Source organism: Ixodes scapularis, unplaced genomic scaffold (assembly GCF_016920785.2).
Source record: "Ixodes scapularis isolate PalLabHiFi unplaced genomic scaffold, ASM1692078v2 ptg001739l_1__unscaffolded, whole genome shotgun sequence".
Taxonomy (NCBI): domain Eukaryota; kingdom Metazoa; phylum Arthropoda; class Arachnida; order Ixodida; family Ixodidae; genus Ixodes; species Ixodes scapularis.
In genome coordinates, this window is record NW_024610190.1 from 735,623 (window position 1) to 879,801 (window position 144,179).

Consider the following 144,179-nt stretch of genomic DNA (forward strand, 5'->3'; position numbering starts at 1 on the left):
GTTCGAAGGAACCCATTCACATGACCGCGTCGCCGACATGCTTGCGGATGTTTACACGGAGTTTGACTTGGACACACAGAAGGTTGTCGGCACCGTAACTGACAATGGAAGTAACTTTGTGAAGGCATTTAAAGAATTCGGCATTGATAGCCAGAGCGAATGTGAGTCCGCATTGACATCTGGCATCAATTTCACATATTTAAATGTAACTTTTTATTGTTTAATATTTAAATAATACAGTTGGCATTCAACTCCCTCGTGCACTACACTTATAAACTAGTCCTTGAGTTACATCAAATGTCGCTTACGCCTTCCTGTCCTATTTCGCAGATGCAATGGATGACTTCTCTTTCTCTCCTGACGTCCCCACGCCGTCGCTCCCGCATCATCTGAGGTGTGCCTCATCGTGACATGTGATGTTAAAAAAGTACTAAGCAAATCTCCAGCTTGCAACCGTCTCCATGACAGCACGATGTCGAAGTGCTCAGAGTACTGGAGCTCCTTCCATTGCCCGAAATCCGCAAAAACAGTGGCTTCGGTTCTTGGGAGGCAGCTACCTACACCATGCGTGACCAGGTGGAGCTCCCTTTACCACGCCCTGGTCGCACTTCTAGACAACAGAGCCCAGCTGAGGACACTCTCCGAGAAGCTCGACTTGACGACCTTCAGAGATGCTGAGCTAGAATTCTTGGAAGAGTATCGCAACATCCTATATCCAATTGCCACAGGTAAGAAAGGTCCTCCTCTTTCCCTTCCATTCCATTCGTGTTAGATGCGTTTTAATGGGAGTCAGAACGGGATAACCATTGTTGACGACCTTGGCTTTGATGAGACCATTAGACATATGTGTTTTGAGTTGAATTATAAAAATAATCTGCCATACCATGTTATCTTTCTAGCAATCAATATTCTACAAAAAAGCGCCAACGGCTACTATGGCGAGCTCCTCCCAACACTGACCACTGTCCAAAAGAAGCTCAACGCGATCAAGCCTAAAACCCGGACCAGCGCAGTAATCTTGGACAGCGTTCGTGAAGGCCTACACAAGCGGTTCGGAACCTTCTTAAGGATGGAGAACGAAGAGACCCTCATCGCTACCTGCTCGCACCCGTTCTTCCAGTTGAGGTGGACATCGAAGGAAGATGGCAGAGCTTCGAACTTGGAGGACCTCCTGGTGCGTGCGGCTGAAACCTGTGGTTTCGTACCGGAGCCCTTGCCTGGGGAAGAGTCTTTCCCGGCACTCGAAGACTCGTTCTTTGAGTTCGATCTGCAGACCCCGCCACCGAGGACCCCACAGCACCATCTCCGGGCCGAAGTCTACAGATACCTAGAGGACCAAAGGCATGAGATGTGTATGCTTCACGACTTACCCGCCGTGAAAGCGGTGTTTCTTCGGTTCAATACAAACCTGTGTTCCTCGGCAGCAGTTGAGCGCCTATTCTTTTGCCAATATGACGCTGCGCCCGAATCGGCAACGCCTCACAGATGGGCTATTTGAGAAGCTCCTACTCCTCAAGTGTAACTGAATTTAGGACTTCCATGTTTTCCCTTTGCATCGCTTTAATGTCGCATGTTCTTATTTTGTATCGCTTGAATGTCAAATAAAAGACGAAGCAAGAATGATTTTCATTGCACTTCCCGACGAATTTGTTGTGTATCAAACGAGTTGGGCTCTTAAACAAAGGTGAAAAAAAATGTATTGCAGTATCAGTATTTCTGTATTTGTATTTCTGCCCTCCCTAAAATGTATTCCTGTATTTGTATTTCCAAAGACTTTTTGCCTCTTTTTAAAATGTATTTCCGATATCTATCGCGATACATTTTTACAGATATATTTCAGTATCAGTATTTTAGCTACTATTTTCACGTATCCCAGTATTTGTATTTCCAAATACATTTTTGAGTATTTCTGCCCAACCCTGGTGGCTAGAGGTGATATAACTCTATCAAAAAGATGGCCGCCAGTGACCGCATTCGCGGAGCGTGGCAAACGCGATCCAGCAATTGTCATTGAGATCAGTGGTCTAAACTAGTAGTGTCGGTGTCGGCAGCGCTAAGCGGCGAGCTTCTGCTTCCTTGTGACTCCTGACTTTTTAAACTGTGCGTACTTTCGCGTTCGCCTACCCGTGTTATGGTGGATGGAGGTAATTGCAGGGAACCGTCTGCGAAGCGGAGGAGTTTGTTTCGCAGACAGAGCCGCACTCCGTGTCGACGGCGCGAGAGGGCACAACTAAAGTGTGTTCTGGACACAGCGGGCAGCCAGAGCGGCTCTCATTGCATTTGCTGCGCGACTAGACACTAATTCGCCATGACACTTCATTGGCCACGAACGACAGCAAACACGAGATAAAGATCAGTTCAGAATGGGAGCCACTTCGCACTGCCGTACCGCGAAACGGCCAAAACGCAAGACAGAGCGGCCCGCTGAAGGCCTTCGGAACGCTCGGAGCCGGTCGGATCCTCCACTCCGTAAACGACCGCAGCGCCGCCGCGTACATCCGGGACCTTTCCGTGTCGGCGCCTGATCCCACTACTCCTTTCTAGTATACGACGCCTATTCCACCGCTTGGTGGCGGGTATGTGGACGGTTCATTTCTTGTTTCCGCACTTTATAAACTGCACTTGCTTCTTTTCTTATCTAAAATACGGAACAAAAGGTACTTTTATAAATAATTGAAACGGTTCGCGCCACTTATATTTTGTATTTTGACTAAAAAGAAGCTTTCAGCAGCTCTGACCAGTAGTAAGCCCAGGACCAGAGACGTCACATTTCCCGCGCTTTTGGTACCGCGGGTCGCCCCCGTCGGTGGAGGATGTTTCCGCGTTGTCCGGTTAAAATAAGATGCACTGATATTTAGCTACTCTCTCCGTGCCCGCTGGCTTGCCCGAACCCCAAAAGACTTGGAAACCACAAAAAAGGTAAAGGCTTAAATATGATTGCAGGGACCCTTTAAGGTATTCGAGTCTGGCAAAGCTTTGCATCAAATAAATGGCAATACCTGCCAATTCAGTGCCGAGTAAGAGAGTTCTCTTTCTGTGGCTGGAGGTGTAGTTTCCTCTCTAAGGGAGTGCCTCCAACCTGACTATGCGCAGCAGTCGAATTTTCTGCATGAACACTTGTGATCTTCCCTACATCTGTAATATTCTTTTTTTATGTTTTTATTATTGTTAACACCAGTGCCTCACTGGTGATAACGAGAATAAAAACACAAAAACGAAAATCCTAGTTGTAGGGAAGATAACAATTTGTCTTGTAGAAAAATCAACTGCAGTTCTGGAGTTAAACAAAAAAAAAACATAAAATCAAAAGACAAATCAACTTCAGTTCCGACATGTGAATAATATAAATGCTGCGAATAAATGCCCCTGCCTTGACGTATTCAATATTCGATTTGATATACAAAGCTGCGAGGGTTGTCCGTAAAGTAAGGTTCCAAAGGAGCTGCAGTCGCGAGGAACGAGGTTACGCGGGAAGCGGTGACATTGGCGTGTAGGTTGGTTTCCCCTCTCTCAGTCCCCGCCACGGGGAGCTCTCTGCGACGCTCAGTCTTGGCTTGGCAGCCGTTAGAGACTGAGCTCCCACTTTGCTTCTCCCGCCAGGTGCGAATTACGCTCTGTGATTCGTTTCTCGTGTGCAAAAACACTGCGCCGGTAGACATTCATTCCCAACTGTGTGAAGTTTACGGAGAAAAGTGTATGAGCATACAGTATGTGCGCAAATGGTGCATAGGATTCAAAGGCGGACGTACAGACGTGCATGACGAACAGCATTTTGGACGGCCATCGGTTTTGGACGAAACGATTGCAAAAGGGGAAGAAACAATGCTGAAAGATCGAAGGGTCACGGTTCGGGAGCACTGCGAGATGACTCCTGATGTCAGCAGGACCTGCATTGGCCAAATGTTGACAGACCATATAGGGTATGCAAAAGTTTGTGCAAGGCGGGTCCCGAAAATGCTCACGGAAGGCCACAAGCGGCAACGTGTTGAAGAGGCCCGCGAATTTTTTCAGGCCTATGAAACCAGTGGCGAGGAATTCTTGGAATCTATTGTCACTGCAGACGAGACCTGGGTCCACTACGCGACACCGGAAACGAAACAACAATCCCGTCAGTGGAAACACCCAGAGTCGCCGAAGCCGCGGAAGTTCAAACAAACACTGTGTTATAATTATAATGCAATTAAATGCAAAGGGGCAAGCGAGCTGGACAAATAATGATGAAAATAATCCCTGGAGAGGAATTATTTTAAAAACCCGTTTGCTCTACTGACGTCTAACCCCTGGTTAGCTCAGTTGGTAGAGCGCTCCACTTGTTATGAAGAGGTCCCGGGTTCGATACCCGGACCAGGCGGATTTTTTCGGTCGCTCACCAGTCACCTAGCTGTGTTTGGAGATTTATGTTTGTCCCTCGTCCCTCCTGTTCCCCCTCTCCAGGGATTATTTTCATCAAACACTGTGTGCCGGCAGGGTGATGGCGACCGTTTTTTGGGACAAGAAGGGGTTATTGTTGTACGAATTCATGCCTGCCGGTACAACAATCAATGCGGACCGCTACTGTGAGACGTTGAAGAACATTCGCTGCGCGATTCAAAACAAGAGGAAAGGCACGCTCACGAAGGGAGTGCGTTTCCATCAGGACAACTCTCGTCCGCACATCGCCCGTGTAACAAAGAATCTCATCAACGAATTTGGATGGGACACTGTCACCATCTCTTCCCTGGATTCAAGAAACACCTGGGAGGGAAGCATTTCAGAACCGGGGAGGAGCTGAAAGAAGCGGTTTTAAGCTACATTACAGTGCGGCGGGAGAGTTATATGATCCAGGTATCAAGAAGATAGTACACCGCATGCACAAATGCATTGATATCAACGGCGATTACGTCGAAAAATAGGGGAATGTCTAAGCTTTCCAAAATGTAGTACTCAATGCCAATAAATCTGTTTTTATTTACCGTGAAAAATCAATGAAAACCTTATTTTACGGACAACCCTCGTAACTATTCGTATTTGATTCGTATTCGAATATATTAATATTCTCACGCCACTAGAAGTTACAGATTAGAACGGAAGACTCCACAACCGAAAAAGTTCGTACATGGAGCTTGAGCTGCAGAGGTAAGTTAGTGTTCACTGGACTGTATCCGGCGTCGAGCACTTTGTGGTGTTCAGGCAGCTGCTTATATCGGGTTTATCAGCGCTCTGAAGCCAAGCAGACATCCCATCCCAAAAGGTGTGTTTATCACCAATCGAATGGCTTCAATCCTAAAGCAAACAAAAAGCTAGCGCATACATAAGACGTATTACGAATGAGGCTCAGAAGAAACTGCTAAACAATACAAAACATATTTAAATCCACGATGGCAAGACCAGGCACGCAGAATGTAGGTCAGTAATCAAGAAGAAGTACGCAAGTACATAAACAACAACCCAAATATATAGGCAGCAAAAGTAAACCCCACTCAACATATGGAAGCCATTCCAAAATTCCTTGAATATGGCTCGTTTTTTTTTTTTTTTTGTTACCATCTGTTGACGGCCAGAGCTCCAGGCAGGATTGCCGTGGACCAGGATGCCGTAAACATGCCAAGCCGTGTCACTTGGCACCCCGAGATGGAGTCTTCGTGAACCACTTCGAGGGGTCGGCCTTACGCACCTCATGGCGGCTACGAGCTTCCGACAACACTAGGCACACCTACGGAAACAAAGTCGTGGAGATAGCTTCGCGACAGTATCATCTGTTGGGAGCACAGTTTCTGTAAATACAACTACCATCTGTGTGTTTATTTGCTATTTTTCTTAACATTTTCGTTGTCGCTGCGATGTTTCTCTTAAGTTAATGATCATCAACATGCACAGTCTCCGATGTAACAAGAAAAAAAGCTCGATAAACAAATGAAAAAACAAAAAACAAGAACTGGAAAAAATGAAGAGCAGCGGAAAGCGACACGAAGAGTGAACAAAATGATTTTGGCATCGTATTCCTTTTAGTATTTGAAAGTAGTCAATTTTAGTACGGTGTTCGTTTTGTTTTGTGTAACTTTTTGGTAGACTTTTCACGCGCACCTTCTGCGATGTTCTGTTCTCGTAGAAACATTTGCACTTTCGTCCTTAATGTTATGACAAACGTTTATGCACCCGGACATTCAAATCTAAAACTACGACGTTGCTTTCCGCAAAACGAATGTAGTTATGAAAAAAGGAGGGGACTGAGAATTAGCGGGAAACAAAATAAACATGCTTCAGTTTCTGACCTGTGCCTATGTCTGGAGTTCGAGATGTGCAATCAAATATGTGAAGAGCACCGGGGTTGCTATTGCGCGCGATTGCATCGAACCTAACAATAGCAGAGAAGTTGCGGAAATCTTCACTAATTTTGTTAAACATTCCGATGACCTTTAAGTATACTCTTGAAGTTTTTTCTATGTTTGATCGTGCAGAGACCGCAGTCATTTACATCTTATGTATTCAGAAGACTCGGCTTCCTCTCGAATGAGTATTATTCCGCACTCAGGTCAAGGACATAAAAGAAGTATACCTTATTTTTCGATATCTTTATTTTGTTTTATGCACAGTCGCTTCACAGGTTGAAGATTCGGATGCTTTCCTCACGCATCTTGTTCTTCTGAACTTTTCCTGTGTGAGTCCTCGGGAAAGAGTCTACGAACAGCACGAATTCCGGAACTTTTATCTCGGGGAGCTGTGGTAAGAAATATATTTTAAATTAAATTCACATTAAAATGAACAAAAAGAAAGAACTTTACAATTTTTTGTAAAATTGCCTTTTTTCTTTCCTTTTTTGTTCTTTCGCATTGAACTGGTAGTTATATTTTCGCTGTTCTTGAGCGATTCTAAAGGTTTGAAACTTATCAGCTTCTTGTGGTTAAAATCTTAAACGTGTATTAATCTTCTTGATATCGAGGCCTCAATAAAATAGTCAGATATAATTTTGGTAAATATTAAATTGTCCAGATAACACTGTAACTCACGTCAATTATTGCTAGAGGTGTAGTGCTACCTGCTTTCTAAATATTATCTAAGTGTGATATTAGAAATATATTTTTGCTAGAGTGCCAAGGCTGAACTAGTTATAATTAGGGAGGTGTGTTTGTTTATAGCCGTGTTTATGGTAGGGCGTGGCACAAATACTCAAATGATGAAAAGAAAATATAACACTGAATTCTATTTGGTAGAGGAGCGCGAATCACGATTGTAGCCTCATGTGACACAATCGTCGTCGAAGTCTAAAACAACGGAAGTAAGGATTGCTCTCTGTCTCTCACTGGAGAGGATAAAATTAAGAGTTCTTTTTTTTTGCTTTCTTTGTTTTTTTTTATAGACCGGTTTTACACCAGCGAAATCTTAATGATTGTTTTTGCTACTCGCTACTCGTAAATGTAGGTTGTCCACTGTATTTTGTATTTTAAATATATACATATTTTTGTTTTTGTTCAGTAACTCGCCTTATAAATGTGACTGCCGAGTTTAGAAGAGGTCGTGTTTCAGATTGGACAACGACATTAAAATAGTCACTGGATAATTTTGGGATGCAGTGATGAATAAGCAAATATTTAAACTTGGATGCGAATATGGGTTGTACAACCCAAACCAACTGTTGTCCAGTGATTCCTTAAATAGTGATTGAATAGTGGCCCCACGTTGCCTTTAGTGTTGGTGAAATGACGGTCCAATGTAAGTGTGAATAATGCTCGGACGTTCCATTAATTATCGGCTTAATTGTGGCCCAACATTGGATCGAGTTGCACATTCGCGAAATCCAACGTTCCACCAGTATTGAAGCTAATTCATGGCATTGATGGGCCGATATTGTTTCAAGAATAGTGTGCCGCCTAGGCACCTCTCTTTGAAAAAAATATTTGGTATCAAATGAAGAAATCGCCGTGTGAATAGCAGTTTCCTAGCAGTATAAGAATACCTTCCTCGTGTAATAACCTTATTTTACGCACCCTTCTTTAAATTCCCGTCAATATTTGTATAACTTCTAGATGTTTTCTAAAGTGTGTATTAATCCTATTTATGTGACTAGCCATGTTACATTTTCTTAGTTTGTTTATGTAAAAACAAATGTTAAATAACAAATCACTTATAGCTGGCTGATTATATGGTGCCACCGTGAGGTCTTTTCCTTTATGTTCACTTTCATCTATTTCTTGTTCCGTTGTGACCCCTAAATTAATTTTGACCGCTATGGATCTTGAACATTTCACATACCTCTTTTTCCTCGCAAAAGTCTGTGATGTCTTTTTGGCTTAAACTTTTATCTGACTTCAGTTTGATCCACGCACAAATCTTCTCTACCGTCCTTTCGTCCGGTACTCCAAGCACCTGGCGAGGAGTAGAGAGAAAAAAGACGAAGTTTAAATCAGTATATGTCATTTTATGCAAGTACCAAAGTAGATTTTACGTGTGTGCATTGAAATGAGTAAAGTTTGTACATTCTCAAGGTATCTGGGAGAAATTTCTATTTAAGATCAAAATTAGGTAAAAAGCGCTTTGAAAAGGATCACGTTCGATATATATATATATATATATATATATATATATATATATATATATATATATATATATATATATATATATATATATATATATATATACATACATACATATAAACTTGAAATTTCGACAAAGAGCAAGTAATCGCATATAATTAAAGCTCGGGTCAATACGGGTCCGCGGAGATCTCAGCTCCCTTCACAATTACTGATCAATCATACGCAATCTTGTGACACCGGTAGTAGTAAGGCACGCTTTAGAAATTCCTTACATTGTCTTGCTTGCAATGAAAATGTGCCACGTGTTCTCAACTGCAGTGTTTGCCGTTTGTTCAATTACCATCTCCAATATGCCTTGAAGAAGCTGGTGGTCTAGGGCTTTACAAGGAAGTTATCTCTATAAATTGCGGCACTTAACCGAAAACTGCCACAGTCCTGTGTACCCGGCAACAGAGAATGTGCTTTTTACCATAATTTTTATTTTAATTACACCCATTTTCGATGGCAACAGAGATACTACCGGCCAGTACGAATATCAGGCAGGAACAAAGTCATTTATTTAGATTAACTGATTCTGTGCGCGGAACCAGTCTGCGGTGAAACCGGGGTATATAGAAGGAATGACCTGAGCGCCTGCCACAAGGCTGATTTTGTTAACTGTTGTTGCGGAAGCAGTGCACTGAATAAGGCGAAATCATGCTCAATTTCAAAATTTAAAAAGTCACACAGTCTCTTCTAATATTCTGCAACATCGAGGGAAAAGAAGACAAGACGAAATATGCCAATAATATATACGAATATAATCACAATAGTCTAAATGAACTAAATAAACTGATAAAAAAGAAAGTAAATAAAACTAAAATGGGGATAACTTCCACATATATAAAATAGCCATTCTTACTGTTGTTATTTGTACGTGGATGCGACAGTAGGAGACCGAATCGAGATGGAACGCCTCTAATTAACATTTACAACTATTGCATTTATGGAAATTAATTCTAGCATCTGCTTTTCGACAGAAAGCAAACTGGAGGGCACCGCTTTTTAGGCTTGCGTCGTACTAGAATGCTGCGCAAGCAGGAACTGCTTCGTGGGTCCCCTTGCTTCAGAGCAAGCAAGATCACTGCTTTGTCATAGGTTGCAAGAAATATTAAAAACAAGCAAAGAAGGAAGAACCTAGTTGTTTTTATTGCACTCGGACGAGCATGTTTCACGCAGAAAAAAGAAGCTTCAAAGGTGCCTTTAAGAAAAGAGAAATCAGACAGATGGACATAACCTCCTTTTTTCTCTGTGCCTGCCTGACGAAGAAAAATACAAGGGTGGGGGGGGGGGGGGGGGGGCGCCGTCCTAAAAGTTGCCTGCCGCCGCTGCTGCTTCAGGGCGGAGGGCCACCTTCGTTGGGTCAGCATTGACAGACCAGGTTGAGGGAGAGGGTTTCTCACAAACAATGGAAAGCGTCCGCAATTTAATGGCTGACACCTCCCGCGGCGATCGGTCGCAGCTGGGCATGCGCTGGGGTTTCTCCTGGCGAAGAGCAAGGCCAAAGGAAAGACGGAGACGTTCACAGATGATAAACGCTTTTGACACCTCCTCGCAGATCGTATAAAATATGCGTCCCTCATAACACACGACCCAATAAAGCAGTTCTAAACGCAGTAGAACAGTCATTCTAGTGCAAGAGCAGGCGACGCATAGCGCTCAAAACCCCGGCGTTAGCCTCCCTAGAGTTGTATTACTGGGAGTTTCAAAGTGCTCGAACCTGGTCACGTTGTTTAAGGGCCACATTTGCAATACGAGATACGACGGGGTGCCCGCCGAAACCGTTGATCGTCGGCAAGCGTCACCGCCTTTCCACCTGCTTTCCTCCTCGCCCCTCGAGAACGCAGGGCACGCGCACTTGCGACCTATCTCCGCGGAAGTCGTCCTCCATTAAATTGCAAACGCTCCTCATAGACTGAGATAACGCACACGGGAGTTATAAGAGGACAAGGCATGAATAGTCGACGGCTAAACACGACTGCCTCGGGGACACGGTTCCGAGTGACACAGACTGCGCAGGAGGTTATGACATGGCACAACAGAGAGAAAACCGGATCCGCAATGGACATCTTATTACGCGTACATTGATTCTCTGTGGTTCAGGCAAGTGTTCCTTGGACCATGGAGCATTTACTGGTTGGACCCCGAGACTCGTTCAACATAAACCTGGAGACCCAATGTGGGTCCAGAAATTCAAGGCGAGTTAAGGGGTCCAACGAGTCTAGATGTCCATGGCGAGCCAAAGGTTCCAACGACTCCAGCGATTCAGAGGCCGGCAGAAGCAAAGACAACCTTGTCGGACATAGGCCAATACGTGTCGGTTCTATCGTTAACCGCGCAAAAGTTGACCACCATCAAGCACCCTCGTCCACTAATTTTGAGTCAATTGCGCACGTGATTTTTGTGCGCATAGTCTGAACAAAATTAGTACGCTTCTTGTGCCCACATTTGCGTATTATGAAAGATCTGTCCTGTCTGGTTTGCCCCTTTCTTTTTGTATCTTTGCGCCGTTTTATTCCATTATGAAAGATCGACACGTTCCGTTTGCAGTGTGAACATAGCAGTAGAACCAGGGAAACGAGACTCAATCCCTTCCTTGTTTTACGTTATTCCAACGAAGAGGAGAAAATTCTTAAAAAGGGCAAAATGTAGAAAATGACGGTATTCGGCTACACTCTTAGGAAACAGAGTTGAGACTTCTTCTTAAATGAAGAACGCTCTTGTGACCACCGTTTCCTGCGAAGGGAAGAAACTTTTGTCTCTAACATCGGGGGAGAAAAATTAATTTCTCGTATGCCTCTCAATAGGGCGCCTTCAAAGGGGGGATTCAAGCTCAATGAAACTTAACAATGGTGCTACGTGTATTGTCAGTCTGAAGACGGATCTCTTCCACGATTTTACAGCAAACAGTTTGGATGCTTTTCGGACCAGCAAATATTTCGCGCTACTGGAGCCTTTGCGGTGCCTCCAAGCAGCTATGACGATGGAAGCAGTCAGGCGCTTGAGGCACATTAATTAAAACAAGCTACTGCTTTCGGAGTGAAAGGAGCAGCACTTTGAATCATAAAATGAGCTTTTCACGACTTTTAAGTATGGGCGGTTTTCACAACGCGCTTTTGATTTCGACTTCAGACCGCCTGGTGCTGTGAATATCTGATTCGCTCTAGAAGACTGGCGCGCACACACGCCGCCAAGGCTTTTTAATGTAGCCACGAGTTGGCGTCGATCTTTGTGAAGTCGCCAACAGCCAAAGCGGACTTCCCCCGCAGGTAAGAAAACGTTTTTAAAACAATGCGACTCAGAAGATTATTTTTCGCTTTAAACACTGCGGTTGTAAATATAGAAAACCGAAGATCAATCACTTGCCCCCGACTAGCTCCCACGTCTCACATTTGCTATATATATACGCACATTCGAGGAAAATTAATGCAATAAAAAGAGGAAAATATAACCCAGCCTACTTCGCTCATTGCACGGTAACCAGAACGCGAAGCGTGAACGAAATTTAAATCACTCGCCCCCAGATGGCAGGTTCACGTAGAGTAAATGCAAATAGCTAGACTAAGTTGCGCTGGGTACCCAATGGCACAAAGAGACGATAAGGAAAGTAATCACACCATTTGAAGAATACCTCCTGCTATATTAGAGCGATCTTGAAACGCTACCTTTGACGAGCGAGTGTAGAATAGCAAAACATTTAAATAAAAAGTGTACACGAGAGAGGGCTAGGGAGAAGATATGGTAATGACAGAACGTAAGGGAGCAATTAAGCTGGTGTATATCAAATATTTTAGTGACAATCTGAGGCTAAGGTATTAACATACGACGACAAGGAAGAGAAGGAGAAGGAGATATAGTAAGAGAGAAGGAGATATGCTAACATGTTTTATTGAGGAGTCTTAAATTTATACGCAACAAAGACGATCTTTCACTCGCGCAGCTCTTGCGATTCAGTCACCTTTGTTATACACACATACATAAGCGTGATAGTTCATACAATACCCTAAGGAGAGCATATTGAGCCCATCAGCACACAAAGACAGCACATAGGGACCTCAACCTAAACGTGCATTATCCTTATCGCTATATACGCTGCGCCTTTTACTAGTCATTTCAAAGGTAAAACTATTCTCGATAATCATCAAAGCAAGCGATATTTTACTAATATCTTGATTTCTTCTAACTCAGCTGGAAGCGATAATTCATGTAGAAAAATCGCCTTTCGACCTACATGAATGCAGACAAGGCCGTTGGACAAAGCCGCGATTTGTGTCGCGTGTTGTGTGCGTTTAGCTCGACGCGGCAAGCTTAAAAAACAAAGGAATAGTGGCATCAACTGTAGTAAATAAGCGACTATTATGTACCCGGATATACGTGGAAGGCAGAAATAAAATAACATTATATTGACTGACCGTAGCGCCGATTATTTCTGGCGAATACACCGTCCGGCATTGATGAACGGCGAGCCCTCGATGTTCCCAAGTGCATAGTTCCTTACCGATGGTCAGCGCGTTAAAATCTGTTAGTCTTATACGTTCACGGCTTATGAATTAGGGCATTGAAAAGAGGACTTTATGCCAACTAGCCCACCATTTTCTTTTATTACTAATATGATGTAACAGGAGTTTTATTTATTTTTTCTTGATCACAACATGACTGTCAACTAAATAATCTCCGGATATAACACAAATAAACTTTATATTTTATCTTATCATCGGTCTTTTTGTTAGTTTTATTTTAATCTTAATATTCCAGACTGTAAATATCCGTATATGTTAACCATCTAAGATTAGAAATATGCTGCCTTTCCGTCATATCTAAGACTGTCCATCCATTCCACGAGAGTGCAATTGCTTTCGTGGAGAGGAAAACCGGTCATTGGAGATTAGAGTTACATTGCCACTATAATTTAGGAGCTATGGTTTAAAGCACCGTTTTATCATGACTATCTGTAGGTCGACCAATTTGACTGTAATCGCTCAAGTGGTCTTTTCAGACTCTTTATTCCAAAGATGATTGTTAACCTGCGACTATATGTCATATAATCTTGCTGTTACACCACTGGTACGAGAGACACATGGTGACATCGGCGACCATTCCAGCCTTCATTCACAACGTACAACACTGCCATGGCAGTATGGGGACACTCAAGAGTACACAGAGACGTTCATCGTCGGTTGACAGGGTGTAACAGGAAACATAACCGAACGTAGCTCAGACGTTACGCAGCCATTCCTCTGCAAAGCCTCTCTGTCCTGGACGCAATGTAACCATGACTTCGTTGCCGGTACAGCCATCTTAATCCAGTGCACTTAAAACTGCTGCAACGGGGGTAATCAGTTTATGAAACGACGAATCATTGACATATAATTTCATCGACACGCAATGTTTCATGAATAAATTGTTCTATCGACCAATCGCGTCATCAACTACAAAGATTAGATTTCCTTCCGTGAAAAGCAGCATCAGACTGTCGCCGCGAAGAGGCAAGTATGGTTATGTCAGGGGGGTTTACATTTTATTGTTTTAATTAGCGAACGCAGACTGTCGCCGAAAATTGGAGCTAACGGGGGTCCCGATGGGTTAGCCGGCTCCTCACTTATACATGCGCGACGAAATGTCCCTGCGGACTGCGATTCGCACAGCGACTGTCCATAGACGTTAGCGTCGGCGAAAGGTACGTCCATAAACGCGTGTCCATGAAAAGTTGACGAAACGTAACTCCACGGAACGAGTTTCGACGAAACGACAGGGACCCCGGCTACGCTGCTCCGGAACTTCGCTGTAACTAATCACTTTATTTGATCGGGCGACAAAATTGGCGCTTTAAAAGTTAATGAAACCAAGGGGTTCTGCGCGTCTAGACTGATATACTAGCGTACGGGCGGCCTAAATACTGACGCTTAATTAACTAAGGAGTTTTAAAGAATAACGCATGCGACGTTCCCGAAACACGAAATCGAAGAAGAACGAGATGGAAGGGCGGAAGTTTCCTTTCACCAGCCGAAAGAAGGAAAACAAAAAGCCTGCTTCTTCCTTCTTCCAATATCTGTTTAGGTGCGCGTCAGTACAGGCGAAAAATAAGCGTCCTTGATACATTCTTTCCTTTTGTTTTCTTACAGTGTACGCCGGAACAAAAAACGACAGGGCGAAGAAAGAGGTAACTGAGCCATGGCATAACTTTCAACTGAATGATTAGTTTACGTAAAATACTTTAGAACTTACAAGGGTTTCAGAACTGATTGAACAAAAATGGTCAGCAAGCGCGTTTTTATTATGAAATTTTTTTAATTAAAGGTGAAGAAGTTGGGTTGGAAGGAGAAAGGTGACCGCCGACGTCTACCGGTTGCGCTAGCCTATTGAGATTTTTTTTATAAATAAATGCATATATTATTTAACCAATTGAAAAGCAACCACGACTGAACATTGTTTTGCAACTTATCTGTCACCACGTACATCCCTCTTAAGTTGCTGAGTATATTGTGGTACATTGTGGTACATGAGTACATTGTGGTAATTCTGACGAAGTTTAGTGAGCGTAAATATGTATTCACTACAATGCGTTCTGCCGAGATAAATACATAGTTTCAAAGAGGTTATTGCTCTGTGGTTTTAAAATGAACGTGTATATGTTACGGGCTTTCTTCGACAGAACGACACAAGTCCATGACCCGCAGCAAGTTGAGTATGTACTCGTGCACGGATCGCACCGCCTCATACTTCGGGAAACATACCTGAGCCTCCTCCACGTCTGGGTGCGTGTTCAGAATGTTCTCTATTTCCAGTGGCGCCACTTTAAATCCCTTGAAGTTAATCATCTCCTTGATGCGGCCCACAAATGTGATCCGACCGTCCTCGCTCATTGTTACTTCGTCCCTGCGAACAAGTTGTCACATCGAAAATAAAATTTTAACACGGCAATAATTTTTTATTAACTCTACAATTTTCTAAATTCTCAAAGCCAGGTTTCCCTGCGAATTACTTTATTAGTCAACGTTTGTCATTATACGTAAAAAATATATGAAAAAAATCCAAAATTTCTCTCACTCTTAAACATCTCTAAAGGAACACTAGACTCCTGCCGGAATTTTCTTTTAAGAAAGGAGCTAGAATATCTATACTTAAAAAAATGAAGAGAAATGTTTCTCTGGGAAAACAATTTCAGGCCGTAATATTTGCATTGCCAGGCTCATTTTGGGTGTTTCATATTTTCAGATATTGTCGAGATATCGTCCCCGAAATAGAGCCACGTTTCCAAATAGTGGAATTTTGTGTCATAAAGTATTGTGCTGAAAGCATACTTATTACATAATTTTACGATAAAGGCATCATCTCCATGTACCCAGGACTTGCTTTGTGGGAGTTTTAATATTAAAAGAAATTGGCAAGGATTTCTTAAGCGTCAGGTGTTCCGTCCTATACGTGAAGAAAGTGAATCGCATTCGATAGCGCCCTGGGGGCCGAAAGAAGGGAATACAAACAAGACGCGCTGGAATGGGGGATCACCAATCTTAGCCGCCGCAGCATAGTGTTTCATGCAAAGGTATCACCATATCTTCATTTATCTAAAGGGATCCGATACATAGTCAAGCTGTTTTCAACAGCTCTTTGTATGGGCGTTCCCACCAGAGTTTCTGGAAAAAACTGGATTTGATTGATTGATTTCTACTTGGGGATTCACTGCACCTAAAACAATTATTTCTGAAACTGCAGCCGAAAGTAGCGAACAGTAGTGTAGAAATTCATGACAGTAGAGAACGGTAGTGTAGAAACACTAGACTGTAGGACTAAGGATGCTGCAGGAATTGGACTGGAACAACGCGTCTAAAGAGGGGCGGGTCTAGAACTAATTTCTGAAATTTTAAAGAGTGGAGGATATGAACAAAGAAACAGTTAAATGCGAATCGTTATTATTTTATACTTCGAAATTTACATTCATTCGGTGAAGGAGAAACTTATAATTTAATTTCGGATACATCCGTGGAACGCGATTGCAAACAAACATTTTCTGGTTATTAAGGATTGGAAGACTATATATGAAACTATATATGTAACTATATATGTAGGGAAACTATATATGTAACCATAATTATTAAAGATATGTCACAAAGGTACAGGGAAGCTTACTGTTTTTGCGTTGTCCTGGAAAATTCGAGTGAGTGGAACAACAACAGTTAGGGGTATTTAATGTATCTGTGAAAACGTCCACTTAAATAAGCGCGCAACGTTGCACAATATCAATTTATTTCGAAGTTTGCGTGTTTACGTCATCAAAATATTATACTCAGAGCCGCGTTTGGTAATTGGTAATTTTGGAAATACTTGGTAATTTTAACATATTGATGAGCACACGTACAAGACAATATTAAAACAAATTCTTTCGTGCAACGAGAACACTTTTTTGTGTTCAGGTTCTCCGACTCATCTAGAAATCAGTCTGGGCTTTTTGTTTTATATTCCAGTAGGCTTTAACCCTCTTTGTATACAAACAAATTCTAACCTGCTCGCTGCGAAAACCAAAACAAGTAGTGTACATATTTGTACTGGTGTAAATAAATATTTGACTATACATCACAAATATTACTTGCGGTTAGAATTCTCACAATGAGAGAGTTCGTTTGGAGGACTGTTTTTGTGGATACTTTATTTTTACCTAAATTAAAGTTTGCAATTACAAACAAAGAGTGCTTCAGAAGCGAAATGTCCTAGCGCTGTCCCACATCAGGTAGTGCATTTATGAACCTTCTTTTTCTCAGAAAGTATTGCACGTTTTTTTTTTTTTTGTTTCAGTAACTTTGCCTAGCTTTGTCTTCTCAGAATTGTTTATAGGCACCCAGCACGCCACACCACGCAGATTACTGTACTCGTAATTTCGCTGTCACAGTGTGGAAAGTTTCATTAAAGCTGTGGCACTGCAACTGACGTTACTGCCTGCCTTACCCTGTGTAGTACCAGTTGTCTCGGATAGCGTCCTTCGTCATGGCCTCATTGTTGAGGTATCCGTTGAAGACATAAGGACTTCGAGTGCACAGCTCACCCCTCATGTTCCAGGGAACCATCCTGCCTTCAGCGTCCACAACTTTTACCTGCAGAGGATGAAAGACGTCGTATAGTTTCTGTGTTACTTGGCAATATTTTGAAAACCAGCTTTAAGTATTATTCCACTCAACTTACAGTAACTATAAGAAATACGGTGAATTGTAAATGTATTTTTATTTTGGTAAGTATATATTACTTAAAATTGTTTTTCAAGTAATTCGGATATAAATGTTAACAAAAAGACCTTTAATGTAGCAGTGCATTTTTTTTACAACAACTCTTTTGCGCACTAAGGAAAAAGAGATCGGATGTCGGAAAATATGTCAATATATGCGAAAACGAAGAGGACATCAAAAGATAATATAGAAATCAAGCTGTTTTCAGCGCCCCTCCAGGTTTTTTTTTTTGTCTGTTTTTGAATGCCACTTGGCCGAATTCCGTCAACGGCAGTTAGAAAAGGACAAAAACGTGAAGGTATGTCTGAGGTAATGTAGACTTTATTGATTCCAAAACTGCTAGATCTCCCCGTCACGCGAGTCTCTCTTTGGAAAAGAGTGTGACGAAGCGATTCCCTCGGCCAACAGACGAGATGCGATTTTCCCAGCGGCGTCCGAGACCAGCTAGCTGTACTAGAATCTTTTGAGTCTTGGGGTCAGGATCCTGCAGGAAGGATTCTCATGCGCCTGGTTGCCTGGCTTGCTTGACGGAGTCTTGATGGAGTCCGGGCACCCCCAGGGAGCGTGGCGATCTCGCCACAGTTCATGCAAGACGGGTCATAGGTATCTGGATACCGCGAGTATAACTCCGCCGGGTTGAGGAAGGTCTCCCTCTGGACTTGACGGAGGATGGTGGATTCTTCTTTGTTGAGAGTGCTGTGAGCCTCTGGGTAGGCTCAGTGTTCTGCTCGGTAGTGGTCCAGCACCCCCTTAAAGGTGCAGAGGTTGTCGTTGCTCCACAAGGCGAAGGTCGAGTGCTCACTTGGTGTGCTAGCCCGGTGTGTGAGAGCGCGGGCTGCACTGAGAACACTCTCGTTGCCTGGGAGTATCGCAAGGGCTGGAGATCACAGGAAGCGGACTGGGTGGTCGATCAGGCGATTGTCAGTGGCGATCCTGAGGGCTTTGTCAGAGATGTGGCCACGCATGTACTGCCGGATGGCCATCTGGGAGTCACTGACGATGACTTTCGTTGTGCTGAGGGTGAGGGCCAAGGTGATGGCTGCTTCCTCTGCCTCTCCACTGTTACTTTTATGCATGCTGCCTGCCGTGAGGATTTGGCGGGACTGATACGTAACTGCAAGGGTCATTCCACCTCTGTCAGGTGAGGCTGCGTCGACGTAGGACACCTCAGAGCCGTCGTAGCCTTGCTGTAAAGTGTTGCAGAGCCTTGACTCTGGCCATGCGTCTGCCTGCCTCGCCCACTGGATGCATGTGACGAGGTAGAGGAGCAATCTGTAGCTGCTCGTGTAGCTCTTTTGGAAGCCAGCCTCGCGTTCTGTGCCCTGTTGGGGGGTATTTGATGCCCAAAGATGTGGGGATGGTTCTCCCCACTGTGGTCAGAGATAGCCTCTCGTAGTGGGCTATCCTCTGTGTCTCAATGATCTCCGAGCCCAAGCTTCTCGAGTCGCGAAGTCTCTGTTGAAGTTGGTAGATGAAGCGCTTTCCTGTATACGCAGCGGATGATGCGATTGATGGCATCCTTTTCCGTGAGTGTCAAGTCCAGGAAGGGTGCGATGTAGGCAATCCTGCTAATCACGAATGTTTTGAATTTTTGATAAGGCGAATGACATTCCGCTCTTTCATCCCATACCGTTTTGCGGCGATTCTTGCAATGAGTCTTCCTACTTGCTGTGTGTTCTTACGAAGGACTATGATGCTGTATGTGATCTTGCCATCTTCTTGCAACTGCAGACCGAGTATTTGAGTTCGCTGGACTCGAGGGACGTCTTTGCCTCCAACCTGCAGTATGACGCTTAAAGGAGTTTTTGCCATGGTGCCGGCCATGAGTATCAACTCCGTCTTTTCCTGAGAGCAGGCTAGTGCGCGCTCCTTAGTGTAGGCTTCTACGATGCGTATAGCTTCTCACAGCGAGTCTTGGATGGCGCCGTTGCTCCCTCCTGTCTTCCACAGAGTGACATCACCTGCGTAGATGCTGTGGTGAAGGTTGGAGATACCTTTAGTTTTGTCGGTAAATACTCCATGGCGATATTTAAGAGAAACGAATAGAGCACTGGCTCCTACGGTGCGCCAATTCCGCCCAGAGTTTGCAGGTCAGATTGGAACCCGCCGGTCAAGACCTGTACCTACCTGCTTCATAGGAAGCTCTGTATGCATTTGAGGATTCGCTCGCTCACAATAATGGAGTTTAGTCCACGGAGGATGGCCGCGTGGCTGACATTATCGAAGGCTTTCGAGATGTTCGGTTCGAGGATGGCTCTGGTGTCCTTCTTGGGTGCATATTTCTGTGACACGATCTCATGATGCAGTCGTAGCATCACGTCTTGCACCGAGAGTTTAGGTCTGAACCGGACCATGGTGTCCGCGAAGACTCTGTTAGCTTCTGCGTGCCTGTTAAGGCGATTGAGTACGGCATGCTTCAAGACTTTCCCGAGAGAGGATGTGAGCAAAATATTGCGCAGGGCGTCCAGTTGTAGTTTTTTTCCCAGGCTTGGGTATAAACACCATCTGCGCAGTTTTCTAATATTCCGGGATTTTTCCTTTCCGCCAGCAGACGTTGAGGTATGATGTTAGCCGGTCAATCTCTCTGTCGTCCAGGTGGCGCAGTAGTTTGTTGGAGACTTCATCAGGTCCTGGGGTGGAGCGGGTCTTGAGCTCTCGGATCGCAGCCATGACTTCGAAGGGTCGGAACTCTTCGTCTAGCGTAGGGTTTGGCTGGCCCGTGTATTCCGTCGGAGGTGTTGGCGGAGCTCGTCCAATATACTTGTTCTGTACTGCTTGGAGAAGCTCTTTTCCATCATTCTTGAAGGAGTTCAGGATACACTCCATCTGATTGTGAACTTTGCTTCGGCTTTGTCTGAGGTCGAGGAGATGTCAAAGAACGTTCCACGTCTTCGGAGTGTTGGGAGCTCTTTCGAGCTCATTGCAGGTTTCTTCCACTGCTGAGCTGTGAGATTGGTGCTGTGACTCTCGATGGTCTTTCCCCTAATGAGCCACCATCCCGCAGCCTTTCTTTTGTGATGTGTATCAGGACCTCACCGACGTAAATTAAGAGATCTTTCTTCTTCCCCCTTTTGTTTGAGTTTGAAGAGTACCGGTATGCTATTAGTCAATGTTTTCCCACTCTTTTGCGTTCGGGAACCCGATAAAAACCACAATATTCTGTCAATATATTACAGCTGTGTTTGAGACTTTGCGTTGTGTTCTTTTTTTTTTGTCTAATATGAATTGTACAATGTTGCGATTCGTTTGCGTAGCCGATAATTTCGTTTCCATCGCCATAATCCTGCTTTAAGGTTCGTCTTCTTTTCCCCTAGGTGCTGGAGCTGACTGTTAGCCGCGTTCAGATTTACATCCTCGGTAATGTTTCGCTTGGCTGAGCCTTCAACTTCTGCGATGCCTGCAGTACACTGGTCCAGGGCCTTGGTCTCTTCGTTTCGGTCCATTTCGTCTAGCTCCTTCCTGAAAGTGTCCCACTCGACTACTCGCAAAGGCCTTCCCTCGGGCTTCGCGGGGCCGCGTCTCAGGAGGATGTTGATGATGTAGCGGTCACTGCGCAGAGTTTGTAGGGTATTGTGTCATTCTTCTTCCAAGCAGTGACCGAGTGTGGTGTCTGGTTATTTTTCTCTGCGTTCGCCCGTGGCTTTCAGTGTTGGCTGAGTCGGGTCTGTGAGTCGGTCCGGTCCCTGGGTGGCTATGTCCTGCCAATGCTGCTGACCCTTGGCACAATCTTGCGGATAGCACCATGACGTGTGGTGCGTTAAAGTCGCCAACGATAAGCAGAGCCTTTACCTTAGACACGTCTATGGCGCCGCGCAGGAGCTGGTGAACCGAGTGTCGTGTCTTCGGAGGCCTGTATTCATTGAGGATGAACGTGCTGCGATGGCTATTCTTCTTGCCCGCCAAGATTTCGATGAGTGTTTGTGTTCGATGATATTGATGCCTCTTGGATGAAGTTGAGCTGGTAGGTTGCATCGCACCAGCGTGGTGACTCGTACGACCTCTGATGAGTTGGTGTGATTAAAGACTTTGTATCTCGGAATGGTGATGGCCTTCCACGTTTCTTGTATGGCTAAAATGTCTGGTCTGCGTTCTGGTGCTAGGGACTGTAGGTACTGGTCAAGGTGTCCCCTCTTCGGAGCCAAGCTTCGACAGTTCCACTGCCACACAATGCAACCTTTACTTGTTTTCGCCATTGTTGGGTTGTGGGAGTCTGTCCAGGATGGTCTTCAAGTAGTGCTTTACTTCGCGCATCTCGCCTTCCACCTGGTCTATGCGTGTGCCTATGTTTTTGATTGGTTGTGTCCTGTTGCATGGCTACTCCTTCATCCTCCATGGTTGTGCCTGAGGGAGTAGAAGTGAGCAGCGTCATGTTCCGGAGGACAGCTCTCCTCTTGGGAGTTGGTCCTGCTTCCTTTCTCTGCAAGTCGAGTTGCTGTTGTACTGCGTTATACCGAACTTCGGCCTCCTTCATTTGTCTTTTGGAATCTGCAGTTTGTAGCAGAAGTCGTGCTACTGTGTCCTGAAGTTCTCCATTATAGCCTTCAACTCTGCGAGCTTGGAGGAGGTCTTGTCTGCCGTGCGTGAGGTTGGCTCAGTTTTGGGGTGAGCGGCTACCACCTCGCTCCACCCCACGCTGTGTGTGGCCTTTGATCTTGACCTCGACCTGCTGGGCCTGGCTACTCGACGTGGAGTTCTGCTCCGTGACATGGATCGTCCCCTCGATCTTGATCTCGCTCTAGACGTCTCAAGTGGTGGGAACTCGGAGCTCCGCAGGGCTGGGCTTTCGACATTGGTGGTGTTTGGTGGTGCGGAGTGTTTCGTATTGGGTGGAGTGCGAAATATTTTCTTGCACTGCCTTGCTCCCGTTGGGTGACACTTGCCACAGATTCCACAGATGGGCACACATGCATGTCCTTGTTCGGGGTGGTGCGTACCGCAATTATGACATTTCGTTGGGTTTGTTCTTGGCAGACATCACCAGGGTGTCCTAGGTTACCGCAGTTCACGCAGTAATCCCATTTCTTCTTGTGGAGAAATCATCGCCTCTCCCCACAGCTATTATTATACCCAGAATAGAACGTGGCGACCCTGAAACAGGATGATAACCTAGCTTAACTGACCCATTATCCTCTCTTCTACGATCCTTGAATTGCCGGGGTGTACCAAGTTCAAGCTCGTAGTGATTATGTCATCCGTGTCTTCCCCAGGAATGCCAAGGATAACTGCCTGGACGGTATCGTCTGGTGCTATCACGTACGTTACTACGGGCTACTGGGGAACGTCAACTTCAATGCCTTGAACAGAATTGAGTTTTCCCGCTCGAGTTTTGTCGGGCGTGCTGAAGATCAGGGTGTTCTGCTGCTTGTTGTACCCAAAGGTGTCGGTTCGGATTAATGCGCTGTCGTCTATTTCCGCCGCCTTGAAAACACTTTGTCGGAGGACTATTCGATTCAACGTTCGCAAACTCAATGCTCCCCTGAGTCGGAGAACTACCTTCATGTTGTCCTTCGGCAATATAGTCGGCATTGGCTTCGGAGTCGAGCGAGGCCTATTTGCTTCTTGGAGCCAACCGTGAGACTTAGCAGCGCTCTGGAGAGTTCTAGAGGCTTCTTGCTTCTTGCGTAACGCATTCAGGAGCGCCGTTGTCCATCCAGATCCCTTCGCGTAGAAATCCTTTTTGGAGACATCTTCTCTAAAAATTACAGCTCGACACAGGGAATACCTAGAATCGCCGGTGTTATCTTCTTGTGCCGCCGAAGTCTCCGACGCATGCAACGAGCCGTCGGCTTCCATGCCGATCTAGCTGTTAGGCCTGACTGGTGTTAGGCTTAGCCGTACACAAAGCGTGCTCCGAGAAAAAGGCAGAAACTCTCAAGAAAAGTCGCTTACTTTAGCGATTTTTAACGTCCAGAAAGTGAATGTCCACTTCGCTTGACCACAGACGCAAAAAAACAAAGCACTGACTAAAACATTTCCGCACAGAATTTACCAAAAAACTACGGAGCCTATATGTAGCCTGCCAGCAGTGACGACCCGCCTCATCTTTTTCCCCGAATGCCTCAAAGTGCATTTTTCATTTGTGTCGACCAAATGCGGGAAGAAGCTGGACGGAGCCACACGTACGAGCAGCGAGGGAAGAGGTCCCAGAGTATCACTGTTCGGGAGCTGGGAAAGAGTACATTGTACTTTTTTTTTTTTTTATTACGTTTGTGCGCATTTGTACATCTTCTCCCCATTCTCTTGCTTCCCGCTCTAGCCATTTTCGGAAAAGACCGTCCCGCACGTTCTTCCCTCCCGTTTTCGATGTACCGTTTTTACCTAAACTGATACGCATATCGAGGATGGTTAAGGTTCATGAAACAATGGAAAGAAAACTCGACAACATAAACAGTTCCTTTCAGGATACAAGTTTCCTTGCTACCACTTTCATTTTGTTTCTGCGCAGCCTGGTAGTTTTCCGTCTTCATTATTTTCAGTATAGTGTGCTCATTTTTTCGCAGGTGCAATATACATTTTGCTAGATGTGGAGTTCGCGTACAAACCTACTCAGATGTTCTTCAACCAAGAGACACCTTCACGAAAATATTGGCGGGACACTGTAATTTACCTGCACCTTGCCGAACTCAGCCATTTGTCTGATCTGTTGTACGAGAGGCCGAACCTTTTGTTTTTATGAGCTTTCTCTTTCAACCAGACTCCAGCGCGTAAATTTATGGAGATGTTGAAAGCTTAGGTAGAGATCTGATCGAAAGGCATCAGCTAATCCTTAGCTTAAAGAAAGTGACCAGCAACCGCTGCCTACCGACCTCAACGTGATCCAGCGGCGTTCCAAGCGTTCGAATCCAGCGATCTGTTGGTTCACCGGGATTTGTGCAAGTGATGACCGGACTGGTTTCGCTGGCGCCGTATACAATCTGAAATGTGGCACCATTGAGCGACGTCAGTTAGGAATACAAGGTTACTGAATAGCCTTCCTTAGAAAAAAAAAGAAACGCTTCAAAATTGTTTACGTACGTATAGATGTTGGGCATTCAAACTTGCGATCGCTTTTTCAATGGTGGCAGGATTACATAAGGATCCACCCATTATTGCTACGAAAGAAATGTCAAACGAAAAAAAGGCATTCAGAAGACAAGTGATTAGAGATAATTGCAGAAATGAACCATGTAAAATGTTGAGACAAAGTTAGAAAAGTACAAATAAGGACGTGGGCAATGCAGCGAAGCCACCACCAAAGTCAAAGGCTTCAAGTGTGGAGCGCAGCAGAGAAGCTGTAGGATGTGCTCTGCACTTATATTAGAGTGTAAAGACCAAACCAAGATTGCTTTAAGCCGCTATGAATCAAGCCGAGTAAAAAAAAAAAAGCCGTGTTGGTTTCGTTTTGTAATTAGATTCTAATATATCTGTACTACAAATGTGCTTTATGTGTAAACCGTCTTCTAAATAGATACAAGCGCTATGGGTGATGATGTTTTGACGATACGGAGCTTAAAGGGCCCCTGAAAAGAAGAAAAAAGTTTTTCAAAAACAGTCTGGTTGAGACACGCGTGTCAAAAAAATAAATTTTACGCGAAAAAAAATTTTTTTTAGAGCAATATTGACTGCGCCAGACGCAATTTAGTCGGCAGTCACCTCCTTTCCACTTTTCTCTCTCTCGGCATCTCGGGCGCGTGGAGGAGAGGTAGTCCCCGCCTCTTCGTAGTGGATCGGCTTGGCTGCTTTCCTGGCTTGGCTGCGCCCCGCACGAGAGCCATTGCTACTTCCTGGCCGTGTTCCAAAATTGACTCGATCTTACCCCAGGGTGAGGGTTTTGTACTCTTGGCGTTCTAAATCCTACCCGCGTACAGCGTTTTTCACGTTTTTCAATCTGTGCTGTCACGTGATACGATCCGCCGGAGAAACTCGGATCCATTTGGAGATTCGGAACACAGCCCCTGGCCGGCTGTCTGCCGGTCGAACGACATACCGCGTCGTATCGTGCACGTACCGTGGTCACCGTGGTCGTACACACAGTACATAGTCGTCCCGGTGGACCCCGACCTGAAGCGTCGGTTGCTTCAACGCTGCCAGCAGCTGGGCCTTCGTCCGTACGAGGACACGCCTCGCCAGCCGGAAGGCGTCCGCTCCGATCGCCGCGAGGCAAACGCTTCGCCGCGGCGAAGCGGGTGCCTCGAAGAGTTCGTTCGAGCCGCACGATCCTTCAAGCCGCCGCGAGGACACGCAGTGGTAACTGATTTTTTTTTTTTTTTATTAAACGTTGAGTGTGGTGCCGCGTGCCTCACTAAACTCTTTACGGGAACCACGGGAACCGACATCTAAACAAACATTGGCACTGGCGCGCGCTAGAAAACAAACAAAAGATGTGGTAAACGGGACACACGAATCGCGCAAAGAGCAGAAAAACAGAAACCTGTCACCCCGCGCCACTTCCTAAGTACTTACTATGACTGACTAACTAACACAAGCAACAAGCCCTCTTCAGAACGCGAAACGCGAAGACGGCGACCACGACAGAAAACAAAATGGCGAAGCTTTTGTTTGTTGTTTTGTTGTGGTATCCGAACGGAAGTTACGATTTTGTAAAACGTTTGTAAACAATTGCGACGTTCATTCGATGGATTGTTTCTTAAACCTAAAAATATGTAATTCAAAAGGCGATTTAAAAAAAATCACGAAGATTTTTAAACCAACATCTAAGCTGTCACTCATTCTATTGGCCAATGAGAAGCTGAGTTGAATGACCATCGCTACCAATGAGAAGCCGAGCTGAATGACCATGGAATTTGCGCGCAAAACTTCAAATAAATCTTAAGTAACCGTAACCAGGCTGTCCACCTGGGGCAGGACAAATCACCTAGCCTTCCCGTAATATCAGGTGTTCCGCAGGGCAGCGTTTTGGGTCCGCTTTTATTTCTTATCTATATTAATGACCTTCCTCTCCATATAACATCTTCCATAAGGCTTTTCGCAGATGATTGTGTTATTTATCGTCGTATTACTAAACCTGAAGAGTCTTTAATATTGCAGCAGGATTTAAATATGTTTTCACTATGGTGTAACACATGGCAGATGAAAGTTAATGTCACCAAGAGTAAACTATTAACATTCACTGGCCAACGAACGCCTGCAATACGAAATTATACATTACAAACTCTGCCTCTCGAAAAAGTGTCCAGCTACAAATATTTAGGTGTAACATTTTCAGACGACCTAACCTGGAATACCCACATTAACACTGTAGTTTCTAGTGCTTGTAAATCTCTAGGATATATCAAACGTAACCTTCACAGTACCCCGCATTGTGTTAAACTAACAGCCTATAAATCCTTTGTGAGGGCTAAATTGGACTATGCCAACTTTATTTGGTGGCCGCATCAAGCTTACCTTATTAACAAACTTGAATCAGTTCAGAATAAAGCATCTCGCTTCATATCTCATGACTACTCACGGACATCAAGCGTAACCGCACTTAAAACAAATCTAGACCTTTGCCCACTGGCCGAAAGAACTAAACTTGCTCGTCTTGTCATGTTCCACAAAATCTACTATTCCTCTTCGTCATTCCGAAACCATTACTGCCAACCTCCATCTCACATCTCCTTACGTCGTGACCACAGCCAGAAAATAAACCCTCTATTTGCGAGAACTAATAAATTTCAAAATTCCCCGCTCTCTCTAGCCATCAATAACTGGAATTCTCTTCCTGAGGCTATTGCTCTCGAAAATAATCCAGCTAAATTCCGCGATCTTTGCAAGGCACACCTCAAAAGTGTTTTTCGTTAGTCTAAATGTTTATGTCGGTAGCTAGTCATTAGTTTTCTTTTTTATGCATCCTGATGCGATTTAACCCTAGCCATTTTTCGGCAAATATTACTATTTGTATTTGTTTGTGAATCTACTTTTGCTTTTGTTTGTTTTTATGTGAGTTTGTATTCTTATCCCCCCTCATGTAATGCACTTCGGTAGAAGTGCCTTTGAGGTATAATAAAATGAAATGAAATGAAAATGAAATAAATCTCTCGCCGTCAATATTGCTCTAAATTTTTTTTTCGCGTAAAATTCATTTTTTGACACGCGTGTTCCAACCAGACTGTTTAAAAAAAACTTTTTTTTTCTTTTCAGGGGCCCTTTAAAGGTTACTGTCTTTCAACAACAGAGGTGTGTTTTTCCTTGTGCGAAGCTGGACGTTTATTTTTTTTGTCTTATCGCGAGAATAATTTTTTTAAACTTGTCGAGGCCAGCTGACCAGACATTCATTAGTGTATAACGCATCCCCAAATAATGTATCACAGAACAATACCCATGTGTTAAAATTGTACTTGAAGACGTAAAATTGCGATGCCTACAATGAGTGGTTTTTTTAATGCTCCAACTTACCATTTGTAAGTGTTTTCGTGCATTTCTTTACCGATTTGATATCACTTGTAAATTATTTGTCATTGCCCGCAAACACTGAAATTCGGTCGGCGTGGCGTATCTGGGGTTCCTGGAAGAACATCGGCTACTCCGGCGGAAGGCTATTGCAGCTTTCAGAGACACGACGCTGACTTTGGGTGAGAAACGTTGAGCTAGATTCCACAGAAAATGTGCGAAGGTTTTGCTGATCCTTTCTGTGCGAACTTCTTTACGTTGAAAAAGACTGTCATGCAATCTCTGGCGTAAACCGGCAAAACAGGTACTCCCGCCAGAGCGCCGCAGAAATGAACAATCAATGGAGGAGAATAAGACGTTTACTGCTGCGTCAAATTATGAACGTCCGATTTCGCGTTTATACGATTTATTATTGGAACCATGGCCTGCCGTCACAACGGTGATGTAGGTGAGAAAGAAAATGAGCGTTGTGGCAATAGCAAGAGGGAAACCAAAATATAAAACCCCTTTCCGATCACCGGAGCACAGCACGCATTACTGTGGGGCATGTGTGAGCACACATGCGTGAAAACCTCCAAAACGCAACCAAAAACAAAATAGCGCTCATAATATTTACTGCAATCAGTTTTAAGGTGATCCAAAGTTTCGGAGATGTCAAAAATGTGACGCTATGGTCACCAAGAAAAGGAGGACGGCAGGGCGTGCCATTCAAGTGCCCGGCCTCCAGCGCGTGCTCTAAGCCTTCCGCCGTGCTTTGGCTATCAGCCTGCGTTTGAGGTGCACGAAACGCCTAATTGCTGACGAAGGTAGCAAGTTTACGCTGGAGGCGGCATAACTAAAGCTGTTCCTTACCGTTTGCTTCTGGTCGCTGAATAATATTTTTTTTTTAAAGCTAACATTCCTACCTTTTCTAACCGAAGAAACGTCATGTACTCCTTCTTCAAGGTCCCGAACCATGGCGAAAAACAAGGTCGTTGAACCGTAGACCATCGTGCACCTGAAATTGTGAGTTATTTTTTTATAAATATATGCTGGCGAGTCTTAAGCCATCAAACCTAATTTTAGGGGCTAATAGGTGAACTCTAGTGTGATCTCGTCACACTAGATTTAAAGTGCCCAGGGAAGATTTTCGAGATCAGCAAAAATATGGCAATAACTCACCTCTGCGGTCTCTAAGCATCCTATAAATTTATAAATCAAAACGATGTTCGGTTCATTTTCCTATTAAAATAGCAATGAAAACTGAACACACCGAGGTCATCTCAGGCAATGATAGGAATATTATTCCGGCAGCTAGAACGACATGTTCCGAATAAAAACGCGACAATATGTTCAGATCGCGAACGATGTTATTACAGAGTGTGCGTACCTTTGTAGATTATGAAATAAAAAAAGTTGTCGAAAAATGTAGATTTTTTTTTTCAAGAGAAAACATTATACTGCGATGACCGTCTCAAACGAGCGTACTGCTTCTTTTCTTGTTTTTGTTTTTCATTGTCTTTTGCAGGGGTGTTATGTCCCGTCGTCAGCTCTGTATAGCGGGTGCTCATCCGTTTGAATCGTAGTCTGGGCTATAAGGGCAACGAGCCGCGCGCATTCAAGATATCACTCCGCGGTACCACCGGTCGGAAGAGCGAAGTCATTTCGCTTGTTCTTGCATGACAGTTTTCCCGGTTTCGGAACAGGCTCCTTCCTTCGCCGGAGGTGACCTGGGCGTATTGCGATCTTTGACTGTTTTTTTTTTTTTATTGAGAAATCGGACGCGTATTGCCATTATTTAGATATTTCGAGAATGCGCACAGCCCGCAAAGTGAATTGTAGCCATATTTAGGTGATCTCAGAAACCTCCTTAGGGCCCCTTTGATGTTTCGTCCTAATGCATCGGAACTTAAAATGAACAGGCGATCGTCTTCTTGACGAGGTTTGTCGCCTTAGCAAAGTGGCCACGCTCTCTTAGAAATCGTAAGACTTGCTCAAACCAGTGTGTACCCAAAACCCAAGCGGATTATCGAACGGAGGTGCAAGGCATCGAGATAAATGTTAGAAAAATTAACGAACAAGTACACTCTGTTTTACCCGAAAGACGCTTTCACATACGAGAGAAACTATCACGATCCTAAAAGCGGCCAATTCATGGCAGTCTCTTCCAGACCTACTTCTTAGTCTGGTCGCAAGGTCGCCTTGCACCTAGGGAGTTACGTGTGATGCGTTGTGTTTGTTCACATCCAGCCTTTGGGCGAAGTATTCACGTTCGCCTGAAACTAAAGCGCGTGGTAGCTGCTATGGATACCAAGCCATGGTCGCCTCCGCGGCTGTTCTGATATACACGTTTATGGAACGCCTATGCTTTCATAAAAAGCAGCGCCCCGATTTGAGCGAGTGGCCAAAAGATATTTTGGCCTTGCAGGAAATCCGTGGTTATTTTTATCTTGAAAGACGCAGTGGCGGACGAGATAAAAAAAAAAAAAAAGTCCCGGCTCAAGCGTTGCTCCAAAGACCCCCAGTAATATCTATACGAGAAAAGCTGGATTACCATAGGAGCAGTCGTTGAAGAAGCAGCCTTTTTGCAGCTGTTCGATTTTAGTCATCAGTCCCCACTTGGTCAGCCGACGGTTGCTGCGTCATAACTGACAATAGCGCTGAGCGAAATGTAGTAAATACCACTTATAAGCCTTTATCCCATGAACGTATTTTGAATCGGCCGAAAACTGATTGTTCAATATGCCCATGCGGCCGATTCAGCCACGCTTAAACCCGGCGACTCAGCAATAGCTGGTCAAGCAGGGAGTGACGACAAAATGTGAATAGCCGCTGAAGCCTCCATATGGTCGAGCTTTCATTTGACTGATAGCGTGACCGCCCTTTTAAGCCACGCACTTCCAGCCGGGCTTTTTCGCACTGCCCGCGATTGTATATACCGCATCACGGAAGTTCAGTGAGATCACGCCGAAGTAGCTATTGTGCTTTCCTCTTACTGTTCCGAAGGGCCCACACAAATGTAACGATTATTTCGTATATAGCGAAGACACCGCATGTGTAGCTGTGCTACTTCAAAAACTGAAAGACAGCGAAACGTGAGCCTGAGATACGGTGGAAAGGACAGAATCGACGTTGCCTCATGTAAGCTTCCGACAAGGTTACGTGAGGCACTTTTCGAACACCCGCAATATGAACGTCGGTGGTGGCTTGTCCTCACTGATCTCTACTTTTCGCCGTGAGATGCTCTCTAGGGGCGCTTCTGTTTTCTGTTGTCTCTGCTGTCGGTAGTGCATGTGCTACCCACGATGTCATGTTTTAATTTTTATACCGCATAGAAGTTTGACATTGCACGTGCTTGCACCAGCAGAGTATGTTGGAGCATCGTCACTCTGGGTTTTGAAAAACATCCACCAGGCGGCGATGCACAAACTTCGTGCCGCGAACAGGGGGCTGAATGGCGCATAGCTGCTCCCCGAGCCTCGTGCATGTAAAGTAACCGGAAGTTCAATAGTTGTCCCTAAATACGGGCATCTACCGGCGTCCTAGTACATTCAGTCGACGTTTGGTTCATGTCTTGTTCTGTATTCGAGTAAATTTAAAGATTATTTATTCTTAAATTAAATCCCATTATTAAGGCCATTGAATGTGGGACATAGTAACACTCGATAAATTAGTATCTCAAAGTGTTCACGTCCAATGGCTTCCCAGGAGGCATTTCCGGCCTGCTAGTGCTCTTACTGAGCTACAAGCACACTTTTATTTAGAATGACAAGAAAATTCCAGAGCCTTAAGCGCTGTTCAAACCAGCAGTCGAAAGAGTTGAACAGCCATCGAAGAAATCCAAGGTCGCTGGCATGGCTAAGGGTCACTGGCATGCTTGCAAAGACGAGGAAGCAGGCAGCTTGCTTGTCCCGTCCCTTTGCGGTCTCGTAAGCATGGGCGTATCCACCACCGCCGACGGCGACGCTGCTTTTTTGACGCTCGCTGCTCCTCTTCCTCCATCGCGAGCAGGAAATACGAGAGAGAAATCATCGAAATTTCGTCTTCTTCTACGTATTCATCCATCATGTCCGCGTTGTTTTTTTTTTTTTTCCGTCTGGGATGCAGCGTCAGCGCGAAGCTCATGCCTACTTGTCGAGCCAAAAACAGCGAGACCGGGGAGAAGCAGCGCCCGGGAGAGAGAGCCGTGGTGGGAGCTCTGCACCTTCTCTTCATACCTGACGAGATGTTGCGAGAACAGCTGCCGCAGCCGGCGCCGTCGCTCGAAGGAAGTATCTTTAAACGTGACACCGTCGCAGGCTTTGGCGGGCTCGACGGTGGCGTGCTATGCAGAGAAGAGGCGCGAGGAACGACGCCAAATTGCAGCGCAAAGCGCAACCTCAAATGATTTTGTTTTTAGAGCGGAGTTGTTAAAGGGATGCTGAATCGGAATCTGGATTCCCCAAAACACGCGGCAAAAACGTGCAACGGGATGCTAGAAACACCAAAAACATTACTTATACAGCGATATCTCGAACGGATGACCGTATTTAAAAAAAAAAAGGAGGCGCATTTGGCAGGAATGTTGGCGCCATGTTTCTCGAAGAAGGAGAGGGAACGGCCTCACGTCTTCTCCGCCTCGCGGCCTTGAGGGAGCGAAGTGAAGAGAGAAGGAAACCAGGTATCTTGACGTCACGCGCCTCGTCGGCCTGGTTCAATCTCGACTTCTTTTTCCAAAAATACGGTCGTCCATTCGAGATATCGCCTTACTAGCAGTGTTGTAGGGATTGTAGCGTCCCGCCTATATCTCCAGCATTGTTTTTTTTAAATCCAAATTACGGTTCACCATCCCTTTAAGGAATAGTTTCCCAAGGATCGTGTCCGCCATCAATAAAATATCGACACTCGTGGTCGACACAACTCTCTTGCAGCCGTCGCTCATAGATGACGGTAGCTGTCCAAGGTTATCTTCTTGCCGCCCTCGTTCATAGTTCGCGGCAAACTCTTCAGCCTCGTCAACCAGAGAACTGGTTGCTGCAGTCGCTCATAGATGGCGGCAACATCTCTTCAGAGCAAGAAGAGCGCGAACGGAACGAGCGGCGATGTGCGCAGCAGCGCGAATGGATCAGCAACCGCCGCGAGGCCGCTATCGCCTAAAGGCCCGTTCACACTCTTGCAACCGAGTGCGACCGAGAGAGACCAAACCGGTTTTTAAGCCTCTTGCGATCTCTTAGGACCAGCTCCGCTCAGTGCATCCGGTCCCAAGAAGTCTTTCTCGGTCGTACTCGGTTGCAAGAGTGTGAACGCGCATTAAAATTCCCCTGCGTCGAGCGCTTCGATTCCCTTGCGAAACAAGAGCACATCACTCGCCTGGAAAGCCACTGCCGATAACAAAAGCTACAGGTCCGCTGCTCTTCCTTTTTCACAAGAGTGGAAAGTCTGACAGCTCCTTTTTCCAGTTCAGTACAAAATTATTTTAAATAAAGGATCAACAACCAATGGCAATGAACTCTTCTGCAAAAATCATCATGTTTGGGTGTTCGGTTGGGCCACCTCAAGACAGAATGGACGGCTCTTTAAACGGCAAAACGCACTTTTGCACAAATTCAGTTTACTCGTTTTTCTGCAAGATATTTAGTGGTACAGTTTTAACCTTTTTTTTTACACTGTATGCCTACAGGGCTGTCAATTAGAATCTTTACTGTCGCTTGTAGCAAAGATATAGTTTCTAAAAAAAACAAACAAAGAAATGCTAAAATGCTCTTATTGTCACGAATGAAAATGGATGAGGCGACGAAAACTTAAACAAACTAAGCATTTCATGGGGCGAACTTGTGCCCAAAACCAAAAGGGAACAGAAGAAAACAATAGATCGCCGCGGGCGTCGATGGCGGCGTAAGAGCAGGATTGAACGCTGGTGCGAGACTGACTGCGGCTCGCCACGCGGAACCCCTTATGTAGTACACGCGTGGGGTTCAGGAATAATCGGCGTAAAAGATTGCGCGTGTAGAACATTCGGACCTCGAAAAAGCAACAGGTTTTCAAATTTAACAGAAATCTAAATTGCAAAGAATAAATAAAAGACCCGTCGCTCCCAGGAATCAAACTCTGGGCTTCCTCACGAGAATCAAGCGCAGTAACCACTCGGCCACGCACGCGCTCGCTCAGCGAAGCGCGTGGCATTACTTCCCCATTTAAAAAGGCATCGCATCGATGCTACATTAAAGACAGAAAAGCAGAGAAAGACAAACAAAAGAACGGGAAAATACGAAGCTGGCAAACTACAATCCTTTCAAGCGTTGCACACGATCGCAGTTCACAGTCTTATCGCGCGTAGTACGGTGTGAGGCGCACGACGTGGACGACTTCCGGTCGTGGAGTGCGGCGTGATGTTGGGCTTCTAGACTACTATCAGTATACTTACAGCGCAGTTTTATGTTTCGTAAAAGTTTAGAACATTTATGTTTTAGTACATCTGCAAGGTAGGCACTAACAATAATTTTAGTCTTATTCTCTCCGCCACGGGCCTCTTGGAGAATAAGGTGCATATTCTCAAATTAAAGAAGCAAACACCGTAGGCATGCAATGTAGATCTATATAGGACTGATTGAAAGGAAAAATTTATGACAGATGGGTTTGTATACACAATGGCGTTTTGAGCACGGCATACTGGGATATTCTGTCTATGAAGGATGAGGCCTGAGTTTAAAGCGGGTGTAAAAAATGCGTTTGAATTCAATATGGTAATTGGCAGTGCACATATTTATTGGCAGGTTCTGAAAATTAAGCATAAAGTCCAGTATTTAGACAGTGGTTCCACATCTTGGCTTAGGCCTCCATGCCGCAGAGAATGCAATTTCGAATCCTTTCCTAATACGAAACAGGCTATACTGGGGAATAGTAAAAATTCCATGCAAAGCTCGTGTTACCTGTGTTTTGTGATGACTTCGAGGGCTAATTTGGGCAAGAAGGTAGGTCCCGCCATCACAATGGTAGATCCGAACAGCGTGGCAGCCAACACGCCCATTGTCCTGCCTGATCCATGTATTAGCTCAGAGTTTACGCAGATCGATTCACGCTGCAAACAAAAACAGTCTTGGGTTTCTATAAGCAAAATAAAGAATAAACGTTTGCAGTCTTAGAGAACGTCACATTTGCCTGAGCCTCGTAGATAAAAAGAAGTCCATATATGAGAAATAAAACCTAGTAACAAACACTTTTTCGCGAAAACTCAGTTAATGACAATATCATCCGCGTTTTCGCATTGTCTGCCTTGTTCCTGCTGCACGAATGGATACTTAGGCGCACTTCCTGGCTTAATTTACGCGCGCTTTAAGTCTTCATAAAGCCGACTTATCTAAGGGTTTGCGTTTACGCTCAGCAAATTCCTAATACTAGCTAAATGTTTATTTTCACCGAGTAAAACGCAAAATATTAAAGGATAGTTATTCAATCAGAATTTTTTTTTTCGCAACCCCTAATGGCCATTGTGGCCGGCGGTTCGTTTCCCGAAAGAAATTTCTCTAAAATATTACGATTTGTAAAGGTTTATTTGTTGAAATATATATTTTATTTTTCATAGAGAATATTCAAAACTAACAAAGCACTTAAAATATTTTAATTATTCTTGCAGATCAGCGTTACAATCCACGACAGATGTCTTGGCACGGGATTAAACACAATTAGTGGATTAATTACCAAGTATGTCGAAAAAATGTACACTATGCTTTTTAGCTGGCATATTTAATTTGAGATTAGTATCCCATTGTCAGTATAGGAATGATAGACTTGCTAGATTTTATAAAATAAAATTTTGTGAGTAGTCCCGCTGTAAATTTTAGTAATTTGCGAAGTAATAACAGAAATAATATGTTTCTTCTAATGCTTAACAAGTAGTCGGGTTATATACCGACGTGCTGCTTTTCTCTAATTGAAATACCTCAGCTAAAATAATAGAGAGAGTTAGCGAATTTAAATAATTAATCCCCTTTATTGTTTATCCGCTGTAGTTCCCTGACATCTTTCTTAGTCGATAACATTATTCTGGACGAACACTTTCTTTTTGCCGATTCCACTGTATTTTCTGGTTTGAATATTAGGAAACTTAAGAAAATAATCCTCTATACAACATTAATTCGCCATTATTAAGGGCCAACGTGAATTTAGTTTTAGACCTTCTTGGAACTGCTATAGCGTATTTAGATGACGGGCATAGGATTTATAACTAAAATACATCACTCAAATACTTACACCTTATTTTTATTAATCTTATATAATTACTGCTAAATACCACTTTTTATTTCTTACACCTGTCCTGAATTGTATTTTTTACCCCCTTCTGTCACGGCTGAAACAAGGGTACTGGGACCTTTACCTGACACACAAAAGATAGATATTATTATGTTTAACAATTAATCTATTTTATATCTTACAAAAATATTTAAAGAAAAGTCAAACTGTCCGTTTTATATTGTTTTCGGAAAGATTAGCGAGTTCGTAGGTGGAAACACGTTAAGTTTTTCTTCAATAACATTAATACTACGATCAAGGTAAAACTTAGTTATTTATATTGCATATATGTTCATATGTGTACGTACGAAACCAAATTTTATTGAAACAATTGAATGAGGGAATATTTTTAAAATATCGCTGATGCAGGGAAATTTTTGTTATTTTTCAGTTAGTTTTTTTTATATTCTTTGTGTGTATCTAGATAAAATTGTGGTCTATTACAACTTCTAAACAAGAGTATAGTATTTTCCCGCCGTAGTTGGCTATATTATCCAGATTTTATCAGGTAAATATTTTATTCATCATTCTATATATTCTATTCAGGAATTGGTAAAACAACCTGCATGATTTAACCGAAATTGCAAATTTCGCGGAATGTTTTTTTTTCTTCGTTTAGTGTAAGAATGACAATATTTGGGTTCAATTAATTCAAGTAATGCTATTTGGGAAAACAGCACGATACCTGTTCATGGTATCCAACGAAGCGGCCCAGAATGTTGGCGTTGTTGACAACATTGAAATGAGACAGTCGCGCTGGCTTGGGCTGCCCCGTTGTGCCCTACATTGACAAAAAAAAAAGACGGATGGCTTACGATGAATGTCATGCATAACTACATGGGGCTTTTGGTCTACTGAAAATATTTATCCTTCACCTATTTATTTATTTATTTATTTATTTATTTATTTATTTATTTATTTATAATACCCTCAGGGCCACAAGTGGCGTTACAGAGGGCAGTGGGTTTACATGAAGTAGTTGGTGATGGCGTCCCGAAATCTTCCACTGTCGGTGATGCCGATGAGGTTCTGGGGGGGTCATTCCAGTCCACAATCGCAGATGGTAAGAGCGCCTTCTGGTGTGCGAGGGTGAAGCATTGTAGGCGGGCGATCTTACAAGGATGGTCAATTCTAGCCGAGATGTATGATGGGGGGTTTAAGAGAGATTGTTTAAAGATGGGCGTATAAAATACCTTGTGAAGAAGACAAAGGCGAGAGATCCTACGACGTGAAGATAATAGCGGAAGGTCAAGGTGAGCTTTTCATTAACGAGACACTCGAAAAACGGGAATCACGCTTTTTCTTAGACAGCACAGAAACTTAGGATTTCGAGCGGCCAGCTTTGATATGGGTATTTTTCACACGTAGAACAGTGATGAGTGGCTCAGATATATTTCTTTCTTTTTTTTTTTTGTCCTCACGAATTCACAGTTTAGTTATAGAATTTTGAATTTTTACCGAAAACATATTCATGCGCGCAGGAACGAGAAGACACGCTTCTCCGTACATCTAGAAGATTCGCGTTTATTATTTTCCGGAGTGTAGAAGTTATGTCAATGTGAGTATGTTCAAGCGGTTCCCTCACCGCAAGGAAAATCCTCGCAATCCACTCGCCGTCGGCCACTGACGGCAACATCCCACCGCCTGCCCTTTTACGCGAGTCCCTGCATGCGGCGGACTCAATGCGGGGTCTGGAGACCAGCACGCTAATGCGGGCGACGTTCTGCGGCCTTTCTGACGCCACTCACGGTCGATGCTCACGCTAATAACTAAGTAATAGCAGCTCATCATAGAAATGTTTATCTTTCCACATGAACTGTTCCATTCCGTTTGCCATTGGACTTACTCCGCCTCGGAGAGCTCCTTCAAATATCGGAAGTCCCACCGTGACGCCGACTAAAGAAACAACACTCGCGTCTCCTTCTCTTCTGACGAAGATGCATGGTCCTGAATTATCGTCGAACGTTCGTCCAGGGACTGAAGGGGAGTACTGTGGTGGGGCCGGCATCCATAGGCGCGGCAGCGTTTCTTTCCACCAAAACTTTCTTCCCGCCGGCATTCTTGAAAACCTCCGTGCGCAGTAGGGGCCGATACCCAACCTGTTGTGTGGGACCACCGCTCTCTCTTCGGGCAATGGAACTATTTAAGCGAGGACGGTCCGTGAGAGGTGGACGCTCAGAAGACCACGTGCAGCCTGCACTATAGGAGACAGCTTGGGACCACCGGTCGGTACCGACGCTAATATCGCGTCTTCATCAATAATCTAAATTTGGTCATGTAACTTCAGTTTAGAAATTAGATATTTTAGTGGAACACTCTTCACTAAATTGCTGACTTCCACACCTGCCTCAACCAACCAGGAACATCTTCCGAGTTTGTTCTGCTTGCCTTCGATCCATTTAGGAGTTACTTTGACGTTTCTTATAAATACTGGCGGTTCTTTTAAGGGAACCCGGGAAGGCGAAGGTGAAACATCTCGCTATTTGGAGCTGCACTATAAATGAGGAGCAAGCCGACTGGCCTATTAAATATAGCGCTGGAGCCCTGATGTGTTATGGGACCCTCTAAGCCCGAAAAACCCCTCCAGCCCGTCAGACCGTTAAACCCTTTCTGCCCGTCAGACCCTTCAGCCTTTCAGACCCCATCTTTCCTTCAACCCTTTAGACACCCACATTATTGCGAACCATAGAACAAAATCCAGTTTAAACCCATATTACAAACATATTTCAGACATTTAGTTTTACACGGATGTTAGCTCAAAAGGTGATAAGAGCCAACGTTTGCTCAAACAGGGAGCATAGGCAGCTGTAAAAGAAAGTGATCAGACCAAATAGCGAAAATCGATTTTTTCTTTGTCGCATACAAGCATATTTCAAAGGTACTCGCAATACCGCTGGGTAAACTCCATAGATTTTTGGTAGTTCAGCCAATAAAACCAAGAGGGTGCACCACTCGGACACAAACACACTGTGAGTAGCACGTTTAGCAAGACCCACGATCCTGCAACGAACCTCCGCTGCTGTTGTGAAAATTTGTGCACAGTACTGATGTCGTCACAGGCGTCTTTCTTCGCTCGCTGCAGCCAGCCAGACGCACGAGAGGCGCCAGAAACAGGGCACTGAAACCTCCTTTATAAGCGCACTCCGCTGCTCTAGAAAATAGGTCTCACGCATGGGACGCCAAGCCGACAACGAAGGTCCCTTCGTTGTTCTGCTTTGGGTTTACAATCGCTGAATAACAAAAAAAAAGAAGAAAAAAAAAAAAAAAACAGGGCGGACAGCTTCTGACGAAGGCTGTATTTCGAAAGACTGAAAAAGGTTATCTACCAAACAAAGACCAAATCCCCCATTGTCCCCACGCACCCTCTCTCTTTCGTGACCGAGGACTTTGCGATGAAAAAGCGTGCTAGGCAGGAAACGACGGAAAATGGGAAACTTGAAATTAAGAGTAGCAACCTCCCTCCCGCCACAGGTTCGCTCATCCATGCCTGTATTCACTACGCTTGGGAGGCGCCACGACGGGAAGGGACGGGTTCACGCCTCCTCGATTTCCAAAAATCGGTTTGTCCGTTCCTAACAAAATGGCCAAGCGGTTTTTGCGGCGCATACATCCGGAATGGACACGTGATTTCTTCCACATATTCGTCAAATTGATTGTTATAGGTGTTGCCTTTTCAAGAGAAGGATTGAAACAGACCCCCCCCCCCCCCCCCTCGGTCTCCCCAAAAAGCTATGACGGGTCCCTTACACCCTATAAAAAGTCTTAAAGGTTACATCAGGCCCCTTATAAAACTTTGACGGACATCACAAACACGTCAAACATTTTGGATGGGTATGGCAAAAGATTTAAAAACTGCTGTGCCCATAGGCGGATTCTAAATATGTAAGAGGGAAAATTGATTGCAATCTCCCGCTTAAACGTAAAAAAAAAGGCTGGCTGGTGTTTTCCTCGTAGAACCGGAACCTGTTGCCCGCTGTTTAATAAAAACCCCTTAGGTGAAAATGACAGAAAATCTGACCTTTTTTTGCCAAGCTTTTTTTCTCTTCTTAACCCATACCTTCGGCTTGCCTATATGTGGATGGATGGTATAGAACTCTGGTCACTGCTACAATTCAATTTTTTTTTTTCGTTGAAGTCCGTAAAGTTTTTGGAGACAAAAAACCTTCCACTCAGCGCTCGCGCCTGAGGAAGTGCAGTATCACTGGAGTCAAGGCACCGCTCGTTCGGAGTCAATGGATAACAGCCGCTGTTAGTGGGTTAGCTCCCTGTGGAGGCAGAGCTAGGCGGTGTCCCGCTGTGTACCTCGCGTCGCGATGGTTGGCTTTGGCAGCCCGGGCCACCAGAAGCTTCGCGTCTGCGAGGGGCTTTGCTCTGGACAGCCAGAATTCGGGGTTGTATCAGTTTGAGCCTGGCTAGTTTTTCAACGACCTCGTTCCTAGCGATGCCGCAGTGACTTAGGAATTCACTACTGTTGAATGAGCGCCATTTCATTGAAACACGTTTCAGAGAACTGTCACGTCCTATCGAAACTCGGATAAAAAAAAAAAATGGGAGGCTTAGTTTAGAGCACCGCCGTTTATCAAAAAAAAAAAAAAAAGGAACGCTACCTAAAAATGGGTCTCCTACTTCGCGCGTGTATCACTGGGACAGGTGTTAACCCATCTTTTCAACCATTCGCGTCGGTTTCCAGATACAGCCTGCGGCGGCTCATTACAAAAAAAGTTGACCCACATGGGCGACCCGAACACTCCATTTTGGCTAAAAGGAGGCACACCGCCATTTTTTCTAAGCTGGGTTTTTCTATAAATGGTTTGTTTAAACGAGGTTATGTAAACCGGCGTTCATTAAAATGAGCTTCGTTAAAATGGAAGACTTCAGTGGCTTGGCACCCAGTGAAAGGCAAAGTACTGACCGGTGTCCGCAGGACACGTTTGGTTTCCGTGCCTACTTAGAATTTAAATGAGGTTTGTTCTGCCTTTATGCATCCTTCGTTGATTGTTTCTGACAACTTGACTAGGAATTGCATTATATACCAGCGATGTTGGATTACACGTCGGAAGTTTGCTGTTTTAGTCGTGAGCTCGTTGTATCCGCCCGAAGTGCTTGAAACGACCTTCGCCCTGTTGCCAGTTTCTAAAGTGCAATCGCCGTTCAGAGGCGTCCTCTATAACCTCAAGCCAAAACTAAACGTCGCCCGGCCCTTCTTAAAAATCCTCGTTTTATTAAATATATATATATATATATATATATATATATATATATATATATATATATATATATATATATATATATATATATATATATATATATATGCAACACGGGCACTTCACGTCATCGTACGTGGTCTCCGAGGAGGATATGAACGAATATGTGGAGATGAATGAACCGTACTTAATCCAATGAATTAAAGAATCCAAGTTTTTCAGGAACCCGCCGAAAGCCAAAAAATGGCGGAGCCAGGATTCGAACTCTGGGCCTCCCAATGTCCGGTCGGGTGTGCTAACCACTACACCACTCCACCTTGGCTTTCTGGCGTTTCCTACCTGTCTTATTAATGCACAAGAAACGAAATGTATCCAATCGGAGGTGTTCTGGAAACACACGCCGCCGCGTGGAACGCGGTACGACGCTTAGTGTCACGTGGTACGTGCTCGTTTGTGCTCCAGAAATCCTCCCACTGTTTGTCTCGCCCCGTGTACATGTAGTAGTATTCTTTGTTTATGAGCTTTAGAGCTCCTTGGCTTTCGGCGGGTTCCTGAAAAACTTGGCTTCTTTAATTCATTGGATTAAGAACGGTTCATTCATCTGCACATATTCGTTCATATATATATATATGTATATATTCATTTTGTTAGCATGAAGGGAGTCTCTTCATGTCTTTGCTACACTCCTGTCCTAACAACGCAAGAGGATGTGTGCAAGATGTAAAAAAGTTACAACGGGTATGTGCGCATGATGCACAAATATTCCGAGGACATCTAAGCACTTCTGATGAGTCGTGAATCGAAAGCATGAATGTTGTTCTTCTGCTCCCTTAGTTTGTCTGCGGTGTACTAGCGTTGACGGGCACGTTTGCTTACTGCCGAGCCTGTAGCCGCCGACGTTATATATGCCTCAGGCGACGCTATGCTTCTCGGCGCCGAAGGGAGCAGAAGCAGCCATAGCCGCCACCCGCCTCCCACACCGCCTGCCACACCGCCTGCCACGGGAGCGAAGGCCAAGCGCGCTCTCTCGTAAAGTGGCCGCAGCCCCCCCCCCCCCCCCCCCCCCACTCCCCCATTCCCTTCTCCGGCAACGCCTGACACGAGAGCGGCGGGCGAGCGCTCGCGCTCGTGACGCGGCCGCCAATGGCTACCTAGGAGTCGTTTTGCTCAGCCAGTGCGATAAAAAACATTTCCTTTGCGTATTTTTTTTCTTTTTTCTTTGCGGTTACAGTTGCTGTGTGCTTCGCTCCATGGGATAGTTAATGCTTTCGCATTAAAAGTTATATAAAAATTATATTAGAGTTTTTAGGAGAAACGCCGCTTCTGCAGTGGTACCGCCAAGTGTGATGAGTGACGCCTCTCTTTTGTTTTCCTTCGTCTTCAAGACAGATCCTCAGCTATTTTTCAACCTTTAAAAAATGCAGGAGGCTAAGGCACTGCTTGGTTGTTCCAATTTGTTTGCAGGGTTATAGCTTGAAAATCGGAATGAAATTGAAGGTACTGCCGGACAACTGACTCGTGTGCTTGCTGGAACCGCGAGAGTTCCTCTCACTTCTTATTCACCCGTGACAACAGTTAAGTTGTAGAACTCAACAGTAGGTTTGATTCAAGTTTTGATTACTCGAGGAATATTTAATTTTAAAACTCGGTTAATGCTCACAAAGCAATTGTCATACTTTTTGTTTTAACTTTTCAATGTTCTTCTTTGTTCCACTTTATAAGAATTTCCGTTGGCGCTATTTTCGGCCCTGTATGAAGTTCAAGGCAACATCAGGAGGTGGTACTTGTTTTCTATATATTTTCTTGTGATAATGCTCTTGGACGCAGTATAAAAATCAAGACATATTCTGAAAGATCATAATTTCTTATTGATATTGGTGTTCTCGAATATTCTTTTTTTAATGTTGTCATCTTTCTTATATTTCGTAGAACTTCATTTTTGAATTGGCAGATATACATCTCCCTGTGCCACGGATAGCTTAAAGTACATTTGTGATCATTATGGCGGTTGTCTTTAGAGAAACTTTATAGATTGAGTTTCTAAATACCTTACTCTCATCTTAAGCTTGTCTAATGAATAGCGGTTCTTTCCCCAGTGCGTGAAAAATAGCAAAACTTATACCCGTCCACAAGTGTGGTAGTGTTAAAAACGTCTGTAACTTTCGCACCATTTCCCTTACTAGTACATGCTCTAAGCTTCTTAAGCATATCGTATCTAAACATCTACTGGCTTACCTTCAAAATTATGATGTAATATTTAAATCACAACCTGGTTTCCGCAGAGATCTTTCAGCGACTACCCAGCTCATAGAAACTGTTCATGATCTCTCTCAAATGATAGGCTGCCGTGATCAAACTGATTTAGGATCTCTGGATTCCGCAAAGGCGTCTGAAAAGGTATCTCACCCAAAACTGTTATTAAAAATCAGTGCTATATTTAAAAATATAGCCACCCCGAAGTGGTTTTCTTCGTATCTTTCATCACGGGGACAGTATGTTAAAGTTGGGGGAAGCAAATTCGCTTTGTGCCCAGTTGTTACAGGCGTACCCTAGGGTGGTGTCTTGGGTGCTCTTGTTCTTTTTATTAACGATCTGCACAATGACATCTCAGTTTCAATCAAACCATTCCCCAACGATTGGGTGATTTACAATGAAATGGAGACATCAGATGGTCAAATTCACTTAAACTGTAACTTAGAAGAAAATAAGAAGTGGTGTAACATTTGGCAAATGGTGCTAAACCTTGAAAAATTAGTGTTCATGTCTATTACGCGAAAGGAAAATGTTTTGGCTTATAATTATTACATGGCGGGCACTGAGCTGAAGAGAGTTAAAAAACATAAATAATTAGACTTATTATTTACTACTGATCTAAAAGGGAACACTCACATTGATAACGTATGCATCAAAGATAATAAAGCACTATGGTGCTTTCGACGAAACCTCGCTATTGCAACTTCTGAAATAGAAAAATCTGGCTTATATGACACTGGTAAGATCCGCCATCGAGTATCCTAAAATTGTATGGGACCCATATACTGTTACCAATTGCAGTATGCTGGAGAAAATTCAGCGGCTCGCATCCAGGTTTTTTTAATAAATACAGCCACGTTCATTCCCCCCAAAACTATGTGAACTCGCCAATCTTCCTACATTTAAATCAAGAACGAAATATGACAGGTTAAACTTTATTTTTCAGATCATTCATAACTGCGTAAAGATAAATAAATCTCAGTACTTTGAAATTTGCTCTACCAAATACTCAAGACATCGTCATAGCATGTACATTTCTAATTCATCTGTTAAAAATGATTGCTTCAAGTACATTTTTCCGAAGGCTATTAAAGACTGGAATATGTTATCTGATTCCCCTCTGTCATCTATGTCGCTAAATAAATTTCTTGAGCGTATCACTGATGTTCTTGTATGTGCTACAAATTAAGACCTTTATAGCTTGTGTAAAGAAATGTTTAAAAACTACGAAGTGATCCGTTCCGTAAACTGCCGAAATTACCAATCGTCTCAATATACTTGTAACCCTTCTGTATGCTTGAATGTAAGCGTACATGTTTGTTTGTTGTCTTTTTTTCCACCCTGTAATAGCCCCGTGCAAGGGCTGACAGTACCAATAAATGATTGAATAAATGTAAGGAAACCATCTTAGGACCAACATTAAAATAGGAAATTTGGAATATCTTCGTGATTTCCGTAATCATGAATTCTTTTGGATTTTGTTTCACTGCTGGCGATCTGTTTTGCATAAGCTTCTAATTTTTATTTTTGACGAATCTCGTTTTCTCACGTATAAGTTCAATTTCCGCGCATCATAAATTTACTTGCTCTTTTACCTCACTTTTATCACATTTATCGTATGAATGTCTAAATATCTTGAATTAAGATATTTATGCTCATAAATTAGGTTAGCACACTATTTATAGTGTGCCAACCTCGCGTTTTGGAGTTCGTAAGATGTATTTGAAAAATACGCGAACACAGATAATGTACACCTGTAATATAATCGGTATCCAGGAAATGAATTTACATAAATACGCAAAAATTATCCATATTAAGTTATCCATTATTATACTTCAAATGTGGCCTTGTTTCGCTAAGGAATGTCCTCGTTCACATGAGTCTCTAATAGACCACCCATGCTACACGATGTAAAGAATACAGTCTACTCTACGGTACTTAAGTTTCTGCATAACCCAGCAATGGCAGGAAAGAAACAGTTGCGGCCACAAGTATTATTATTAAACAGAAACTTCTAACCAAGCCATAGTCAAGGACCGATCCTATTAAAGCAGCCTCTTCTTTGGGTGGTACTATGGTGATGACCGTCAAGGAGCATTTTTGTTTTACAAAAGAGAAATACAGGGTGTCAAAAAACAAAATTGTAAAGCCCATTCACTTCACGTGATTATGGAGGACCAGCAAAGCTGTTATCTACACCACTTTACAACTATACGACATCTATGCAACTTATATGTGATGTCCATAAAAACACGTACACAACTGTGTTGTTTAATTGTTTTTATTTAATTCTTAGCGACTAAGGTGGTCATTGCCTAAAGGTCGCTATGGTAAACCGCCATTGGTTTTATTTTGACTTCGGAAACGTTCTTGCTAACCATGAGGTCGATACACGTTCCGTTGTAGGTCCTTGGTATACGTATACGTGTTGGTATACGACTATTTTCGGTTTTACAGGAAATTGATCTGTTTATCGGCGATGCTGAAAAGAGCTTAAGTCGCTTTATCAGCATTACGGACGCGAAAGGAAAGAAGTTTAGATCGGCGCGTTCTCCCCTCAGCTTCGTCACAGCACACTCTTAGCTGAGATAAGTCGGTTACCGTAAATGATAATCAGGAATAAGGACCTCACCACCTAGTAATGCAAAGGAAGGCTGACTCACGTGGGCTTCCCCGCCATACTGTTTATGCTTGCCACGACCAATCGGAAGGAAGCAACACCGCTTAAATGTCAGTTTTTTGTTAGCATTCATGGACGCATTTTTTCCAGATCCTAGCTTATAACAGCTTCGCTGTAAAATATTAACCAAACGGTTTTGAAGCTGGCTTTTCTGCAGTGTTAAAGTAAGTTATTCCATATAGTTCATTTCTAAACACTATATTAAATATGCGTGGCATCCTCTCAGGTTTTTAAGCATTAAAAGAACCCGATGTGCCGCCAAAGGAAAAAAAAAGAACTATCAGAGATAAGAAAAAACAAAAAAGAACATTGATTATATTCGTGTTTTTTTTTCTTACTTTAGAAAACAAAAACAAAAAAGCAGGTTTATAACAATGCACAGTATCCGCGTAACTTTTCTTTCACTCTTTTTTTTTTTTTGTTTGTTTAAAATTATGAGAATGAATCGCGTCGCTTCCGGACTATCCGAAGCCTCGGAGTCGGCCTTAACGTACGTCCTAACCGCTCCACAATTCAGCGCGCTGGGCGGTGTAGTGTAGAATAATCGCAGAATGTCTAGAAAGTTTTTGAAAACTTGTAGAGACCTTGCCCGAGACGTCGGCGATCCCTGTGGTCAACCGTCGATTGCAGCACTCTGCGGAACTGTAAATACCGTCAAAGTGCGGTCTCCACAAGCGGTGCTCCGTTGGTGTCCATGACACTGGTTTAACTTTCAAAATAATGTCCTAGGTGGTATTTTAGCATTCGAGAGCTATAACAAATTGAGGGGTGATTTCAGATAAGATCGACCAAAGGGTGGCTGGTCGACATTTTTAAATCAACTGATGTTTTTATATGACATTGTCTAGTGTCCGGTATAAACGAATCCACACTTAGTTTTGACCAGAAAAAAAATTTGGAGACAAGAAAAATCGTAAGGCAGGGAGAGGTGAACAGTTGCAATAACGCGCACTGATGGAGGGGGCAAGTTTGAAAGTGAATAATTAAAACAATAAAATTAGGAGAATTTTAAAACTTTTTACAAACAAACTATGGGTACAACTTGCTTGTAATATAAAGTAATAATATTTATTAAAAATTTATTCAGTTTTCTAAAAATTGCCAAACATGCCTACTCGAACGACAAATGGCAAACTTTGGAAATCTGTATCTCATAAAATAATTTAATAATTATTACATAACTTGCAGACATTATTTTACTAATATATGGCTATTATTGAAAAAATAAATAAGGTATCTGAGTGACACAATAGTTACAATATATTTAGGCAAACATGGGAAAAAAATCAAACAAAGAAAAATTCCAATGCGAATAAAAAAAAAACACCAGCTTCGATTTTTTTTAAATTTGGGTACCCTGTTATACTCTATTTCGGCATTCATTTCTATTAAAAACATGTTGCATCATTGCACTGTGAAAGACGAAACAACTCCCCAAAGAAGGGTCCTTTTTCAAAGCCTACACTTAGCAGTGTCCTATACAAGAAGAGACTCTGAGTTCCAGTTTCATGAAACTTGCAGAAATCTTTTATATACATTTATTCACATGAGGTCATTGATAAAAAGAGCGATCGGTCACACAGTAAAAGGGAGGAGAAACTATATACAGCATTTTACATAAGCGTACAAAGTGGTATCATATTAGAGACTAATGACTTGAGAAAAGATGATGCAGTGTGAAGTTGTACCTTCCGGTATATTTTACATCTAGAGTAAAATAAATAACTTTACTTCCACACACACAAACAAAGATATAATAGTAAGATATTTAGGTTGGCTGTGTATTTACGATTACAAACAATTTCAGGTGACGGATGCCATAGTGCCTAACTGGAGCAGCTTCGATGCTCTCGGTGTATGAATGAATCGTGGCAAGCCGATATATTTTATCCTGCTGGAGGATAACATTTTGGGATTTTTTTTATAGTGATCAGATAAAAGTTATTAGTAACCACCAACAAAAACAGTAGGTGAAATACCCCGTGAAGAAAAATGTGATAAATAAGATGTCCCTGCATTCAAAATGAGCAGTCCTTGGGAAATCAAATTCGGCACTTTACGCTAAGGTTTTCCTCGCTGTACCCATTTAATAAAGTTGCTTCCAAGCAGATCCGACTGTCCGTGCTACATATACGTCACAGGTACCTTCTGTTGATGACTTGCTGAGCCGCCACGCGTGCCAAGACTGAATGCCAGGGAAGGCGCGCACCGTCAGCCACTCTTCTTTTTTTTGTTCACGATACCGAACAACCTCATTTTCGTCCAGATATACAAGATGCACGCCTTTCAGTTTCTTTGATAGAACGCTCGCCATTGTCCTGGCCGTCTGAATTGCGCTTACTGAACGTTCTCTCAGGTTGTTCAGCGTGGCCTGGTGCTTCACGAGTCCGCCAACTCCGTCACATGCATTTTTCCCATGTCCAGATGCAGAAAATAACCACTGGGCTTGTGGGCAATCGTCCTTTGCAAATTGGTGAAGCTGGTAGCGATTCTTGAAATGACTGGCGGCGCCGTCACTTACGTACGTCACGTACGAGTATACCGCAACGTTGTCTTCAACCCACTCCTTCACTTTTTCTAGAGCCAAGCAAGCGTGAGCGGCGTCGTGACACAGGTCCTCACTGATGATGGCAAAGCTGTTTGTAGATTTTCTTGTCGTCACTACACATGTAAATATCTAAACTTGTTTTTTTTTTCCAGTGATATGCTTGCACTTCGTCAGGAAGCACGATGGTCCAGTTTTCAGCAAAGTCAAAATGAAAGACAATGCTCCCGCTTTGCATGCACTGTTTTTCATCGTAGATCGCTTTATCTTGCGTTTGCCGGATATGGTTGTGAAGTACCCAACTTCCAACCGTCACTTGGATGACTTTTAGGAAAGTCTCAGGTTCCAAAGTTTTTTTTCACAAGGTCGCCGGACTCCCATGTTGCAAGCACAATCTCTTCATCCTCCGGGATATCAAGTTCCTGGAGTGTAAGAAACTGGCCTTTTGGGCAGTGATCACAGTCTCCTTGAAGGCACAGTTCTGTTGCTGGGTCGCACAGAAATGCCGAGTTCATTTCACCAGTGTTGAATGTTGAGCCTGTAACGTTCTCCAGAGCGGCAATACAAAGATAATAATTGGCGCAGCGCACACAAACGCACACTTCCTGGTGTGGAATACATTGGACCCATCTAGGGCGCAACGAATAAAATTTCGTTAGCCCAACGCCGGAATCGGGATGCTTGTCTTTGTATATACGGAAGGCCTCTCGTATTGAGCGTGTCATGAAGCGCTTTGGCACGAACGTTTTCTCTCCGTTGAGCATGACAGAGATGACGTCCTTCTGGTTGGGACTTTGGCGCGAACATTGTAGCTCGTCTTTCGTGAAGTACTCTAGGGCAGCAGACAGGTTCTCAGGGCTCACCTTGCACCTCGTGTAAGGATCCGGCTCATACCACACGCCATGCTTTTCCTTGAGTTTTCGGGATTTACTGATGAGGTACATTGAGGCCTGTGATATCATCTTTTGAACCTCATTCTTCGTCAGTGTTGACGGCAGGAGTGTAAGCAGTTGACAACGTTCCCGGAGAGAGGTGGCGGTTTCAAAGGCCTGCCAAAAGTTGTCCATCCACTCAGTGCATGTGGAGCATGTTGGTTCGGACGACCCCGATGGTGCGTCCCTGTCGTACGCAATACGTAGCCTTGAGCGTATATTCTTGACAGCAACCTGCTCCAGTTCTGTCTGCTTTCTCTTGACATAGGCAGGCCTGTCCCGACTTCTTACGACGCTTGGTTGTCTCAGCGGCGACACATCTGTAGGTAGTATGCTGCGATTTAGATCTTCAATTGCTTCTTCAGCTGGCACAAATATGTCAAGGCACTGGTCTGAGCTTCGCATCGAGATCTCCTTAGTGATGTGCAAGAAGCAATGGTAGCACAGGTAGTCCGTCGCACTCACTTTGGTGGAACAGTCAGGCGGAAGAATTTGCATCAACGAGTTTAGGTCCAACTCGCCAACACTTCGAAAATTCCGCTGCTTTGGTATAGTCTTTTTGTGTTTCCAAAAGTAATCTGCACAAAACACTCGTTCGGAGCTCCAGGACGTCTTCATAATGTATACATAAATAATAGAAATTAAACCCCAACTGATGGCATATAATTGCCAAGTGAAAGAACTACTGGGTGCACAAGTGACAAGTCCGAGGCTGAGGAGCTCACTAACTGCAAACGTACATTTGAAAAGAGAGGTCACAACTGAGGCTGTCGGCAAAGCGTGATCCACGTCAAAGGAAGAAGGAGGGAAAGTCTCCAGAAAAAAAATTGTGGTCAGCGGCCTTCGAAAAAGACTTTCCGGAATCGCACTGTCGTCCCTCCACGCGCTGATATGAAAGCACCCGAGCTTCTACCACGTGGTTCATGACACAGCCTGAGCCATGTCGGCGACCGGTTCGCGAGGGGTTGGCGGTGGGGTTACGTTGATGGTCACTCGGATTAGCCCTTGCTGTACTGAGCTACCGCCTGCAGTGCCTTATCGCCGGCTGGTGTCAACAACGAGAACACACACACCCTGTCTACACCAAAACTACAAGCGTTCACCGCACACGCGTCGCCGCCGCTTTTAAGCTTTTGTGAAATTGCTTTCTTTTGCCGCGGAGAACCGCCTTATCTTAACTACGCGCCTGAAATCCTTCCAGGCGGGCGTACACAATATGAAGCGTTTCGAGAAATGCCCGTGGAGTAGAACTATGGGAAAATTCGGGGCCCGCGATGTCGATATCGTCGCCGTTGTGTTAGTACGCCGTCGCGTACTGCAGTCCCCCGTTGGGGGAGGGGGGGGGGGGGGCGTTCTTACTACGATAACATGGCGACAGCGTTTACACTCTATGTATTTACGCGAGGCTCGAGTATTTGGGGATAATGCTGCCGGTTGGTGTGCCCCTTTGTGCCTGATATTATCGCCCGTGACGCCAGCGAGTGAGATGGCGACAGGCATGACTGCTCAGTAAACAGGCGTCGGCGGCCATGTTTTGCTGGTTGAAGCGAACCACCTTGTCCTTGACAGCGAGCGGGGAAATGCGAAAAAAAGATTGTATCGGCCGTTTTGCCAGAACTAGCGGCCAGTGTCGTCTGCGGTTTCCGGCAACTATTTTGCCATAATCGTGAGCTTAGCGAGGAAATGATTTTTGCTAGCCACAGAACACTACCACGCAGAAAGGGAATGCTTGAACATGTTTTTGTTCTGGATATATATCAGGGATATATATGAGAGAGAGAGAGAGAGAGAGATGAAGGTAGAGCGGAAGAGGGAATAGCATATAGTGTCGCAGGAGAATAAAGTAAACAAAGTTCCTTGTGGCCGATGGCTGCATGATCTTTTCTCGGATCACTAGTCCGTAATATGATACCTCTTTGTACACAGTAGTTTCTCCTTAATTTAAGTGTGTGAACGATTTCTTTAGTTATCATTGACCTCATCTGAATATAAATATATAAAAGATGTGTGTTGGTTTCATGAAACTGGAACTCAGAGTCAGTTCTTGTATAAAACACTGCTAAGTGTAGGCTTTGAAAAAGGACCCTACTTTGGGGAGTTGTATCTTGATTCTCAATAAAATGATGCAACATGTTTTTAATGGAAATGAATGCCGAAATAGAGTATAACAGGTTACCTAAATTTAAAAAAAATCGAGGGTGGTGTTTTTTTTTATTCGCATCGGAATTTTTCTTTGTTTGATTTTTTTTCCATGTTTGACTAAATATATCCTAACTATTGTATCACACAGGTACCTTAGTTATTTTTTAAATATTAGCTACATATTAGTAGAATAATATCTGCAAATTATATCATAATGATTCAATTATTTCATGAGATACAGACCTCCAAATTTTGCCATTTGTCGTTCGAGCAGGCATGTTTGTCAATTTTTAGAAAAATAAATAAATTTTAAATAAATATGATTACTTTATATTACAAGCAAGCTATACCCATAGTTTGCGCCTAAAACGTATTAGAGTTCTCCTAATGTTTTCGCTTTAGTTATTCACTCTCAAACGGGCCCCCTCCATCAGTGCGCGTTAATGCAACTGTCCACCACCTCATGCCTTACGATTTTTTCTGTCCCCAAGTATTTTTTCTAGTCAAAACTAAGTTTGGATTCGTTCATACCAGACACTAGACAATAACATATAAAAACATCAGTTGATTTGAAAATGTCGACTAGCCATCCTTTGGTCGATCTTATCTGAAATCACCCTGAGGCTTTTAAACACTTACCGAGGAATATTGGATGAAAGCGTCTTGGTCGAACTGCACTCTTGCCGACAGGGAGTTCATGGTGGCGTAGGCCTCAGCCGTTACGGAATTCATGAGGTCATCGAAAGTCATACTGCCGCTGCGGGAGATGAATACTTCAATTAATGCTGAGATGAACTGCCTCTGCGAGACAAAGAGTCCTTGTTATTGTCACTTCTGAGCACCAGGGTGTTCAGTTTCGTTCAGGCTGGGAGAGGAAGATTTTTCTGAAACACTTCAAGAAAAACAGTATCGACCGGTGCCACGAAGACAAATGCCCGTGTAGATTACCCTAAGAGAATTTTTTACTGCCTAGCCTGAGGAACCATTCAGGAAAACTACTTTTATTTGTTCTACATACGAAGAATCTTTGAAAACTGGTGAGCCTTCTTGCAAATAAATCGTCCCAGACATATTGCACTTTAAGACTCCTCTACGTAGTCCCCTTGAGTGTGACACATTTCTACCAGTGCCGCCAACCCGTTGAGGAGAGGCTATTTACATTGGTCATCGAACCATTCCCGCAACACTTCCATGACGGCGTCGTGAATGTGAACGTTCTGCCTTTCCAATGTCGTTTGAGTGCAGAAAAGAGGGTTAGTCAGGCGGTGCCAAATACGTTGCGTAGGGTGAATAGCGTAAAAGCTAGTGATCTCATTTCCGTCAGAAACACTGGTGCGCTTCCGCTATCTATCGGGTCATCTTGGAACACTTTGAGCATCTGCATGAGAAGCCTGGACGCTCTCACAACATTTGCGCGAAAAATAACTAGGCATTGCCTATGAGAACGAGCAGCCTACAGCATTGTGAAAATTATTCAAAGCCCATGGAGAACGAATGGTGCCCTAACATTATAAAAAATATATACGCAGGTGGTAAGTGTTGCCTTACTACCCTTTTCTTATCATAAGCCGTTTCAAGAGAACACAATGTACTACAGGACGCTCAAACGCACATGCGCGAAATAACCGCTCAAAGTCACATTCGTGAACCTGCTGCAGGGAGGCATCGGCAGTTATTTAGTGCTGTTAGGTTGTTACTTTAGATGGCGCGCGCTTATATTCATCCAGTCACGCCTTATTTATACGGCACCGTCCAGGCCCCCTTGCTTCTTCCCTTTGTCCGTGTGTCACGAAGTAAACGCTGCCCAAATGCCACAACTCCCTATCGTCGGTTCGCCCGGAACGTGACGAAGCTCATGCAGACGCTGCTTGCAAGTTTAGGTCGCCACCTTATCTGGCGGGCAGCCTTGGTTCACCTCATGACGCTGCTGGGCCGGAGGGCTTCAGATGACACTGACGCGGTAAGAGGTTTGCTACGAACTAGACAAGCTTCATTCTAATTGAACAAGCCAGTTTCGGCTAGGCTCATTATTTCTCACACTGCCTTCGCACAAGCGCCAATATATCTTTCTTGAACGTGAGGGCGTTCCAATAGCCAGGAAACAGCAACCTTACGGGGGTGCTCCTGGTATTGGCGGAGTAGCGCAGCTTGACTGCAGAAATCAGACCACAGCGAGGTGGCCTGCTCCAACAATATAAAGCCGCCGCTAGAGAGAGTCAATAGCATTGTGGTCGGGAGTAATGCCTTGAGGCACGCCATGAAGTGCCCCAAGCCGTGCACATCCGTGTTACTCTAGGGCTATAGGTATATTTGGTGTTTCTTTTTTTTGCGTGTTTGCATGCAAATCTTCTTGACGATTTTTGCTTTATTTTACATACATAATTTGCTTTTCTGACATTTGTACCCTTCTTTTGTCGATGTTTATTGTATGCCACCCCTTATGTAATACCCCCTATGGGGGTCGTTAAGGTATATAAATAAATAAATAAACTCCGTTTTCTACTACATCAAAGCTGTTTATGGCAAGGGTTCTAATGTTTTTTCATGTGCGTCAACAAAGCCTCGCAACGCCCTCTTTCTGTCGTCCTTCCAAGCACTTGCGTGCCTATTTTCCTTCGCTCTCCCGGGGTGGTGGTCCCATCGCAGGTGTCTACTTTCCGACGGGCGGCGGTCCCGTCGCGTGTCTAGTTTTTTCCGCCTTCTCGGGGCAGCGATAGCTCGTACCTTTGTTGAGAATTCTGTGTCACGTCCGTGTCGCGTACTTAACAGCTTCGCTGGTCATCCACCTTCACAAATTGGAATGACTCATCATTTTTAAATTATGCCCATGCCAACATTACGATCTGATGAAGCCAATCAAAACGCGCCAAAAGTGTATCGTCATGGCGCTCGTTCTCTCTTTGCGTTTTTTTATACCGGATGAACCTGGTATGCACGGGTAATGCTGCGTGACCCTCCGCTCTTTGTTCATGATTGGCTTAGGAATTCGTAGCGAAAACTGAAAAACTACGAGAGCCATGACGAAACACTTTCGGATCTCATTGATTCGCTCATCATCTCGTAGTGCTGGCTGCGGTTGTATACTTAAAGTGAAGCTGAGTATAAGCATCGTGTTCGCATAACATACAATGTAGGCTCCGTTAAAATCTAGGCTCCATGCGCTTCCGCTTGCTTCGAGATGTAGCCTTTCCCCAGAGGTCATTAACACGAAGCAGGGATCGGCAAAATACATGCAAATATGTATCGAAATACAGATACAAAATGCTTCGTCAAAATGTATCTAATTACGAATCTAATTACATTTACAAAAAAGCATTTAAGTACAAGATACAAATACAACCAAATGTATTTGATTTCCTATAAATACCTTTCCAAATACATTCCTCAAAATTTGCGTGTGTGAGTTCAATGCACCTGCAACGAGTTTCTGGGCATCTCATTTTAACTTTGCATCGCAAACTCGGGAGTTAGTGTGCGAGGCTCTAGCAACGTAATAGGCATATAATCACAAAAAAAAAATGTAATCAGCTTGGACGTAATAAGCGAAAAAAGTACAGAGCTTCAAGCAGCTTTTTTTGTCGATTACATTTTGGTATACACGTTTGAAAATCCGGCTCTGTCCAGAGCAGGAAGAAAACTACGTTCTGCACCGAATGCAGTTTCTCTCAATCAAGCACAAGCGTTTAGTGACCTTGTGATTACGGTGCTAGTCCAGGGCAAGAATAGTGACGTTAAATCGACGTTCACAGGCACACTGGCTAACTAAGTGCCTGTGACAACTTGTGATGCTTTCCAGCCTGATTTCCATGCATATTTTGCCTGGAACATTCTAAATGCGCGGGTCGTCCAGATTTTCGTAACTGGTGCGAGTTGCAACAATAAAAATTCACTAGCTAGTATATTGAGGTATTTAGCGCACAAGGTAGAGAGGAGAAGGAGAGGACAGAAAAGAGCGCTACTCACAGCTACATTTACTGACAAGAATGGAAGAGAAAGAAAAAAAACACAAATAATCCGCCGCGGACTCGTGCATCTACCACAGCCCCGTGAATGATAGCGGTTAGTTCAATCAGGCTCGTGTGGGCCCTTCATTCTTTGTTCAAGGAATTCCCTTTCCTTGTTTGATAGCGTTACGGATTCAACGCTAATACAGTTCCTGTCCTCACGAAGGATGTAGAAGGCCTCCAATACCTCGCGGGTCAATTTGTCTTTGTTCTTCCCCAAGATGTTGGTCTCACAGAATAATGTTCTGCACGTGCATTCCCTGCAACGGGGATGAAGATTTTCGCCCACTGTAGCCTTTAAGGAGTAGTCATGCTCCCGGAGTCGGTCGTCGAGGGATCTGCCCGTTTGGCCTATGTAGCTCTTGCCACACGAGCTAGTGCTGCGCGTCTTCGTCGCTAGTGCTGCGCGTCTTGGTCGTCTCGCTTCTTTGTTGGTCTATGCCAAAATGTAATCGACAAAAAAAAGCTGCTTGAAGCTCTGTACCTTTTTCACATATTACGTCCAAGCTTATTACATTTTTGGGGGGGATTATATTTCTATTGCGCTACTAGAGCCTCCCACACTAACTCCCGAGTGTGCGATGCAAAATTAAAATGAGATACCCTGAAACCCGTTGCAGGTGCCCTAAAGTCGCTGGCGCAAATTTTGAGAAATGTATTTGGAAAAGTATTTGGAGGAGACCGAATACATTTGGTTGCATTTGTATCTTGTACTTAAATGCTTTTTTGGAAATGTAATTAAATTTGTGATTAAATACATTTTTGACGCAGTATTTTGTATTGGTATTTCGATACATGTTTGCATGTATTTTGCCCATCCCTGTTAAATACTCACGTCAAATACATTACCCAATTTGCAATTAAATACATATGCAAAATAACAAAATATTTGAAATTCGTATTTCAAATACTTGTATTTGAGATACTGCCCAGCAATGACACGAAGCTAGTGCACGTTAACGTAAGCAAACAGAATCGTTGAATATGGTTGGAGCAGCCACAAAGTTGTTCTTGTTATATGAAAGCGTCATATGGCTTGAAAAACCCCGGTTCCCTAAGAATGCGGGAGGCGAGAGTGACATAGATCTACCAAAGAAAACAACCTAGTATTTTGTTTTAATATGATTGGGTGGCCTCACTATAAAACATGCTTATTTTATGAGGCTTTCAAAATACTGCTCTCTCTCTCTCTCTAGAGTCAGCTGTCGGGGTTCAGTTTATGTGACTGACTTGTTTCCCGATGACACCCATATGCGTTTCTGAATGTGGGTGGCCGGAGCGCCATGCGTGACTACTTGTAGAAAGCTTCTGTCGGCGCGTATATATTTGGATTGCTTTAGATGGGTCTTCTGTTCGGCTCAGAATGAGCTAAAAGATCATTGAGTTTTACCATAAAGTTTTCACCTTCTAATACTGATGTCTGCGCTGATGCGTGTTAACCCTACACTCGGTGACAGGTGAAGAGTTCAGGGAAAGGTTCTCCGCGCTGTTTTCACTTACATACATGATTCGCCATTCATGATAGTTTAACAGTGTTATGTTAGGCCATCGAAGATTACAAAAACCAAGGCAATCGAGTATAAAAAAGAATTTGTCTAGTAAAAAACTTTTTAGTTTTTTTCTTCTTTTTGAATGAACTATTTAGGTTTGGAGCAGCGTTCATCATTTATGGAGCGATAAACGCTTCTTTAATCATCGCGCTTTGGACAAACCTTTGTAGCTCAGTATAATCTTTGTACTTAATTCATGTCGGAGCATCGGATGGTACCTTTATCCAATTAGAATAAACGACTAGAAACATCAGAGCATATCACACTGCAAAACAGTCATGACACACAGACACATACCCGTCATGTTAGGTTACTTACGGTTTCCGAGTGTCGCCTATGGTGATGAGGTGTTTCAAAAACGGTAGCCTGGAAGGAGGCGGTGATAGTTACGGCGCTCAAAGACAGCCATCTTTGAGGTTCCACGTAAATATTGAACTAATATATATCGAATTATCAAATCGTCACCTTTTGCTGTTCAGCTCTCCCGGAGACGAATTCTCTAGTTCCGGTGCAATTTGAAGCAGCATCTGGTAGTAATCTTTAGTAGTAAATTTGTCCCCAATGATCAGAGCCGGACACTCTGCCTGAAATTAATGGGCTTTCTTTTACATAAAGATGACACCAAGCGACGGAGACTGGAAATGGGAAGGGCGTCCTGAAAGTGTATTGCGCTGGCTCAGTTGCGTCATCTGGGACTCATCTGAGTCGCTGAGGAAGCAGGAGAGGTTGCCCCACTTCCTCCCGACGCTGACAATGGTTGAAGGCTTTGTTCCTGCGTAAGGCTTCCGCATGCTCAAAGTTATTTTTGAAAAAAAGATCCACCGGGACTGAATTGGTAACCTGCTTTCTGTTATGGCCAAGTAGGAGTAAACAAAAATGCTGGCATAGCAAAAGCTTGCTAAGAAAGTAGACGAAAAAAACAAAAACTGAATTGTAGACATCGGTACCCATGGTCATCTTTTTGTTAAAATGTACATTGGGCAACTGCGTTCGAACACATAATACTACCCGATTAAATATTGCCAAACTGAAGTTCTCATTGGCTAGAAAAACGAGCACTCGTAGCATAAAGTTTAGGGTACCATGAAGCTCATGTTGCAGTTATGAGCTTATTGTCTGAGATATCAAACTAATGTACGACTACGACAAGAACCAGCTTCGCATGCACCGTTGCGCTATTAGCCAATTACCCTGCAGCCGGGGAACTATCGTGGACGAAGAATGGCGCCGCACCGGTCGTGTTTGAGACTACGCCCGCTAGGGGCGCTGTGTCGAGGATACATGCCGAATAGATGATGGCAAAAAACGATTTGACACGAGAGGCATCCAAGCACAGTGGAATGACAAACTCATACTCTGCATATCACCACCTCACTGGACAGCTCCTGTTGTCCTGCCCATTTCCATTCGGGTAAACATTGTTTCAGCCTGTGCACCAGTGTTGCGGAATGGGCACCCCCATTCCGTTCCAATTCCATTCCGGGGAATTAGAGTTTTCGATAATTCAATTCCTTTCAACTCCTCGGAATGGGGACACTGGGCCCATTCCCACTCCTGGAATGGCTGAATTGTTCCATTCCATTCCTTTAATTCCTAAACGTAAAAATTGGCACTTGCCACCTACATTGTGTTGCCGCCATAAGCAGCATAAAGCGGACAATATCAAATGCAGAGACAATTGCAAAAAAAAATGCTAAATTCCTAAAAAAAGTACTCATTTTACTAAGCCGACCGCTGGTGGCACAAAGTGTTTATTTACAATGTACTGCAAACATCGAAAAAGCCCCTTGATATGTCGATGTTTGTTTAAGAAATCGGTCTCGTGACCACGTGACTCGCAACAAACAGCAACACTTAAATCCACTCATTTTCTTTTCTTTTTTTTTTACTTTTTGCACTTGACTTTTAGGATATACGCGGCCAGCGTGTTTGTTTGATAAGACCATAAAAATATCTAGTTCGTGCGTGGTGCAGGAATAAGCTATATTACTGTATTCTTCAAATACAGCAACACGGCTAGTACACTGCAGGAAGCGACTCCATGCACAGCGGCACGAACACATCCTCTGACAAAATGCGACCTCTGCGGCGCAGCACGAGGCACCGTATAAAAGATGTCACGAAACCTGTTTTAAAACGCATAAGATCACGCTTGCTTTACGAATCTCGATATTTGTTATCATATTCAAATTCAATTTTTGGCTGGTTCGCCTGCCCTTCTCCACCCTTCGCATACTCATTTTCCTGTTTCCTCTTCAGATGGCGAATAAAGTTCGATGATACACGTCGACTGCACCGTGTATAGTTTCGTATCGTTGCACAACTTTCAGCGTGCAGCTTGTTTACTTTATTCGCGACTAATGTCGAAAAATGTCTTCCACGATGCCATGACTCGATCTGTATTTAACTTGTCTTCTCGTCCGAACTGTGATGTTCCTCTTCGCGCTGATCGAGTGGCGGGTTCAGGTAGCAGACGGTACCAACCGAATCATTATTCTACCTCGGTGTCGGTTGTTCGCGTTGTGGCGACGGGTCGGGCAGTCAGCGTTGACAAAGCTCTTCACATCAAGATACAATAACGGGGTAATACCGCACCATTCGAATTGACATTCCCCGTGTTTCCTAAACAACACCGTCCAACTGACTTCTCACCGCCTCAAACAGGGTCCAGGACAAGGAGCACGAATGCAGACCGGACAGCCGAGACGCACGGAAGCCAAAACATCAGTGGCAGTTAGCACACAGCACTCCTTCTCAGTTGCCCTCACAGCAACGGTCGCACCTCGTCTGGAGCGGGACGATCTTTCTGCTGGTCTAGTCAGTTCGGTCACACCAAGAGCGGTGACTATAGTCTACTTCACCTTACGATGGACCTCAACAGACAGCACGAGAGTTATCGAAACCAATCCAGTGCCTTCTGAATGTCGCGTGACCCTGCAGTCCCGCTCACGGTGCTGGATTGCCTAGGGTGACTTGTAGCGTCCGCAGCGGTCCATCGCAAGGTAAAACGAAGCATGCAGAGACTAAAGTCAAAGGAAATCATCGAGAATCCGCTGGCTTGCTTGTAACCCCAACCCACTAAAAGATATTAAAAAAAACAAGCATCGGAACAAAGACCAAGTAAAAGGCGGACTTAGACTACAAATGCAGTATAAAAAAGCACTTCCAAGGAGTGCGCGCGAATGAACGTGGAAGGCAGCAGGACCGGCAGGACTGGCTGCCTGCTAAACAACGCTCCTCGAACTATAAGAAAACAATACCTGATCATCTTTCGGCGGCGCCCGATTCAACGAGTTATCGGAGCTCTGCGAGTTATGAGTCGCTTCCGCTCCCAGATCTTAGACTGTGCGCGCGCGTGCATTCTACAAACCGTCGCAGCATCAACAAAAAAAGCATGACAAGAAGGACGATGAGGAGTCGTGCATGGCGGTTTCTTTCTTTGCCGCTCCCATTTCTTTTGCTTGGCGCTTGGTTTCTTGTTTCGCTCTCGTGTAACGCCATCGAAGCCAGACGCCTGCGCGTCCGTGAAAGGCGCCACGTTACCCCCCTTTCCCCCTTTGCTCTTTCGCTTGACGCTCGTTTTCTGAATTGCATATGTTTTTATAAGTCTGTTGGGGTTCCACGCGGGCTAGCAGTTTCCCGTTCATTTTATTTCTGAGCAACTGACTCGCTGACTGGCCCAATTAAGCTGACTGTAAACACACAAAAAAAAAAGAAAAAAAGAAAAAAAGAACCGTGCCCATTCCATTCGCATTCCATTCCGAGCAAAAGACACCTATTTACATTCCCATTTCATTCCCCTACACTTTGCCGCCATTCCATTCCCATTCCATTCCGGGGTCGTGAAAATGCGGAATGATTCCGGAATCATACCAACTCCGGAGTGGCAACTCCGCAACACTGCTGTGCACATAATGGTAATTTATTGTTACATTTAGGATGACCCTTCATCGAAATTATGCAGAAATACGTAAATTACCCTCCATGCTATTCGCCTATTTGTCACACCTTGTATAATAATATTTATAAGTTTCGTGTTAAGGTTGGAACTTGAACTGCATGTTGATTCTGTTGTTTTTTTGTTCAGCGCAAATGTCAATGCAGGAACTCGTGGCTTTGTCAAGCTGCCCTTGCTAGAACTTTTTTTCCGTACGCCTCCAGAATTTTGTAGTGAGCACCTAATTCGAAAAAACACTAAAAAAATAGTACATCTTGTCCAGCCGAAGGTGCTTGTTGGCAGGGAGGTCAACGTGAAAGTATTTTGTTACTGCACTTCCGGGGCGCAGAAAACTATCAAAACAGGCCATTATTATGATCACACTCGGCTCCATAAATCGATGGCGTGACTTGGGAAAGTAGCAACGTCAAACATATTAAATAAATCGTTACCCACCGCATTCAATCAGTATGACGTATACCTGACGTTACCGCCAGCTGCGAAAGACAGCTGCCACGTTTGCCGAAGCATCGCGCGATCTAGCGTTACTTTGAAACAAGTCCAAGAATGACGTCACCAGCCATATAAGGACAAGAGAGTACAACGCTCTCGAACGGCTTATTCCTTAATACCAGGCAAAGCCGGTACGGCCTGACCATGCCAGCGACCGGTGCAAGGCTAACCTACACAATGTTTAATCCCTACGAGAAACCGCCACCCTGGCGAACTGGCAGTGGCGGTATCACATGGTGAAATCCTGACAAGCCAATAGAATCAAGATCCAAATCCACTACACACTCCCCTAATCTCGATCATTCTGAAAATTCCGGAAAATGTATGTGTGCGTCAGGCGTTCAATGCATCTGCAACCCCCTGAAGCTCTCCGTAATTGAACACACAAAATCATAAAGCACGCATAATCAACTGATGACGCATTCTGTGGTCCCCGAGTTGATCAGAATGAGACATGCTTTCTTTACTCACGCTGAATTCCACATACGAACGCGCAAGCGCTCGCATTGGTCGGTTACGGCGACTGGCTGCTCGGCGCATTTACGGCGACGCTCCGCATTTTTGGTGAAAGCGTACCTTGCTATGCAGGAGATCGGCTGTACTTGTGTTTTCCAATAAATTAATCCAACATTTTTAGGGTTTCCTCTCCGGTTACGCAATTTATTGCCTGCTATGGCAAATTGCGATGTCATACGCACGCTGCACTATCTGTGTCTGTGCCACGATGCGCCTCACGAGGTCCTAAGATATCTATGTGGGGCGACCTGCGCTGAGTTATTGGCAAGCCACCTGCTACAGGAGGATCTTGTGATCTTGGGCTTCGGATCAAAAGGTCCGGCTTCCATTGCCGCTCAGCAGGTCATAATTTTTTTCTAATTAATCGAGGATTGAATAAGACACGATTATTCCACACTACAGTTCGCCCTGTATTTTTATGCATAGCCTGATTGGGCTATGTGTGATTTCTATTGAGTTGACTTGCGTAAAAAGCTTTCTTTACTGCCCTCAAGACTAACGCTTTTCGTGTGAATTCTGTCTCTTAATTACGTTCTGTGTTCAAACCCATTGTCAATCGAGCGAAAAAAGAGCACAGCTTTCACCCTCCCCCATTTATGCCAGCATAATTGTACCAAGATTAGCTGATAGGCATGTGGTGCCGTATTTCTACACAACGCCCTACTTTACGGTTCCATAAAATTGATCAGAAAAGTTATGAAAATATATTTACGTTCGCATTTACGTGGCTGCTTTGTACTACATTGGTTTCGCCAATCCAGGTTGTCGCGGTAAACAAGTATGAAAACAAAATATTTTTGATTATAAGATAACTTACCATATTCAGGCAAAACTCAAGTTCAGTAACCGAACAAGTTAAGTTGATGCCAACCTGGACAAAAAAAGAAAAAAACGGGAGCCAGGATTACTAACGACGGCCTGCCTCTATGCGGCAAGCATATGTAGCGTAATAACTCAGTCGCATTCACCATAACAAGTCCCGCCTTGGGTGCTGCATAAAGAAGCTGTGCCCCTTCGTAGAGCCTTGGAGCGAGTATGGCAACCCTGGAACCCACAGGAAGTTTGAGAGACACCAAGCCTGCAGCTAGTTGGTCAACCTATAAGAAACGAATCCGGACACAGTTTTTAATTTTTTTTTTTTTTAGAAGCGACGCTATAAAGGCAAGTGACTTTAATACTAATACCCTTAAAGTTCGCGAGACCCTACTTTTCGCAGAATTCACGAATTGTTATATTTACGAACTTTATACATGGTGCAAAAATACACCTAAAAACATGGACGAAGAAAGAAGCACAAAGGACATGGCGAAACTTGCAAATGAACTTTGTCGCAGAAAACACATAAAAGAAGAATAAAACCGCACATGCGCAAAGATGATGGGCTTTCATTAACCCCTGGAAAGCCTGCCGTCGCTGTTGAGTGACCGATAAAAGCCTGCTCCTAATTGGATAAGGCGACAGAAGGAGCACGAATACACAGATTTGTGCCATGGGACCTTATCATGAATGCCTCGTGTACCTCGCGTTCCAATTTCGTTTTGAATTTTCCCATAATCTTGGTATTAGTGAACTTGGCCTGACACTCAGACCTATCACAATATATAGCCAAGTGGCCAGACGGGGATTGCCTCGTGGCGGGGGAGTGTTCTCTCTTTCTATCATTAATGCACCTTTCCGTCTGGCCAACATGAACGCTGCCGCAAGACAGGGTAACCTCGTAAGTGACCCTAAGGCACATTGCCGAAACTTGGTGGCACGACGCTTGCAGCCCTCCCCCTCCGCATCGCGTGACACACCTGCATTATTTATTCTTCGGCAAAGCTTAGAAAGCTTGTTTGGGGCAGAAAAAACTACAGGAATGCGAAACTTCTTCGCCATCTTTTTGAGATTGTGAGTCCTTATGTACATAACGCAGGAAAACAGGTCTAACTTCAGGCCTTGCCCTCTCAGCCTCCTTTCCCCCAACAAGCCTCTTCAGCTTCTTTACCATCCCTTCAGCAACATCGCATAAGACCCGGGAAAGGAAGTCCAAATCCTGCAATAGCTGCAACTAAAAAGTACAACTCATTTTGTGAGGGCAAGATATTTTCAAAAAGGCAGCCGGACAACTAGTGGCAATACCCTCCTTTACTAGCTTCGAATGGGCCGAGTCAAATGAAAGTAGCTTTTGCTTTGATCTTGGCTCATACGCCCAACACACATGGTCACTTTTAGACAAAAAGCCCAAGTCCAAAAACTGCAGGTGCTTACGGTTTCATGCGTAAAACGTAAGCCTTCCGCACAACTCTTAAAAACCAGAAGCACAACAGAGACCATATTATATTCGTTAGCCTCTACAGGATCTCTGTTTAAAACTAAAAAATCGTCAACGTACCTAAAAATCTTGAGCCTCTAATTCTTTGCCACCAACTTCTCTATTGCCCTATCATATGAAGCGTGATAAATATCACACAGTACCGGCGCCACCGTCGATCCAATGCACGACCTTTAGTCTGCGCGAATATTTCCATTTCCTGTACAAGCGAATTACAGCCTTCATAATTCGCAAAATTTAATGGTCTCGGCTAGAAAGAAGTCCGCTGCTCAATTCGCGAAAAATCAGGGCCTCGAAAATTAAGTGTTTTATAGTATAAAACAACGTGTTTCGATTTGAATGCACTCTGAATATATTTATTTTGGATTTACTTAATTACAAAATTTTATTGTGCATTATTAAGAATTATATAAATTAAACACTGCGTAGAAGGAACACTTTTTTAATAAAACAGGAGAGCCCATAATGAGAAACAAAATGACAAAATGTCATCGGCGACAAAGTTCCGTTTTTGTTAATGTGCTTGTCGATCCTTATAGCTAGGGCTCAGTGTTTTCGGAGCTTATTTTTTGTGAAATTTGGCGAGTGTTTTTTGGAGCTTGTTTTTTAGAAAAAATTCGGTGTTTATCGCAGTTTATTTCTTCGTAAATCCCCAATTCTCCAAATTCGGAAATCAATTCCGGAGTGTTTCCTATTAAGAATTATAAATAATAACCGGATGCAAACTTATGCCAGATAAAATATAAAACGCGCTTGTATCAATTAAGATCTCTTCAGTTGAAATTGGCGTTGGTGTCATTGGCAATACCAATTTGTCCCACGACAAAACTCCCACACAAGTGTGGTTCGATAAACGTCGATACCTTCAAATCAATAAACTGCCGGAGGTAGCCGCAAGGAAGCTTGTAGTCATCCCATTAACTTATCCCGCGGTCGCGCGAGGTGGAGTGGTTAAGGATGTAATAGCGAAGTTTCAACTGCCCCTCTTCCCTATTTTATACACTCTTTATGGTCCATAGCATTCACTGTTACCGCAGAAACATACTCTCTCCTTTCTTTAAATCCCAAATCCCATGGCCCAAACAGGAAACCAAAAGAGTGACTTTTGTCGTGACACGAATGGTACGATGACCTGTTTCCCTGAACCAAACTTGACGAGACAAGCCGTAAGACCCCCTTTAGATTACGCTCCGAGGCTTGAAAGATAATTCTGGCCTCACTTTCCCAGGACCATTGATCCTGCGCTGGTCAAATGAAAAAAAATTTTTTTTTTTTTTTGCTTGGGGGGGGGGGGGGGGGGGGGGGGGAGACGGGTAGCATGGGTACATAAGAATTCGGAGTGTATCGGATAAATTCAATTTACAAAAAATTTTAGCTGTGGTGTTTTTCGGGGTTTTCTCGGATTTATCCGAAAACACGGAGCCCTACTTATAGCTTTAAACAAAATAAGAACGGTAATAACAATAACAAGATCAGTGAATAGTCTGAATAATAAAACCTTCAAGGTACCTCGTTTAGTTTCAGAATCACCAGATTTGATCCAATGTCTGCATTTCCTTTATACATAGTTGGAAACGAAAACACTTCGTCGAATGTATAAAGGAGGGAAGCAAATTTAATTTGAATTTATATTCAACTTAGTGTAGGGGCTGTATATCCCTACCACAGATTTTCAGTTACCTCGGCAATATGAGCGAGATTAGCGCTGAATGAATTCCAGTCTTCAGAGAACACAATTGTGCTCTAAAATGCGTCTGATGTAAAAATAGCGTTCGTTGTTGCCTCGCAATCTTTATTAATGGTCGTCTGAGTGAAGTAAAAAGAACGTAACCATGTTAAACGCCTTTGCCACTTCCTTCTCTTTTCGATTATTCTATATTAAGGTGCACTAGAAATGAACTCCCATATACTAATACTTTTTGAAATTGAGTTATTCTGAAGTACACCAATTTTTTGCGAATGAAAGCTGCCCCTGGCTTTGGTATATTCCGAAGGCGCTCTGAATTCCCAGCGTGCAAAGGTCATCTACGACGTCATGGTGGCATCCCGTTTTCCCTGTGTCGCGTGACCTCATGATCTAGCGCGACGTCAAAGCTCAACATGACATAACGTGACCATCATGAAATCTTGTGGCAGTATTACCGTACGCAACGCGACCTAGTGACATTAGGTAAGGTCAGGTGAAGTCGGTTTCACATAACGTCACGTTCTAAAGTAACGGTACGGTATCACGTCGGTGGCATCCCTCCCACGTCATGGTATAAAAACACGTCACGGTCTCCCGTAATGTTACGTCCCTTGACGGTACGGCGCCACATCATTGTATCACCTGATTTCATGGTGTCGCGTCAAGGAACTGCGTCAAGGGGGTCATGGTATCATACGACGTCACAGTCACGTCAAGTCACGTTTTCGCGTGACATCATAACTGCACGTCACATCACGGTGCCATGTGGCGTCATAGCGTCCCGTAATGTCTTGGTGGAATCTCATAGCGTCTGTCACGTCAGTGTTATGTGGCGCCATGCTGTAATGCGATGTCACAGCAGCACGTAAAAAACGACAATCTGGCAGTGCACTCTCTTGGGGCTCCCGGATGACATTCTTATCATACGCGGATTCACACCCTGCTGCACGGGTGGTAACTTAATGATTCACCGAGCTTTGAGCATGCTTAAAATCGTTTCAAAATGACAGATTTAGTGGTTTTGTGTGGCGGTCAGCAAGCTTATAATTAGAACTACATATTCATTTGCAATATTTCAAGAGGTAGTGAACTCAATTGTGTTTTCGATTATTAAGACGATGAGCCCCTTATATATGTCCCCCTGGCCATCGCATATCGATTGCACACACCTCAGCAATGCGCCTCTAAATGTGGTCATTTTCAATTAATTTGTTCGCATAAAAATCAAACACTATGTATAGCTAAATATGGGTTCCTTTCAACCTTTCTTGGTAGATAAAATATTACGAGGTATTTATTTGCAATGTCCATACTTCTGTTACGGCTAGCTCCTACCTATCCATGGCTCGCTGACGTTCCAGTTGGAAGGCTCCTTCACGCTCCTATGAGGATATAGCTATCTAACAATGCATCCAACTAATAATTTATTGGGATTGGTAACCAATGGTGCACAATACGCACAATCACATACGGATATGTTCCTCTCATTCCCATGTTAGTCCTGGAACCAGTGCAAGCATTAACGTGAAATCCACGTGATGTTCTTTCGGGTGTTGTTGTGACCGTTGCGGTGCCCCATATACGGGATCGGGTTGCTAAAGTTGCTGAGGTAAATTCTGTCATATGCAACGGATGTGTGATGGAACTTGGTGATTTTTGTTTCTTAACGAACAGCGCTCTACATTCGAAATCAGCAGAGTTATTTTTTCCCCTCATTTAAAGGGGAATTATGACGTCACGACACTTAATTTTCTGACTGCAGGCAATACGATAATGTCTCGAACACAATGCCGTCACATGAAACTGTGACGCCACAAGACACCATGACATCACGCAATAAGGTGCCATCTTGCCTTGAGACCAGCCCGAGCAAAATAGATTCGCGAAAGATTTCCATATTACGCAATTGCTTTGAGACCTGCTTTTAGGCTAGCAGTTATTCCGTATTTACAATCCTCTCCTATCATCAGGAAGGCTCTTAATCTTCACGAGGCTGCTGTGGTCGTTTGACCCCTTTAAAACTACCCCATATCGGCTATTTTACAGATTGCACCGGGCGAAATGATGTGGTGTGCGGGGAAACACCAAGCTGCATGCGGAACTGGAGTGTTTTTCCAAATTTTTATACATGTAAAAACGTATCTAGAGTAGGCGGGAAATCGTCTCGACATGTTTGCCATAAGGCATGTTTTTTTTGTTTTTTTTTCAAGCGGCACTTTGGAGCACTCTGTAATCCATTGTCAATCACCCGAATGAAATCCTGCTTTATTGTTTTATGAATTTTCTGACGACACAATTAAAATTATGCTATTTGATTAAACGCTTGCATCTAGTCCCATCGAAGTGTCTGTGAGCCCGAAATCCTGATATTAAAATCGGAAATTTTTATTTTATGGGAAAATATGGCAGGGTGTGTATGGCATTAATTTTGCTGCTTGGGGGATCGGGTGGCCATTCTCATGGGATACCGTCTCTAACAAATTCTTTTTGTGCTTCAATTTGTTGCGCTCATTTTCATGTTGCCTTCGAAATAAAACTCAGTTCATTGTTTGCGCTTATTGTTTCTATTTTTAGCATCATGCTTCTGATTTTTCCAATGCGTCAGCCACCGTAACGTTACTTTATTGCTATTGTTCTTGAATAATACTTCTCCCTTCTAAAAAAATGCCGGCGCTTTCTTGCAACAAATTCGAGGTATGCACCAACATGTCGCCAGTTTTGAAAACTCGCATTCTGGAGCTCAGCTCGAAGTACCAGAATGAGGTTATTCATGGCGGCTCTTACTAGGTGTACAATTGCCGTTGTGATAGTTAACGACGACACTAGGGATATTTTTGTCTCTTTGGCAAGAACATGGTAATTAATATTTATTTCCGAGGAATGAGTCTCAAGAAAAGTACCTGATCTGAATATAAGCTTACGTCTTTTCCGTATTCCGTGTATGTCTTGCTGATGTTCTGGTGAGTGTATACCATCGCTGTGGTATCCCCGAAGACGTCGGTGGCTCTGTCGATGACGTCTCCAACAGTCCAGGTCAGAAGCGGCTCCTTTCCGGGCTTGTGGAAGTAGCTGAGTTTGGAGACATCCCTGTCTCGGCATGCAGAGAAAAATATTTTCTCTTCACACAAGTGCACGAAAAGATATTGATATTTGTGCAATGTTGAAAAACAAAAGTTGCTCCAACTAATTTTTCTTTGTTGTTTTAGTTCTCCAAATATTCAATATGTGTTATTACTGCTTTCTGGCTGCACAATAAGTGTATTCTCTTTTGGGGCTAAAGGGCTTGAGATAAATAATTAAAATATAAGCAGGGCCGCCTAAAAACATAATATATTTGATATTCCTGCTATCAAAACATTCCGTCAGGTACCAGCGTAGGATCGGCGAAACTCTCCAGAAATATGCTCAGTGCGACGCTTCTAATGAGTAGTATAATCAAACCCACGTTTACAAATAAAAAAAATACCGTATTGATAATTACAGAACTCACTAAAGTGTCTTAATAAATCGCGGAATTGTATAGTTTGCGTATTTATGTTAATGTTACACCTCTTTACGGCCCAATGACAGGATCGTTTCTTTTCTTTTTTTTAAGAATTCTTTTGATTTTCCGTGATATTCGTTTCAGAGTTTTCCACACAATTCGGCTAACTACACATAAAAAAAAGATCATTGAAAGAGCCCTGTCTAATGTGACGCAAATGACCGAGCATTAAATTACGTATGCCAAAGGGGCGGATCTGACAGCAGTTCATTGCTCCTGTTGCACAAACATTTCTTCGCCAGCCGAGAGAAAGACAGGGAGCGTCAAGTAAGTCTACAATGCTGTAAACTGACTATCGATCAATTCCATAAACAAGCGGAGGCCGAGAAACCTGAACATCAATGATTTCATAATTTCCTGAGAACTGGATCATGTGCACTGAATGCCTTCTAAGTTCCGAGAAAAGGGTCAATTGAGAGGCCGCAAAGTCGATAGATCTAGCAGCACACATTTCAATTGGAAGTATGAAACATAAAGATTCTTACGTTTTCTCCTGTGCTTCACTACGAAGGCGAACCAAGCCGTCAACTGGAACGGCTAAACCATCTAAGGTGACCGCTGTCCCTCGTAAGAAGCGTCGTTTGACACTTTTTGTAACTAGGCTAGATCCGGATACGAGCGTGGACGATGTTCTAGCACTTATCGAACCTCTTGTAGCGGGGAGGCAGGTCCTGTGTTCAAAAATGTTTACACGATATGACACATACTCTTCGTTCCACATCTCGGGTGACGAGTCAGTTTTCGACGCAATTAACAAATCCGAGGTGTGGCCTGGAGGTAACATTTTCCATCAGTTCTTTGGCCGACTGGACAAGTCTTGTGTTCATACTGATGACGGAGTAGAAACCGCTCATGACGCACAAACTTAGCGTGTTTTACCAAAAAATACGAGGCCTGAGGACTAAGGCCGACGAGTTTTTGTACAATTCAACTAATTTAACTCATGATATTATATGAATTTCCGAAACCTGGCTTTGTGATGGTATATCAGTCTCTAATTACTTCAACTCCAGCTACATGATCTATCGAAGGGATAGAGACTACTTGTCTACGGGGCAAACGATGGGAGGGGCGTGTTAATTGCAACTAAAGTTTCCGTGGCATCGCATAGGCAGTTTGATCTCGAAACTTATTCAGAATGTGTTTGGATCGAGATTAAGGCAAGTGACGGATTTAATTAGCTGATAGGAACGTACTATTTTTCCCCGTTATCTGATGAAACCACTTTCATTGAACATTTTGAATCTCTTGGAAAGGAAATTGATTTTGAAAAGTTTAGTTTTCAGATACAGGGAGATTTTAATTTTCCGGGTGTAGAGTGGTTCTTGCGAGCTTTAAACAATATTATGTTAACAGCTAGAAAGGCCTTTTCTTTGTTGTCTTTTATTTACTTGAGTGGTCTAGAACAACTAAATTCAATACCGAATTGCGCAGGTAATATCTTAGATCTCGTTCTTTCAAATCTCCACATTCTAAGCTTAAGTATGGCTTCCGATCCTTTGGTACAAGTTGATAAGTTTCGTCCACCTTTAAGTGTCCAGTTATTTTTCTCCGTGGAAGTCGCGGATATCGTCAAAGCCATTGGCTTACTTTTTTTTAAAAAGGAGATTACCTTGGCTTGTATAAATATATTGAAACTTTCGACTGGTCTAACGTTCTCGCCATGTCTGATGTCGATCGTGCTACCGAGACTCCAACAACAATTGTAAAAGATGCCATCGACACTTTTGTACCCAATCCTTCAACAAAGCCATCCATATATCCTAATTTTTTTTCCAGGGATTTAAAATGTTATTTGGTAAAGGAAGAACATTTCCACCGTCTTTATAAAAGAAATGCGGCTCTTTACATATGTACACCAAATTCAGTTTATATCGGGCCTTGGCGAAGAAACTGTTCAAGCGCGATAAACGTATGCATCTTGACACTGTAGAAAATAGCTTGTTTCGCAGCCCGAAGACTCTGGAAGTTAACGAAGCAACATACACGGGACGTTAGTCCTATCATCTGCTTACGTGCTTGTTCAGATAACGCCCCGAGTTATGTTTCATCACCTCATAAAGTTGCAGATATTTTCGTTGATTATTTCGCCTAATGTTTCTCTGACAATCAGCAATCAGTTCAACAGGAGGATAAGGAGCTGATTCGTCACGATTTTTTTAGTTCCATAAGAGTGGACTCTCCTGATATTGCCGAGGCGATAAGAAAGTTAAAACCCAAGTTTTCTTCCGGCGTGGATGGTGTACCAGGCTTTGTTATCAAAGGTTGCGGTCAGTTGTTCATTCCTATTTTGAAACACATTTTTAATATGTCACTCAGATCAGGCGTTTTCCCTTCGCTCTGAAAAAAAATGTTGTTGTTCCTACCTTAAAAGATGGTGGCGAATCTATAGTTGCGAACTACAGTCCAGTTTTCCTGCTTTGTGGTTTTTCCAAGGTTTTTGAGATTGTTGTGCATAGCAAATTGACTTTTTATTTCCGTCAAAACTTAACGCCCTGGCAGCGCGGTTTTTTAAGACGTAGGTCTGTGGAAACAAATTTGTGTACCTCTTTCAGATTACTGTGTGCCGTTTGTTTTAAATAGAGAACAAGTAGATGCAACATACTTTAATTTGTAAAAAGCCTTCGATAAAGTGAGTCACCTGTTGCTTTAGTCCAAGTTACATCTGTATGGTGTCTGTCCAGAATTGTGTAACTGGTTTAAGAGTTATTTGTCTTTTCGATCAAATAGTGTTCGGGTCGCTCACAGTTATTCCAAATAGTTTTTTTTCACAATCAGGCGTACGCCAAGGATGAATATTGGGTCCTCTACTGTTTACAATTTTTATAAATGATATTGCGTCTTGTGTAAAGAACGTTGAACTGCTTTTATTTACCGATGACATCAAGTTGTGCAAGAGTGTTCACTTTTTTTTTTAGATTGTGATCTGATACAACATGATGTGTCTTATATAGCACAGTAGTGTAAACAAAATCAGTTATTTCTTAATCTTTTAAAAACAAAAGTGATACCTTTGTGTACATACCGTGCGATCACAAATAACACTTATCATCTTGAGTGTAATCCAATTGAACGAGTGTCAATTGTCAGGGATCTTGGGGTGTTCATTGACTGAGGATTAACTTTAAAAAATCATGTATCTTTTTTTGTCAGCTCTCCAATGAAAGTTCTAGGAGTTATGTCGCGTTTGACCAAGTATTTTAAAAAGCCCCATTGTTCAATACATCTTTTTCATTCCTTAGTGGTTTCAAGGCTTGAGTTTTCTTATGTGATTTCGAATTCAATATCTGTAACACAGGCTTTGATCATAGAACGTGTGCAAAAAAAATTTGTTTGAATTGTTTACGATAGATGGATTGGACGACGCGTGTATTATGACTATGAAGGCTTACTGACTAGATTTTCGCTGAAGCTTTTATCACACAAAAGAACAGTCCTTGACTTGGTATTCGTGCATAAGATCATTAATGGTGCCATTTATTCTTCACGGCCTATTAGTAAAATCGGTTTCCGTGTTCCTTTCCACGCGACGAGAGAGCTCACCTGTTTTGATATTTGCTCACCATGCCGTGCGTCACCTCTTCCTCGTTTACAGACATTATATAACAGCTGTATGCCAACTCAAGTTGACATCACCACACCCTTGCCTACATTTCGCTGTCAGTTGGACGAGCTTTTGGTTACTTCATAGCGCTTCAGTGTATATGCATATCTATTTCTGTTTTGATGAGTAGGATTTTTGTTTAAGAGTTTCTATTGTACGAGTTGGTGTACTTAAGAGAAGGCCACTCGGCCGTTTTAGGGCACCCGAAAAATAAAGATTATTATTAATATTATTATTATTATTATTATTATTATTATCCAGAGCTGCTTTGGCACTGCCGGCGCGACATTTACACGCACTGCAATGATTCAGCCATCTGAAGCGTGTTCTGCCATGAGTTCTACTGATGGTATTACAAAATTATCAAGTTTGATATACATTTTGGTCTCTCTCACGTTCTCTCTCTCTCTCTTTCGTAAATCTGAAACAAGAAATGACTTTCTACATAATACTTGGCATCATATATTTAGCAATTAAATATTTCAACAAATATTTAATTAGTTCACTTCACGTTAGTTATGATGTGAGTAAACTCTGTCTTAATATATCAGTGTGAAGTAGAATCTTTTTGTGCGCTCTCGCCACTGCATTGAAAACAGAAATAGTGAGTATTTCTGCGCGCCCTAAATATATATATTTATTAACATTTTCATTACGTTATTTTTATGAAACCCGATGGATGTTTCTAAGTTATTGTAAAGTTTCCAGGTCAAAATGCCAAATTTCTTAATTTTTACATTTTTCGTCAAAATATAAACTTTCGAAATTATTTCGTCCGGTCCCGCCAAAACGGCCTAATTAAGGGCGATGTCGCGTCGTCCAACAACCGTTGTTTTTAACAGAAATTGACAATATCTTCAGTGTGTTTAGAGTAGACAATTGGATGATTATTTACGATAATCTTTGTATTTCTCAGTTGCTGTAAATATTGATTTAAGCAGAATCGTGTCATATGTTCTCAGTTTCGGGACGGGACAATTTAGAAAACGAAATCATTGAGCAAAGCAAAGTTTAGTAGCGATTTCTCTTGCCTAGGGCTAGCAAGCGTAAGTACCACGCATTACATAAATAGGAAAATCCGGGGTAGTTTTCGTGACGTGCAGCTCTGTGAGAGCCTTTATTTGAAGGGTCGCAAAATCTCTATTTGCATCCAGCCTGTCTTTCATTGTCAGCGGTGTCGATTTGACTGCCCTTTTTATTTGTGTATAACCGATGTAAGTAGGCTACTAAAGATGCACATAACATGTAAACTCTTCGGAATGAAAACAGTGCTTTTGCAATTTGTAGTGGCCGTTGAGAACAAGCAACATATAAGCTTAGGCGTACTTTATTTGGTGTCAGAATGGTGGCACCGAGAGACCACTATTTGCGTTGCACACTCCGCACTCTTTTAGAACTAAAGATTGTATCCAATAACAAACATTGCAGTGAACTTCTCAATATTTGGTGCCGGAAGTAGCATGAATATTTGTTACCGTGAAGCTGACTGCATGCCGATTGTTTCCATACCAACAAAAAAATTTAGTGATGTTTATATTAGCTCAGAGCAAATTTAGCGTTAGAGGTCGAAATGATATATTGAAGGTACACTACAGTTTTTTGTTTTGTTTCATTAAACTTGACTTTGTAGTTGTACTTTTCAGTGCGAGTCGGCAAATAAATACACTTATTATTAAATAACAAGGCTGACACTTAAACATCTGTTGATAAAATCGACGCGGAATATCTTTGCTTTCAAGTCAACTGCATGCCCTGCCTTCTTGGAGAAATTTGAACAATAAAAAACTACACATTTTAAAGATTCCGAGAGTTATGTTTATAGCTCGTTTCGGATATGTTACGGGCTACATTCGACAGCCACCTGAAATCTTTTCGATGTAGGAAAAGCTGCACTGCAACTTTTGTTTCGAAAACAGCGAACAATGTTTTCGCCTCGCCTGCCTCTGCGCAGGGACGTGTCCCTCATCTGCAGTCGTCTCCCTCGTAGGGAGCGCGTCGCCTTTCCCCATCAGTTTACTACCAAGATCACTCGATTGACCCGACCACCTAGTTCTTTTTCGTCTGGCGCGGATTCTACGTCCCGCCGTGCTGCGGAGTCCAAACATGGTCCGCAGTGTGCAACCATACCAATGGCACCAACTCGAGAATTTGCAAAAAAAATCACTCCGCGGCAGGTCGGAACCATGTGTGTGTGTGTGTGTGTGTAAGCGTTGTGAACAGAGATTGGGGGGGGGGGGGGGAGCCAATTGTGTTTGCGCAAAGGGGTCAGGACCGCTCGGCTTTTGACTCTCTCGGAGAGGCGGCTTGCGCTAGGCCTCTCCTACGGAGAGGCGGCCGAGAAGACAATTTCCCGCTCAGCGTGGAACGCCACTCCCTCGGAGCACCGCCACTCCGTTGAGAGCTCCTAAAGTCAACACCGCACTTAGGACCAAGCACAGGCGCAACATGCCACTGATACGCGAGGAACAATTTTCGTTAGAACGTAAATGACTAAAAAGTCGTTCAAAAATTGGCAGACCAAGACGAAAAAAAAAACAAAAAACGGTATGTCTTAAATTATCCACATGTTTATTATTATATCACGAAATGTCTATTCCGGATAAAAGTTTAAAATTTAAACCGCTCTGCAGAATACAGAAAAACTCGAGCCTGCAATGACGATGTTTCTCGTTTCTACACTGCAAGACCGAACGGCTACTTGGCACTGAATTCAGTGTCAACACAAGCGCTACAGATGTATCGCGACAAAGGTTATTGCCACCAAAAATTAAAACGGTAATGTTAGTTCGCACGCACTAGATTGTGTATTCGCGACATTTGACTACTACAACGAAAAAATTGCACACAAATAAGCGTCACCGTAAATTTCGCAAATCGCTGATAGCATCAATCGATCTATTTGTTGTTGTTGTTTTCTTTCTTTTTCGGGAGGGTCGTGTACATGTCACGGAAAGGGTGCCATTTGTTGAATTATGTAATTAGAAATGCCACAAATATGCAAAGATTTCAATATCTCAAGTTTAAGCACTGAAATCTAACAGTGTACCCATGATGTTAAATTTTGTGTAAAAATAAATATATATCTATATACATATATATATATACATATATATCCATTTATTTTGTTTTGTGAACATCGTGCGCAAAATGTAGTCGCGGTGCATTCTGCCTTTTAAACTATAATGTGGGTTACACGGCATAAATAATACGATCGTAATACTTTCTGTTTTTTGGTCACTTTCGTGCTCGGCAGTTTATTTCGAGCACCAAAAACACCCTACTATCCTTCATGCAGCCCTCCTGCTTACTCGGTGTTGACGGCAGCGTAGACTCACTGCGTGCTTTAGGGCAATTGTCTCCGGTTAGGGTCTCCTGACTATACAGTCCGCAAACAGGTGATAAGGCCTTATCACCTGTTTGCGGACTGTTTGCGGACTGCGGACTAGGCAACGGCACCTGCCTGAAGGCCGAGGCCACGCATATACCATACAACGCACAATCTACGTTTGGACGAACTTACAGGAGGATACAAGAAACAAATCCTCTCGCTGTGTTCAGTGTTAAGATGCCCGTGACGATTAGCCTTTTGTCAGCGCACAAACGTTCTTACTTTGAAGGAGCGCCTGCTTTGATACTCCTCTTTTTCTTTCTCTTTCTTCAAGCTGAAAGCATGGTAGAAGGTGTCAGCTCGCCGGATCAATCAACCGTCTGCATTTTAACACTTGACTCCGCTCTGTGCACTCGGATAACACCAGGTGTGTGATAAGGAGGAAAAGTGACGGATGGCACAGCAGCGCTTCCCGATCACGAAATGGTTTCTTGCTGACCTATTCTTGTATGTTGTGCGAAGAGGTTCCCTGATATATCGTCCGCGAGAACGTATTGAAAGTGTTCCAGAGCTACCAGTGTTCGAAAAGACCTACGCGCATACCGGAAACAAGCGATTTTCTTCAAATAAGTTTAGGAAATTCTTCTTTTGCGTTTAGTGTTCGGTTCAGGAAACGACGGCTCGCGACACATTGTTCTGGATCTTCACGGAGCCCTCTTTTCTCATTGTTTTGTATGAGTGGTTCTTTTGCATTGCCCGTTCATAAGGGAAAATGAACAAATCGTCTCGGAACAAATGGTCCCGGCATAATTGGTCCCAAAATAAATGGTCCCGGAACTAACGGCCCTAAGTACAAACAATGAAAAAATGGTACCAGATAAATATCGTCTATATAGCTTCTCCGTTTTCAGATAAATTTGATAAAATCAGATAACACACGCCGAATTTCGAGGCTGCAGGTTGCAATAACTCAATCGTTTTTTATTACATTTTTCGATGCATCTAATGCACCTGATGCACCTATAAAAGCATCGGGCTCCGCTCGTTATGTGTGCTACCACCACGCGTCATGGCGAGATGGGAGTAATTCGAGTTTCATGGCTTGAACAGTATGACTAGGGGGAGAGGCACTCACTTGATCGCATGACGTCTTAGCGAACGCCCACGGTTCACCGTATGACACTTTAGTGAATAGTCGACCGCCGCGAAGCTGCGTTTTCGTAATGAGCCGCCACAGACTGTCGCCGCGAGGCTGCTTAAGCGCGGGCAGGGAGGGGGGGGGGGGGGGGGGGGCTTTAAACGCGCTTCAGTTATTCGCTAAAACGTCGATTCGCTGAAAAGAAGCTTTTTGCTCACACATCATTCGTTTATATCACATGAACCGTACTCATTTTTTTTCGAAAGAACCTACTGATGCCATAAATATTCTAAAGCATGTTATATGAAAATAGTAATGCCTACTATAATATCGGATAAAGTCTCTATAGTCTCTATATTAACAGTTGGAAGATACCTCTTGGACAGTAATCACTTCTGAAATATTCTGATGGTTTTGGACAATATTAAGTTCAATACCCGACCATTTTCCTCGAAGTAACCGGCCTCAAAATATAAAATAGATCCTTCATTCCACCACGAAATCACTGATTGCACAACAGATGAAGTATATTGCATGGGATATCTTAGTTTAAAAACAATCTTTTTACGGGGCCATTTTTTCCTACCTAGGACTTGGGGCCATTAGTTCTAGGACAATTTATTCCGGGAACATTTGTTCCGGGATCATCAGTTCCGGAACCATTACTTCTGGGACCATTTGTTCTCACACCCATGTATACATATATCTTGAATTTGTGTTTGTTTATGAAAACTGTTCACCCCAAGTACAGGGCTTTAACAGGTGTGGGTATAGAAGAGCACAGGAACATACAACATCAGGACTACAGTAAAGTACATTATTCAGCGACACTCACTTAAAATAAAGGGGCTGAAATAGCAGAAACATTCAATATATTATCTAGCACTGAACAAAATTAATTCTCAGCACTCGAAATCTACTGCTTAGCAAAAACATTTAACTACTATTTATCATTCCAAATCAGTCATATTCAAAAGGGCGCTCTCAATTTCATCCAAACAGTTCAATGACAGAATATTTTGTGGGAGACAATTCCAGTCTTTTACAGTTCTAGAAAAAAAAAAACATTTAAAAGCGTCAATATTACATTTGGGTGCTTCAAACTGATTAGCGCTAACGTATCTGAGTTCTCTCGATGCCAGATCTAGAATACGGGTTAATGTTATACAGGTGATGAGAAAACATAAAGAAAAACTTTAGTCGAGCAATTTTTACACGGACGAAAAGTAAGGGGACATTGAGGTTGTTCAGCATATCTGTGACAAAATCAAGTCGCATGTATTTGGATAGACTAAATTGCACCGCCTTCCTCTGAACTTTTCCGAGTTCACCAGTTTGATTTCTGCTATAGGGGTCCCATACCGATGCAGCGTACTCCAAGGTAAGCCTAATATACGTTGTGCGGGCCATTAACTTCATTTTAGGCGGAACACTGTTCAGATTTCGTCTTAAAAATCACAACTTTTTTTATTGCTTTGTGATATATTTTATTTATGTGCTTACTCAAACTTATGTCTTTAGAAAGTGTCACACACAGGTATTTAAAACTGTCAACTTCAACCAAAGGACTCCCATCAAGCTAGTAAGTAAAAGAAAGCACATTTTTAGTTTTGTTAGTTATTCGTGCAAACACAGTTTTTGTGCATTAATTTTCGTCTTCCATTTTGAGCAGCTGTCCTGAATAGACCCAGCAGATGCACTTAATCTGCGCTTGTCGTCTTCCTTCTTGATTTTTGAATACACCAATCATCCGCAGATAGCCGCACAGTAACCCGTTGGTTTATTTCCGCCACGATATTATTAATGCACATTAAAAATAATACTGGCCCGAGTACTGACCCCTGGGGGACGCGCGAGGGCATTCATGATACAATTAAACAGTAACCGATAACCTCTATATACTGCACCCGATTAAATAAATACGCCCTGATTTACAATATCACGCTATGATTTACACCATGCAAAGAAAGTTTATGAAGTATTTCAGTGTGTGGTACTCTATCAAACGCCTTAGAAAGGTCAAGGAATATCGCATCAATATGTACACTCGCTACCTGATGAAGAGTGGTCCCCGCTCGAAACGTCGTAATAAACTTCGAATTAATAACTCCGACAGTACGCATCTTTGACTTATTAACTTTTCCCGGTCCATTGTTTTTATATCTACCTTACTTTACCTATATATATGTGTATAAATGTATATATATATATATATATATATGTACATATATACATACGCTGTCGGAATTTGCATGGGACAGGGCAAGAAAGCAATTGGAGGGAGAATGATGTGAACATATGTAAAGATATATTCATAAAAGATGGCCTCTCTATGCTTTGACATTTCAATAACCCAGTTTCGAGTAGCCTGTCACTCACATACTCCACGTTTAAGTTGGTCATCGCAAAATGTTTTTCTTTGAATCCAGGGTGCGAAAATGCTGCCCCTCCGTGACTGTTCATAAACCGTGGGTAGACGTTTAGCTAGCTTTTTCTCTGCACCGGAGCATAGCCAGCTGCCTGGGAGTTCGCCTTGGTGCGTAGCCGAGGACGTAACATCCTTTCCGAGAAAAAGGCTTCGTTTAGTCCGCCCCGTGCTCGTCTACTTTATCTTCCTTCAAAATCTGTCGTATGGAGATGTTGGGCCATTTTGAAAGCTCGGCAGAGATATAGTGTCTTTCGCCTTGAGGCTGGACGAAAGGTTCACGGGCACTAGAGCATAGCCAACCTCCGGTGAGCTTGCCTTGGGGCACAGCCAAGTTGAAAGGGTCATTTTTGTTAGAAACGTCTTTCACTAGACTCAGCTGCCCTCATCTACTTTCTTTTCGCCTTCTTGCTTACGAATGGGGCCCGTCCCTTACAAAAACGGGTCTCAACATTCTTTTTAAGTTTTTAGACTTCTTATTGACTTTCCGCGATCCTACTGAATTCCTTTATAAACGCACTTTGTTTTGACTATTGTCAAAAAACTTTCAAAAGACAAAATATTGAATTTTTTTGTAGACTTATTTATAAAAAAATTAAAAAGACCTTGTAAAGACGTTTTTTCTATAGGATATTTTCTAAAAAAATTCAAAAGGAAAACCAATAGATTTTGTTTTGTAGACTTATTTATAAAAAAATTAAAAAGAACTTGTAAAGACGTTTTTCTGTAGATTATTTTCTAAAAAATTCAAAAGGAAAAACAATAGATTTTATTTTGTAGACTTATTTATAAAAAAAATAAAAAGTTGTAAAACCGTTTTTTGTAGGTTATTTTCTAAAAAATAAACTGAAAACTTATTGACATTATTTCTTTATAATAGTTTATAAAAAGAGACATTTTTTATTTTTTTATTCAGTCTGCGGTCGTGTGCGGGGTCCGATATGACGGATGTTGCTTTTTTTACTTTTTATTGAAAATGTGTTCACTTCTTGTTGGCTTTGATTACTTTATTTTGACTGACCTCCTGTTGACATGGTCAACAAAAAGTTTGTTGATTTTGTGTTGAAACTTTTTTTATGATTTTCTTCTGCCTGAGTCAAAAGAAAAGCTATTGACTTTCTATTAACTCTACGTTGGATCTTTTTCTGTTGACTTCCTGTTGAAAGTGTTATCAGAAATACTGCAGACGTTCTATTTACTCGTGTTTAAATTATTCAGTTGACTTTCTGTAGCCGGTGTCAAAAGAAAAGCTACAGACTTTCTGTTGACTTTTTATTGAACATTATACATCTTGACTAAATGTCAAAAGTCACTAAGTTTCTCAATAGTCTCTGACAAGTTGAGAACCGTAGGGAGGAGCTTCCGTTCTCCTGCCTCCAGCGCGAGCCTCCTATCCTTGACAACTCTTCGGCGACTCGCGCCCCTCGAGCTCGACTGCGCAGTCAAAGGACGACGGAAGGCATGGGGCGTGTGCTGGAGGCCAGGCGTTCGAAAAACACGCTTTGCCGTTCTCACTTCGTAAATGACTATCGTTGCATTATTGACCCTATTCAACTAGTAAAGAAGAGCAAAATAACTATTTTAAAGTGGAGCAACCGCCTTGACTAGTTTCCTCCCGAGTGGTGCTATGCAGAGAAGCGATAACATTTGTTCTATGAGATGTTTTTGTGGATGTTGTTTTAGCGGCTACACGAAATTATTATTAGTTGTACCAATGCTTTTCAGTAAGAGATAGAGTCCACGAACTTGGAAACACTGTCTTTCTTTTGACAGACTTTCGAGAAGGAGACCGGAGACTTGGAAACTTAGTAAGTGCTGAGGGGGTCACCGGCCAAATGATTACCTTCGATATGTAGGCTATATAAGGCTCTGGTGCTGTCAACATGAACTGTGTTTCTCGTGTTGAGTGCTTGATGATGTTTGTGTTTGTTTACATTGCTTATTTGTGGGATGTGTATGTATCAAATGGTAACGAAATTAAAAAAAAATATATTAAAATATTTACTGTTTTTTAACGTTAATCTGCGGTTTTGTCAAAAGGAATTCAATAAAATTTATGTAAGAAGGAATTCAAAAGAATGTATGTAAGAAGGATATGTAGGCTATATGAGGCTCTGGTGCTGTCAACATGAACTGTGTTTCTCGTGTTTAGTGCTTGATGGTGTTTGTGTTTGTTTACATTGCTTATTTGTGGGATGTTTATGTATCAAATCGTAACGAAATTAAAAAATATATTAAAAATTTTACTGTCTTTTTTAACGTTAATCTGCGGTTTTGTCAAAAGGAATTCAAAAGAATGTATGCAAGAAGGAATTCTAAAAAATGTAAGTGGCCAATTTTAACTAGGAGTTAAATAAGTTGTCAAAACAAAGTCTAAAAAACGTCAAAAAAGTTTAAAAAGAAATTCAATACGACTCCAGAAAATTTTCAACAAAAATTCAAAAGAATTTAACTACAGATTTTTGTAAGGGGTCTCAGTCTATCTTTTCTTAATTTCTTGTTTTCTTTTAGAGCGAAGCTGAGTTGGTATTTTTCCCCAGCAGCCGGGCGATCCGGTGCGGTCTCTCGCTGCATCTCAGGTGCACAGCTCATCCCTCCTTCCTCCGGTGCTGGCCGCAAGGGAGAGGGAAAGCTTTTCACACGGGCACGTTAGAAATACATGTTTTCAAGTATGGCCTCAGGGCGTCACCATCTTGCTCAATTGGGGTCCCCATGGCCATTATAGCGTTGCTTTTCCTTTCACTGTTAACCCTGCATTAGGAGGGAAAGGGTCACATGCGCGAATATGCTCCAAAGTTATGAGAACAAGAAGGTTGCCGAACGGCGAGATTTCGGCGGAACGCACTTTGCGCATGGCAAGGCTGTGGATATTTCAGACTAATTAGTTTGTCATCAGTCGAATTCATGCAATGCCTGCCTCATGCTGCGCAGTCATAAAAAATGTATGTGTACTCTGTTCTGTCTATACAGGTACGCAGCCAACAGATCCTGCATTCGGCATGTTGCTAGCCGCTTCAACGTCTCAAGAGGAAAAGGTCTCCTATCATTTCATGCAATTCAGCCCCCTGAGAATGGCGGGAAATACACACTATCATTTGTGGTCCCGATGGGCATGCCTTGTCGCCTGCACTTTCGACTTCCCAAAAATAATTTATTTACATGCTTTATCGTATAGGAGACAACAGTTGTGTATCCCAAGGGGCATATCAGTGAACTCGAATCGCAACTAGGCAGGTTATTTGCAAAGGTTCACATACACCGAGGAGAAGCTGCGGTTGACATTACAAGCCATGGCGTCGGTCTGCATACACCACGATACACACACTTATCAGTTCTTCACTTTTCTGCATCAAGCTAGTCGGTTCCGCAAAGTCAAAGCTTTGGCTTATTGTCGAGCAGTGGTATTCGAATATGGTCTTTATTTTGCGTCGTGGTTTCAAAACATCCACGCTGGTTTATTGAAGACACATGATCTGAAATGCATTATGGCGCATGTAATAATAAAACCAGCTTTGCATCACTGTCTGTAGAAATTCCATTTCTAAAAGTGTTTCCAAGCCGGGCTTGGCTCTCATTCAAGATTACAGCTATTTTTGAACCATTGCACCACTCTGGGATTCCCAGACTTCTAGTGGTGTCTTGTACACTATATATTGTAAGGGCAAAGAGGTGAACGGTCTCCCCTATGGGTGTTTTACGCTTTGCCATTTTACCTCGAATGCATAGTTTTCGACATGATGCAAGAGTAGAGGAGGTGTCTGCACAGCGCTGACTCGCAACAGAGCGAACGTGGTAAAGGTTTGCTGGCACGTCCTCCGCACTCCCTGAGATGGTGCAGCAGTTTCCGGGTCCGTATGGGGCGGCGGCTCCGAAGGGGCAGTCGGAGAAGCCTGCCTTGGTACGGGCCAGCCCACGGCCCAGGGGCTGGCTCAGCTCGCAGATCGGGCTCGGAGTTCAGAACCACAATTATGAAAGGCGCAGGCCGGGCTGGGTTTCGAATTCATGCTTACAAGGGAGGCCTGGTAGTCTACGAACATCCCAAAAAGCTGTTCCAAGAATGCAGTAACAAAACAAATGTGGTGTGCTAATACTTAGTTGTGTTGTTTTTTTTTTCTTCTTTTTTAGGTTGCTAGTTTTAGGGGCAGGAGACTTTTCAAAGCGTGTGTGTCGTCGAGCGGCATGGTGGTCATTTTCGTTGCCTGCGGTGCCGCCAATGCGTAGCAGAAGCTTCTCTCTCGTGAACATACGCGGATGCACAAAGCACACCCTCGTAGTGGAACGCCACCTGTACATACGAGTGCGAACCGCATCCACAATACGAGTAAAGAGATCGCTTTTCTCGAAATTATTGTCTTAAGGTCCATTTTCGTTCAAAGCGCGTTCTCGCCAACCCCGACAAAACGCGGACTGTAAAAATTAGCGTTATGCGGGCCGTGCTGGACTGACGGTCGGAAATTGGCAGCGGGCCGCATTCGGGTGGGAGACAAAGCGACAGCGGGTCGTGCAGGATCGGGTGGTTTAATATTGACACATGCAGACCTCTAGGCCGTAAGAAGTGTTCGTCGTATCGGGGCAATAAAACAATCTCCTGTGCCGGTCATGCATCAGTTCTGCTGTGCAAAGTTTTTGCTGTTCTTAGTGCCTAAAGATGAGGAATGCCTGCGCATACGACAACGTGTTGTTCGAATTAGATTGTGTTATTTATGTGTCAGACTAGGTCTGTGAGACAATTTGCCCCTGATTTTGTTTCTAAAGCATGAACGGCGCCATACAGTGTTAAGGTCCCTCCGCACATCCACATTTGAGTGCGTTGTGTAGCGGGAACCGGATGCGTTGCGTTGCGAAGAGCGCTGGCGCAAAGCTTGTACACACAGTTGCGTTAACAGGCATTCAAGAGCCAATAAGAGCGCGCTATCGTCGTTAGCGGCTCACCAGTAGTAAGCGGAATCCACGGCAGAATGACGCGTCCAGCGACAAGGTCGAAATGTTCGATCTTGAGGCAATCCCGCTGGCTTCCCCGACATTTTATCAAACTTGAACACTCGCAGCCTTGGAAAAACCGTCCCCGCCTCTCCCCAAAACAAAAAAAGCTAGTTCCGCCAGCGGAGAATTGGATACGCCTCGCCCAGTGGCGCGAGTGAACACGTGACCCTACTCTCCTCTCTCGGCTTCTGATTGGTCGAACGCACCGCAACACTTCAAGGAGTTGAGCGAGTCTCGACTAGCTTGCGTCGTGCTACCGAGTGTTGTGGGAAGGCGCTCGTTGTATCGCAAGCGAGCGCTCCTGGCCTCAACGACGCCGCAACGCACTCAAACGGGAATGCGTGTATGGGCCTTAAATGTCCTTATGAAGGCGTTTTGTTTGAAATCAATGATAAAAAAGTAATATTAGTTATGTGTTCAAGGTGTAGACATTGGGAATCAATAACTTTGCAAATGAATACACAGTTATATTTGGCACCACAAGGACCCAGACGTCTTGTTATTCAGGTGTTTGACCATATTGCCTTTTATTACCAACCATGGCCTCCCCAAAGTGCATGTAGAACTACTGAAAAAGTTGCTGGTTGCCATTCAGTTTTATTGGTGTCTCTGTTGGCATGTACCGATGGTGGTGCCTGTATGACAGACAAAGCATGTGTTTAAGCTGTTATTATGGTTATGCAAAGTTTATACAGCTTGCTTTGTAATTTTGAGGCTACTGGCTGATAACAAAGCCACACTTCTGTTATGTTCTACCGTGCGAAAAACTGTCAGAAGTGCCCTTGTGTTGTTAAAAATTTTGATTTGAAAAGGTTTCACTGCATGGATCATACTAAAATTGTCGATTACTGCGGAAATCTGGAGTTCCAGGCAGCGTAGGGTGCATTGACGGTTCCTATATCGGCACTCACGCCCCTGCTAAGATCCGGTCCACCTACGTGAACCGGCACAACTTCTCATCTTTTACAAAGCGGGCGGTTTGCCACCGTCGTAAGAGATTTCTAGACGTGTCCACCGGCCACCCTAGCAAAGTGTACGATGGGAGGGTGTTCCGCACGTCGAGAATCGCTGCAAAGCTCCCTCATATATGCAGCGTCGACAAGTGCCACATACTTGGCGACGCTGCATATCCCATCAGGGCTATTTGTTGACGCCCAATAGGAACTGCGGGAAGCATACAAGGAAGGAGCCATATTCATTGAAAAGTGGTCAGGAACACGAGTTCTGATTTAAAATGCGTTCGCTGACTTGAAGAATTACGTTAGGCATTTGAAGCAGCTAGAGTTTTGGGGTGTAGAATTTTAAACGAAGTTTATTATTGGATGTTGTGTTCTTCACAATCTTTTTATTGATGGTGGCGAGGACACTGTGGAGGAGGACGAAGACGAAAGCGCACTACCAGCCCGCAGAGTGCCAAACTAGTATGAAGATGTTCCTCAGTAAGCTGCCTTGCGAAAGAGTAGCGAGCAGAAGCGAAAGGCGGTATTTGCGCAGATGGGCATTCAGTAATTATTATTCCTCCATTGGCTACAGCTAACCATTTCAGTTTCTTTGGAGATATGGATGAGGATTATACCCCGTCTCAAAATAACTTGGTAACCGGTAGATGTCATGACACCTCCAAGCGAAATGGAGTAATGCACTTGTCTATGCACACCGTCCAAGCTTGGCCCTCAATGCAGAACTGAAATTCGTTTTGCTCAGTGCTCAATTGACTGAGGAAGATTGTACGTAGCATTTACCGTTTACCAAGTTACGCTGAAAGAGCAGTGTTGCTCAAAAAGTTCTGCTAATAGTTTTATTGCATATTGCCGGATATCAAAGGAAAATCGATCTGTTATTCTATAAATGTTTGCATCATTAAGCGTTTTTTATACTTTTAGACTCTTTTCCTGCCCAGCCTTTCATGGAGAGATGTAACTTTGGATGTGATGTTGCCTAATGTATATTTCAGTGACACATTCAACTATGAAATTGTATGATGGGTGATTTTTATTCACTGGGGTCCATTCGTCTGCCTTGTTGAACTCTGTTGTTATTAACTGTTGGCGATGTTGAGTGCCTCGGAAAGAAGGCGCATCTTTTCCGCACGCATTTCCTGTCGGTCTTTGTGCCTTTCCACATTTGCCCTCTTTCTTTCTTCCCGCCGCTCTTCCTTTTTCTCCTCTCTTTCTGTACGTCTACTGGCTTTCGCTTCCTCCTCTCGCTCGAGCCTCTCGAAAAATTGCTGCATGTTCAGCAATCTCGGGGCACTGGGTCTTGATCCCCTGTCCTTGCTGGTGCTATGTCCTTGCCGCTGGCTGCTGCGGCTTCAGCCACAGCTCTTGGTGGGATGTTCCTGGCTGCTGCTGTTGCAGCTGTCCCGCGGGGGCTACTTGACAATGCCGAAGTGGATTGGCGACAGCCTGAGCCCTACTTGTAGGTTCCCCCGTGGATGTCTCTCAAGACTTCGGTCTCAATGCTGTCGTCCATCATTCTGATTCTGTCCTGTCCAGCTCCCCCTGTGGTGATTCTCCTGATTGATTGTAATGGCAGACTTCCAGCCTTTTTCGTTTCTGAACACTTTTAAAACGAGTAATGCAATAATCAGGTGTCAAGCCATGTTTTTCTAATAGAACTGCTGATTTTTTTATTAATACTAGTTCTTTAGTTTTAAATTTCTTGTGGGGTCCAATCTGAGGCAGGTACTTTTCATAGCAATCGAGCAGGAGCTTCGTCTCTACGTCGCTCGACTCGCAAGCTGAAGAAGAGAAACACGTCAGAAATGTAAAGAGGGAGGAAAGGTTACTTTGGCTCTAGATTTTGTTTTGGTTACCTTTTAAGAAAGGGAAACACATCATTTCTCGGCATGATCGATCAGATTTTAAAAGCGCTTTGCCTATCTCCCAAAATCCTTTCGTATTCCCTCTGCAATTTTTTTGGGTGGAAGTGCAAGGTATACGATTGCGCCACTTTCTCCACCTCCTCGTCAGACGTGGTAATCGTGCAATGGGGCGACATCGGGACTATACAAATGATATTCCAACTCCGCAAAACAAAGTTTTCGGAGGATTTCGACTGTGTTGGTAGCAGTGGGCAGACTCAAATTGTCATGCAACAACACAATGTGCTTGAATAGCACTTCTCTGACAGTTTCAGAAAGGTGTAAGCACACACCTTATAGCCGATCTTTGATTTCTGAACTTTTTATTGATCATAGGCAGGCATCCACCAATAAATATATCTGAAACAAGGCTTTGTGAAAACCAAGATTAATGTCTGATGAGGAGGTGAAGACAGCAGTGCGTTCGTAACTAATAGTTAAACATAAAGAACTTTGAAGGGAGTACAAAAAATACTTACACATATCTGTTTAAAAGCTTATCAATTATGTAGAAGAATTTTGTATTTACCTTTTTTGAGCTACTTAAGATTGTTCTTCAGCCAGAGTGCTGGCAATCTTTTACTACCCCTTACATATAATATCTGTATTAAAGTAGCCTCTTCCAATAGACATCTGTTGAGTAGTTCTGGGCAAGTTTTGTGACGTAGAGGAGCTGGCGAACATTGCACATCAATACAAAAAGCAATACCCACCCTACTAGTGAGAGTGATATGCAGCGGTGACACGATTCATTCGAGGGTGATGTATTTAGGTTATGGAAATTACAAAGCAAAGGTTGTTTCAAATTTATGTATTGCACTTCTGAGCGCCAGTGCAGCAGGTAATTGCATGCACTCCAAATCCAGACTGTCACACGCGCTTTGTTACCACAGCTAAGCAGATGACATCTACATCACAGGAGCACTTGAGCGAATTTGTCGTGCATTCATTATGCGGGAACTTTAAAGACATTTTGTACCAGAAGCACTTTTCTGAAAATAAACTTCCGATGAAAACACGGTATGAAACAATCTGGTCATCTAGAATTCTACCATGTTCACAGTCGAAATTTTCGACTTTATTTTGTCTTGATATCACTCGCCACCAGCACCTTTGCATTTTCTTCCGCTCCCAGCTCTGGTCTGGGAGTTCTGCATGGCCTTATGTGCGACTGATTGCGATACTGCAGGAAGACTATCATTTCAACTAGAACAATAAACAATATTTAAAACAAATTTTAAGGTAGTACTGTTGCAACTATTAGCATCTTCTCCGCCTGCCGAAAGGCGGAAGGTTGTAGAGGCGTAGAAAACGACACAAGGTAACAACCCACAGGATTGTCAATGACCGGTCAGTAAAGAAGCAATAAGGAAGGGCTATGGCTTCCCGATAAATATCTTCTTACCGCTCTGACTGGTCTCTCCGTGGCCCGCGCGCCCACTAGCGATGGCTTCTTCTGTGAGATCCAACAACCACGGCAGTTACGGTGGGTCTGTAAAAAAGATAAGCTTGAGAATAACTCCAAAAAGCTGTCGTTCTGTGACAAAACAAGCCACATGAAACAAAGCAGAATAATAAAATTGGTGCTTGCTTACCACTTGGCTCGACAGCCGCTTCGTTTTCAAGGAAGGAGAATAGAAGGTTTGGCCGCGCTACGGACATTCTGGCAAGCTTTGCTAGAAGCTCCTGAGCCATTGCTGCCGCTCGTGCGTCGAACACGTGTTAGCGCCACAATTGCGGAAACGTCTTCGAAACGACCGCGGCGGCCGAGGAAAGGGGATTCCCGGGCAGGTGGATGACGGGGAGGCATCCGCCGATTTCGGTGCAGTGGTCTTGTTCCATTGGGGATCCGTAGGCGGCGCGACCCCGTTCGGATCGTGTGCTCCATACCGGACCTGGTCAACTGATCCCGGCGCGCTCCAAAACATCCAGTGGAATTCGCCATAAGATTGACGCAACATAAGATCGGCCTTCAGCACACGCTTCTTGTCCGTATAGTCCGCTGCTGCGCACGCATGCTCGTCATTTCAAAGGAGAGCTCTCGCTGGAGACGTCGCTGATATATGTTGCAAAAGATGTAGTTCAATCTGGTAACTGCACTGGTAGTAGTGTATAGCATGGTCCTGTTCGTAAAATTCGCATGACGCACGTTTCGATGCGTGACACGGCCGCTTGATCGTGTGGCCGTGTTTAGCAGAAGAACCCGGAAGGCGAGAAAAACAATTCTCTTTCTCAGTCAGTGCACTGAGCGGCTAGTACCGACTTGGTACAGTTTCGATGGGAATCTGTAGAAGTTTACTCCGGGGTTCTTCTTGTTCTTGAGAGTTGACGACGCAACAGTACCGTTCATGGCGACGTTTCAAACGCATGAAGGCCGCTTGCTCCTGGTTTCGACATTCTTAGACGAAGGACAAATTACTAGCTTGCGGCGAGTTCGGGTCTCCGTGGTAATGTTGTGCGGTGACGACTACGAGCGACACATTTTATGTCGTAACCACGTGAACACACAAATAGCAGCTGGGTGCAAAGGTCAATAGCCACCCGAACAATTTCGCTACTGAGCGCGGGTGGGGCTTGCGCACTCTATCGCCCGTTACCGCAGGACGCCACGTTAGGTTCAAAGCTTCAGCGCAGGAGACCTATGGGGCTCCCTTTCCGAAGGTGCTATGGAAGACAGCGGGGTTTGGGCCATCAGCGGGCCGCCGCAAAGCGGCGCTACGGAGTGCCAAGTGGGTCCATAATTTTGCAATGCGCAGCCGCAGACTGTCGCCGCGAAACGGCGTGAGCATAGGCCGGGAGGGGGGGGAGGGGGTGGGGGGCGCGGCTAAAGAAACAATAAGAAAATCTAAAGTTTGCCACAGCGATATACCTAAAGAGAATTATAGGACAAGCCGTGGAACCCTCTTTAGGCAGTTATTCAAATGCTGCAGAGTGCAAAAGCCAAGAAGTGATACGACCATAGGCAGAGACAAGGAGATCAATAAAAGAGGAAATAAGAAAAAAGCTAGACAATTATAGATGAAGCGACGGAGGGTGGGGTCAATTTTCTAAAGCCGACCGTAGAAAGGTTTTTCTATAGCCGACCATATGATATTTCTTGTGGGAATATACTCATGATGAAAACAGTGAACTCAAAATGTGTTATCCGAGATCGCTGGTAGAAAACACAATCACACCTCAGGCTGTCGAAAACACTCAACATTGGGCGCACAGTGTCAGTATAGACCTTCATGAGTGGGAAATCATCACGAAAGTGGAAATCTTCGTGCGTACAATGACCACACGACTACGTGAGCGACAAACTATCAGCAGCCCCACCACCGCCCCATCGCGCACGCAGCACGTACCACTGCGCAATTCCCCCGTTGAAAGCGTTCAGAATAGCATGGGAACACCTAATCAATGGGGAACAAAGACAGGTTATTGCGTGTTTCGGGGCGTTAACATGTTTCCTATCGCAATTTGATCTTACGAAGAATAGGATAGGTAATACGAATCGATTTTGCTGGACGCATTTTCTAATGGTAAATTCTCCTGGTAGATCCGGATCGGTTTTCAAAATCTGCGAGGTAGGAGAAATTTCGCTCCGTGGTACCCGCATCAAATAGACGACCGGAAAATTGAGTCGCATTTTCGGATCGACCCGCCGGAGGCAGTCGGTCGTTTAAAATGGCAGCTGCTTGAACTTGCCTGAGCTCGATTTAGAGAGCTACATTAGTTCTCAGACGAACAATGTATACTGTTGCCCTCTAGAGGCGTAAGAAATATCAGACACAGGTGGAGCGCTGAACCACGAAGTTAATGTAACAGAGAGGAATAGATCCGCTTTCGCGTTCCCGGAACGGCGGTGCACGTTGTAACGGCCAGCGGCGAAGCTCACATTGCTGGTAACATATTAATGAACACATTGAGGCAGCAAACTATTCCTTGCGTGGTTGATGCTTAGCTTGTCCTTGCTTTATTGCGCAAGAACATACCGGCGCCATTTTATGCGTAGAGTGAAGCATAGAGCTGTCGCAAAAATGAACACACCTATCATTATAATCCAATTAAATGCAAAGGTTAAAGCAATCTGGACAAGAATGACGAAGATAACGCCTGGAGAAGGGGAAAAAGGGGGAAAAAGGACAAACACATATATTCAAATGAAGCTATGTGACTGGTGCGCGACCGAAACAATCTGCCTGTTCCTGGTATCGCACCAAGGACCTCTCCATTTCTCGTGGAGCGCTCTATCAACTGAGCTAAACAAGAGTTAGGCGCCAGTAGAGCAGACTGGTCTTTTCAACTGCTAACAGTGTAACACCAACAAGGGCGAACGGCTTGCATTTTAAGGTTATGACCATACTGCAACAAAATGCAAAGGTGCAAGCGAGCTGGACATTTGCATCTAATGGCATTATCATCATAACCTTAAAAATGCAAGCCGTTCAGCATTATTGGTGTTAAACTGGTGGCAGCTGATAAAAGCCGGTTGCTCTACTGACTTCTAACTTGTGGTTAGCTGAGTTCATAGAGCGCTCCTCTGGAAATGGAAGGGTCCCTGGTGCGATACCAGCACCAGGTGCATTTTTTTGAGTAACGCAGCAGTCACCTAGCTATGCTTGGGTATTTGTGTCTTTCCTTTGTCCCCATTTTTGCCCTTGCCCAGGGATTATCATCGTTATTTTCGTCCAGCTTCCTGCATCTTTGCATTAATTGCATTAACATCAGAACATTGATTGTGTCAATTAATATCTAAGATCTTCTTATGCATTTCAAGGAGCGAAGACGAAAGTGTTCATTTCCACGCATAACGTTTCAACCGATTCATTCAATCGGCGCTTTCTGGTCCTTGTTTGTTCTTTTTAAACCCGCCGGCAGTATGAAGGTGAACGCCGGACCGTCGACTGCTCCGGGCTATCAGCGCGATGACGCTGCTGCCGTGACGCCTCGCTTTCTTATCGCGATATGTAGGGCACGACCGTCCACCTCTCCGTGCTAACAGCGCCATGACCTGGCTGCCACGGCAGCCGTGTCATGGCGCTGATAGCACGGAGCGGTTGACGGCCCGGTGTTCACCTTCATATCGCACACGACTGTACGTAGGGTGTCTATGAAAAACAAGAGGGTATTGCTTAGCGTGGCTGACCGTATCACAATATAAGAAATAACAGCAATTTATATTCTTGCGTCTTCTAAAACAAACGTCAGACGCACCAATATGCAGAGGTCGTTGGACTTACCGTTTGCAGAGCTGTATAGTGCTGACTATTCTTGTGATGCAGCGGAAAGGATTGAATGCGACCGCAGCGCGAATTGAAAGCATTTTGACTGCAGGCTTCACAAGCAAGGACACGATAGAGGACAGAGTAAAAACGGAATATAAGGTGAGGAGAAATGTGTTATGAGCTCGTCGCGTGGTCCTGAAAGTGAACAATAGGATTCCCGACCGGGGTAGATGAGTGTGGTTACTGTTCTGTATTGCTTTTTATGTTATTCGATGATGATAATGACTATGCTAGTAAAGCGACACGGGTGCGCCAAATGGGGTCGACATATGGGAAACTTCCCCGGCAAGTCTTTTTTATCATTTTGATATGAGCAGATGGTACGTGGAGCGTAAACCTTTCATACAAGCTCATACATGCTTTTTGCACTGATGGTTGGATGAAATAATTTTGCTACGTAAAGTTTTTACTGATTATTTTTTTTCAGGTGACGAAACCAAGCAAGACAAGTTCGCACTACAAAAATGCCTTTTCAGCGCTTATCACGCAGGCACAAAATGCTGAGTCACTGGGCTGTGGACGCGTGTGCGGCGTCTCACATTTCGTGGAATGCAGCTACAGCGCATTCTCAGAACGCGTTCCATAGCCCAGTAGGAAAAGATAGCAGCCTCCAGAAGGCGACTGTTTGGAAAGGTTTGTTCCATATACTTCGTGGTACGTGGAGACTAACCGCGGCCAACGCTGCGGTTCGATGAAGTCAATCAAGCCGTGCGAAAAGTGCATTGTCATGGCGCTCGTCGTCTTTTTGCGTGTTCCATCACCGGTTAAGTCAATGACGCACATCTGAAAGCGCAGGTTCAGGCTAAGCGTGTGATTGCTTTCGCCTGAAGTCACAAACGCTCAAAGACAACGAGAGCGGTGATGATGAACTTTTCGTGCTGCTTGACTAGTTCCATGGGATTGATAGCCATCATATACATCCCTTGAAGCATGTTGTTTATAGTATCGCAACTATTCTGCCTGATATATCGAACTCCTGTTTAGTGACAGTTGTTTTCCGTCATAAGTGCGTTTAGCTAGAATAACAGTAGTTTACAAAAAGAAAGATAAAAATAATCTATTCAGACGCGAGTCTCGAGATATATTTATCAATTTAACTTGTTAACACCACATCATATCGTTTATTCTAGGGACCTTAGTGAAAACTAATACGTTTATAGTGTGTCCATATCTATTTCTAACGTAGTTTAAATGTATTTTGTGTTTTCCGCAACTTCTGAAGTATCATAAAAATGCGGTCGTCATTCTTCCACTAACATTTAAAAACATATTTAAAAAATGCGCTAAAACTTGTATATTGAAAATGTACTCCAATCATGCCTTAAATATACTTTCTTAAGTACTATGCTCGCGTAAGTCAAATGTATTTCAGTTAATTTTGTGTATAAAATTAACTTGTTCAATATAAAACAAGATTTTTCAAGAATATAATAAAAATACACTTATTAACATACAGGCTTTGTAGATATGTATTATGTACTTTTGAAATACACATAAGTTGATTAAAATATTACGTAAGTAATATGCCAATACATTAAACTAATTTTTAATATAAAAACACTTTAGAAATGCACCCCAGCATATCTAAAATGCGTGAATTGTTGGAAGCGCAGCCGACACCAAATACAATTAATAAATAAAAAGAAATAATCTAAATAAACTTTCATTGCCGTTTCTCAGGTTCCTACAAAGACAAATATTCGACGAGGTATGCTTCCACAAAACCTAAATTGTAAAAACAAGGATCAATGTGAACATTTTTTTATGTACAGTTCATTATTTCAGTTTACGACTTCTGAGAAAATAAATCCACCTTTTTTTAACGGTTGTACAACGCTGTAGTAAGCTGCCAATTAGTTAGTTCCTCTACAATCGACTCCATACATTTTTACGTTATTAGCCAGAAAACATCTAATTCTTTGTTGCGAAAATTCCTTGGGGGTTCCATGGCTGTTCACGAAAACCATGCGATACATGTTTCGATCGTTCGTGTAGCTTCTCAAGCTCTGAGGTAAGCGTTTCTATAGAGAAGTGAAGGCCGATTTAACATGGCTGCCATTTGCCCGCAACTGGCGACCAGCCGTACCCTAGTCTTTCAGCAAATAGCAGCCTAGGTATCGCCGAAAATTTCCTTGAAGGCCTCATGGATGTACGAGTAAGGCGCACGGTACTTTTCTCGTCCATGTGCGTGCCTTTTCAAGTGCCGAGGAGCTGATTTTCATCATGATGCAGCTGCGAAACGAACATAGCGGCCATCTTCTCGCCCGCCTAGCCAACATTAGCGGAAGCTCTCGTGGAACTTTGGAGTGCCTTTCAACAGGAGTGCCGGACGCCTTCGCGGATCTAAAGGCCTTCGATCGATGACCGGATGACAACCAAGCGATTACAATGCTATAAAACATAGTGCCGAAATCGACCACCTTTTTTGGGGGTATTCGACGGTGCCAGATGCTAATCAGCCTCGACCGGGTAAGATTTCCAGGCATCAGTCGCCGACCTAAACTGACAGGCGAAAGTTCATCTTCGACAAAAACGGCAAGCGTTCTTTACTTATTTTTTTAATCGTTTTGCAGTAATTGAGTTTTTTTTTCTTATGCTTCTCTACATGTGCGTTCGAGTTTCATAAGTTGTGCAAGGGTAACTTATTTTCCATCTCTACTTTTAAGATTATCAGCAACAAGTTATGTTTATTTCGTTGTTTCTGTTTTTTTTTTCCGTCTCAGGTGTAAGTTTTTGTTGGTAGCAGGTGTTTGTCCTTTGTTGAGCGTTAAAGTGCGTTTTGTAGTGCTATAAAAATAGTTTTCTGTAAAAATAAGGCTTTGTAAAAAATAGAAAATAAAATACTGAAAAAATAGGCGATAGGGTTGACCGTTGTACCGGTAGCAGAAAATAAGCGAGTTTCTAATTCCAATCTGCGTGAACTCCTCAATGCGGTTTAGAGTGAGTGAGCCTTATTTTGTGCATTTGCTGTACGAATGGCTTGCCGTTTTAAGATCGGAAGGAATATTCACCACAACTAAGAAATACATAGGACGTGATAATATGGCAATAATAATGCAATTAAATGCAAAGGTGCGAACGAGCTGGAGAACAATGACGAAAATAATCCATGGAGAAGGGGAACAGAGGAGACAAAGGCAGTGCTCTGAGATTTGTTTGTCCTTTTCCCCCTCTTTCCCCGTCTCCAGGGATTGTTTTCGTTATAATATTGTACTGCTAAAAGGTAAATTAATGCAACTAGGAAAGACATTTCAAGTATATTTTCGATGCACCTCATGTGCACTTTTATTACATTTTGTACTATATTTTTAATGCATTTAAGATATATATTCTACCACGCTTTATGGCGTCGCACTCTAATAATCGCCGCCCGATCAGTCTGTGCTAGGCTCGCCTCACAGGGCGAGCGAAGCACAGACTCGCCGACTCGCCTCACCTCGCCTCCTTCAACAAACCGAGAAGACAGCAAATGGGTATACTGTACTTCCCAGTTGCCTGTCCTCGAGAGCTGGCACTCCCGGTCCGCCGACCCTTGTTGTCGCCGGTCGTTCAGAGCTCGCAGTCGGACGTCGTGCCCAGTGCTGCGAATTGTCCTTCCCACGCCGGCGTTTCATAGGCTAGCTGTTCCGGGCTATCACAGCCCGAGTCTCGCTGCGGTACCATTCCGTGATCGGCATTACCCAGGCCGGTATGTCTAGGACTCGCCGTTCCCAAAAGTCTTGCTCCGAACCTCGCTGGTGGACCTCTTCGAGGATCGCCAAGGGCCAGACGAGCAAGAAGGGCTCCATCTTTCCTGCCCTGCCCCAGCCTGGTGCAGCAGGCTGACTTTGGCGCCAGCTCATGTCACTTGGACCGAGCGGCTGTCACGTGCCCTGCACCCCGTCGCCTTCAATCCTCGTCTCCCACAACTTTTAATGCGGTCTGGATCTAAATTGGGGAATATATTTTAAAATGCATTTTGATTCCGGTCAATTAAATACAAAAACAATACTCGTCTTAAATGCATTTAAAACATATTCGAAGTATTGCCTTATTTCGCTAAGGAAAGTCATACCAGTTGGCCTTACCTGAACAGAACACTATAACAACATTTTGAAAAGCAAGCTCTTGTTCTAGGTGTGCTTGTGGATTTTTTATGACTTTTGACTTGGTAAATTATAACATTTTGCTAGAAAAACTGAGGTACTATTGTATCCGGGAAAGCTTTTCAAATGATATATATTCACGAACAAGTCGTGCAAATAAGTAGTATGCCTTCGGAGGGTCAGTAATATTCGTTCAAAAGTTGTTTTGGGGTGTGCCACAGTGAAGCATATAAGAGCCTGTCACGTGTAAGAACCAGATAAGAGAAAGAAGGGGATATCTGCAATTTTTGTGACAAGGAAAGGGGGGGAAGAGGAAGAGGCGAAGGTGAAGAAAAAAAAAAGGAGGAAGACGACAACCCGACGGACAGCGACGGCGGACGTGTTCGGAAGAGCTCCGCAAGACCCGGGGGACGATTTCGGCCGCGCTCCGAAACCGACCCTACCCGAAATCGGCTACGCTCCAAGATTCGGTCGTCGCTATGGACCAGACATCGTCCAGGACAGGAGCCATCGTGCCACCGTCTGATCAAAAGGTCATGAGCGACTTGACAACGGAGACTCGGGATTTTGGAAGGAACCAAACGTTACACTCGTCCTTGAGTTCCTTTTTTCTTTCTTTTTGAGATATACCTTGACTATTACCAATTTTTCTTTCTTTCTTATAAGTTATGTTAAATATACATATATGTTTATATATTTCTTCTCGTTATCGTCGTCTCACCTCTTTATTTCGCGTGCTGTGCCGGGCCAACGTGACAGAGCCACTAATATTAAACGCTTATCTTAACGATGCTGTGAATATAAGGTCTACAGCCAAATTCATTATATATGCGAGTGATACTAGTACATTTGTTTGATTATGAATATGACAATCATGAGCTTATAGAAGCATGTAGCGACGCAATAAAACAATGAAAAAAATGGTTAGTATCTACTTTTATAAAGGAAATTAAAGCAAAAACAGACAAAACAGTATTTCGAAAAAAAAAAAAGCCCATTCCCACACACCCGGGGGAAAATCTGCATTCCTTTTTTATTGAGCAGGTACATTTCAAGTGTCCCGGTAGGGCATTTTCTTCCCACATGTTGTCGGAAAAACATATCGACCACTTGCTACCAAATTTACCCAAATTACTGTTATAGTTGGCCACATTAACACCATCCCACGCCAATTAAGTTGTCTCTTTATACTCCACACATTCAGTCACATTTAAACTATGGCAAAGTGGTGAGGGCCACAAATACATTTCCAAACCTACTGCTTGTTCACTTAACGCGCCATATATTACGCCAAGTGCAATTTTCTCGCATCATTCCCCCGTTATCAGAACCTAAAATTAATATAGATATCGTTTGAATTTCCGCTATATACCACAAGCTTAAAATATTCATAGCATACGTAATCTGGCACAAATGCAAATAAAAGCTTTTAGTTATTCTACAAGATATAAAGAGAGCTAGACCATACATTCAACTCGACTAAATTCCAGCGAAAAGTGTTTTATTATCTATTGCCATTTATATTCAATAGCTATCACCTTGTTTATTTTGATATGACAACATGAAGGTACACTGAACGTCACGTAATCTACAAAAGCCTGGAAAGCCAATTTTTGTTTTCCTTATCTGTGCTATTGTGGTATGCTAAAATAATTTTTATTTTTTATTCTCTGTGCTCAGCTATTCAATCACAGCGTTTTTGGTGTAGGCAATCGCCACCGTTGAAAATGCGTTGGTGTGTTCTTGTTTTCTTGTTCTTTGTTCTCTTGTTCCTTATTTCACTTTTCTTACCCCTGCTATATACTTAAGGGGGTGAGAACCAGTCGAGCTGCTAGGACAGTTTTTATCCTCAACCAAGTAGCGGACACCGGGATGGGGTCCGGCGGTCTCGGTCTGTCGGTATGGTCTCTTCGGGCGTGAACCGGGAAGACTCCAAGGGGCGAAAATGACAGGTCGTACCGCGAACTCAACGGGTGTCCCGGCATCAGGCTGCCACTGCCATGTCCTGTCACGCCGACACCGGTGTCCCGTCAAGTAGCTGGAGACCCCAGAAGGTTCCCAGGGATGTGCATGAGTTCCCGGGACCAGGCGAATTCTGGCATTTGAGACCGGAATTTTCGCCAGGGGGCGTTGGCCTGGCATTCCGAGAAGGTTGTCCGAGAGGCTCCTGCCACAGGCAGGTCTGGCCTGTGCTATGTGAACGCAAACCTAGCTTATAAAACACCTGTGTCTCCCCATGAAATAAAGGAGGGGACATACAAACTATTTATCTTGAGGTAGTTTATTCTAAATTGCTTGGGAGCTACTGCTTGGAACATCACAAGGTGGGAGCAGACCAGGCTGGATGAAAGCGGTTGTGTGTCTCCAGGAGAGGACATTTTCATTAGTCTCTTCGCCCATCCGACCTAAACGGGTAACAACATAGCGTCTTCTCAACCAAATCGATGATGCACTTAAGAAGGCCAGTCCTTGATTAAAGCGCCTGCCAAAAGAATTGTCGAATGACACAAATTAGTAGAATGATAGGCCAAATCAATGTCATGGATACCCGTTGCACAAAAGGCTTCGATCACTTATTTTGCAGAAAATGCTAATATCAAGTCATACTGAAAGTCCCTAACACGAGGTTTTATTGTAAAGTGCGAGACAGAAAGAAAACTCGATGCAGGCGGAGATTCTGGTTTTGCCTGCCATATTAAAGCACACATTGTATGGAAGCACACGGTTTTTTTATGTCAAAAGCAAAAAATGACCGAACAGTTTTTGGCCTGAAATATATCAGTAGCCCATGCAAAAGTAAAACTTTTCTAAATTATCCTTATATTTTGTCCTCGAAATGAACCTTTTTCAAGAAGTCTTCTGCGTACGCGGAGGCTCTCCTCACGTCGAAGTGAATCCTCTAATTCCAACCAATGAAAGAGCTGGGTTACCTCTCCTGCCCCCTGTTCAACTCATTTGTTCCTGCCTCAATCAAAAAATTGTTATTCGTCTCGCAGCGAAGCATGAAAAGTCTAGGAATATGGGTGAAATAATTCACACCTGTGTGAGGTCTGTGTAATGTTGGTGGAGAGAAAGATCGGGGTACCATATGAACAAAAAACAGAAAGAAAAAAAAATGACAACATGAAGCCTATGTCCGAAGAGCGTTTTAATATGGCGGATTGGTACATTCTAATAACAGAGTGTCTAACGCATCATCTTATCATTCTTTTGGCATGGGGTGTTGTAAGTCGAATACACTTTGAAAGAGAATGCATTTCTTTCATTATTCTCAATTTTTACATTTGTGGCATATTCAGAGTAAAAATACATAATTTAAGCACTACCATTTTAAAATAGATCATGAATTCATTCCTTGCGCACAACGATGCCAACACCCTCGTCGCTTTACAATGCCGCGGTGTTCCTTTTTTATGGGTAAAACATTGACGCATAGAAAATAAAGTGTTGCGTCTTTTTAAAAGTTGTGCACCTATCTAAAATCTGTAGCACTATTTTATGTCCACCGCCATCAAGACTTACCCCAGTATTAACTAGCTTTTATTTCGCTTCCAGCGAGTGATTATAAACATGCTATCAATCTGTTCGAGTTGCATGTGTGCTTGCCCTTGCATCCCATGCATGAAGACAAAATTTTGAAGTAAAAAAAAATACAAAATGAAGTAGTACAGGGTGTTTACCGTGACTCGGCGAGCTGCCCATGGGCCGCAGAGGTTAACTGATTTCATAGCTAGCGGTTATAATGAAATATGATGTGCTCTTTTTATTTTTATGTTTTTTTTATTAATAAAATAAGTGATATGCCTGACGTTGTCATTCCCTCAAGCCATCCACATTTTATTGGAAAGCAGAATGGCTACAGTGATAGAAAATGACGGGAGCCGATTTGCCAGGAGGAAATGAGGCACAAAAAGATAATTTGGCACATGAAAACACACTGGAGGATGTTAGATTACCCCAAACATGTCACAAAAAATTAAAAAAAAAACTATTGTTTCGTGGTGAAACTATAGTTTCGTGGAGTAAAATCTTGAGTCATCTGATTGGTCTCTTGACTGTGAGGAAGCACTTACGTGTCAGACCAAAAAGTCCTCTTTGAATCACTGACCTCACTGAATTTAGTGTACGCACGCACTACTCAGTGTCGTGGTTATGTGAAAAAGGTACATTGTCTTTAATTAATCTTCGACTTGGAAACTAACAGTATAAACGGACCAAATCTCCACCGGCTTGCACCAAGGTCCAGACTGTAACACCACAGCTTCGCATGCACTGTGAACTTTGCATGGGGATGACAAGAAGTCAACTGGTTCTGAAATCCTAATATTTAGATTAGCATTTCGTGTTGTAAAGGTCCGCATTAAGAAGTAATGTGAAGAAATCTGCTTCGATATAACAATGAATGCAACAGCTCGTGGAATCGCTAGCATGTATTTCAAGTCTCTTTTTTTTTTTGCAACAACAACTGCCGAATATCTACATCCTGCATTATCAGATACAAAGTGCTACACGTCAGTCTCACCTAGACACAACAGCTGCAGGTCATCACAACCCCATAGCTCAACACTTTCTGCATATAGAGACACGACAAACGCATGAAAAATGTTGCAATAAAAAGACTGATTGGGGTTGTTGATTTACGTTCACCCAGATGAAACACCTCAGAAAAACGGGAACATAGATTCCAAGACATCACAGCGCGTTACTTACAACTAATAGTTTTATTCAAACAGAATTATTTACACAAAGTATCGGCCTCCTTCATAAAACGGCAAATTATTTATCGAAAATGTGCACTAATGGTGAACTTGCGCAGCTTTCCTCGACTGCTACATTGAAGAGCTCTCATTTAGTTTTGCTTTTTTAAGTTTCTGAATAATTTCTGTTCTCTGATAGTTGGTGCACACGGGCATTTTTTAGTGAACAGCAAGATTGTTCGAATAAGAATTTGATTGATAAAGCCTGTTCGCGTGCCCTATTGTTAATGCAACGCCCCGCCTGGCCCACCTACACCTTTGCGCATGTCATTGGTATATCGGAGGCCACTAAACATGGCAGAGGCAACGAGCAATCTTGTAGAGTCTCTTTTCACATGGCAGTTCCACCTCTTTCGTGTTATTGATTTTTGAGCAACGCCTTGATAGTGTGTGCAGATAACAGGAAAAACCGGGCACCTCAAAGTGTGCTGCAACACATTTGCCCAGATGGTCCCACAACCTAAGAGTTGCAGCACAGTTTGAGGTGCCTGTTATATCTGCTCCCCTTAGTCTATCAGGGCTGTGATCAAAAATCACCAGCAAGAAGGAGATAAACGCGCCATATGAAGAAAACAAAATAAAAACGCTAGAAGGTCCTTGACTCTGCCGTGCCCTGGTTCACAAAATACCAATGACAGGCAGAAAGGCAAAATAGGGGCAGAAGGGATGTTTCATTAACGATATGGTGAAGGAGCACACTTTATCAATAATAAAACTTACCTCAGCAATGTTGCTGTCTACTTTAACAGATGCCCGTACGCGCCGAACATAAATTCTTGACAAACTTGGAAACAAAACAGATAGCCCATTTGAGGCGGGACCTATAAACAATCCTCGCTGTCTCTGCTATTCGAGCCGCTGCCGCTCGAGTAGCTGCAGCAGTAATTCGGACTGCAAATCGTGAGCGGCCATTATGAAGTCTTCTGGGGCGAGATGCCCGGTAATGAAGGACGCTACATGTGCGAGGCCGAGGGCTGGCCAGCCTGGCTTCAGGTTGATCCGGCAAAATCGGCGGAGCGAGTTTTGTCGGATCCAGATCAATATCTGGAATGGGACCTGATGCAGAACGAAAAGGGGAACACGTCCGTCTTGATTCCGATCACCCAATGAAATAGGCGCGCTCCAGAAAAGCCGATCCAGCGCACTCGAAAACGACTAAGGAAATTTGCCATAAGTAGAGCTAACACAAACGAGTCGCGTGTGCATACCTTCCTCACAATTAAAGATGTAATAATCGCAAAAAATAAAGTTTAGATGTCCCTCAAAACACATATGTTTCATCTCATGTAAAATCTACCAGCTGCGTGCGTGTATTACCTCTAACTTCGTAATTTGCCTGCATTCCTAATTCTTAAAAAACAAACAAAAAAAAAAACGACTGCATTAACTGATTTTCTGAAATGCCGACTGAGTGGCGACGTCGGGCATGAGAAAACAATTGTGCTTTGTTTTAACAGACAGCACAAAGGATAGTTAATTGGTTGGTTTCAGTCTTGTTTGATCGGTTACTTTCAGTTTTTTTTTTTGTTAATTAACGTCTAATATCGGACTTAAACCAATTTTTCGAGCGCAAAAGTCGCACGTTTTCCCAATATTCAGCCCAATCAAAAGAAAATTAGTAAATTCACGCTTCGTCGCTATATCAGTAGAATATGAAGAAAATCTGTAGATATGATGACAAATAAGTAGCAGAAAAAACAAACAAAAACGTCTTAGCTCGTCTGAGGTCGTAATGTAGCCTTCTCTGTACTCGCAAAGCTTGGCAGTTCGACGATGGAGCCAAAGAGTGCTCGGTCGAAGATTTGGAGCGCAAGGATCTGGTAGCGAACAGCATCGAAGGGCCATTCATCTGGGAACTTCGACGTCAGCGAACAGCTTTTGCAGCGGCAAGGACCCGAAACCTACTTATTCGCTCAGGAAAAGAGTGTTTCGGCGTCTCGTCGCAGCGGGGTGCGAGTCACGTGGTTCTCTTCTCATCCGTTGTCTGTCGCTTCACCTTTTCCATTTCGGCGGCTGCTTCTCGTGGCGCGCTGCGTGGCTTTGTCAGTATACAGAAGGCTAGGGTCGTACTTTTCCGCCTGTACCCCTCTGCTCTTCGCCGATACTCTACCGGTGGGATATAAGGTGATTATTCTGCCAACCAGCGCGTGCTCTGGGATGGTGTCTGATATTCCAGGCGATCGGCAGGGACAAGACAGGCCAGGAGTTTGACTTTCGTGCAGAGTCGTATACTCAGTAGAAGCTTACGATGAATTGTAAACGGAGCTAAAAGCCGCCGAAGTCATTCCAATGCCGTGTGAGTGCCACGTGATATTCAAGAAGGGGAAGCACTGACGTGGGGAATTCGTACTCACATAATATTCATCAGAGCGTTGCGATTGGCTGCGATGGCTCCTACCGTCCACCGGAGTGCGTCTTAAGTTGAAACGGTGTACAGAATACCATTGCACTTTCTTTACGTGGGGTACACAGAGACGCTAGTAGCACACTACACGGCGGCTATTGAAAATAGTCCCAGCCAAGAATGCTCCATGAGAGCGAAATTCGGTTCCTACGGCCTATGCACCTGTTCTGTGACTCTTATAGAAAAAAAACAAAAAAACAGGCCTATAATTCTCAATTTAATACGCCTTTTCGTCTAACCACGTACCTTACAACACTACCGGGAGGTAGATGAATAACATTGTCGTGCCATATTTTATTCAACACAAGACCCCCTGAACACCCAGTTTTTGTCCGATACCGGAAATAAACAACGAAAAGCACCGAGGTTGTGTGGGAAAACTAAACCCCGAAAAGAACACCCTTGAATTTAAAATAAAAAAAAGAACCCCGAAAACAAGGACCTCTATTTAAAGGGCCCATGAAACGGATTTTGGGTTCGGATAAATCATTTTCGATTGGGATTTTACTAATAGCACATCGTTCAGTGGGCCAAAAGAAAAAAAGGTAGAAAGACAAAAGCCTGACTTTCACTGCGAAAATTTGAAAACACAGCGGACTATTTCATACCTCCTCCCCTTCGTAAGCTCTCTGCCTTTTCACTGTGATACATCCGCGGTCCCAAAAGCGCGTCAAAGGGTCCAAACTGACGTCACACACAACCGGACCTCACTTAGTCCCTTCACCCCTAAGCTGACATTGTAGCGGAAGCTACTCGCTTGCCGAACCAATCAGCCGCCTCCCTTTATCACCTGACCTCAATCTCTGCACGTGGGTATGCGGGGAGGATCGTGATCATCTGGCAAGTGTGGCTGGCCAAACGAGCACGTAGCTTCCACAGCACTGTCAGCTCCGGGGTGAACGGGTTGGGGAAAGCAACTTTTGTCTGAATTTTGAGCGACGGGCTAATCTTCTGGGGGGACAATGGCTCTGTCCCGGTACATAAACCAGATTCCGACCAAGAGGGGTCCCGTCCCCTGTCTTTACGTATATAACACTTTCTAAACCTACAGGGGCCTCCCCTCTTTTCGTCTTCTTGAACTGTTTGGTGGAATGCGCGATTTATGAGTTGAGGAGGAAAGCTAAACAGGAAAAAGTTGGAAAAGCGTTTCATGACCCCTTTAATATGTAAGCCTGGCCAAGATCCCTTAGAGTTGAAGCATTTCTGACTATTTCGCGCTTTGCACGGTGACCTTTTGTCCTTGTAGCCGATAAAGACAGATGAGTATTTCCCCGGGTCTGTAAAAAAATTAGTGAGCTTTTTTCAAGTGAACATTTCTCCGGTGAGCTTGTTTCCTGTGACCTTTTGTCCTGTGGTCGGTTAACACTGCCTTAGCCGCATCGGTAGAAGATGCCCGTTATTTCTTTTTTTTAAATAAAAAGGGTGTTAAAATAAAGTTTACATAAATCTTGAAACTGGAAGTCGGCTTCAAGAGCACCGATATACTATGCACTGCAACTTGCAACGCAATGCAATATGATTCAATAATTCACGAAGGGCGATCGGTCCGCCTGCCGGCTTCGGAGCTCCGAAGTCCTCCGAAGAATTCCGGCGGTGCAAGAAACCTTAAAACAGTACCACCTGTAAGGGTTGAAATAGAACTTTCAATAACACTAATCGTTCTAATGAAGAACCCACACTAAACGGCGAGAATACTACGCAACCTTCCAGAGGAAGATCGAAAGAAAACACTGAACTCGTGGGATTTGATCCCGGGTATACATCTCGGAAGCCGCGTCATCTGTCCACTCGGCAACGCAGGCGGCAATATTTACAAGTCCATTGACTTTCAGTACCAGCAATCAAATGAGAAAAGGTAAATTAACTACCCGATAAGGATAAATTATTACTGACTATTGCTTTCATCTTTCACTCAAGACATATTTTATATCAAACTTCAAGAAAATGTTGTTTGACAGACTGAATCAAATGAGAAAAAAAAAAGAGGTGATGCCCAATTATCAGGCCCACACTTTAAAAGTACCTCACTAAATTATTAGAAAAAGAGCATCGGCATCAGCGTTCTGTATTGTATCGTAAATTTAGATACTTTATGCGGGCAAACATAAAGGGCGTCTCAATCAACTCACCACATGTCTTAAATTTAAATGGGAACATGTTGGTATCTGTCGACGTCTCAGACACTCCGTTATAAAGAAACACCTCGCTGGCGACTAGCAATTTTCGACAAAACGCCCATCTTCGATTACAAAAAAAAGATGCAGCGTCGGCGGCGTTGACATGATACAACAACCTTGCGGACTCAAAATCTCGGAAGTTCCTATTGTGTTGAGCAGCTTGTTCACTTAGAATATGACTACGGCCTGTTTATAAAATAACTCAGTGGAATTAATAATTACCTGAGAAAAACAAATCACCACAGTTCAATCCCGCCTGACATTCGGCTGGCTAGAATACTTCATTTAGGTAAATGGTCAGCTAGAACGAGCGGGACAAACGCAGACAGGGAGAAACGGAGACATACACACCGCTGTCTGTTTCTCCCTGTCTGTGTTTGTCCCTCTCGTTCTAGCTGACCATTTACCTAAATTATGTACCAACTAGCTCAACTTCAGCCTGTTATTGAGAATACTTCAGTTTTGATCGAGTCGTGTCCACGTTGCTGAAATTACATTTCTGAGCGTCCAAAATGTATTGTGTTCGTATACTTTCAAATGGCGTCTTTCTTTTTTTTAATCATGACACGTCCTGCAGAACTTTACTTGTCGAATGTTACAACTTCTCTCTACAATGCGCCTACAGCCAACAGTTCTCATTCAACACTGGCGATCATGAGATCTCATCGCACTCGGATGAAATCGTTTTTAAATTCACTCGGCGTGAATGTCCATGGCGAGCGTTAGCTCCCCGTGTCTCAGGCGAGCAATTATACTCTTATATCCTCGCATATCAAAACCCTCAAGCCATCAATCAGCTGCGGGCTGGCGGATGTGATCGACGAGAGCAAGATTTTTTATTATCATACACAGTGCTAAATATTATAGGCAGCGCCTAACATCTGCCAATGCAGGCCGGTCTCTCTCCAGCTTTTTATAACTCACATCCGTTCAGCTTATAAACGACCTGATTTCGAGAATTGAAATTGAGGTACAGTAACCTATATAAAAGATGAAAAATGGCAAACGCACCAGCTTTGTCGGCCGGAGGAAGCGAAATTTTCTTCTACGGTCGCATCAGGGGCCCTCGGCCTACAAAAAAAAAAAAAAAAACATTCGCCGGAAGTGGTGTATGAACATAGAGTTATATTCGAGACAACCCAAGCCATACGTTTCTTTTCAATTTTGGTTGTCTAAATGTTGCAAAGATTGCTCTTTCGGCATGAATAAACGCGATAAATTTTCTCGAAAATACTCCATGCAGAATTGTTAAAAACAACGATAATGCTTTTGTGTTTTGTCGGTAGACTGTCATTTGAAATTGCATCTTGATGTACCAACTTATACAAGTTTTGTCGAAGCTGCACCTCAGCTTTCAGTTTAATTAATTTTACGCCCAGAGTGCAGCGAGTATAGGGAAAGGAAAACTAATTTATAATAGTGCATCTTGATATGGTCCCGGCCATTTAGAATTTACATTTTGGCGAAAAAGAAATGATTCACCATAGTGAAAAAATTTCAATAAATCAATAACCCTACCGAAAAAGCCATTTGTATGAGACATTTCCTGTGTTCAATATACGCATATAAATCATACAAAATTAATAATAGCATATAAAATATATATAAGAAATATATAGGAACATATAAGAAATTTAAAAGTAAATTCTCACAAGTTTCTTATATGATTTTTGTATGTTCTTATATATCTTATATATGAGGGTGAATCAGAAACTTTGCCCGTATTTTATTAGCCAAAATATTGTATATACAGGTAATTACAAACATACATACACACCATACACTATTTTTCGACATAGTCCCCACACCGGTTCAGACAGTTGTCCTACCTCAGCACTAAATTTTAGATCCCCTATTGGTAGAATTTGTCTGGCTGACTGTAGAACCACAGTCGGACTGCTGTCTTGGCTTCATCAATGCACGCGAATCGCTGTCGTGCCAGGAACTTCTTCAGCTGACCGAAAACGTGGAAATAACTAGGGGCGAGGTCTGGACTGCAGACTGGGTGGTCCAGACTCTCCCAGTGAAATGACCGGAAATTGTCGGCGCTTCTGATTGTCACATGTGGCCTTGCACTGTCGAGGAGGAAAACCACGTTGTCCGCATCGAGAATCCCTCGGCGCTTTCGCCGAGGCCGGGCAGGGCCAGTACAACAAAGTCCCCACTGGGAATGGGTAAGTTTAAGTAATGGTCTTTAGGCGATTCTGAGACTTTCTAATAACACTTGAACTGTATAATAATAAGGTGACTGGTACGGCATCTTTATGTTTCCTATGCTCCTTGTAGAACGGTTTGGTCATTTAATCACTTGCATAAGCAGCATAGCAAGTTGTTTTATATATGTTTTTTAATTCGAACCGGTTTCTGAACACTTGACTATCCACACAAATAAACTTGAAACATTTATATGTTTTTTTTTGCTTTTGATACTGCTGTATCTACCGGGCTGTCTCTGCTTTTGCTCTAGTTCTGAGATATGCAAGCTCCGCGCTTCAGAAATTCGGGTTATTTCTCCAGCATTGTGTTTAACAGGCGTTGGAAATTGAACCTTCTGCGATAAAAACTAGTAGAAAGACAAGAACGTAAAGGGTGGAAGTTTTTATCACGCAAGACGTGTATTGCTAATCTTTTTTTTTTCAACTTTATTTATATGCAACCTTTACCTAAATGTCCTAATTAACAGCATTTGCAAAAACCGCCGGTTCGAAAGAGCAGCGCGATGTGGCCGTGCTAGAAGCGAAGCAAATAAAAAAAAAAAAGCCTCTCTGCAGGAGCAGACGAGCTTGTTGCCTTCCGTCGTGCTTGGCTCCATGCACTTAAGGCTGACGAGATGCCGAAGCATTATCAAGGCTGTGAAATGGCCATGGAGGCGGAGTTGAAGTGAAAGTGAGGTGCATGGAAGACGTTTGATACAACATTTAAGTAAAAAAGTTCCGTTGAGTCGGCTTTTTTCGCAAAATACTCGGAGACTCAGTCACTGCGATTTACGGGGGCAACTGGGCGATTGACGAGTGTCAACATATCCTTCGGCGAAACAATACCGTCTGCGCCGTAATGTTTTCATAATTTATGGGTCGATTCTGCACATTTTCGTTTTTTTTTTTAATTATGAATTTCCCAGAATCTCGCCAATATTCCTACAGAAATCTAAATTAGTCATCGCAATCTCAGGTCATCGATTGCAAAGTAATATTCTCTAATCTAGTTGACGCAGCGTACTAAGTGAACAAACACCATGTCTCCCGATATCCCAAAAGCCACAGCAGAACCGGCGCCAAGAACGCCATGGAAAGGGCTACGCTCGACAACCTGCGGGACTTTGGTGCCCGAACGAGATTTTGAATCTCATCATCCCTCCAAGTGGAGTCGTGGAAGTATTTGAGCTGAATTCCTACCTCAGGTCCAGTTGAGCTACTGAAGGCAGCCTAACATTGGAAGAAGAATGACACTACGCACCCGCGGTTGGCGCTCTTGGCTTCGATAAGCCTGAGCGTACCGGCGTCGTCAGGCACAGAGGAGATTGTTTTCCGTATCGAAGGCAGTAAAGAGGACTCGTCGGGCATCACTTTTTCCGAAGACTGTAGAAAAGATGATTTTTATTGCAAAGTATGTCAAGAGAAGAAACAATATATATTAACTGCCGTGCAAAAAAAAACAGTAAAAAACAAAGGGGGGGGGAGGTTCTAAAGGGCAGCAACAGTACGGTGCCCGATATATTGTTTGTTGTTGCTATGTCGTATCCTATGTATCATTGAAGAAAATCCTTAATAAATATTCGCATGGTGTCTGTTACTTCCGTTTCTGACCTTGTCTTGCAATATTGATCAACTCAGTGTAAGTTGTAGAAAACACGTGTGATAACTGTTAATCAGTCGTGGCAGATACGCAGAAAAATGCGCTCGGTTAGCTGAATTCGTGGCAGGTTCAGAAGGATGCTTAAAACCATCACAGTTCAAAACAAGAATATCACGTTTTTCGTAGGCGTTATCGATGATTTTATTTGTTCAGTGTCTTAGGGCTGCGATTTCCCGCAGTGGTTTCAGCGATACTGTAGATCGGTCACGAGCACAGCTACGTGGTGTGTCGTGCTTTCTCAACTTTCAAATGCGCAACACATTTTAATTTCAATAATACGAACCCTAACATTAAGCGTCGTCAGGTGACAGCCCCGTGTCAAATAGCGCAAAAGCATTTGAGAATGCACCACCGAGCGGATAATTAGTCTTTTAATTCTAGTCACGCTTTACATTTCGGTCAAATAGTTGCACGGCTGCAGCCTTAGCGCGCAATACAGTCTGGTGAAGTTACTAAAAAAAAAGCTTATACTTTGATTGCTTCTGCAATATGTGTTAGTCGACGCAAGAAGTGCTGTAGCAAGGATATCTTAAAAAGTGCGGAACTTTTATTTTATTCAAAACATTATTAACTATATACACTTTCTCATAATACTTGCTTCAGTTGCTGGATTCCAAATTAAAAGACGTGAAAACGAAAAAAGCGAAGACTAATTAATATGGGTAAGCTTTACATGCGAACGTTTGTATGGTCATGAGTTATCTTTCAGGCAGCAGTGAAAGCTCGATTCAAGCAAACACGTGCTCATAGCACTGACGGAATAGGCTGACATAATCGTTTGTGAAGTGAAACACGTTTCAGGCGAATGAACCGAAAAGGCTGAAATATTGACATGAATAATTATTTCCACACTAGTTTTGGGAGGTGAACATTCTAGGAAGTTCCGAGCACGACATTTGCTCACTGTTTCCTTCTGCTTTTTGTTTTCAGTTTGAAACGTTATTGTATAGCTGTATATCCGAAGAACCGCATTAGCCAGGTATTCGCACGTTGTTTTTGCTCATAGTAATCAAATGCGCAACGCAGATTTCTTTTTTAGGGTGAAGCACACCTTCACTAACGTTTCAGCAATATTACATTAGGCAGCAGTGTAAAACATTTAAGTTTGAGCTTGTTGGTATTTTATGGTTAAAATTAAAAACAGCGGAAAGACGTGGAAAAGAACGAGAAGGAGAAAACAGCGCTGTGTTGGTCTACCTTCTCGTTTTTGTCCCTGTCTTCGAACTGTTTTTAATTTTTAGTAGTCTATAACGGCGACCTAGCACTAATTAATGGCAGCAATTAGTGCTAAAAATTTAATAGTGTTTTAAAAGGCGATTTTCGCGCCATCTTGGCGCGAGTGACACTTAAAAACATAACATCGCACAATGTGAACGATCTCACCCAAAGCTTCGATCGATCATGACCCACCTCTGTAGCACTTCTTGAGTGAAGACTCATTTGCGAAAGGTACAGTGAGGTGCCCGGAATGATAATTTTTTTATGTGACTAGGTGCTGATGGAGGATTATGCAAGTCACTTAATTTGGGACTAGGTGTTGCTGCGAACGTTATAGTTGACGAAATCATAAAATTCTATGTCCATCGGCACCAAGTTGCAAGAGGAGCCGAAATGCATACGAGCCTTTCTGTGTCACTGGGAGGGGAGCGCTTCACCTACTCCGACGGTACCGCGCCGCCTCAAAGCGCCATCAGTACGTTGGCGCCTCGCCATCTGTTGTGTAGCGATGGGTGACCGCAAAGGCGGGACGATGGTGAACACCCCCCCCCTCCCCCCCCCACATACCCCCTCATCCGTCCACAGTTAGTTGACACGCTGCCGAGGGCACTGGCAAAGGAGGAGTCTCCAATAACAAGCCCCCCCCCTCTCCCTCCTTCTCCGCCCGCCACAGAACCAGCGCGCCGGTATGGCGGAGGAGCACGCGAGCGACACACAAGCCAACCCTGAACCCCGCGAAGTAGTTGCGAAGCGAGAGTCTCCTCGCCCACTAAGATGGCCACGGGGCTTAAGCGACTAACCCAGCCTAGATAATACCAGCGCTCACCGCGGCGCATCATGGCAATTGTCCTTGGACTCATCTCATCACGCACACTAATGCAATCGCCGGGCAAGAGTTTTCCCTAAGACTCACGCCTCGATTCAGGCTCTTGCTCAAGGGTCTCAAACCTCACGATCACACTCAAGATATCTCAAAACTCACGCTAATGAGTACTTCACTTGGAGCGCAACCTCGCACTCACACAGATGAGTCCTCGTAACTCACGCTCACACTCGAGCTCATCATTTTTCAGAACTTCACTTAAACTCCTGATTTCTCAGGACTCAAGATCTCACTCAAGAGTTCTCAGAACCCCCTTCCACATTCAAGAGTTCTCAGAACTCCTTTTCACACTCAAGATCAAACTCATGCTCATGAGTTCTCAGGACTCACACTTACACTCCGGACCCACGCGCACTCACAGTCACACACATGCATCCTCAGAACTCACGATCACACTCACGCTCACAATTTTTTTAGAGTCGCGGCCTCACTCACGATCCCCTAAAATCTGACGGTGAACGTGAGTGATCGTGAGTGATTGGGCTCATGAGTGAGAATGCCGAAGTACGATTTTGACATCTCAATTGTCACCGTAAAATTAAATTAAGCCGAGGGTGTTTTGTGTAATTTTGACGTTAAAATTGCCGACGAGTAATACAATTATGTCGTCAATTGTACATTCTATCATGACTTCATTATACCGTCCGGCTTCAATTTGACGTCATAGTTGTCAACCTAAAACACAATTGAGCGGTCAATTCAACATTTTAACTTCATTTCATTATACAGCCGTCGTCGTTTGACGTTTCCTTGATAATCAAAAATACAATTCGGTTGTAAATTTCACTATACTCCCTTCATTCATAAGCTGAGACTGCTGTGAGAGGTATGTGCCGGTGGAATGTCAGCCACCTCCCTTCCATAACCTGACCCTGGTCTCTGCGCGTGGGTATGGCCGAGTGCATGATTAGCGACTTTCTCCCGAAACGACCGCTGCCGCTCTAAGCAAGACCGAAGCCATTCCCCACAAAACCTACCCAACACCCGAGCTGCGGGGGGCCGAACATGATCAAGATCACACGAGAGACTATAAGGAGGCCCTTGAAGCGTCAGTTGGCTGTATCCCTGAGTTACCACGGCGACACCAAGGAGTAAATGTCGCGGAAATCCTGTCAGCTCATGGAAAGCAGCGCCGGGGAATCCTCGGAATAGGAGTCAAGGCATGACTCTGAAAGCTCCTGCCGGCGTCCAAGCGGCTTCAAGATCAAGCCAATGAGTCCGTCGCCGAAGCACAAACACCACACTAGGAATAAGGTAGTATCCGACATCTTTATCGATAAAAGAGACCGGTCCTGTCAGGTGCGTTTCGGATACCCAGACTCCGAGCCACTCAAGGTGTCGAGGCGAAAGCAGGAGCTGCCAACGAGGCTGGAAAACGGAAAAGGAGAGGTCGTCCATCTCAAGGAACCTTCAACTGTCAGCGGCTGCGAGAACTAGGGATTCTAAGGTCGCACGAAGGATCTCAGGCGGGAGAGGCATGACCAGACGAAGGGGCACCCGAAGACATCGTCGTTTTCACGGCCTGGCGGATCTCAGGCCGGGAACTCGGATGCCGTCATGAGCAAGCGACCGAGATCCAAACGGAAGAAGTAACGCCAAATTAGCATTGTGCGATCTTGCAAAGGGCGTGATGGAAGCGCGACGAGCACCCCTTCCAAAGAGAGGAAGCTCGCCTCGAGGCTGAGAGAGAGAAGAATCCAGAACCCCCCTCCAAATGACACGCACCCACATCTGAAGTGCGAGCATGCAGAGCGCAGTGCCGGTGTGTGTTGGGGGGAGGGAGAAGGCAGAGCCGAACGTGGGATCGTCCTAAGTAACTAAGATTAGACCATCCCTCCTGACCTTTACGCGGCGTCCCCTACTGGACGCCAGGGTGCAAGATAAACATGGACTTAAGGAGCCGCGAGCTCATTCGCCGTGTGCTCACCGATATATTGAACGAACTCTTGTTCAAAATGTAGAATAAACAGAGTACATTTTCCCGAGCGCTCCCACCGTTCCTCCGTGCTGTCCCACCCTTGCTGGGCTCCCTGCCGTGCTCAAAAACCTGGACCACCGCTCGATCCAAACACTCTAATGCTGGGTTCTCGCCACTGCTGGGTTGGAAACGTTCGCCGGCACTCATCCTTATGTTTCCCATGTGGTGATAGTAACTTCTTGGTTATCATACCAGGAACCTCCCGTTCCCTCGAGATAGACAAGCAGACATTGCGCAGGCATTGCTTCGGCGTCCACGAGTTCTGACGGGAAACTCGCTCGTATTCCTGCGTCGAGTCGTCAATGTCCTGGTAAACGTCTCCGTGGAAAGGCGTCGGAGTAGGGTGTGCGAGGGGCAGGACGACAACGGATGTCATGGCCGGGTTGTGCGACTGCTGGTTGCTCATCCTCTTTGTTGTCTTTCGGGAAGGGTTTCAGGCACCTCGCACCTTTAAGAGAGATGTTACGGATGGAAAAGTCTCGGTGAGCTTGAAACTGAAAATAATAGCTTAAGCGGAGAACTTGCGCCAGAAACAAAAATAGACAAGGGGGGGGGGGGGGGGGGGGGGGGGCAGCCGCATCGAACGTTGCGACGTCGGCGTGACACCTGGTTGGAGCGAGAGTGAGTGACTCGGCAAAACCCTGGTAAACTCCTTATTTATTACACTCAGGACCTCGAATATTCGACCTATAAATTTTGGGAGTGAACTAGAACAAGACTTAACTGGCACGGTTATGGTGACCTTTTCATGTTTTAAACTCGCGGTATGAGAAATCTCTAATATTCTAAAAGTACGTAGAAGCATTGCCTTTGGATCATTTGATGGTAATATGCTCCCTCGTGTGGGAAGACGTAATTTTGTTTTCTGGAGACGAAGACCCGCAGATTTTTTGGCAGGTGCGCCCTTCACCGGAGGGCACAAATATCAAGAAGGGTACATACAAACATTGCCTATCCTATAGCTGGGTATGATTTGTACTGTAGTCACAAACAGGTTTCTATAATAGATTTACTATAATTTCTTTTTCAAGCTCTTCACTCGTGTCAGAACACGTAATTAACCGCTCTATATATTAAGACCACCTCATGCTCTGGGCTACTACGTTTCGCGCAGGATTGAGCAATTCCCAGAGGAGAAGATCCAAGTGCTACATACTCACGAGTTAGGCATTTCTTTTAACATACTGCGAAAAAAAAAATATACTAAGTTTTTTACTTCTTTTTATTTTTTTTTTTTTTAATGGCACCAACGTTTTACTGATATTTTGAACAGTTGCCCTTCGCCTATGGTCACTCACGTGTTAAGAAAGGAGTGAAGCTTCTTTGGTAGTCCGGGCTCTTGTGAAAAGATTTATCGTTAGATAACAAGATGGCGCTTCGTGTGCCGAGCGTGCTCGCAGATTCCAGTACCGGATCGCAACGTGCACGTGTTGGCGGCCGGGCATTCGAAGCAGACACCCTGCACCTCTAACACACGTCTCCGACGTTACGCCAAGGGTGTGGCGTTACTGCCAGTGCGACGCATGCGCATGGTATTGAATCTCCCCAAGCTGATTTCTGCGTACGCGCCGTTTACATGTCTGGTGTGGACAAATGCGGACTTTTTTTTTTTAAAAACGTACCGGTCTGTACACCATTGAATAATCTGGAATTACGGTCAGTGCCTCAGGTGTGTAAGAACGCGCAGCTAGCGCGTAAAAGGTACCTTTCGCACAATTGCATTTAGACGTGCAGACCCAGTCATGATCGGGGATGCGTCAGCTAATATAGCGTAACGTAAAGAGTGATCACTCTCATAGGCCCCAGCAGCTCACTCGACTGTCATCGCACCCAGCGGTCGTCATGATATTGATCTGGGCTTTATGTTCAGGCGCTTTCTTTCACTGCAAGGCCAGAGATGTAGCTGGCTGCTTGCTCTCTGAGTAGGGGAGGGGGGCGGATAGTTATTATCAGTGTTTTCGTTCGCATTTGGTGGTACCTTGCGCTATCTTCTCTTCCGTGACTGACTAGACCTTCGAATTTACGTAGGATTTTTCAGACGTACGAGTAAATACTAAATTCCAGAGTAGATGGAAAACTATGCACACTATGCAATTTAAGTTAAAACAGCTTCAAACAAATGAAAAACAAATGGGACAACCGCGCAAGAGAACTGAGTAATTCGCAAGTATTAATTTCGACCTAACGGACAATCATCTAAAAAACTATTCTTCAAGAGGCCCATTGAGCATTAACTTACTTTCACGAAGAGGGCAAACCAAGGAGGACCTACGAGAGAGAGCTCGATTCTGTACATGAGCCTGCAATGCACATATGCTCGCGAGGTCAAAGCGCCGTCGAAGACTACACCTTTCGTCGCTGTAGAGCCAACTTTGCTCAGATTTATGCGAAACATAAAATAGCTTCTCGGCGGCGGCGCTGACGCTCAAGGTACGCTTGAAACATTCTCCACGGGGATGCACCTTTTACAGTCTAACCTTCGGTACGAAATGAACGGCCAGAAATCCGCACGACGAGCGCAACAGCACGTCAAATCCCCCCCCCCCCCCCCCCCCCCCCGCCCCCGGCCATCTTGGTTGCTGTTATGTCGGGAGACCAAGTCGTGCGCCTTGCCAAAGACCTACTCGCAGTCGAAGTAATATTTTTGAAAATTCTTGAATCTACTGATAATTTTCGAAATATATAAACTAAGGTATATCTATTTCACAATTGTACAAATTTTGACGAATGTGCCTCAAATTAGGAGCAATTACGCTACCTATCTTGTGCTGTGACTTTTAATAGCTCGTCTGCGAGAGGGCTTCAGATGCCATTATATACTTATAACTACATTACTATATTGGAGACACGCCCCTTCTTGTAGCATCACGTGACGCGTCGTCATGTGATGTAGGTGATTCCTTTGTGCTGCCCAATAAAAGTCTGCTCTCTTTACGAAGCCCGTGACGCTTGACTGGCCGACACCCTTTCAGGTTCGTGCTGTTTCCGACACGCCTTATTACCCGTGGGATATTTCGGTGTGTATGCGTGTGTTGCTTAAATCTCCCGTTTCCTTGCCTGCTTTGTTATTCCGCAAAAATATTTGAAAAAATTAAGAGAAGACAGCAACTAGAAATCAGAGCCTTGAGTATAAGTGCTGGGCATGCCCAATATTTAAGCCGGTGTTAAATTAATGCCGTTGCCACACAGTAAATATTTTAACACCCAAAAGCGTGTTAAAAGGGTGTTTTTTTAAACCAACACCCTTCCTACACCCTTTTTACTCGGTTTTGAATAGTGGTGGGTGTAACAGGGGTGTACGAGAACGCTTATACCCTACATACAGCCCTCTTACACTCCTATCACACCCACAATTTGAAATATGCTCAGGAAATCGTGTTAGAAGGGTGTAGGCACTCGTCCCAACACCCCCCGTTCATAACGTGTAGAAAGGGTGTGATGGACTTATATGATTTCAAGGAGTCGGAGTTAATCACGTCGAAGAAACCCTTGTCTACGAGAGGAACCGTTAGGGACATCGTGACATCGATTGATCGTCATCGCGGTATAGCAGCATGTGCCCCAAATCGAGGAGCTAGCTATGAAATGAGTCGGGAAAAAGAATGTCGCCTGCATTAGCAAGCTCGAATTTTTATCTAATATGTGCTTTAAGCGGTGTATTTTATACTTTGTGCAATACCAAGACGTAGCTCAAATTGCTTGGAATTATATAGCGACGCATCGGTCCGCGTCCAGTCAAACTTCAGGACATCAACGAGAACGTGCAAGAATGCGCGTCACATTAATCTTACAAAAATCCGCGTTTCCCTCTGTTCGGTCAATATCATTGTCACCGACGCCGTTTTTCTTCACGCCAGAGGAGAGGCCATTTATTCCTACCGGTTTTTGCCCGAAAACCCGGCGCAAATGACGATGAGCAGTGCTCTATGCTTCCGTCCCCGGTCAAGTGGTTAACGGACGTCCACACACACTGTAAACGAAAAGTAGCCCGGATGGGGGTTTTAAAGAATAAGATACCGATTAAACTCCCAAGCCTAAAGCATTCACTCCCGCACATGGGAGTATAAAAACTAGAAACCACCACTTTACTCTGGTCGCTAAGAGACGAGGTATAAAAGCGACAACACCTGATTATACTCCCATTTTAAACTGGAGTTCTTGCATGACAACCCTCCGCAAGACGAAATGGGAGGTGAAAATACTCCCATCCGTCCACCCGTCTGCGGGAGATCGGCCGCCATTGACGCAGCCGGCGTTTCCCCCGTCCCGCTCAGTCCCGGCTCTGGCACCAACGGGTTTCCCGTCGTGGAAGAGGTCGTTATAATGGGTCCAAGACGTTTTGGGGCTGGTTTTTGTACAAAATCCCGACGCTCTCGAACAACAAATATTACACCAGTGAAAAACCAATCACAAAATACGAACTTTTCGCTCAATCTGGCGAATACTCATAAGTTGAGGTACTATGGGGAAGCAGAAGACAATCCAGCTCTTTTCGGGCAGACTCAAGCATAGTGTAACCATTGTGTGTTGTTTAAAGGCCCTTTCACACGATACATTTTTCTGGCGCATCTTGACTCGCGAAACGAGTTTCGTGAAATGAATGCGCCGTCTGAACAGGACCGAAAAATGTGCGTCTGCATCTCCCTGGGTTTTCACGAAAAACACAGCCAACGGCCTCTCGAGAAAGCTTTCACGCGATCTCAAAAGGATAAGCGAGCCGTTGGCCCAGCGGCGGATTAAGAGGGGGAAGGGGGCGGGGCGGGGGCGGTTTGTCCAAATGTTCTGACTTCCTCTTGATTTGTGCATGTGTAAAAATTTAGGGCGGGAAAACAAAGGGAAAGGGTGAGGGGGGGGGGGGGTTCAATAGACATCTGATGCGCTAACCTCCCCTCTCTGGAAATACCTGCGTCGGTACCTGGCGGGGCCACATTTCTTCCCGATTCCGAGCCACAGCAGCAAAAAAGTAAATAAACACGGCGCGATTCACGGATGGATACGTAGGTTGCGTTTTCTTGGTCCACACGAGTTCGGGTGCGCACAGGTCGGTGGCGCGTGGCAGCTTTCTCGATTTTTGTACACTCGTAGCGACGAGCGCGAACATTGCACGCCGCCGCCAAGAATGCTCTATTCGCGTCGTCAACGAGCCCGGAGAGCGCTGCCCGACGGCGGTGACTACCCAGAAGCCCACGCGCGAGCGCCCCATTCGGGAATTCGGGGCAGCTGGGGCCAGTGTGGTGCTTGGGGCGCTGACTTCTGCAATCTGAATCTGCCGTTCTTGCCGCGTGTCGTCTGCTGTACACGTTTTTCCGTGCTGGTGTGCATTTCTAACGTTCGTGCGCTCGACTGGGCGATTGTGCGCGTGGACGTGGACTGCTCCGAGGATGTGCTACCGCCGTTAGGCCTATTTGTCTAACGAGCCCGGGCCCATAGGCCTAACAGCCGGTGGTGGTGGAGGTGTGCCGGCGAAAGCGGGAAGCTCCATGACGCGTCAAAGGTAGAGTTAATTAGAATTAACGATGACCTCATGTGTGTGCTATATTTTATCATGTGCTAGTCGTACGTTAAGGCAGCCATTCCCGGACGAAACAAGCGCTATCGAATGTACGGGAACGGAATTCGGGGCAGCTGGGGCCAGTGTGGTGCTCGAGGCGCTCATTTCTGCGAACTGAACCTGCCGTTCTTGCCGCGTGTTGTCTGCTGTCCATGTTTTCCCGTGCTGGTGTGCATATTTAACGTTCGTGCGCTTACTGGGCGCGTTGTGGACGTGGACTGCTCCGAGGATGTGCTACCGCCGTTAGGCTTATCTGTCTAGCGAGCTCGGGCCCGTAGGCCTAACAGCCGGTGGTGGTGGTGGTGGGGTGCCGGCACAAGCGGGAATCTCCATGACGCGCGAAAGGTAGAGTTAATTAGAATTAAGGATGACCTCATGTGTGTGTGCTATATTTTATCATGTGATATATAGTCGTACGTAATGGCAGCCGTTCCCGGTCGAAACAAGCGCTATCGAATGTACGGGAACGGAATTCGGGGCAGCTGGGGCCAGTGTGGTGCTCGAGGCGCTCATTTCTGCGAACTGAACCTGCCGTTCTTGCCGCGTGTTGTCTGCTGTCCACGTTTTCCCGTGCTGGTGTGCATATTTAACGTTCGTGCGCTTACTGGGCGCGTTGTGGACGTGGACTGCTCCGAGGATGTGCTACCGCCGTTAGGCTTATCTGTCTAGCGAGCTCGGGCCCGTAGGCCTAACAGCCGGTGGTGGTGGTGGTGGGGTGCCGGCACAAGCGGGAATCTCCATGACGCGCGAAAGGTAGAGTTAATTAGAATTAAGGATGACCTCATGTGTGTGTGCTATATTTTATCATGTGATAGTCGTACGTAATGGCAGCCGTTCCCGGTCGAAACAAGCGCCATCGAATGTACGGGAACGGTGGACCCAATCAGACATTTTAACCAAGCCGGCCAGAAATTTTCATCTGGAGTGTCTCGGCTAGGTAAACGATAGTAGCGGTCCGCGATGAAAGTGGGACTGAATTTTTGCATTGTTTGCAAAGGTTCTGTGAAATGCGTTACAATTTCAAGCGCGCGTTGTGTAATTACGCTTCGTCCGCTTTCTTCGGTGTCAGTTTCTTGACTCGGCGAACAGACTGGCCATCTGTCAGAAGGAGGTCGCTGTGGAATATTGATTTCATCGAAGCATTCCGGCGGAATCACCAGAGTCGCTTGACACCACTCCGGAAAATCCGCCAAGCAGCTAGTTTCGACAAACCCGATAGTGTGATTTGTGTTTTGTCACATTTGTTTGAGATTTTGGAGAAAATAAATGCTGGTTTGCATTCGTTATCCCGCAACGTTTGTTTGTTTTCGATCTGCTAACCACTACCCCAAATCGTTGTTTTGAAGCGGGTCCAAACCACGGGAACGAAAAGGTACCGACTAGGAATCCGACATACGGTACGTGTAAATACGACGCGGTTGCCGCGAAGACACGCATGCTCAAGGTGGCAGCGTGGCAGCTCGTCGGGGTGCGCTGGTTGGCCGCGCTGATAAACCAGACAGTGGCGTAGCCAGGTCGTGTTCAAGGGTCGAAACACCTTCGAAATTGCATTGTTTTCCTCTTTCCCCCTTTCCCTTTTTCATTGTCAGCTTTTTTTTTTTTTTTTTCTTGTTTTTCTTGTTTTGTGAAGGCATTAAAAGTCCTATGTGCTTCTCTTTCTGTTCGGCAACCCACTACGGCGAGGGGCCGGAACATTCCAAAGCAAAACGAAGATGACAACACTGTCCGTGGACTGCGTGAGCGTGAGAAATAGAAGTCCGGCTCCGGCTTTCCGAAGAGCTCTCGCCAAACTCGACAGTGTTATTAGCAACCTAAGCCTTTCTTCGGGCTCGCAGGTGCGGATGACTCCGCTCCTGACGTCACATAAGCCGCGAAATCCTCACCTCGAAGGACGCTGGCCTCGCCTCGGAGAATGCAGGCGGCTTGAATAAAGTTCCCCTACTCTTTGAGCCTCAAGGACTCCACGCCACTATCAGGGCAGCGAAACAAAATTTCATAATAGCAATACTTTGACTTTGCAAACCCTACAACCCTACAAACAGGACGACAAAATGACAAACAGCTTAGCTTTCTTTTTTTTTTTTTTTTTCGTCCCGTCTTTTATTTGTTTTGGGGGCACACCAAAATGTAAAAAAGAAAGAAAAAGAAAAAAGCGGGAGAGAAATGCGGCAGCATATGCACCGTAGAAGCACTTTGGAATGTGCATAATTCTTTTGGTTTCAAAGCGTACCGAGGTTACTTCTTTAATCACTGCAGTGGGTAATGTTTATAATCTTGCGTTCAACACGTGAGTCGTCAAAGTTCCTTTACGTATATAGACTCTCAAAAATTAATTCAATAGCCAAAGCTGTCGCTTGACGCTTTTTTAAAGAATGATTATTGACCTACAACTTCAAGCGTGCCATCAACGTCTCCAACTGAGTCGGCACATTCACGTCAGGCAGCATCGTCCGCCCTAGGCGAGAGCAATGTCATGGCCAACGACGTCGGTATCAATGTCGCAATCCTCGGGTTGGGCCAATCACCAGCTTGTGCGGAGCATTCGTTTCATTAAACAAACTGTCTGAGGAAGTTCTGGTTCGGACACAGACGGGAAGGGACCGCACCGCTTAGCGCGTGTCACCGGTAGAGACAACTTGCCTTGGTCCCCAGGTCTTGTATTCTAATGTCAACCGCCTGCTGCAAATCCTGGCCACCATGCCCGTTAACGCCGCCGAGGCGGAACGTTCGGTCTCGAGACTCCGAAGACGGGAGCCATACCTGAGAGCTTCAACGTCCCCGGAGCGCTTGCTACTCCGTTCTTAGCTCAGACCAGAAACTCCGCCTTCAGCGCGAGCTCGCTGGCTTCCGCTGTGCTTTGTTTGGGCGCGCCTGCGCGTTCAGACTTGTGCCAACAAGGGCAGAAAGCTCGCGCTGAAGGCGGGGCTTCTAGTCTCAGCTAAGGGTGAACGGAGTATAGGGGTTGCGCTTTTGAACATTCACGGGAACATCCAAGACAGCTCCGAAAGGGTCCTCTCGCTTCTTTCGATCGACCGACCGCGGCTTCCACTAAATGTTTAGACCCCACAAAACGATAGAAACTGGTACTTTTCTCTGCCACTTTCTCGTAAAACGACAACGAAGAACGGAAAAAAGCCAGAAACATGACCACAGCACGATCATTTCTGAAAAATGTGCGCAGGAACAATGAGCGTGACGTTTCACTTGCTCGTTACCCCGGTCGGTGCGCATTGGAGTTTTTATGTGTAATCGTGTTCTAAACTTCGCTATTCTTTGGCACTCTTACGTAGTTTTCAGTCATTGGATACCCCAGTGTTCCGCAGAGAAGTGAACGCACCGGAATATTTTATGAGCCTGTCTAGACTTTTTTGTTCAAAGCGCAGTATTATATTTTATGATTGCGTGTTTTCGTTGTTCCACAGTAAAGTTCCCCTCTTTAAAGATCGGAGGGACGAAATAAAAAAACGTTGAATTCTTGTCTTCTGAGAAACAGAAAAATAGCAACTAAAATTGTGTTTGCGGGATTTCTTTTCCTCTTTCTTAATTTTTTTTTTTTTTTTTACTTTTGAATGGTCTGGGCAAAGGAAAGCATCCCCTGAAAACATTTCCTGGCTATGGCACTGGCGGACTGCTTTCGAACTGTTTGCGTACCGGATCGCCGTGCAATGCTCAGAAAGGACAACGAGCTGGCGTGTTATCTCCGATGGGTGGAAAACGCACCAATCTCGCCGTGCCCTTTTATTTCGATATGGCGTAAAATGTGCGTGAAATATCAACAGGTAAAGTGACAAGATTTAGGCACATAAACAAATTCAATCATACTGTGAAATAAAGTCGTCCATCTTTATATTTAATCCCGTGTAGGTATGCCGCGAACTTTTTTCGACCGAAGTTTCGATGATCGATTAAAGTGGTTCAAAAGATTTCGAATTTTCGAACTTTCCATATCGAAAAATTCGACGGAAGTCGATTTTCGAAATTATTAAGTAAGAAGTTCGACGCTTTCCGAAATTTCGAACTTATTACCCGGCAAAATTCGATGCTTGTCGAACTTTCGAACTTGATACACTAAAAAATCTATGATTTTCGAACTTTCGACCTTCTTGCACTAAAAAGTTCGAAGCATTTCGAACTTTCAAACTTCCTACGCTAAGAAATTCAAAAATTTTCGAACTTTCGAACTTATTAATCTACAGAATTCAAAAATTGTCGAACTTTCGATTCCTGAAACGTCAAAGGTTTGACGAACTTCGAGCTGTTAGGGTAAAAGTTCGAAGTTCGTGGAACTTCGAAAGACCGGCGGGCGATTTCATTTGGATTCAAGCAGTGAGGTACATTCGTAATATTTTTTTCTCGCAATTTTACATGCGGTGCCGCATTCCTTGCGAAGGACGATGCCGTTTATTTCAATCATCTGGCATGCTTGGTTTTAAAGAAATAGATTCCCGAAGGAGAGAGGAAGGACGACGGGTTTTTGACAATTGTCGTTCGTGCCGTATTTGAAGCGCGCTATAGCCGAAGCTATTTATGGTAGAGATGTTAAACTTTTTAAGAATGATCTATGTATAGCCTAGGTAAGTGTCGTCTTTAGCTATGATTATTATTGTTCAAGACGAGTTTCGAAGAAATATCCAAACATGTACCTACGGGCGATTATGCCCTAAACTTGGTAATTTTTTTCGCCTACATTCTTTGAGGTATCGCAGTTAAATTAACACCAGAGACAGTACATATCATTACCATCTGCAGATTACAAAATAATGTATTTCTTTTTTTTTCCCCCGTTGAGGAACAAATTAACTCATGGGGAAGATTTCTAAAATTGTTTAAGTTCAGCACGTCATAAAAAAAAAACATTTTTTTCTCAATTTACGTTTTTGGGACGTGTTTCTTTTGGCCTGTACACATTTTCGTGGGAGAAACTTGTTTCATAGTTCTGGGCCTCTGAATATGCAAGAATACAACACTTCCGGCTGGTTCTTGATTGTTCTTTTTTCTCTCCAGCTTTTTATTTTTGCATTTATTGTTATGTTTATTTATTGATTATTTTTTACCAATGGCACAGTTATTTAGGTCGAAAATACATAGCTCTGAACTTCCGAGCCACCGAGCATGTGACGAGTAGTGCCTTCTGACAACGAGTTTCTAACAATGACCATCTACGCGGTCTTTTATGCAGTGAAGAGCGACAGTAGCTTTACATATGCATAAATAATTTCAGATTAAAATAATTTAGACCATGCCCTCTTTCCCTGTATTGTTTTCTTTAACAGTCCGAAATATCTGGAAGGGGGGGGGGGAGGTACTGGAGCCCCCCCCCCCCCCCCCCGTTTTTTGTCTTCCGACGCCACTGGTATTGTAGAACGCTCCTCGACCTCAAGTTGCATCAGCTTCTGTGCTTTTTGCTCGGCGTTTCTTTCGCCCCGGAAAAAAAACCTCCAAAGCAATTACAAACAAAAAAATTGTCACGATGCAGGCGAGCTGGCGTATGTTGATCATGATGCAAAATCCCGAGACTGGGAATGAAAGTCGCAAGAAATAGTGTAAGAAGAAAGAAAAAAAGGAACAGGACAACGTCTCAAACTCAGCTGAATTGAGTTTGAGACGTTGTCCTGAGCTGAGTTCTCAGCTGAGTTGAGTTTGAGACGTTGTCCTGTCCCCTTTTTCTCTGTCTTCTTACACTTTTTCTTTCAAATTTCATTCCCAGAGCTGAATTTGAGGCGTTGTCCTGTCCCCTTCTTTCTGCCTTCTTACACTTTTTCTTCAAAATTTCATTCCCAGTCTCAGGATTTTGCATCATGTACAAACTAAACTTACTATATGCCAGCGTCAATCGGGCGGCGTTCGATCAGATTACAACCAGCGTGCAAGGGGGTAGGGGGGCAGTTTGCCAGATCACTTCAAGGTTTTTGTGAGCCTCAACCACCTGCCTGCCCCCGGCCGTTTCGAACTGGATGAGTATCGTTAAACAGTGCGTTCGTAGGATCGCTACTTCGTGATGCACGTTAATGACCACCCCGGGCCGGCTGTCACAATTACTGATCTATTGTCACGCGTCACTCTGCACTGGCACATATTCCAGCACATCCCGGACACTCGTCGTCTCATTTAATTGCCTGACAAACTTCGCGCAGTCTAAATATCACACCCGAACTTTTCTAAACCTGATTTCGTGAAAACCAGTGTGGCGTGAAAACGTTATTGGAAACTGAAACTGGTGGCGGAACAAGAAAACCCGACTTCGAACTTTGCGCACTTGGACATCAAAAAAATTGAAAACCTTGAAAGTTTTTTTTTTTTTTTTTTTTAATTTATTTTTGAAAGAGAATCGAAACCTTTGACCTTTTCGAACTTTATGTAGAAAGAAAATCGAAATCTTCGAATTTATCGACCTTTGTCTTTAAAAATTCAAAACCCTCAAATTTTTCGATTTTACATCTAAAGCAATTCGAAACGTTCGAATCTCTGGAATTTAAAATTATTGAAGTTCGAAATCTTCAAATTTATCGAACCTCAAGTAAACAAAAATTCGAAATAATCGACCCCAACTTTTAGAAACTGTGAAAGCTTCGAACTTTTCGATTTCGAAACCCCGCGATTTAGGAAAGTTGCGAATTTTTCGAATTCAAACCTCCGTACGGTCGAAAATATAGAAACCTTTCGAATTCGAGCATCAGTTCAGGTCGAAAATATCGCAACCTTTCGAAATCGAACCTAGGGTGGTTCGCGGCATCCCTAATCACGTGCAAAAACAAATATGTTCAAAAATTCATTTGCAACAAAAAAAAAGAAAAGATTTCGTATCAAAGCGATAGGCAGCATTATCTCCAATCTACCTTTAAAATTCAGGTTCCGATGATTTTAGTGGTTCTAAGTACTATTTGTATCAGATAAAGCGATTTTATCTTTTTCGGTTTTGAAACCGAAACCGAAACAGGGTGCTTATGGGAGGTGGCGCTAGCTATCGCCCAAAATCTCCCCGCTCATATCTTGTTTTGAATGGGCGTCCATAACTTTGTTCTCGGAGGCGCAACTTGTGGAGGAGAGTCGTCGGGTGTCGTCGTCTTGTGCCGGCGTTCGCCGCTTATTTTTTACTTTTCAGAACCTTAATAATGGGCGTTTCTTACTAGTACCTTTGTTCAAGTGTGCCAAACGGTATCTCGGAGACGCCGCGTCTAGTCATTGACCGTTGGCTGGCAGCGAGAGGGCTACGAAAACTTCAAACGGCCGGTGAGCACAACTCTTTTCTTTGTTCAGAACGAAGTGTTACTTTTGCCGTAAGCTTGCTAAGCTATGCTCTAACCTTTAGCCCCTTTCCCTGGCAAATCGCGAGCGCTTGTTTCGCACTTGGACTCGTCTTCGTGGTTGTGCGACGGCACCGCGTTGTATCGGATCGCCTACTTTTGATGCTCCTAACGGGGCTTGTAACAGTACCGCATCCCTCAGATGTCCGCGTAACTTTCTATTGCGATGTGGCACTGGCACAATCAGTTTCGTGACTGCCACAGCATCGCCAACAGACATATTTAAACTGAAATGTTGCGAGTGATTTCCGAATAAACTACTACGAAAAAGGCAGAGAGAACTTCTGTGGCTCGCTCGACGCGCTCCGCCACTTTCCCACGGATCGGTTGGAGCTAGAATTTTAGTAGATCGTTTTCAGAGGCTCTGTACTGCTACGGGCGCGCGCTTCAGAGCATGCATCGAAGTGGCAGCGCGAGCTCCCGCTACGAATAGCGTGGTCTGAAAACACGGCCGCTCGCCGAGCGCTCTACCGGCTCCAGATTTACCAGCGGCACAAGAATCCGCCCGGCGAGCGCGTGCTATTTGCCAAGGGAAGGGCTACTAGTATGCTTGTGACCTGGGGCGGTTTGCTGGATAGCGACGTTGTGTTTGTCCTTTACCTGTCTCGGCTTTCAGTATGTCGAATGCACCAAGCGACTGAGAGAGAGGAAGAGACGAGTGCGCGAGGACGTCAGAACGCTGAGCTCTGGTCGGATTGATTAGTGGGTAGACCTAAAGCCCTTGGTCTGCACTGCATGTGTCGAACACATTCTGATGCAAGAGCATAACGCCAGACGCATTCTAGCTCGTTCGACAAGTGACAAAGGCAGCTAAATTTAGATCTACCCACTAATCATTCAGACGAAAGCTCGGCGTTCTGATGTCCCCACGCTCTCTCATTTCCCCTTCTCTCTTAGTCTCCTGCCCAGTATTCTTACCTTCAATAACCGTTTATGTCGTCCAAGTTTGCCACGTTTACATAAATCCGACTTGAGTGCGTAGACTTTAATTATTCTCAGAATTAAGCCGATACGCCAGCATTCACCTTAAAGGGGCCCTGCAATCATATTTAAGCGTCAACCTTTTTTGCGGTTTCCACGTCTCTTCTGGTTCGGGCAAGCCAGCGGGTACGGAGAGAGTAACTAATTATCAGTGCGTCATATTTTAACCGGACGACGCGGAAACCTCCTCCACCTACGGGGGCGTCCCGCGGTACCAAAAGTGCACGAAATGTGAGGTATTTGCTCCTGGGCTTACTACTGGTGAGAGCCGCTAAAAGCTTCTTTTAGTCGAAACACAAAATATAAGTGGCGAGAACCGTCTCAATTATTTATGCAAGTAGTTTTTGTTCAGTATTTCAGATCAGAAAAGAAACAAATGCAGTTTATAAAGTCAGGAAACCAGAAATGACCTGTCGACATACCCCCCCCAAGTGGTAAAAAAGGCGGCGCATACTAGAAAGGAATAGTAGGATCAGGCTCCAACGAGTGGCGAGCGTAGAAAGGTCCCGGATGTATGCGGTGGCACTGCGGTCATTTACGGACTCGAGGATTGGACGGGTTCCAAGCGTTGCGAAGCCTTCGGCACAGGTTTGGCTTGCTGTTTGGCCGTTTCGCGGTATGGCAGCGCGAAGTGGCTCCTGTTCTGAACTGATCTTTACCTTGTGTTTGCTGTCGTTTGTGGCCAATGAAGTGTCATGCCAAATTAGTGTTTAATCGTGCAGCAAATGCAATGCGAGCCGCCCCGGCTGCCTGCTCCTACAGCCTATCCAGAACATGCTTTAGTGGCGCCCTCTCGAACTGTCGACGCAGAGCGCGGCAGCCATGAGCGCTCGCTGCGCTCACTACCCCTCCTCTAGTTTACGGCCACTGAAGTGGCCAAAGACGTCATGAAGGAAGTTATTTTTTGCTTGTTTTTGTAATTTTAATTTGCCTATAACTTTTAAGATAAAGTGAAATTCGAGGGAAAAAAAAAGTTTCATTAAGTTACTATGTTTAGTGCGCTCAAGTTCGGTGCAAATTAAAAACCAGTAAAAAATTCATTGCAAGGCCTCTTTAATGCTCAAGTCCTATGCTAAGATGGCACCATGTGTCACATCTCAAAGTTAAACCAGCATTTCCAACTCAAGCCGAACATTGTAATCACATTTTCTGTCTGGTGTTTCGCATGCGGTGGCCTTTCTGATAGCATAAAGATCTTAACCACTGTCTTTGATGCTCTGCAAGAAGTTACAGGATGCAAGAAAGCGCTGAGAGTTCTGGGCCTTGCCACTCTAGAACCGAGGGAACAATACAGCACTCGACATGGCGAGCAAGATCGTTTCCAACGGCTTTCAAGACACTACAGCTACTTCTATCATGGTTGGACCACGAGGACGAGAGGTTCCAGTGCAAGCAGGAGCAGCACTGAGGTAGGAACTACTTTTTCTGCAGTACCAGCACTTTGAGCTCGCGACGCCATTCCTGCTTACAACTTACTCTAGGGGCTCCCTCCGATGCGCAAGGCCAGAGCGGGTGCCGCCCTCGCCGAGCAGCTCAGCTATTTGCGACTCCAGCGAACTATAGGGGCGCGCCGGTCAGGCAGTATGGCGGGCGAAAGGAGGTTGCTTTCGTCGTTCAGCACGCTGACCACCATAAATTCTTTCACAGCAGCGTAAGATCGGTGTTACATGTGAAAGCAAAGCGATTTTTCGATGGTAGAAACCTTCTTGTAGTCAGTGCGTAGGAATGACACAGCGGAAGCAGAACAATAATTACTGGAAACAATGTTTGTTTCTATGCTGCCTACGTGAACCAAGCAGCGATAACAGACGACAGAGTGGAAACGACCTCCTCTCCTGAGCTTCTCGGTGTTGCCGCTACGCGGCGTTGATTTCGCTGAAGTTGCCAATATTCAGCTCATTTACAATGGCAAGAAAGGTTTGCGTTTCTTCTCGAGAGAAACTTACGGAGGGACACCCAGGATTGTGCCCACTTTTTTTCTGCTGCCAACAAGAAAAGACTCACCGCCTCCATGTTCTCAGCTAGGCACATAGCCAGGATTTTGATCCGGGGGGGGGGGGGGGGGGGGGGGTGGGGGGATTGGTGCCCGCTTTTTAGCTACCAACTCTGTGAATACTGAGTTGGCGGCAAAAGGAAAAGGAATGCTATACTCTAGCTCTGCAATGCCTATACAGTTACTCTATATCTGGACTAAGCGCAGCGCTCGCGTTAAACCACAAAACTAAAAAAAAAAAAAAAGATTGCAGGAGTGCAAAGACAGGAAAGGACCTTGAGACAAGTTGAAAAATATGCCATCTCGGGATCGTCCTTTTGTTAATTTTATTTCTTATGTTTTGTAACAAGTCGTCGCAGACTGTCGCCGCGAAGCGGCTTGAATGGGTGGACCAGGTAGGTTAAAGGGATACTGAACCGAAATTTGGATTTCGCAAAGTAAGGCTGCAGAAGTGTTGAACCGGATTCTACGAACTCCAAAACATCCCTCGTACATCGATATCTCAAACTGATGGCCGTACTTTTGGAAAAGAAGGGCGTGATCAAGCGAGTTCTTTGACGTAACTGTCCTCCGGGAGAATTTGAAAATGAGGAGAAGTGGCCTCGCTTCTCTCCTCCTCGCTTCGGTTCACCAGCTTGGCGGGACGTAGCGAGGAGAGAGAATGGGAATTGTGACGTGCCTTGTCTCGTCGGCCTCGTCAGCCAAGTTCAATCGCGCACTTCTTTCCCAAAAAAATATGGCGATCTATTAGATATATCGCCGTATGGGTGGTATTTTTTGGTTTTGCAACTTCCCGCATATCCGCCCGGCCTTGTTTAGTTAGCTCGAAATCTCATTTCACTATACCTTTAACACGCACGCGCCTTAGTGTTACGTGTGCGACATAGTGGTCGTCCCCCACTGCAGTGGCGTGAACATGGAGGAGGCTTATGGGGCTTCAGCCCTCCCTCCCCTGGTCATAAAGATCCCAGCCTCCTCAGCCAGCCCCCCCCCCCCCCCCCCCCCTAAAAAGATCTATGCATGGCACCGTGAAAGCGGTGAAAGTGGCAAGTTATTTTCTTCGACAAGGAAGGGCACATGGGGGTAAATTACCTTGCGGCAATTTTAGGGATTGCTATGGCGCAGTATTTGCTTTAAAATGTCAGGGAAAAGGGTATATTTTGGCTTTTAAAAAGCTGCATCCAGTTAACATCTGCAACGATTTTTCGTGCGGCGAATTGCCCTATGACGAATCGGCCCATTCGACGAATGAACCACCGACGAGTTGACCGTCGGCGATTTGTCCTAGACCCTCACCACATCATCTCAGCTGCGATCTACAACGCAGGGCGACATCGCATTCCTATAGGACAGGGGTCTCAGGCACGCGGCCAGCGACTCGCTGGGACGCGGCCCGCAGGCAACCGGCTACGCGTTCCGGTTCCTGTGTGCTGGAAATGGCATGTGCCATAGTGATCTCATCACGCCGATTCATTTCCGCTCGAAAAGTAGCTCTGAAATTTTAACGTATTCACATAGTTTATACTTATCTGTGCTCATTTGCCCTTTGTTTCGCTTTATTTTTTTGCTTCCCGGCTTTTTGTAATGTACAACAATTACGCTACTGCTGCAAGCACAAACTTTTCGTTTCAGGATACATCTCAGCTGCGCAAACTCTCGATCAGCAGGAGTAGCTGCCAAAGATAAAGCTACGAGGTCGGGACTAGATCCATCACAGTATTTTCTCAGTGTGTTGTAATAAAAATCGTCAGGAAAGCAAGAACTGTCAAATTAACTGATTGATTTTTTAGAGACATCTTGGGCTTGGTGAATTTCTGAGCGAATTAAGCAACGAAAACGACATCTTGGGCTTGGTGAATTTCTGAGCAAATTAAGCAACGAAAACGACAGTGCAATTTCTCTCTTGTTCCATTAAAAATGCTGGCATGCTCGTGGGGCGGTGTCATTTTTATTGATATCACATGACGTGAGGCCCCAAAGTAGTCATATAAACCAATCAAATCTAAACATGTCACTGGCAAAACTGTGAGTTACAAAAAGCATAGAGGACGAGGTCTTTTCATTTTTAAAATCGTCTGACTCCCCCCCCCCACCGTTGCGTTGGCCCTCGACCTTTCCGGTATGGGATATCTGGCCCTCAGACTCAAATGAGTTTGAGACCACTGCTATAGGAGGTGCGCATCAGAAACGTTTAATAGGACCCAACAAGGTAGGCAACAATTGCCGGCAACTTGCGACGCGCAAATGTTTCTCAGCGAAATTATGGAGTGCGAAGGTCAGTACACGAGACCTCTCTTGCTTAGGCGACGCAAGTAGACATTACCAGTCGACTGCTTCCGTTGCATTCTCATATTTAAACAAATCTAAAATGTTACTGTGAACCAAGAAACTTTTTTTCTTCTCAAGTTACAGTTATTTGTGTGCAAAATAAAAAGTGTTACTGTATCTTTGTGGCGTTGCAAGCACGAGGTGCTTAGGACTTTCTGTTGCGGTGTAGAAACGTTATTCTAAAACACCCTGGCACAGCGTGCGCTAACTCATGCGCTAAATTTAGCGCTAGCATGGGCTCGGTAGCTCCGGCGAAAAGTAAATCCGGTAGAATAAACACAAATTCGGGACGAAAACAGACGCATACAACTTTTTCGACTCTCAACGAGATTTATTTCGTCTCCGTTCAAACGACGGCCATCGAGCAGGTTCAGGGGAGGGAGCAGAGAAGGAAAAAAGGGGGGGGGGGGGGTTGAAAGAAGAGGAGGGGGAAAAACAGGTTATTCGCGGCCTTCCCTCAAGGCCCCTGGTCCTTTCCGCCCAGTTCAGGATGGAGGAATCTCATCTCCCTGTCTGAAAGGGCTAGAGAAGCCGAAGCAACGTTAGTGACCGAGCTCTTAATGGCGTACGATTCGGTGACTTCCCTGCCAAATCTCTGCCGGTGTCCTCCCAATACGTGCGTACCTTCGTATCTGGGCGAACAACCGTCACACTTCATACGGTGTACGACTATTGGATGCATGGAGTCGGGGGGGGGGGTTTGCTCACCTCTCGCGAGTGTTCCTTCAGGCGCTCATTTAGGCGCCTGCCGGTCTGCCCCTATATACCCCCCCCCCCCCCCCCCCCCCACGAAAAAAGGATGGTATAAACCACCTCCTTCCTGCACTTAACAAACTGCTGTCCGTGCTTTTTGTTGCATTGGGTCACGGAGGGTGGGGTATTCACCATTCTGCACATTTCTTGAAGCTTTTGCTTGCAGCGAAACACTACCGCTATCTCGAAGTGATAGGCAAGTCCCTTAAGGCGATGTGCGGTATTGTGCGAGTAGGGGATAACTGCAAAATGTTTTTTACGAGGAACAGGAGCGGCTGGCGGTGCCCGGGAGGCAGTGATCAGCCTCTTTAGTGTCTTTGCCACTAAGTCTTCAGGGTACCCTGCCCTCTTTAGCCTCTCTGTCTGTGCGTAGTGAGATGGGGGCACGACCTGGTTCCAGAAAATTTTAGGAGTGAGTTCACGAGACCCCGTTTTATTTTACTGCTTTGGAGTGGGCACTCGTGAAGGGCGGACAGGCTTTTGTGTGCGCTATCTGAACTCCCAGCATATCCCATCGGGGTGCATCTTCAGGTGCAGGTCCAAGTATTGAAGACCGTCTTCAGACGGGTCTTCTCTCTTGAAGGAGAGTCCGGTGGGTCTCGAAGCGAAGGCCTGAATGACAGACTCTGGGGGGGTCTGCTTTGGGTGCACGATCAGATAATCGTCTACATAGCGGAACACCCAGCTCTCCGGCGCGGTCTCCTCCATTCAGCTCCTATGCACAGCGTGCACAGCATGCTTCTACAAACAGAGAGGCTAAAGAGGGCAGGGTATCCTGAAGACTTAGTGGCAAATACACTAAAGAGGCTGATCACCGCCTCCCGGGCACCGCCAGCCGCTCCTGTTACTCGCAAAAAGCGTTTTACAGTTATCCCCTACTTGCATAACACCGCACATCGCCTTAAGGGACTCGCCTATCACTGAGCAAACCCCCCGACGACTCCATGCATCCAATAGTCGTACACCGTATGACGTGCGACGGTTGTTCGCCCAGATGCGAAGGTACGCGCATATTGGGAGGACACAGGCAGAGATTTGGCAGGGAAGTCGCCAAATGGTATGCCATTAAGAGCTTGGTCACTAACGTCGCTTTGGCTTCTCTATCTAGCCCTTTCCGACAGGCAGATGAAATTTCTCCGTCCCGAACTGGGCGGAAGGGACCTGAGGCCTTGAGGGAAGGCCGCGAATAACTAATTTTTCCTCCTCCTCCTCTTTCAACCCCCCCCCCCTCCTTTTTCCTTCTCTGCTCCCTCCCCTGAACCTGCTCGATGGCCGTCGTTTGGACGGAGACGAAATAAATGTTGGTGAGAGTTGAAAGAGTTGTAAGCGTCTGCTTTCGTCCCAAATTTTGTTTATTCTTTTCGATAGTTTAAGTATAATTACGAACACACTCGTTTTTAATGTTAAATCCGGTCGCTGTAGCTATTTTACTATACGAAGTTGGTACTGGTGTGGGCCTTTAGCGACGATGAGTGGAAGTCTGGAATAATAAATAAAAACGTGCTCTCCTGGCGCAATAGACGCAGTGGTTGAGTTGCCAGCTGACTCCACTGCTATTGAAGTAACAGGGCAAAGATACGCTAGTTGATCATTTACTGAGATAAAACAACAGAGCGCTAAAGGCTGATTTTGGAGTAGCCATAAATATTCTAAGAATGCGAACCACTTCATAACGGCAGCCACGAGCGAGAGTTCAATGTTTGGTAGATGGAGAACGGCAACCTCCCTGTTTTTCGTCTGCTAGCAGAGTCGGGCGCGTGCCCTCTCTCGTTTTACCCCGCCGACCCTGCTGAACTTCCCGGATGTGTGGAGAGGGTGCTGTGGTCTAACGAAATGGCGCCGCCATGAGAGAGCTAAATGAAATGGTCTATAAGCTCCCTACGGGAGCCAGAGTTGCGCATCTGTTTTCCACGTGCTGCCGCACCGCTAATCGCCGAGATCCGATCACGTGAGGAGCAGACTCAAATGCCGTGCAGGAAAGCAGACGTTGCGTGCGCCCCGGCATACATTCCCCTGCTTTCGGGCGAGCCTCGAACGCGCGGCGCCGATATTCGCCGAATTCAGTCAGATGAGGGATCAACGTGCCATGCAGGAAAGACGGCGCTACGGGGATGAGCACGCAACTCTGGCTCCCATAGGGAGCCTATACAGAAACTCTGCAAGCACTGGTACCACAGATCAAGCAGTACCTACCTCTCCATGCTTATGCCGGAAACTCTCAGCCTCGGGGTTCGGCCGTGGTTGGCGCCAGGCATGTAGCAAGTGGGGGGGCCCATGGGGCTTGGCCCCCCCCCCCCTCCCCCCGAAATCTTCCATTTTGCTGGGACCTCCTGTCCCCCCTCCCCCTCATACAGCATTTTGTCATAGGCGGCCCCGGCCCCCCCCCCCCTTTTGCCCGAAACAAAATCCTGGCTACGTGCCTGGTTGGCGCGGTCTCGCGCGGCGAGATGTAGCAGTGTCTGTGAGCAGTTAGAAACAATCTCGCTCACCAGGGCGTGCACAACTACATCCTCTCCTTTCCAGAGTGAGGGTAAAAACCGGATTTTAAGCCTTGTTCAACTTCTTACTAATTGTGCAGCGATATTACCAATTCTAAGCAGTCGCAAGAGATTAAAATCTGTTTTTGCACCCTCCGGTCACAAGCAGTCACAAGTTTGTGAAACAGCCATTACAAACATTTCATTTCAGTTAATTTATACCGCTAAAACAATATCAGTTTTGAGCAGTCAAAGCAGGATCAATCGAAACTTCGAGTTCAAACCAACATCCTTTTGTGAGTTTTTAATAGAGTATTCGCACGACTAGGTTTCTCCCTGAGCACAGGATTAAACGTCATCGAGCTCTAAACTCACGTGCTCCGCATCACGAATGTTCTCAAATCCCCCCAGCTCGTGGGGAGCCGAGGGGAATTTGTGACCGGCCGACAGAATATCTGTTGTTTCGTCAGAGCGACCAGGCCTCCCCTTTGTCCCCCTGCTTTTAGGAAGGTACCGCAGTTAACAGCAATTAGGTGGGCGCCTTTTTAAAAAAAATTAATATGCTTTTTGTTTGACGAGTTTCCGAAGTTCGCCAGCACATTCCAAAAAGGAAAGACTCCGGCAACTCCGACTCAGTTGTGCGAATGCTCGCTTGATATTTCTGCACTGCCTCCTCCTTCTCGTTTTTCCCTTCTCGCAGCTCTACGACATACTCAATTTTCTCCAGCATTAATGATCTCTCATGAGATACCCCGTCACCATTATGCACATTTACAAGGCGATCAAAAGACTTTTAGCTGCACTAGCAGTTTCTTTGAAGCTCACTACCCATACAGGCATTGTATTCGAATGACTTGTCTTCCTTTTTTCTTAAAGGGGCACTAAACCAATGTCTGCGAAAGTCTATTTACGGTCATAAATGTGGACGTGTCTGCAATAGTTCTCGAGAAATCAATTTCTGATGCCGATTTAAGTAGCAATAGCTACTTAAATTGGTTAAGTGTTTTTTTAATTTGTTTAGCAGACAATTGCTAACCAACAGATTAAAGCAGGCTCCTCTGTTCCGTGCAATTTGCTTCGTAATCAGTCGGTCAACTTGACCGTCAAACTATATCTTTGATCTGATATAGATGTTTGATATACTATCCCCATCACGTGAGCGGATAGTTGAAATAGCTGCAAGGCTATGTCCTTTTTATCAAAGTAGACCATCTTCTGTGGTGAAGCTAAGGTTCTTGAGAGGCAGGCGCTTTCTTGTGGCCCTTGTGGGTTGCTCTTCACACGTCCGTTTGTAGAGCAAGGTTTAGCATGGTGACAGGGTATCTTTTTGGTGGTAGTCTTTATCCGTGCCACAGTTTTCAAGGGCATAAGAGCATTATTTGGTTGACTGACACTTGGTATTGTGAGCCAAGCAGATTGTCATGGCTGTGCTCATCATCTTTGTCAATGCTTTTTAAATATTGAGAGGTTATCGTCTGATTGGCCACTAATTGTAACTTGGCTTTGTTACAATTTTTTGTCCTCTGATTCCGAGTTATCAGGTTGTAAACGAGACCGAGGTGCCTGCAATTTGACAGGCTTACTGTGCTGCAAGGTCCATCTATCTTAACAATACCTAGGTGGTTGAGATGGATCTTCAAAGCTCGACTCTAATTATTTGTGTGATTTTATTATTTTTGTTGTTCTAAGTGATGGCTTCTTTTATGCTTTGTATTTTCAGAAGTGGGCCTTCAACTCCTTCAGCTGGTGCTGCAAGCCTGCTGGCACAACTTGTGACCCAGGTACCAGAATGAAGAGCTGAAAGCACTGTTCGAGTGAGAGGACCAGTGGCCCTTGCGCAGCTCGAAAACCGGACCGGGCAGTCATCAGAGCTATTTATGTTCCACTTCCATTAGCTCCAAGATGTTTCGTTGGCACCCTCTAATGGTTTCCGTCCGTGACGTCACAAACAGAATTTCCCCTGTCCTGATTGGCAATATTTGCCTCTACCTTCCTGTAATTGGCAGGATTTCCCTCCCCGTTAGCCGGCATTTGGGTAAGCATTATCAGTATACAGGAAGCCCTGGTTCGGCGGATCGCAAACCTCAACTACAGCGACGCTTTTTGTCGTGCACATTGCTAATAGTCTGCGTCACTAGTTGTGTGCAGTGCAAGCGAAGCAACGCCGGGCAAAAAAAAGGGCAAGCACTAGGAAGGCTGGACAGAAGAAGAAGGCGAGGCGAGAAAGAGAGAGCACTAGGAACGTTAGAGAGGAGGGTAGGTTTCTCCCCTCCCCAACCTTTCTAGTGCTTGGCCTTTCTCCCCTCGTCTGGCGTTGCCTTCGTCTGTCGTTCACATAATTATAGTCTGTTACAACTCAAGAATGTAAGGAAAGGGAAAGGAAGGCCGGGGAGGAGGAAGCAGACGAATTGCTCGAGAGGAGAGGAGAAAGTTTTTCCCTCTTCTATCTAGCATTCCGTCTGCTTCCTCCTCCCCGGCCTTCCTTTCCCTCGCCCCATCTTCTTGAGCTGTAACTTACTATAATGAAACAGGGTATAGGGGACATGTTGCTTTTTGAAACAATCAAGACTCATGAAAGATTGATAAGAGCCTGTTGGTATGGTTATTTTAGTCTTTAGTGGAATAGACCGATCTCACCTAGCGTTCAGTGCATCTGTGGAGCCGCCATAACTTTAGTTCACAAGAGGCAGGTGGCAGTGCTTGAGACACCTCGTGCCGTCTCGCGCTTTGCATGCGCAGAGCTCCAGCGAGGTTGGACACATGCAGAAAGACGAAAGTTCCCTTGATGCATTGCAGCAGCAGTGGCTTAGCCAAACTGGCCTGTGAAATCAGTCTATTACAACTAAAAAAATTGAACTTATTTGTATAAGTTAGGTAAGTCCTTGTTATATATTTGCCAAATATAATTGTTAGGTGTACATCCTTTAAAGGAATGCTGAAGCGAAATTTTGATTTCGGAAAACAACGCAGAAGCGCTAGGCGGGACGCTACAAACCCGAAAGCATCACGCATAAAGCGATATTTCTAACGGATGGTTGTATTTTTGTGAAAGAAGAGCATGCTTGAACAATGGCCAAAAAGGCCCGTGACGTCGCGATTCTGGTTTCCTCCTCTTCTCACTTTGACTCCGCGAGGACGCGAAAAGGGAAAGAAGCAAGGCTGTTTCCCCCCTCCTCAACTATTCTGCAGGAAACACAATGTCGCGATTCTCACTCATCGCATCCTTATTTTACAAAAATATGGCTATCCGTTCGAAATATCGCTTTATGAGTGGTGTTTAGGGGTTGGTGGCGCCCCGTTGAACACTCCTGCTACCTTATTTTGTGAAATCTAAATTTCTGTTCCTTTCCTTTAAGACCTGTTCACATATACACTACACCTGTGCTGCCAAGTTCTTAATCTTGGTGAAGCTTTTAAAGTACTGCATTAAGTCGGTTTGAGATGCATCAAGCTACGATTTACGACAGAGGTGCCCGAAGGTATTGGAATCACTGCATCAAAAGCTCAAAGAACAAACTTACCTGAGTAAAAGGTAAAAAAATGACTATTTTTTTCTGCCTTTGGTGCCCGTCTGCTAACTATGCACCCTTTGACTGGCTCAATAACTGACAGATGGCGACATCAACCCTAGCGGCTTGTAGCTGCTCAGCAACCGCCCAGTCACACCAAAATCAGACAACCTTTTTGAGTCATAAATGGTGCACACTTTTTCGGTGCTATAATTGTCAGAACAGTATTTTATTTTCACCCCCAATAAATCACATTAAATGGACTCAAAAATAATCAAACCGATGGTTCGTTGAGTAATTTCAGCTTCATGTGGTGTGCTTTTGGCGTGACCGTGGAGCTACTGAGCTGCCATAAGGCGTCGGTGCCGTTGCCGCCATCTATCGGTTGTTGTGCCAGTCGGAGGGTGCGCATATACTAGCACACTGGTGCCATAGGTCGGCAAACCAGTTTTTTTACTTTTTACTCGGGTAAGTTCATTCTTTGAAATTTTTTCTGCGATGGTTTCACCACCTTCAGGCACCTCTCTGGTAAATCGTAGTGCGATACATTGTGAAGCCAATTTATGCGGTGATTTGAAAAGGTTCACCCAGATTTGGGGCGTTACAATAGTGCAGTACTATTAGTAAGTGCTGGGAATAGTGCTGACTTTGCTCTTTGTTAATGATCTGATGCTCATATACTGCTGTATCAGTACTAAGTTAAGTTCAAGTCAGCACTGTTTTACTGTTGATTTAGCTCTGTGCCGTATATGTGAGCTATCCCTTATAGTCGTTTCTCAAAAAGTTGATAACTCTTGCATGTTTGCAGTGCACACAATTATGATAATGGGAGGGCTTTTGCTTCTTCTGCCTAGTGATTGTGCGAGAGTGAAGAAAATTATAGTTTGTAGGAGTAAATCGCTAGAAATGTATACTAATTTCAATTTCTTAAGCTTACATGCAGCAAGACAGGTATCCTACAGTTTTTGTAATAGGTCGTTTTGTTTGGTATGACTTTTTAAAAGCTTGCAATAAGCTGTCAATTTTTCTGGCTTTGAAAATTTTTACATGCTTGATGACATTTTTGCAGGACTGTCACTCACTCTTAAAGTTACTGAGACTATGAAACGATGGAAAAGGAAACTAGCACAGAAAGGTAGATAGTTATAAACGTGTTTGATGTGAACTGTTGAAAATAAGGGTGTACCTTGTTTACAACAAAATTTTAGCACTAATTGTATTGTCTAAATGTTAACCATGTTCTGCCCACACCATGGAGACACCGATTTTTTTTTTTGCTAAAAAAGACGCCGAAACATTATTTAAATAAACCAAATACTGTCACGTCACACCACATAGAAGCAGCACCACTACACGGGAACTTGGTGGCAGGCTGTGTGCGCCTGAGCCCTGTCTAACTTGGCTGAACCGGTTTTCTTTTTTTTCCCGTGCCTATTCAACTCCTGCGGAGAGCGAGGAGGGACAACTCGAACGACCAGCTTGTAGTGCATTGACGTCATCAAGTGGCGAAGCTCACAGCCACGCCAGCCCCCATATAGCCTTGACTGAAGGAGAACCAGACGTCACGAACGTGATGCATATCGGGAGATCTTCTGAGACACTAGTTTTAAATGTTTTGTGTCTTCTTGAGCAAAAAATTGGTGTCTCCACTGTATGGAAAAACATGGTTGACATTTAGACAATAAAATAGGCACTACAATTTCGTTGCTATATCACTTTAAAACCATTCTGCCCTTTTACCATATTTTCAATATCAGTAGTATTGATATTGCTTTGAAGAAACTGTCTTCAATTCACTTTTTGAGAGAAGTCCACTCTCCACCTGGTTTGCAATGTTCATACGACAACATCGGAAACATCTGTTGTGTTGATTGTGAGTACATTTTAACTTAAATGCTTGTGCTTTTTTGGTTACAGGTCCCTTCCAGCACTACGCAGGAAAGAGAATGGCCAACAGCGGACTGATTGCAGGAAGAGTAATTGCATCTGCCGCTACTACATATAACGAGCAAGCTGCGACGTCTAAGAGGGAGCAGTCAGAGTGTTTAACATAAATAAGCTGAGGTGAAAAATCTGTGACTCTCATATTATGTTTTATCGAATTCTGTCCAGTTTGAGGTAATTTATTTCAATATTTTAGGACTGATTAAGGAAGAACTTTGTACTTATGGTATGGCTCCATCAGGATGTGGCGTACCTCATTGCCGTCGACTGGATGTTCCACATCCACTATGTAAAGAAGGCACATAAGATGCTGACTTTCATTGAACGTGGTTTTGCCGACTGCTACATGAAGACACGGGTGAAGGCACTGGAATTGATAAATTTCTACAGAGCAATCGTTGCTTGTGTACCACAGTTAGCCTAGCGTACCCTACATTGTAATAAATACCCTTGTCAGTTGGGCATTTAAATGGCTTTCGGAATGAATTCCTTCAAAGAATCGGTGAATCAGTTCACAATCTTGGCTCTGCCTGTGCCCTTTGGTGTTCGCAGACATTTTTCGAGGAGTTTACTCTGAAGGCCATTTAAATGGCCGTCTAACGGGGTATAAGCCAGTTTGCGCCCAAGGCAAAATGAGCTCTAGTTACACGACGTGCAAAAAATATTCATCGTGCAATAAATTTATTTCGTGCATGATGCTACCTGCTTATGACTTTCCTTCCACACTTCCTGGCTTTGAAGAAACTCCTAGATGGATGCGAAGGAATACCCCCGTAGGTATACAACTCCTAGGAGGATGTGAAAGAAGACTCCCGTGGGTCCACGTACTAACTCCCAAATGGATGTGAAAGAATACTCCCTTAGGTCCCGGCAGTAACTCCCAGGTGGATGTGAGAAAATAGTCCCATAAGTGCACGTAAAAACTCCCATATGGATGTGAAAAAAAATAGTCCCATAAATGCACGTAAAAACTCCCATATGGATGTAAAAAAATAGTCCCATAAATGCACGTAAGAACTCCCATATGGATGTGAAAAAATAGTCCCATGAATGCACGTAAAAACTCCCATATGGATGTGAAAAAATAGTCCCATAAATGCACGTAAAAACTCCCATATGGATGTGAAAAAATAGTCCCATAAGTGCACGTAAAAACTCCCATATGGATGTGAAAAAATAGTCCCATAAATGCACGTAAAAACTCCCATATCGATGTGAAAAAATAGTCCCATAAGTGCACGTAAAAACTCCCATATGGATGTGAAAGAATACTCCCGTGGACCCACGTAAGAACTCCCAGGTGGATGTAAAGGAACATTCCCGTGAGTCCACGTAAAAACTCCCATAAGGATGTGAAAGAATATTCCCTTGGATCCACATAGGAACACTCTGATGGAAGTAAATAAATACTCCCATTGATCCATGAACAGACTCCCGTACTGCTGGGAGTTCTGTACATACTCCCTTGCACCCCCCCAAAACCTCTGGCCTGCGTGGGAGTTCATTCTGAACTCTCATCCTGCAGAGTATAAAAACCTCCCATAAGGGAATGCGCTAGAGGACAAGCGATGTACTCCCATCTGGGTATATTTTCGTTTAGTGTGCACTTTTCATTCTCACGGTGTGAGACGGGCGTAATGTTGATACTGTCGGTTACACCCATGATTTTATAACCGTTCATGTTTATTGCTTTGATGAAACGGTTGCTGATGTACGGCGGTACCAACATAGAATATAATTAATCGCCACACAAGGGCGCGTATGATTAGGAAGTGCTAGAGATTGTTTTTTGCAACTCCGATCGAACTCTTTGTCCGAGAGGAGCCGAAAATTGCGTGTCCCGCGTGCATCAGTTTTATCAGTTCAACTTCGATTTAAAAAATCACCTCCGCTCGCAAAAGGTGACCGAAGACGTGTAAATATACAGCCCAGGCAACACACCGTATGTCGCCAATATTTGATCTATTCGAAAAGATTGTGTCCACACCATTTTGGTTTAGCCAATAATTAACGAATGGGGTAAGTCGCGCCAACGATATCCCGACATAATGTACGTGACGCCGTTTTTAGTTAAGTGTTGAGATTATCCTGCGTGAATCGGCTATGCCGGAGAGGTATTTCTATTTCTTTGCCGCCTAAAATACGACGTTAAAAATAAAAAAAAA

General features: G+C 44.2%; 1 protein-coding gene and 1 pseudogene across 1 annotated transcript; one reads left to right on the forward strand and one right to left on the reverse strand.

Annotated features, from left to right (window-relative positions):
• Positions 1–6,577: 6,577 nt before the first annotated feature.
• Positions 6,578–107,197, reverse strand: LOC120848348 (medium-chain acyl-CoA ligase ACSF2, mitochondrial-like). Its single transcript, XM_040220354.2, has 16 exons — positions 107,193–107,197; positions 69,584–69,749; positions 63,630–63,758; positions 63,479–63,532; positions 58,161–58,279; positions 58,014–58,061; positions 52,781–52,898; positions 37,071–37,166; positions 35,026–35,174; positions 29,044–29,135; positions 24,782–24,858; positions 24,574–24,681; positions 17,493–17,638; positions 15,287–15,428; positions 8,230–8,343; positions 6,578–6,697 (listed from the first exon to the last, which is right to left on the reverse strand). The coding sequence occupies exons 1-16, from the start codon at positions 107,195–107,197 to the stop codon at positions 6,578–6,580; spliced, it is 1,683 nt and encodes a 560-aa protein (XP_040076288.2).
• A 6,495-nt stretch (positions 107,198–113,692) lies between these two features.
• Positions 113,693–114,757, forward strand: LOC121834585 (annotated as a pseudogene).
• Positions 114,758–144,179: the final 29,422 nt, after the last annotated feature.

Coding starts and splice junctions, on each gene's coding strand:
- LOC120848348 (XM_040220354.2), bottom strand. Junction 52,899..58,013: donor ATAGGCGACACTCGGAAACC/GTAAGTAACCTA, acceptor CATCTCCCGCAG/CGGCAGTATGACTTTCGATG. Junction 24,682..24,781: donor TGAATGCCCAACATCTATAC/GTACGTAAACAA, acceptor GCCACATTTCAG/ATTGTATACGGCGCCAGCGA.